The 102,668-nt window shown below is 39.2% G+C and overlaps 5 protein-coding genes across 11 annotated transcripts; 3 read left to right on the top strand and 2 right to left on the bottom strand.

Annotated features, from left to right (window-relative positions):
• The first annotated feature begins 847 nt into the window (after positions 1 to 847).
• On the top strand, positions 848 to 8,785 carry LOC131950533 (uncharacterized). The gene is made up of 4 exons (XM_059312733.1): positions 848 to 1,156; positions 3,672 to 3,798; positions 4,485 to 4,600; positions 7,125 to 8,785. The coding sequence occupies exons 1-4, from the start codon at positions 1,120 to 1,122 to the stop codon at positions 7,232 to 7,234; spliced, it is 390 nt and encodes a 129-aa protein (XP_059168716.1). The 5' UTR covers positions 848 to 1,119; the 3' UTR covers positions 7,235 to 8,785.
• Positions 8,786 to 8,871: 86 nt separating this feature from the next.
• Positions 8,872 to 13,629, top strand: LOC131950534 (uncharacterized). 2 transcript variants are annotated; one of them, XM_059312735.1, is made up of 5 exons: positions 8,872 to 9,115; positions 9,303 to 9,359; positions 11,893 to 12,013; positions 12,901 to 13,016; positions 13,493 to 13,629. In XM_059312735.1, the coding sequence occupies exons 2-5, from the start codon at positions 9,323 to 9,325 to the stop codon at positions 13,591 to 13,593; spliced, it is 375 nt and encodes a 124-aa protein (XP_059168718.1). In that variant the 5' UTR covers positions 8,872 to 9,115; positions 9,303 to 9,322; the 3' UTR covers positions 13,594 to 13,629. The 2 variants fall into 2 exon arrangements, with proteins under 2 accessions (XP_059168718.1, XP_059168717.1); XM_059312734.1 differs by having other exon boundaries at positions 8,872 to 9,134.
• Positions 13,630 to 17,598: 3,969 nt separating this feature from the next.
• On the top strand, positions 17,599 to 27,855 carry LOC131950504 (adenylosuccinate lyase). Its single transcript, XM_059312698.1, has 11 exons — positions 17,599 to 17,906; positions 22,298 to 22,501; positions 22,618 to 22,662; positions 23,120 to 23,199; positions 24,097 to 24,315; positions 24,417 to 24,507; positions 26,595 to 26,664; positions 26,777 to 27,015; positions 27,220 to 27,312; positions 27,438 to 27,614; positions 27,717 to 27,855. The coding sequence occupies exons 1-11, from the start codon at positions 17,745 to 17,747 to the stop codon at positions 27,801 to 27,803; spliced, it is 1,467 nt and encodes a 488-aa protein (XP_059168681.1). The 5' UTR covers positions 17,599 to 17,744; the 3' UTR covers positions 27,804 to 27,855.
• Positions 27,856 to 28,018: 163 nt separating this feature from the next.
• LOC131950503 (serine/threonine-protein kinase 31) lies at positions 28,019 to 49,820 on the bottom strand. 2 transcript variants are annotated; one of them, XM_059312696.1, is made up of 31 exons: positions 49,699 to 49,820; positions 44,318 to 44,400; positions 44,040 to 44,147; positions 43,751 to 43,848; positions 43,555 to 43,604; positions 43,091 to 43,243; positions 40,796 to 40,870; positions 38,848 to 38,997; positions 37,240 to 37,463; positions 36,845 to 37,027; positions 36,414 to 36,516; positions 36,119 to 36,181; positions 35,987 to 36,030; positions 34,074 to 34,239; positions 33,729 to 33,851; positions 33,509 to 33,613; positions 33,291 to 33,380; positions 33,065 to 33,175; positions 32,567 to 32,815; positions 32,308 to 32,403; positions 32,128 to 32,208; positions 31,617 to 31,736; positions 31,410 to 31,526; positions 30,962 to 31,045; positions 30,627 to 30,776; positions 30,398 to 30,532; positions 29,975 to 30,043; positions 29,738 to 29,871; positions 29,532 to 29,643; positions 29,115 to 29,441; positions 28,019 to 28,157 (listed from the first exon to the last, which is right to left on the bottom strand). In XM_059312696.1, exons 1-31 carry the CDS (start codon positions 49,783 to 49,785, stop codon positions 28,020 to 28,022), a joined length of 3,828 nt encoding a protein of 1,275 aa, XP_059168679.1. In that variant the 5' UTR covers positions 49,786 to 49,820; the 3' UTR covers position 28,019. The 2 variants fall into 2 exon arrangements, with proteins under 2 accessions (XP_059168679.1, XP_059168680.1); XM_059312697.1 differs by lacking the exon at positions 36,845 to 37,027.
• A 3,340-nt stretch (positions 49,821 to 53,160) lies between these two features.
• On the bottom strand, positions 53,161 to 96,244 carry LOC131950520 (bifunctional 3'-phosphoadenosine 5'-phosphosulfate synthase). 5 transcript variants are annotated; one of them, XM_059312714.1, is made up of 14 exons: positions 79,700 to 79,728; positions 79,057 to 79,148; positions 67,135 to 67,328; positions 66,728 to 66,884; positions 64,969 to 65,107; positions 64,341 to 64,459; positions 63,833 to 63,946; positions 63,633 to 63,744; positions 61,855 to 62,060; positions 61,631 to 61,762; positions 61,314 to 61,443; positions 59,210 to 59,352; positions 56,444 to 56,569; positions 53,161 to 54,220 (listed from the first exon to the last, which is right to left on the bottom strand). In XM_059312714.1, the coding sequence occupies exons 2-14, from the start codon at positions 79,063 to 79,065 to the stop codon at positions 53,975 to 53,977; spliced, it is 1,827 nt and encodes a 608-aa protein (XP_059168697.1). In that variant the 5' UTR covers positions 79,066 to 79,148; positions 79,700 to 79,728; the 3' UTR covers positions 53,161 to 53,974. The 5 variants fall into 5 exon arrangements, with proteins under 5 accessions (XP_059168697.1, XP_059168696.1, XP_059168698.1 ...); XM_059312713.1 differs by lacking the exon at positions 79,700 to 79,728 and adding an exon at positions 79,231 to 79,423 and having other exon boundaries at positions 79,057 to 79,192; XM_059312715.1 differs by lacking the exon at positions 79,700 to 79,728 and adding an exon at positions 79,263 to 79,423.
• Positions 96,245 to 102,668: the final 6,424 nt, after the last annotated feature.

The following is a 102,668-nucleotide window of genomic DNA, read 5'->3' as shown; positions in this document are numbered from 1 at the left end:
GTTACGTCTTTGATCGATTCGCTCCAATAGTTTTATGTAACTCTAAAGAACATTCGTTTTGATAGTGTTAAAGTATACCAGAGGTTCTCAGTGCATTACTGTGAGAGTCCGTGTCACAGGTGAAGTAGAGTGCAGCTGGGCATTTCTCGTCGTCATTTCAAATGGTCAGCACAATGACCAGCAATTGGAATATCCAGAGTGAGAGTTTATCAACACAAACGTACAAACATGTGTCTCAACACTTTGCCTGCACTCAGTCAAGCGATAGAGCTCACGGACTAGACTCGCTAGGACGTCACTATGTCCGGTACATCGTTTCTATACCAACATCACAGTCCTACCAACATCACAGTCCTACCAACATCATAGTCCTACCAACATCATAGTCCTACCAACATCATAGTCCTACCAACATCATAGTCCTACCAACATCATAGTCCTACCAACATCACAGTCCTACCAACATCACAGTCCTACCAACATCATAGTCCTACCAACATCATAGTCCTACCAACATCATAGTCCTACCAACATCACAGTCCTACCAACATCACAGTCCTCCCACAATCATGTGTATTCCAACATCACAGTCCTACCACAATCATGTGTATTCCAACATCATAGTCCTACCACAATCATGTGTATACTAACATCACAGTCGTACTAAAATCTCTTGTATATCAACCACACCAAATATCTATAAATAGAAAACGTTTCGAACATAAGTAAACAGCAAACACCTGTCATAAAACAATCTATAAATAGCTAGACAGGTAACTTGATTGGTCAAATAATTCCAAATCAAACTACGCATCATTTCAGCAAAACATTTTTAGACCCCCTGATTGTTACGACATTGTTTGGGTGTCTTTAGAGTCTAGAACCTTTTCTTTAAGGCAACTAGCTTTAAGAAAACATTCGTGTCTCTGTCCGTGACTGCCGTGGGACCCATTAGCTCGAGGATTTACATCACGGATACATCGTGGGGACTTCTGTCTTGTGATTTTCTACAGCTTTAGGGAACAAGGGATCAGTTGGATGAACGTGTAGTACAGGCGTTGTGTAATCGTTGTGTAATCATTGTGTAATCGTTGGGCACTTGATGGTTTTAAAACAAACATGAACCTCCGTGTTGAGGATAGTGTTCTAATTGTCGGTAAGTTGGAGTTGGTACACCACCACTAGGTTAGGCTAATGTTGGTACACCACCACTAGACTAAGTTAGGCTAATGTTAGGACACAATTAGACTAAGTTAGGCTAATGTTAGGACACCACTAGACTAAGTTAGGCTAATGTTAAAACAACACTAGACTAAGGCTAATATTAGGACACCACTAGACTAAGTTAGGCTAATGTTAGGACACCACTAGACTAAGTTAGGCTAATGTTAGGACACCACTAGACTAAGTTAGGCTAATGTTAGGACACCACTAGACTAAGTTAGGCTAATGTTAAAACAACACTAGACTAAGGCTAATATTAGGACACCACTAGACTAAGTTAGGCTAATGTTAGGACACCACTAGACTAAGTTAGGCTAATGTTAGGACACCACTAGACTAAGTTAGGCTAATATTAAGACACCACTAGACTAAGTTAGGCTAATGTTAGGACACCACTAGACTAAGTTAGGCTAATGTTAAAACAACACTAGACTAAGGCTAATATTAGGACACCACTAGACTAAGTTAGGCTAATGTTAGGACACCACTAGACTAAGTTAGGCTAATGTTAGGACACCACTAGACTAAGTTAGGCTAATATTAAGACACCACTAGACTAAGTTAAGGACATCACTAAGTTATCGTCATTATTTGCTGAGATATGTAAACTATGTTTGAGATAATGTAAACGGTGTCTCTTGTTCCAATATTTGAACTGGGATTTGAAACTTCAGCGGAATGTATTGTTGCTATGGAAACCAATGATTCTAAAGATTTACGTCTCAAATTCGAATTATTTAAACTGTGGAAGTAAGCGGTTAGCGGGTGTCAATGTAAACAAACTTAATCCAAAGTGGTTAATTCCTAAATTTAATCCAAAAAGGTAAATTCCTAAATTTAATCCAAAAAGGTAAATTCCTAAATTTAATCTAGATTTCAGTAAACAAAATAAATCAATCAATCATAAATGTATTAAATGTATAATTAATTATGGAAGCAAATCCAAAAAAAAAAAGCAGGCTGAAATTTCAGTCAACGGCATAAATGACGCATAACCAGTTGCACATATTCTTAATTGTGTTGGAGGGAATTCCTTTCAACACTAAATAATAAATACATAAAAACGTTCATAATTACAAGCTTTTATGAATGCACTAAAAAGTGCAAAGTCAAACAAATATGCAAACTCAAAAGCAAACGCTTTATTAAATTTTTTTGTGAGAGAGAGCCCCCTCCAACATTCTCTAATTTAACCAGCCCTTTAAATAACAAAAAAAAACAAAAAAAAAACCACAAGTGGTTTTAAAATATATAAAACTATGTACCGACTAATTAGAAAATAATATAAGTAATCTTAACTTTAATCTATTACAATTATAATCCTTAACATAATAATCAATGTGGTGTGGAAAAAAATTACTTAAATAGCAATATTTAGTGTGAGTTGAATTTCTGTTTTAAATTACTCCCCCCCCCCCCTTGAATAATTATTAAACATTTTAGTTGAGTAGTTTTATTCTACACTAATTTTATTTCTAACAATATAAGCGATAATATTATTTGATATTGACATTAATTTGTTTTAGTAATGTACGTAGGCTATATGTAATATTTTCTTTACGTTCTTTTGTTGACGTATGCAAAACAGTAAAAACTTTGCCAACTATCAAAAACTTAAGTCATTACATAAATATCTCCTACTCCTATTATGTGCCCGTCAGGTTTGAAAAGGGAACTCTACCCAACTCAACTTATGAGATTAAGCAATGCAAAACAAAATCACGGCACGTGATGATGTTTCCTTTTCTAGAATCTATAGCGATGACGGAATGACGGACGGACTGACACACTACTAGGCCACTTATATTATAGATTAGACTGTAATATACTAGTTAGACTGTAATATACTAAAATTAGACTACTACCTAACCCAGGGAATCTTAAAATAGACAGCAATGTACCAGCTGACCCTTTCTCACACGGAAAAGGGGAGCACACAGATAGAATGTAAAACACTAACTTACACAGGTAGAAGAGAATACACTATCTCACACAGTGTATACTTTAGTTTAGATGCAGATAGATCTATATAGCAATCAAGCAAAACAGATTTGCTAACAATAATTGTGATATCAATTAAGTAGGTCAATTGACATACACAAGAACGGCAAACAGCCAATCGATCCAGATATAATCAATAACCAGAAATAGCCAATAACCACTAAAACTGACATGAATGAAACAAAAACACACCTCTTAGGAATCCAAAGAAAATATGGTCAAAAATAATTGCATTGACTTCATTTAACACACAATCAAATTTAATGCAACTAAACAATTCGAATATACAAAGTGGCTAAGTGGAAAATGTCAATTATAAAGCACAAGGGGAGATAAATAGGTCCAACAGTCACAATACACCCAAAGAAATGGTCTCCCCCCCCCCCCATCCCCAAAAAAATAATTTTCTACACATACGTAGCTCTTGTATTAAACTTTTTGTGCAGCCTTGTTGAGCCTCGTGACGGTGACCCAGGCAGTGACGCCACCACCCACACCAGTGGCGCCCGATGTCTCTTGTGGTGACGTCATGGACGAATGCCAGACGGCCTTTAGTCAAAGTCAACGAACAAGGTATGTGCTAGTGCTTTGTGTGTGTGTGTGTGGTTGTATGTGCTGGTGCTTTGTGTGTATGTGTGCGGTTGTATGTGATGGTGCTTTGTGTGTATGGTTGTATGTGCTGGTGCTTTGTGTGTGCGGTTGTATGTGATGGTGCTTTGTGTGTGCGGTTGTATGTGATGGTGCTTTGTGTGTGGTTGTATGTGATGGTGCTTTGTGTGTGTGTGGTTGTATGTGATGGTGCTTTGTGTGTGCGGTTGTATGTGATGGTGCTTTGTGTGTGCGGTTGTATGTGATGGTGCTTTGTGTGTGGTTGTATGTGATGGTGCTTCGTGTGTATGGTTGTATGTGCTGGTGCTTTGTGTGTATGTGTGCGGTTGTATGTGATGGTGCTTTGTGTGTATGTGTGCGGTTGTATGTGATGGTGCTTTGTGTGTGTGGTTGTATGTGCTAGTGCTTTGTGTGTGTGGTTGTATGTGCTAGTGCTTTGTGTGTGTGGTTGTGTGCTAGTGCTTTGTGTGTGTGTGTGTGTGGTTGTATGTGATGGTGCTTTAGTACTGTATACAGAAAATTTAAAATGGAAGTGTTTTTGTGTACGCGACTGTGTGTTTGTGTGTATGTGTGTGTACAAGTAAATGGTTTTAGCGACCCCCTTGTCCTCACTAAACGTTTCCTCCCCCCTCCACCCCCCCCTCCCTCAGGGCTGACGTCAGAGCTCTCCAGCAGTGCGTCAATGACGTCGACTGTGGCGATGACGCCGATGGGGAGGCGAAAAAGGAAAAGTTGTCGCTCTACATCAAGCTGTCAGTGCTGCACTGTAGGTGCTGGGTTTAGGTGCTGGGTTAGGGTTTAGGTGCTGGGTTGGGGTTTAGGCGCTGGGTTAGGGTTTAGGTGCTGGGTTAGGGTTTAGGTGCTGGGTTAGGGTTTAGATGCTGGGTTAGGGTTTAGATGCTGGGTTAGGGTTTAGGTGCTGGGTTAGGGTTTAGGTGCTGGGTTAGGGTTTAGGTGCTGCGTTAGGGTTTAGGTGCTGGGTTAGGGTTTTGGTGCTGGGTTAGGGTTTAGATGCTGGATTAGGGTTTAGGCGCTGGGTTAGGGTTTAGGTGCTGGGTTAGGGTTTAGATGCTGGGTTAGGGTTTAGATGCTGGGTTAGGGTTTAGGTGCTGGGTTAGGGTTTAGGTGCTGGGTTAGGGTTTAGGTGCTGCGTTAGGGTTTAGGTGCTGGGTTAGGGTTTTGGTGCTGGGTTAGGGTTTAGATGCTGGATTAGGGTTTAGGCGCTGGGTTAGGGTTTAGGTGCTGGGTTAGGGTTTAGGTGCTGGGTTAGGGTTTAGGTGCTGCGTTAGGGTTTAGGTGCTGGGTTAGGGTTTTGTTGCTGGGTTAGGGTTTAGATGCTGGATTAGGGTTTAGGTGCTGGATTAGGGTTTAGGTGCTGCGTTAGGGTTTAGGTGCTGGGTTAGGGTTTAGGTGCTGGGTTAGGGTTTAGGTGCTGGGTTAGGGTTTTGGTGCTGGGTTAGGGTTTTGGTGCTGGGTTAGGGTTTAGATGCTGGATTAGGGTTTAGGTGCTGGGTTAGGGTTTTGGTGCTGGGTTAGGGTTTAGCTGCGGCGTTAGGGTTTAGGTACTGGGTTAGGGTTTAGGTGCTGGGTTAGGGTTTAGGTGCTGGGTTAGGGTTTAGGTGCTGGGTTAGGGTTTAGGTGCTGGGTTAGGGTTTAGGTGCTGCGTTAGGGTTTAGGTGCTGGGTTAGGGTTTTGGTGCTGGGTTAGGGTTTAGATGCTGGATTAGGGTTTAGGCGCTGGGTTAGGGTTTAGGTGCTGGGTTAGGGTTTAGGTGCTGGGTTAGGGTTTTGGTGCTGCGTTAGGGTTTAGGTGCTGGGTTAGGGTTTTGGTGCTGGGTTAGGGTTTAGATGCTGGATTAGGGTTTAGGCGCTGGGTTAGGGTTTAGGTGCTGGGTTAGGGTTTAGGTGCTGGGTTAGGGTTTAGGTGCTGCGTTAGGGTTTAGGTGCTGGGTTAGGGTTTTGTTGCTGGGTTAGGGTTTAGATGCTGGATTAGGGTTTAGGTGCTGGATTAGGGTTTAGGTGCTGCGTTAGGGTTTAGGTGCTGGGTTAGGGTTTAGGTGCTGGGTTAGGGTTTAGGTGCTGGGTTAGGGTTTTGGTGCTGGGTTAGGGTTTTGGTGCTGGGTTAGGGTTTAGATGCTGGATTAGGGTTTAGGTGCTGGGTTAGGGTTTTGGTGCTGGGTTAGGGTTAGGGTTTAGATGCTGGATTAGGGTTTAGGTGCTGGGTTAGGGTTTAGGTGCTGCGTTAGGGTTTAGGTGCTGGGTTAGGGTTTAGGTGCTGGGTTAGGGTTTTGGTGCTGGGTTAGGGTTTAGGTGCTGGGTTGGGGTTTAGGCGCTGGGTTAGGGTTTAGGTGCTGGGTTAGGGTTTAGGTGCTGGGTTAGGGTTTAGATGCTGGATTAGGGTTTAGGTGCTGGGTTAGGGTTTAGGTGCTGCGTTAGGGTTTAGGTGCTGGGTTAGGGTTTAGGTGCTGGGTTAGGGTTTTGGTGCTGGGTTAGGGTTTAGCTGCGGCGTTAGGGTTTAGGTACTGGGTTAGTGTTTAGATGCTGGATTAGGGTTTAGGTGCTGGGTTAGGGTTTAGGTGCTGGGTTAGGGTTTAGGTGCTGGGTTAGGGTTTAGGTGCTGGGTTAGGGTTTAGGTGCTGGGTTAGGGTTTAGGTGCTGCGTTAGGGTTTAGGTGCTGGGTTAGGGTTTAGGTGCTGGGTTAGGGTTTAGGTGCTGGGTTAATGTGTAGGTGTTGGTTAGGGTTAGGGTTTAGGTGCTGGGTTAATGTGTAGGTGTTGGTTAGGGTTTAGGTGCTGGGTTAGGGTTTAGGTGCTGGGTTAGGGTTTAGGTGTTGGTTAGGGTTAGGGTTTAGGTGCTGGGTTAATGTGTAGGTGTTGGTTAGGGTTAGGGTTTAGGTGCTGGGTTAGGGTTTAGGTGCTGGGTTAGGGTTTAGGTGCTGCGTTAGGGTTTAGGTGCTGGGTTAGGGTTTAGGTGCTGGGTTAATGTGTAGGTGTTGGTTAGGGTTAGGGTTTAGGTGCTGGGTTAATGTGTAGGTGTTGGTTAGGGTTAGGGTTAGGGTTTAGGTGCTACTTAGGCTTTAAGTGCGGGGTTACGGTAAGCCTATAATGATGAAATTATGATAGTACACCCTGTAAGTTGCAGGGTTTATTTAAAGCCTTCAGTTGAAAACAGACATTTGTTTGTGCCAATCTATAAAACCAGACTTTTCTTTTCGTCATGTAAGACTTTATAAAGTCAGACTTTTCTTTTCGTCATGTATCACTTTATAAAGTCAGACTTTTGTTTGTGCAGACTCCAGATCCGATGAGTACGGCCATAACACAGCACCCACACTGTACGGCCCGTGTGCTGAAGTTGTGGCCACATTAAGCTTGCTGCTCTACACGATCTTGGCCATGTAGCGCCACAAACACCATCATCACCAACTAGATCAGCGTCAACATCACCAACTACATCATCGATAACTAGATCAACACCAACATCACCAACTAGATCAGCGTCAACATCACCAACTACATCATCGATAACTAGATCAACACCAACATCACCAACTAGATCAGCGTCAACATCACCAGCTAGATCAACACCAACATCACCAACTAGATCAACACCAACATCACCAACTAGATCAGCACCAACATCACCAACTAGATCAGCACCAACATCACCAACTAGATCAACACCAACATCACCAACTAGATCAGCGTCAACATCACCAACTAGATCAACACCAACATCACCAACTAGATCAACACCAACATCACCAACTAGATCAACACCAACATCACCAACTAGATCAACACCGACATCACCAACTAGATCAACACCAACATCACCAACTAGATCAGCACCAACATCACCAACTAGATCAGCACCAACATCACCAACTAGATCAACACCAACATCACCAACTAGATCAGCGTCAACATCACCAGCTAGATCAGCACCAACATCACCAACTAGATCAACACCAACATCACCAACTAGATCAACACCAACATCACCAACTAGATCAGCACCAACACCACCAACTAGATCAGCGTCAACATCACCAACTAGATCAGCACCAACATCACCAACTAGATCAACACCAACATCACCAACTAGATCAACACCAACATCACCAACTAGATCAACACCTACATCACCAACTAGATCAACACCGACATCACCACAAGATAATTTATTAATCATAGATGCTCTTGGTGAGAAAGATTCCAAAAAGTAAATCGCCATATCGTCTTTTATTTCACATTTCTCCTCACAACATGTGAAACAACGAGCGACTGGTCTGTTTCAAACAGCAGGCTGCTTACAAATATTTGAAATACTTGATTGGTTCGAAAATGGTGAGAAAATTCTCAGCGTCGCATTAGAGTGTACTAGCCATCAAAGGGAAATAACCTTTCGGACAGCTATATTTTTGTCTTTATTTAAACAAGACAATCTGTGTACTCATTTAGTACTCCCATTATCCGTCACACTACTCAATGACTTTTACATTGGTCACGCCAAAACACCGTATCACGCCAAAACACCGTATCACGACAAAACACCGTATCACCGCCAAAAATTCCTCACACAAAAACATAATCACCCAGTTCATCCCGACACACATTAGATGTTTATGGTACAGCCTACGTCTGTCCAGATTTTTTTTTGTTCCGGTGAAACTAAAATTCAACTTTTTAAACGACTGACCTGAGGATATAAAAAGAATGAAACAGTTCAAAGCAAATTGGACAGAAAAGTATGGTAGACTTACAAACAAAAACATTTGACAGAAAATTTGTTAAACTTACAGAAGAGAAAGTATGACAGTTTATGACAAATCAATTAAAACAGTAACAGACTAGAAAATTCGACATAAGATGAATGACTTAGGACTGACATACAACACGTTGAATTAATATGTCTCACTTACCAATTATGTATTAAAAAGATTCATATGCTCTTAAACATTATAATAAAAACTATTCTAAATATAAACTCTTTTGGTTTTTTTTTTTACTAACGTTGACTAGAATTGACTACAGTTGACTAATGGTTTACAAAGTGACTGTTTTGTTTCACGAGAAAAATTAGTACATATTTTCTACCAGAACTGACGTCATAGGCCTATATATTTTTATAAATACGCCATCTTGCTCACTCAAAAATAAACATCAGTGAAAAAGAAAATATTTCAAAACAAATTGTCTTGACCCAGTTTTGTGTCTGTTGGTTGGGTTTGGTCGGACAAACTCGCACTACTTAGATTATACCTACATGTGTATCGTATAGTAAAATAATATAGTAAAAGTAACTATAGAGAATCTCGTTATAGATCTATCATCTAACATAGTTAAATAATATCAAATAATATAAATATTGTCGTGGTTTATTTATCTGGATCAGTCATGTAGTTTAGATTTTCTCATAGTCTCATAGCGTGGTAACATTGTAAATTTTGAGATCTTTTCATTTTAGGTGTGCTTAGCAAAACAGCAATGCTATTTGTGAGGATCATGCAAGCCCTAGCGTTAGGTGAATATTATTTAATTTGTTGAACAACGGCACAGTCCATGTGGCGGTGAGACGCTGACTAAATACGTCACTCAAAATGTTGGTCTAATTCTCTGAACCGTTGACTAAATACGTCACTCAAGATGAACTGCACAACGGTGTCTCACCACAAGACCCCATTACAGAACTGACCTGCAGACCCCATTACAGACCCCACCAGGCACCCCTGACAAGCTACATCATCTCACACCCCATCACCAGTCCACACCCACAGACCCTCACACCACATCACCAGTCCACACCCACAGACCCTCACACCACATCACCAGTCCACACCCACAGACCCTCACACCCCATCACCAGTCCACACCCACAGACCCTCACACCCCATCACCAGTCCACACCCACAGACCCTCACACCCCATCACCAGTCCACACCCACAGACCCTCACACCCCATCACCAGTCCACACCCACAGACCCTCACACCCCATCACCAGTCCACACCCACAGACCCTCACACCCCATCACCAGTCCACACCCACAGACCCTCACACCACATCACCAGTCCACACCCACAGACCCTCACACCACTTCACCAGTCCACACCCACAGACCCTCACACCACATCACCAGTCCACACCCACAGACCCTCACACCACATCACCAGTCCACACCCACAGACCCTCACACCACATCACCAGTCCACACCCACAGACCCTCACACCCCATCACCAGTCCACACCCACAGACCCTCACACCCCATCACCAGTCCACACCCACAGACCCTCACACCCCATCACCAGTCCACACCCACAGACCCTCACACCCCATCACCAGTCCACACCCACAGACCCTCACACCCCATCACCAGTCCACACCCACAGACCCTCACACCACATCACCAGTCCACACCCACAGACCCTCACACCACATCACCAGTCCACACCCACAGACCCTCACACCCCATCACCAGTCCACACCCACAGACCCTCACACCCCATCACCAGTCCACACCCACAGACCCTCACACCCCATCACCAGTCCACACCCACAGACCCTCACACCCCATCACCAGTCCACACCCACAGACCCTCACACCCCATCACCAGTCCACACCCACAGACCCTCACACCACATCACCAGTCCACACCCACAGACCCTCACACCACATCACCAGTCCACACCCACAGACCCTCACACCCCATCACCAGTCCACACCCACAGACCCTCACACCCCATCACCAGTCCACACCCACAGACCCTCACACCACATCACCAGTCCACACCCACAGACCCTCACACCACATCACCAGTCCACACCCACAGACCCTCACACCCCATCACCAGTCCACACCCACAGACCCTCACACCCCATCACCAGTCCACACCCACAGACCCTCACACCCCATCACCAGTCCACACCCACAGACCCTCACACCCCATCACCAGTCCACACCCACAGACCCTCACACCCCATCACCAGTCCACACCCACAGACCCTCACACCCCATCACCAGTCCACACCCACAGACCCTCACACCCCATCACCAGTCCACACCCACAGACCCTCACACCACATCACCAGTCCACACCCACAGACCCTCACACCCCATCACCAGTCCACACCCACAGACCCTCACACCCCATCACCAGTCCACACCCACAGACCCTCACACCACATCACCAGTCCACACCCACAGACCCTCACACCCCATCACCAGTCCACACCCACAGACCCTCACACCCCATCACCAGTCCACACCCACAGACCCTCACACCACTTCACCAGTCCACACCCACAGACCCTCACACCACTTCACCAGTCCACACCCACAGACCCTCACACCACTTCACCAGTCCACACCCACAGACCCTCACACCACATCACCAGTCCACACCCACAGACCCTCACACCACTTCACCAGTCCACACCCACAGACCCTCACACCCCATCACCAGTCCACACCCACAGACCCTCACACCACATCACCAGTCCACACCCACAGACCCTCACACCACATCACCAGTCCACACCCACAGACCCTCACACCACTTCACCAGTCCACACCCACAGACCCTCACACCACATCACCAGTCCACACCCACAGACCCTCACACCACATCACCAGTCCACACCCACAGACCCTCACACCCCATCACCAGTCCACACCCACAGACCCTCACACCCCATCACCAGTCCACCCACAGACCCTCACACCACATCACCAGTCCACACCCACAGACCCTCACACCACATCACCAGTCCACACCCACAGACCCTCACACCACATCACCAGTCCACACCCACAGACCCTCACACCACATCACCAGTCCACACCCACAGACCCTCACACCCCATCACCAGTCCACACCCACAGACCCTCACACCCCATCACCAGTCCACACCCACAGACCCTCACACCCCATCACCAGTCCACACCCACAGACCCTCACACCCCATCACCAGTCCACACCCACAGACCCTCACACCACATCACCAGTCCACCCACAGACCCTCACACTGTCCCCATTTTTCCGACTGTCCGTTCTAGCCTTGACCTTGGTTGACCCCTGTGCTGGCACCAGGAGACGCTCCCCACCTGTCATCTCCTACAGGTGTGTCGACGCCGTGGAGAAGTGCGAGGCTATCTTACTCGAGGAGGCGGAGAACATGTAAGACGTTGTCAGGGTTGGCCTTGGGGTTGGCCTTAGGAGGCGGAGAACATGTAAGACGTTGTCAGGGTTGGCCTTGGGGTTGGCCTTAGGAGGCGGAGAACATGTAAGACGTTGTCAGGGTTGGCCTTGGGGTTGGCCTTAGGAGGCGGAGAACATGTAAGACGTTGTCAGGGTTGGCCTTGGGGTTGGCCTTAGGAGGCGGAGAACATGTAAGACGTTGTCAGGGTTGGCCTTGGGGTTGGCCTTAGGAGGCGGAGAACATGTAAGACGTTGTCAGGGTTGGCCTTGGGGTTGGCCTTAGGAGGCGGAGAACATGTAAGACGTTGTCAGGGTTGGCCTTGGGGTTGGCATGTAAGACGTTATTGGGGTTGGCATGTAAGACGTTATCAGGGTTGGGGTTGGCCTTAGGAGGCGGAGAACATGTAAGACGTTGTCAGGGTTGGCCTTGGGGTTGGCATGTAAGACGTTATTGGGGTTGGCATGTAAGACGTTATCAGGGTTGGGGTTGGCCTTAGGAGGCGGAGAACATGTAAGACGTTGTCAGGGTTGGTCTTGGGGTTGGCATGTAAGACGTTGTCAGGGTTGGTCTTGGGGTTGGCATGTAAGACGTTATCAGGGTTGGCCTTGGGGTTGGCATGACATTAGATGTTGGGTTGGCTTTAGTGGTTGGCTAACATTAAGTTTAGGGTTGGCTGACATTAAATGTAAGGTTGGCTTTTGTGGTTGCCTGACATTAAATCTGTTAATGGACTTGACTATTAAAGGAAAGTTATCCGCAATAAATCTGCCATGTTTTGTTTATCAAAACGTTTCCAAAAACTATGTGATAATCCATACAACAATGACGTACCCAACAACCCCCCCCCCCCCCCCCCCACAAATAGAAACTTGTATGCAGCATTCTACGACTGTGTACTCGGCTACAACTGTTTCCCGGATAAAAACGGTGACGTCCACAAACCTCCACCAGTCTCGCAGATTTTCCAGGATTTTAAAATGAGTGAGTACAAGATTTGAGTGAGGTGTTTGACCGAGGGTTGGGGCTCCGCTCATTTAGCAGTCAGTTGGTCATTGTAGAAGTCAGTTGGTCATTGTAGCAGTCAGTTGGTCATTGTAGCAGTCAGTTGGTCACTGTAGCAATCGGTTGGTCATTGTAGCAGTCAGTTGGTCATTGTAGCAGTCAGTTGGTCATTGTAGCAGTCAGTTGGTCATTGTAGCAGTCAGTTGGTCATTGTAGCAGTCAGTTGGTCATTGTAGCAGTCAGTTGGTCACTGTGATGGGGCCCATTTTGAAACAGATTTCATATCTTGTGCTGGTGATCTTGAACCGGGTGTTTGATGGGGGGCTTCTGATGGGTGGCTTTTGACATCAGTTGGGGTGGCTTCTGACATCAGGTGGGGTGGTTCACGTTGAGAATTTGTTTTTAGAATTCAAAGATGTTGGCACTTTGTTTTTACATCTGATTTTATTCCACAGGGCAGTTGTCTACACAGATCAACTCGAGTCAACATTCTCTTCAGATCAACTCTGTCTCACTGGTTGCTTTAGTCATACTGTACCAGGCTGTGCTGCCCTAAACATATTGTACCAAGCTGTGCCAGGGGCGTAGCGGGGGGCGGACCGCACCGGGTGACACCATTTAGGGGGTGACACCAAGGCAAAAAATGGCAAAATATAGAGAGAAAAACTTGAGGGGGGTGCAAATCGAAAGTTTGAGGGGGGGGGTGCAAATCGAAAACTTGAAAGTTTGTCCCCGGTAAGGGTCGCAACGCCTCTGGGGGGGGTGACACCATTAAGTGCCGCACCGGGTGACACCCGACCTCGCTACGCCACTGAGCTGTGCTGCCCAAACCATACTGTACCAAGCTGCCTTAACCATACTGTACCATGCTGTACCATGTCGTGCTACCCTTACCATTAGATTAATGTAAAATAAAACGTAAGAAATGGATCTTATGGGTGTTGTAACAAATTATTGGGATGCAGGTGGGGTGGGGTGCAGGTGGGGGTGGGGTTAATATCTGGTGTCATGCGTCCGTTGTAAGAGAAACTTGCTTAAGCAATGTTTTCAGCTGACCAATGGACCACGTCACGTGAGATGTTTTCAGCTGACCACGTCACGTGAGATGTTTTTAGTAGACCACGTCACGTGAGATGTTTTAGTAGACCACGTCACGTGAGATGTTTTTAGTAGACCACATCACGTAAGATGTTTTTAGTAGACCACGTCACGTGAGATGTTTTCAGCTGACCACGTCATGTGAGATGTTTTTAGTAGACCACGTCACGTGAGATGTTTTTAGTAGACCACGTCACGTGAAATGTTTTTAGTAGACCACGTCACGTGAGATATTTTTAGTAGACCACGTCACGTGAGATGTTTTTAGTAGACCACGTCACGTGGGATGTTTTTAGTAGACCACGTCACGTGAGATGTTTTAGTAGACCACGTCACGTGAGATGTCAGATGTCTAGCTTAAAACAAACCTTACAGAGATGACATCTATGCATGAATAGCAGACTTTTGTTTTGTTTAACTGTCTGTTTGTCCGTCTGTTTTCATGGATCGAAACTGCCGAACGAAATTTCGAGCACTTCTGGCTGACCGATTCGTTTCAAACTTGACACGTAAGTCAAGACCCGATGAATTAATAAAATGTACTAAATGAAGTAAGGGTCCTACTCAGAGGCGTAGGGGGGGGGGGCGGGGGTGCGGACCGCACCGAGTGACACCATTTAGGGGGGGGGGGGGGTGACACCAAGGCAAAAAATAGTAAAATATATAGAGAAAATTTTGAGCGGGGGGGGGGTGCGAATCGAAAATTGAAAGTTTGTTCCGGGGAAGGGTCGCTACGCCTTTGGGGGGTGACACCATTAAGTGCAGCACCGGGTGACACCCGACCTCGCTACGCCACTGGTCCTACTATTTACCGCACTATTATACTATACGCGCATGTTCATGCTCATTTGGTGCGCAAAAGTTTTTAGTCATGCAACTGTGTTGTATTGAAAATGTTTACTGAAACAAAACATGCATACAAAAAACGTTTTAATAACAAGCATTTATGTACTAATGCACTAAAAAAAGAAAATGAATTATTTTCTTTAAATATATAGCAATACACTGGGGTCTTTTTAACTTTCTTGATCGAGTCATGTTGGTCTATGGATCTGATCTACTGGATGCTACAGCCATTGGAGCTCTGATAAATGTGGGTCTATAAATAAAACACTGCATATTTCTTTAGAACGTAAATTTTGAACGAACTACACCTTCTCTATCCACGACAATCTTTAAGTCTACTGATCTCAAATACTGCTAGCCGACTAAATTCACTTCAGCAAGTTGACTAGTTCTTGTTTGCCTTGTGTTAGTTGTATTGGTTCCTATTGACTTGACCTGCCTATTATTCTAGCCGAATTCTTTTCTCTGCAAACATGCGTCATCACAGTGCAGTGGTTGCTTTATGTCACTTTATGAGAGTGTTGTAGAAAAACGTGTGAAAATACTCCTGGTTACCCTGACTGTCGGAGACTTCTTGTACATTTTGGTTGTTTTGTTGGTGGCTGGAGGTGGCGCCACAAGCTGATGTGTGATTGACTGGATTGGGAGAAGCGGGAAGGTTCGAACAAAGCTTGCTGCGCCATTCTTTGTTTGCTTGACAATGTGGCTCCACTTAGTGGCAATCTGGATCTTTGATTAGGTTCTTGTGTTGGCTAGGGTGTGATGACGCCGATTCTTTGGTCGCTGTGTGTGACGTAAGGTGTGTGGACGGGATATCGTGTGACGGGGGTTGCATGGTGTCGTCTTTGTTGAACTGGTCACGTGTGTTTGTACGTCACTTGTTCCGTGTGACGGGGGTTGCATGGTGTCGTCTTTGTTGAACTAGTCACGTGTGTTTGTACGTCACTTGCGCCGTGTGCCTGTAAAACAAATTAAAACAACTTCACCCCCCCCCCTCCCTTTCTGAATAGCACATTTTTAAAATATATTTTTTTGTAAACCGCCAATAATAACTCTTGAATACTGCAAAGTTTGAGTTATTATTATCATTAGGTATATTGATAAAAAAAATACCTGTGCATACTATAGTGTGACACACACCAGGATGTCACGACCCCCTTCAATAGACAAGCAAAATTTATGTAGTCATACTCATTTTTTTTTTAAATCTTTAGAAAAATATGGAAAGCCATAAACTTATAGTTAGATTTTAAAAACGTATAGCTCTTTGGGAACCATCGATTAAACTTATCTTTATATGTATGTATTAAATATAACTGCCACAAATTGAAAGACAAAAATTATGAACTAAATAAAAGCTTATAAAAAGGAAGGATTTGTATGTTCGTTATAGCCATCCATCTCTGTACTTTATCCGATTGGCTACTTAGCGTGCAGTTTATACGATTCTTAACGAAGATTAGCCACAACATTTAAGGAAAACTAAAATCATTGTTGTATATATTTTTTTGTGATTTTGATATCAAGTGAAGGTTGGCATCAGACTTTATTTTTTTTTTACTTTTTTTGTAAGTGATGTAAGCTGCAGTTTTCCCCAATAATATTATCTGAAAAGTAACTATTTATCAATGTTATTCATTATTTTGATAATACATACATTTATATGATAAAATATTTTTTTTTTTTACAATTTTTACCTCCCCCCTCCCCTCCGTCATACGTCTTCACAAAAACCCAGACCACCCCCCCCTAAAATGACGTCACACCTCAGCCTACAACCCTCCTCAAAATTGCTGTTAAATTTTTCTTCAAACATCGATATTTTTCCAAAATCTTTTCAGAACGCTGTCAACATAGAGTATTTCGATTAATTCCTATTACAATTTATTAAAACCGTTTTCTAAAACGCGAAATAACGACTAAAGCTGGTTTTCTAACATTGCTTTTTTATAATGCAAAAGTGTGACGTCACACCATCTGAACCCCCCCCTCCCCTTCATCCAGTGTTTCTTCCAGACTTTTTTCTCCGGGGGGGGGGGGGGGGCACTTGAAATTTTCGGGGGGGGGGGGGGGGCGGTAGACTTTCTTCGGGGGGGGGGGGGGGGCGGACACTGTTAAAAGTATATATTTTCTATATAAATTATATAAATTTCATTTCGTTCGGGGGGGGGGGGGGCGGTAAAATGCCTGGAAGAAACTCTGCCTTCATCACACACCGTCACAAAATTACGGATCCCCCCTCCCCCCTATGAGTGTGACGTCGTTTATGGACCACCCCATATCAAAATTTCCCTTTTACAACCCGTCCTTTGTCATGTCTACTAGGAATGTGCAAAGTTATATTGCATTGTTTTTAATTTTTTTTTTAGTTCTTTTGTTTTTACTGTTTACATAAAAAATTGCTCAATTTGACCCCAAATTTCTCTAAAAATATATAAAGCCCACCCCGCCGGCGATGACGCTAGTAGCTAGACAAAGCTTAGGCTTAGCAGTTTGCTATATATAAATCAAGCAGGTAGCCGCTGTTGGTCAAACCCAACCAACCATTCAGCAGAAGTCAGCTGACCGTTTAGTCAGGTGGTCAGAGAGTATTTGAGCACGCCACGCTAATAGTGTAGTCAGTTAAGTGAAAATCTTAGGACGATGTACTCAAATTATAGTTTGTAAGAGCTGGACAGATCTAGATCTAGTGATAAAATAGTTTATAGAGAAACAGTTTGGCTGTTTTTGGCTGAATTCAGTATTTAGACAGTTAACAAAAAAATGGCGACCTCCACAACTGCAGCAGTCAACACAGACTATTCTTATTATAGAACTCCCCTTGCATCGCGGTATGCTAGTCATGAAATGAAAACGAATTTTGGGGATCAAAAGAAATTCTCAACATGGAGAAAGTTATGGCTTTACCTGGCTAAAGCTGAGAAGGTATTTGACTAGATCTAGATCTAAGATACTAACTAAAACTCCATTGTTGCGTATTTTAAAATTTTATTCGCCGCTTCACGTTCACCTCCGGTTGAGCGAATTTACTCAGTATTTGTATTATTATACTTTATTATACTATTTTTTATAGGCCTATATATATGGCTATAGCCTAGGCCTAATATTGCTAATAATATAAATATATAAATCTACTAGATCTATCTATTATCGGTAATCCCTTAGTTTAGCGTCGGTTATTATTCCGGAATCGTATAGCAGTAAAAAACAGTAAAACAATGCCAAAGTCTGTCACACACTTCCGGAATTCACCGGAAGTACTGTAAACTATACTTTATTTGGTGTCATCTTTTATTTTTATACAGAATGTTTGAAATTTAGATAGATTTATTTTTGTAATCATTTTTACATTTTGTAATCATTTTTACTATTTTCGTAATCTAGATTTTTTTACTTGGCCTAGCAGCTAGATATCTAGCTAGATCTAGATCTAATTCTAATTAATTAATGGTCGCAAATCCGCTGCAAGCCAAAAACATTAAATTTTTACATTTGACTTCATTATTTATATATTAAAATAATTTTTTTTTGAATTTTTAGATCTATTAATTTAAATCTACTATTATATTTATTCTTGTTTCCTTTTTTCGATTAAACTTAAAAAAAATTAAAACATTAATTTACTACAATCGACTTTCAATTTATTTATATTTCAATGGTCAAATAAACGAGAGTTTACCGTAACTCTATTTACCGAAACTCAACAAACATTACCCGATAATTTCCGACGCTAAACTAAGGGATTACCCTATTATCTATAACTAGGGCCTAGATCTAGATCTAGATCTAGAATCTAGATGAGTCTACATACTACACAACGGTACACAACCAAATACACAAAAACGTTAGGAAAACACTAGGATTAAGTACTAAGTACATAGATCTCTAGTAGGAGATAGATTAGTAATTTTTAGTTAGGCCTAATCATAATAATAATTAGATCTCTAATTAATAGGCCTAATAGATACAAGATTGTAAGATAGGCCTATGGATCTATTAAAAATCTATACATTTTTTTACGAATGTGTTTTAATTAAAAAAGGTAAAACATTTTAATTAGCCTAATAAAATAATAAGGCCCTAAGCATTAGGGCTTACAGGTCCAATTAAATAGGGTCTGATTGTCGGCGGGAGAAAAATCCCTACATGGTGAAGGGTTCACTGTGAGTTGCATTGACTCTAATAATACTCTAATTATCAGCATACGTCATAGCTTAGGGTCATTGTGAGTTTGTATATGTTTATTTAAAGATCTAATCTAGTATCATGTGTGCGAGATATTTTTAACAATACAAACTTAACCTACTTGCATTTATGAGTTTCTCCTTTAAAGACACGAACCTATTTTCAAGAGAAAAAAAAGCTAAATCTAGTGCACATTCAAATTTAATATTCCATGTTTTGACAAAAAATATTAACATAAATTAAAACAAAAGTTCATAAAGAAATAGGCATAATGTTTTGGTTGTGTCTATAATAAAATACGCTCAACTGGAGGTGAATGTGAAGCAGGGAATAAAATACGCTAAAATGGAGTTTTACCCTAGATTGTACTAGATTCTAGATAACTAGATCTAGATTCTAGTAGTAAGATAAGTTAAAAAGAAGAAAGATAATTTAAAATTTATTTTAACTTGAAATTTAGTAATCTATCGTTTTAGCTAAGAATTTTGGTTTAGCTACCTAAAATCGTCCGAGGCTTGCAACTAAAGAAGAAAGGTAGCTCATTAGACTAGTTAACTAGTAGGCCCTAAATTTTAATTCATTCACATTTTTAGGAGATTTATGTTTAGAACATTACAAAAATGTTTCAAAGTTTCATTCATGTACCTGTTTTTAAACATTTGTATTAAAACTTTTTTCAGTAGGCCTTAATAATATTAAATAAAGGGCAAATCTCACGATAGGCCCTAGTGTAAAAAATCGCCTGGTAATTTGTTTCGTAAACATTCCTTACTGTAAATAGTGTAGTGTAAACTCATGGGTCATCCATAAATGACGTCACGCTTTTTTTGATGATTTTGACCCCCCTCCCCTACGTGACACATTGTCCCAAAATGCCAGACCCCCTGCACTCTGTCAACTTAGAGTATTTTAATCGATTCCTATTGCAATTTATTAACACAGTTTTCTAAAACATAAAATTACAGACCGCCTACGGCCTACGAGTGTGACGTCATTTATGAACAACCCCATAGTTTATTTGACCGTTGAAATAAAAAGTCGAGTGTATTAATTTAGGCCTAATGTGTTAACTTAATTTTAGTCTTAATAGACAGAAAATTAGCAACAATTAGGGCCCAGTAGAACTAAGGTTTTTTTTTTAAGAAACACGGGGAAAAAAACTTGTAGAAGGTTTGCAACAACTAGATCTAAGCCTAGTAAAATAAAATGCTGTTTAGATCTAGATCTACTAAAACAGTAAGAAATACACTTTAAATTGTTGTATTTAATTTAAAATGCAACTAAAGTTAATCTATGCAAATTTGTAAACATTATTTATTTTTAAAAAATATTGCACCAAATTAGATATGGTTTACAGTACTTTCTGTGGTTTCCGGAACGGAGGGACAAATGAGACTCCACCATGGTTTTACTGTTTTTCACTGCTGTACCATTCTGGAATAATAACCAACGCTATATTATGAGATAACCAAATAAATATGAGCAATGTTTTCATCAGATGCAACCAAGCTCATTTTTAATCTAGAATCAATGTTATAAATTATAAAAGTTGCAAATCCAGAGAACTTGAAAATAATTTTTTGAGTTTAAGGCTACTTTTCTATTTATTTTCATTATGCCTAATTCATAACCCGATGTTTCACTTTCGTAAGACAAACATGTTTTAGCTGTACAGGAACTCTTTGATCCATTTTCTAAAATAAGATAAGGCACAATAGTTTTTATGATTAGATTACTTTAGGCCTAACTGGATTTCTTACGTTAAGAAATGAAACCATCTTTCATACTATTCAAATTTTTCTATTTTTCTTTGGCAGCTTCTCCCATTCCACATCCACAACCTGTAACATTCTCATCACCGTTGCTCTCCACATTCACAACCTGTAACATTCTCATCACCGTTGCTCTCCACATTCACAACCTGTAACATTCTCATCACCGTTGCTCTCCACATTCACAACCTGTAACATTCTCATCACCGTTGCTCTCCACATTCACAACCTGTAACATTCTCATCACCGTTGCTCTCCACATTCACAATCTGTAACATTCTCATCACCGTTGCTCTCCACATTCACAACCTGTAACATTCTCATCACCGTTGCTCTCCACATTCACAACCTGTAACATTCTCATCACCGTTGCTCTCCACATTCACAACCTGTAACATTCTCATCACCGTTGCTCTCCACATTCACAACCTGTAACATTCTCATCACCGTTGCTCTCCACATTCACAACCTGTAACATTCTCATCACCGTTGCTCTCCACATTCAATCCAGAAACAATAATATATGAACTACTTGATGATGCCCTATTTTCTATTGGAGCTGATACTAATTCTGCTATTAGGTACATCTAACTAATGGTTCCAATTTTTTTTTAAAGTGCCTACTTTAAATTTATAAATGTTCAGAAGTAATCGCTTTTCATGTCTTTTAAAGCTGTTTTTACTTTCTCGTATATACGAAGTATAGAGAAAGTCTTGTATTCGTGCAAAAAATTTAAAAAACTGAGATTTTTGCAAATCTTGACGTTTTACACCTCACTTATAAGGAAAAACATAATTTTGCAATCTTGTCCATGTATGTCTGTAAACACGATAACTTGACGACCGTTACATCTAGGTTGATGAAATTTCATATATAAGTATTTTATCAAAATCGTAGATCCGTATCAACTTTTGAGCAATTTCCGATAGCCGGAAGTGGTACTTTTTTACTTTGAATTTTTCAAAAGCCTATAACTTGAGTACTATTTCAGATAGATAAATGAAATTTCACATGTAGGTAAAAGATCTAATTCTTTACCTTCTTTCAAATTTTGAGTAATTTCCGTTGACCAGAAGTACTAATTTACACTATTTCCAATTTCTCAAAAACTAATGTAAATTTATAAAGTACTAATAATATTGCGCACTATTATGCACATTTTATTTGGCGTTCACTGGTGTGCAATTCTTTTTTTCTAGGAGATTTTATTCTATTTTAAAAAGTTTAAGTATTTAAAATGGATTAAAATTCATGTCTATATCCCTAGTTCCCATCCCCTGTGTTTTTTATATAAGAATATTCGAGATCAATACCGGTTTATTTTTTTTCATAATTATATCAGCCATTTTTATAATCAGGAACTAGGGTTAGCCATAACAGAGGAGCAGATAGAAGAGATGGAGAAAAACATAGACAACATAGACTTCCAGCTGGCAGCAAGGGAGGAGAAGAAATACAGGCATGATGTGATGGCACATGTCCATACATTTGGTGCCTTGTGCCCTAAAGCAGCCCCCATAATCCATCTTGGTGCTACCTCGTGTTATGTTGGAGACAACACTGTAAGCTCTTAACTATCTTTACAAGTGACTACATTAAGGCCCTGATCAAACATATTTAATTTTTGATTTTTGGAATACCTGATTTTAAATAAAATAATACATTTTCTACTTTGCAGGACTTGATAGTACTAAGAGATGGACTTGAAATTCTTAAGCCTAAGGTAGAGTATCAGTATTTTTTTCCAAGCATTGATTTAAGTTTCTCATCTTTGTATTTCATTACTGAGTGAAAAAATTGCTTTATTAAAATATGATGCAATAGATTAAAACACTCAGCATAACAATTTTAAGAAATGGAAAACCTCTAAATAAAAGCATTATTTATATAGATATAAAGATACATATTTTTTACTGTGAAAGCCTTTTTAACTTACTAGTTTGGTTTGCCATCAGCAAGTTATCTACTCTACTTCATTAGTCATTCTCAGCATTCTTATATCAGTTTGTAGAAGAGTATTAAATTAAATAATTGCCAATTTCTTAAAGTGCCTATTAATTCTGATGATCTAATCTTCTTATGTAGTTTAAGATTTAATGTATTTTGTAAAAGTAATTCAGGGAACTTTTTTTAAAAATTGTCTAATATTGAAAAAAAATTGTCCATTTCTGCAAATCTAGTTGGCTTCTTGCATAGACCAGCTTACCAAATTTGCACTAGAACACAAGAGTCTTCCATGCCTCTCCTATACTCATCTTCAGTAAGTTTTTTGAACAATTCATTTTATATAGACTTCTAAATTCCAAGCAATATTGCCCATTTTTATTGGAAGCTTCTTTTTTGTTGTACTCTAGAATTTGTTTGATTGTTTTTGTTTGTTACTGAGTATGTACTACTGTTTTGTTTTTTACTGAGTATGTACTACTGTTTTGTTTTTTACTGAGTATTTACCACTGTTTTGGTTGATTACGTGACTATGTATCACTGTGTTTTGGTTGGTTATGTGATTATGTACTACTGTGTTTTTGATTACCTATGTACTACTGTATTTTGGTTGATTACCTGACTATGTACTACTGTATTTTGGTTGATTACCTGACTATGTACTACTGTATTTTGGTTGATTACCTGACTATGTACTACTGTGTTTTTGATTACCTATGTACTACTGTGACCTATGTACTACAGTGTTTTGGTTGACTATGTGACTATGTACTACCGTGTTTTGGTTGATTACGTGACTATGTACTACCGTGTTTTTGATTACCTATGTACTACTATTGTACTATGTTTTGGTTGATTACGTGACTATGTACTGCTGTGTTTTGGTTGATTACCTGACTATGTACTACTGTATTTTGGTTGATTATGTGACTATGTACTACTGTGTTGTGGTTGATTACGTGACCTATGTACTACTGTGTTTTGGTTGATTATGTGACTACGTACCACTGTGTTGTGGTTGATTATGTGACTATGTACTACTGTGTTTTTGATTACCTGACTATGTACTACTGTATTTTGGTTGATTATGTGACTATGTACTACTGTGTTTTGGTTGATTACGTGACCTATGTACTACTGTGTTTTGGTTGATTATGTGACTATGTACTACTTTTTTTTTGATTACTTGACTATGTGCTATTTCAATTCTCAGGGCAGCACAGGTCTCAACGGTCGGCAAGCGTGCCTGTATTTGGGCACAAGAGCTGCTCATGGATTTGATAAACTTTGAGAAAATCACTAGTGAGCTCAGGTTTCGGGGGGTGAAGGGAACCACAGGCACCCAGGCCAGTTTCCTCACGTTGTTTGAAGGTGATGGAAGCAAAGTTGAAAAACTGGACGACATTGTAACAGAGATGGCTGGTTTTAAAAGGCAAATTTCTTTTAGTTTTTAAAGTTATCACATTTATTTTGACATTTATATCTTGAAAAATTAACTTGAGAGGGGTGTGACCATTGATTCTGTTTTTGCAGCCATTTCATTATTTGTGGCCAGACTTACCCAAGAAAAATTGATGTTGCAATCCTGTCAGCTTTTGCCAGCTTTGGGGCATCTGTCCACAAGGTAGAGCTTACTATTACTTACTACCCAAGTTAGGGAAATGTTGGACATGTGTTAATGTTAGGGGTCATTTATTATATAGAGTTGTAGCAGAACCTAATTTCTTATTTCTTAATAACTGGGTCCCTACTACACAGTGAGCTGATTTAAAAATATAATAAATACATCATAATCACAAGCTTTTAAATGCGCTGAAAAAAAAAAAACTTGCTCTTTTAAATAAAAGCTTTAGTAGTTAAAATATGTAAAATCTCATGTGCAGTAGATTGTGATCTCTAAAAGACAGAATGTCAGCCCCCTCTACGTGGTGTACACTCAAGCAATCAACCGTGACCCAACAATATATAGTCTTAACCACAGCTCAACTAGTTATCTCCCCTTTAATTATTCAATAAAGTAATCATTTGTAATTAATTTTTAATGACAAATCTGATCTCTAATTAGATTAAAAACTAGGTATCCTTGTATTGCCCTCGAAGAAGAATGTATTTGGAAAGTTCGAACTATATCCTATTTTCTTATTTTCAGTGTATTGTTATTGTGAAGGTTTTTATATTTATTTGCTTTTCAACTTTAGGTAATTTGTTTTAAATGAAGTTGACACTTCATCTACATATGCTTCGACTAAAATTATTTGTGTTAAAACCCGACTAGTAGCTTGCGATCTCTAAAAGGCAGTTGTCTCGACCTTCTTTGATTCAATGCTCATCAAGAAACCAGCCAACCGTGATAACATTCCATCCCCCCTGCACGGCAAGCTATTAGTTACTTTTAAATCTTGTTATCTGTTAATTAAATTTTAATGACTAGACTACTGTCTAATTAGAATAAAAATTAGATATTTTGAATTGTCATCAAAGACAAAGGTAGCTGGAAAGTTTGAACTGTATCACTGCATTAGAAGTGGGTCAAAATTGTCATAAACCCACAGACGTTGCAAGCTGAGTAAAAGCTTGTTAAAAAACTATATTTTAGTGATTATTTATCAACTCTACAATGTTAAATTATTTTACCAAATATGTTATTAGAAAAATGGCAGTTTACATTTATAAACAATTAAACCCCAGTGTTCCAACCCCAACCTATTTTCTTATACACAGAAATTAACTGTTTGATACAAAAAACATGCATTTTAATTTATACATTTATTATTATCCATGTGGGTTTGAAAAAAGTTTAGGAAGTAATACTGATTTTTTTTATTTTAACCCTCTTTGAGTTGGAAAAGAATAGATTTTCTATCTTATCTCACTATTTCAATTAGATGGACTATATTTATAGATCTAGTATTAGATTTTGTTTGTAGGTTTTTATCAACTTTTGTTGATTTTCTGTAACCGTCAGTGGTATGTCACACTATATATGTATGAACATGATAACATTTACACAAAATTTTTATATACAGGTCTTTGTTTCTATCATTTGTTATCTTGAAAAATAAGTCCGTTATGTTTCTATAGTCTAATTCAGGGGTCTCCAAACTACGGCCCGCGGGCCGCCGGCCCGCGAGGTCCTCTCATCCGGCCCGCGGCGATCTTTTTGTCCACGGAAAAAACGTTTGTTGGTTATGGCTGAGGATCTTTGCCCCGAAAAATCAAAGACATGCCTGGAAGAAACTGGCCCCCCAACTGAAATTTGATAGTTAATGCGGCCCTCAGACTGAAAAGTTTGGAGACCCCTGGTCTAATTCAACTAGAAGTGCCTGCACAACACATTAAATTTTGTGTACTAATGGTTGGGTACACCTTATTTTAATAAGTAGAGGAGATATGCTCTCTCAGAGGGCAGGAAATCACACAAAAAAATTGTCAGGACATATTTGAATTCATTCTTTGTGGTTAGCATTTTGCTGGTTCAATACTTTAAAATTAAAACTACACAAATGACTTAAATGAAATAGTTTGTTTTACCTACAAACATAAATTTTAATCAGTGTTGTAGGGACAAGTACTTTTCTATTTTTGCTATTTGTTAATTGAAGGGGATAATTTAATTCGGGCATTAAAAATGGATGAGCTCATTGTTAAATGTTTTTAAAAAAACTATTGATGATTGCTAACATTGTTTTATACTCATATTTCATTGTTTAGATCTGCACAGATATTAGGCTTCTGGCCAGTTTTAAAGAACTGGAAGAGCCCTTTGAGGCTGAGCAAATTGGTTAGTATTGTTCATAATCAACTGTTATCAACACAAAATATTACATTTTGAATCTTAAAATGCTAAAAGCCTACCCACATTGCTAGTTATAAACCTTTAATTACTTCTTCAGGTTCTAGTGCCATGCCTTACAAGAGAAATCCGATGAGAAGTGAACGATGTTGTTCTCTAGCACGGCTGCTAATTAGTCTTGTTCAAAACCCTCTACAAACAGCATCAGTCCAATGGATGGAGAGGACATTAGACGACAGTGCCAATCGGCGAATAGTTTTACCTGAGGCTTATCTGGCTGCAGATGCAATCATCAACACACTTCAGAATATTTTTGAAGGAATTGTTATTTACCCAAAGGTATAAACTAAAACCTCTGTAATCATATCAATATTCAAAGCCAAAAAAACATTTAACAACAAATTTTTTATTAAAAAACAAAAATTTTGTAACCCAACAGGCATAAAAAGTATTTAAGGTTTGGAATTTTTCCTTATGGAAGTTTAAAATGTGACATGACATCTTAAAAATGCAATGTACATGTAAAATTTTCTATCAACACAGGTAATAACAAAAAGATTAAATGATGAGCTGCCATTTATGGCCACAGAAAACATCATCATGGCCATGGTGAAAACAGCAGGTGGTAATCGGCAGGTCTGTTATACATTCAAAAATTATTTTTTTGTACAATTTAAAATTTTACAGAACAGGATGGAACTTAGAAACACTTAGTTGAAAAGTATAATTATTGTTTTTTGACAAAGCATGCTTTACTTTAGGAATGCCATGAAAGATTGAGAATTTTGGCAATAGAAAGTGCTACAGCAATGAAGACTGAAGGTGTGCCATGTGATTTGTTAGATCGCATTAAAGAGGATAAATATTTTGGAGCAATAATAGACAAACTAGAGAGTTGTCTGGATCCTGCATCTTTCTATGGTTTATCAGTTAGACAGGTAATTAGCAATTGAACTTTAGAATCCAATTTTTTAAACATTATTTATTCAACTCTCAAGGTCAGTTGGATTAGAGAACTAATTGTTTTAACTTCGTTGCAGGTGGAGAGATTTGTCGATGAAGAAATTTTGCCTGTTCTCCAAAAGTATAAAGGAAATATTACAAAATCTACACAGCTGGAGATTTGAGTGACCTGGATGGTTTATTTGGTGCATGTCATGGACTCCATGAACATTCCACGTGGTGTTTTCATTAAAGCATTTAGATGTTGCTCAATTACAAACCTTAAATTGTGTATTAAAAATGATGTAATCACAATAAACAAGTCATTCAAATATGTACATAACAGAAATCCTAAAAGAAATCAGTAAATTAAACTTCTCAGCAGAAAATGCGTTCCTGTATCAGTTTTCATCTTCTTCAACCCACTGATCATCATCATCCAGATTTCCATCAATTTCTACCTTGTCTGATTGGTCGGTTGCTATCAAATTCTCTTCATCTGTTCTGACTGCAGTTAGAGGTTGGGGACTTGTCACTACCTGTGGTGAAGACCACATTTATAAGTGGGCTATGTTGCATAAAAGTACCTCACTACAAATGCTGACTTTCCCAGTCACCTTTTTAAGCATAACAGATCTTAAAAATAAGCTGCTTAATCAGGTTAATGACTTTCGCAAAAATATTGTGTTCTTAATTTTAGTGTTGGGATTCCCTCCAGCACAATTATACGCGTGTCAACTGGTTATGCGCTACTTAGGCCATTGACTCCAAATTTCAGCCTGCTTTTCTTTTTGGATTTGCTTCCATAGCCTTTGCCCAACCAAGAACTAACTACAAGGCAGCAGTTGTTTAATTTTGGAGGTGTCACTCCTAGAAGAGGGGCTGTCCCCAGCTAACCAGCCTCTTCTGCCAGTGGTTCGAACACAAGACTTTTCAGTTTAGTAACCATAAGCTTTACTGAATCAACCACACTGTCACATCAGTTATTTGGTAATTACACTAGCTCAAGTTCAGAATTACTAGTTTAATTAATTTAACAAAATAACCACAGGTTTTGAATAATCAAATGCATGTATAGTACTAAATTGTCACTATTTAGCCTATTTGTGATGTGAGAAAAACCATCACAAAAAAAGTGAATGAAATAATACACAAAAGATGCAGGTAATTAGAATTGAATCTACAACTGCTCAACACAGTACAGTAATTGATGTCTGAAGAATAAGCTAAGAAAGGGCATCGAGTCCACTTTGCATGCACAGAAATCTTGTCTGCTGTCCAGCTTTAAGGAGGTTGGAAGGCAGGTGAATCTTCCACATTGTCACTTTTTTCCTTTTATTGCTAGCAGAGGTGCACACAACTTTCATTGTACTTTTATTTGAAAAACAAAACCATAGCGAACAATTTAACCTAAAAGATCCTAAACAACCACCAACAAAGCTCAAATGTCCAAAAGCAAATTACTACTAGACATTTTATTATTTTTATGAGCATACCTCATATGCATTGGGATCAAAAGTTCCAATTTCAAATACTCCATTCCCATCTGCTGCATCATGAGTAGTAGTTAAGTCAGGCGTGTCTATGGCTGGGTTCTGCTCAGTGAATTGTTGCTGCTGCACATGCTGCAGATGTTCCAGTTGGTATTGCTGGTACTGGTGCTGCTGAAGGTGCATTTGGTTCTGGTGAGCTGACTGAGAGAAATGGGCTGGCTGTTGTAGATTAAGTGCCAGTTGAGAGCTGTTATTTAGATTGGATTGACCTGTAAATCCTTGACCCTCTAGTGGTATAGAAGGAGGGGGTATTCTAGTATTGACCATTATCTGCAAAATAAGGAAACATTCACATGGTAGTACCACTAGCAACACTATTAATAGTGGCTACAGTATAAACTACATTTTTCCTACGCTTACCTGTGGTCCACTTTCTGACAAAACAGGACAGTCGTTACTACTCTGTGACAAAACAGAGGCCGGACTAGCAGAATTCCTTCCTAATGCTGAATCTTGTCCAAAAGAATTCTCTCTAGTAAACAGGAACATAAAAAAATAAATTTAAAAAAAAAAAAACAATCTAAAAGCTCACAGAAACACAAGATTAAGAAAATGACACAACTTACCCAAATATTGCTCCCTGAGTATCTGAGCCAATAGACTGACAGAGATATTCAGATCTTAAACAGTTCTCTGCAGTTGGTCTGTGTAGTGGGTTGCTTTTCAAAACATTTTGTAGAAATATATTTAGATTGTAATCCTGGAAAAGTACATTAGGTAAGAATGAGGGTCATGACACCTAATGCAACTGGTAGCATTTATTAATTTTTGTGTGTGTCCTGTAATATTAAAGATCTATTTACCAGAGGAACAAACGAAAAATCTACACCCCCATCTCTGGTTTCCACAAATGAAACATTGGGATAATGCATCTGCAATAAGAAAGGTGTTTTGATCAAGCCCATATGGTATGAGGTGATAAGTGTCACAAAAAATAACTATCTAGATCTAGCTTTGAACTGATTTTTCAATCTAGCTGAATATTGTCATGTATTATTTATTTCTAGGGAAAAAACAATGCAAAAAATGTGTATACAATGAATTTATTAAGTTTTAAAAACCATTATTAGGGTCTGAAATATAAACTTTTATTATGGCAGCAAATTTTAGGCACTATTTTCAAATCACGCCATTAGGAATACCTTGTAGAAAATATAAAAACAAGCAGAAACTGGCCATGGTTAAACTCATTTAAAAGCAGCTAACAACTAAGATGGTAGACTCACCCATAAAGTAAGCAGACCTAAGCAATAAACATCAACAACATGTGCTGGTTCAAATGACATTTTATTCTGCTTCATCTCTGGGGCCATTAATTCAATGCCACTGCTGGTGCTATATTTGCTGTGGCACCTATCATCCTAAAACCAAGACACAATGGACAGATTATAATGAACACTTTTGGAGTTTTCTAAACCAGGGTATCACAGCAAGAAAACAATGTTAGCCACTTACATCAGTTAATGTAAAATTTGGAGGAAGTAACTTAGCAGTGCCCTCTTCATCTACAACAACATACTCAGGCTGTACTTGCCCATGCACGAAATTGAAGAGATGCAATGCTTGAAGTGCTTTACACAAGCTATTTACAATTGACTGACATTGCTGAAAAGATTTGTACATGAAACTGAGATCAGATGAAACCAACTATTTAAATGGCTGACAGATGAGCTTTCAACAATGAATCAGTTAGGTATATTATCCCAGAGTACAAGATAGCCTCTTATGGCTACATATCTTTAGCATTAGATGTTAAAGGTTAAGTACCAGAAATGTAATCAAGTCTTAACCTGCTTGGAGAGAGATCCAGATTCAACTAGTGTTGACAGAAGCTCTCCATTCTTCTTGACTTCCACATACATATGCCGACTATCCTAAGGAAATATGACACATTTTAATGTGGTGAAATGAGGATAATCTAGGGAGGTCGACGAAGTTGGGTCAGTTAAGCTCATGGTTGCTGAACCGAAAAGTCCTGAGTATAAACCCCAGGCAGATAAGGCTCAATAATTGGGGACAGCCACTCATCTAGGAGAGACAACTCCAAAATCAAACAACTGTTGCCTTATAGTTTGTTCTTTGTTGGACAAAGGTTATGTAAGCAAATCCAAAAGCAGGCTGAAATCGTAGTTGACTTGTAATAATTGTTGGAGGGAATACCTTCCAATACTAGAATTAAGAATGTAGAAGAAGAAAGAATAAACAAAGTATGATACTGTAAAAAAAAAATATGCTGACCTTGTCAAAAAACACAGCATATACAGGTTCAAGAAAAGGAGAGGAAGCGTTAGAGTAGAGTGCCATTTGTGATAGAATTTCATCCTTCCCCAGTTTGCTGGAACCTAGAAAATATTCCTGAAAATAAACAACAATAGACCTGGGTAAAAACAATTGACACATTTCATTCCAGTACAAAGATAAAGGTCTGGTAAATATAATCTTTACCTTAATAAAGACAGGTTCATTATCCAGTTGTGAAATGAACATCCCACTCAAGCTGTTGCCTACACTGGACAGTTTATATTGGTCAGGAGAATGAGACAATTTGACCAATCCATTGTAGGTCTAGGACACAGTAAAAAAAATAATTTTTTAAACATTTACTCAAAGTGTTGAAAATACTTGAGTAACATTTCTGTCTATAAGCATACAGTTTTGAGATAAGTACAACGATTTTTCATATTTAAACATTTGTATGTTAACTTTTATATGCCAACAGGCTTTACTGCTTGTTGATACTATTTTACGATTTGTCTGAATACTATGATACAATTTGTCAGTTACTTTACTAATTGCGCAACTGTTTGATTATAGTTATTGTAAATTTATAAATATTTTATATACACCTGCGACAAATAAAAAATATATGTGTATGAGAGATAGAGCTAAAAATGCCCAGTCTTATGACTGAATCCACATCAGAGAGAGAGAAGTGATGCATTTTTCTTATACTTACTAAATATGTGCTGAAACCAATATCAGAGTCGGCACTTATGAGTTCAGGGAAATGTGCTCTAGCTAGATCACTGAGACCAACCTACAATAAACAATTGGGATGGATGATTCATCTATAGTTCACTACAATAAAATGGCACAAGCATAAAATTAATTTGGCTTATTGAATAAAATTATTTACCATGATTCTGTCTTCTTCTTTCAAAGCTTTATGAATGTTACTTCTTATATTTTCTAGATCTCTAGCCACTTGCTCCAGTTCACTTGCATCATGATTCTACAGTTTCAGACAGTTCATTAAAACATTTACAATATTTTGTGCATAATTGTATAAAGTGGTTTATATCACTACCTATATTCAACTACCTGGATATTAAAATGTATATAAGAAGGCCCTAATGAAAAATCCAACAATATTTTTGCTATAAAGTTTAACCAACCTCTTCAGCATCAACTTTATCCGCTAGCTTATGACGAAGCTTGGATTTAAGATTTTTCAACTTAAGTCGCACAGCTTGGAGTTCTTCAGTACAGGGTTTGGTTTCTAACCATGGTGCTATGTCCTCTTTAAGTTTGGTGAACTCATGTAGAACTTTATACAGTTGATCAACAGCATTGGCTTCATCTTTTAGTTCATTCAAGAGAGTTTGAACTAATGTTGCAAGAAAAATAGCATCACAACTGTTTTCCTGTTTAGAAAAACAAGGTACAAGACTTGTTGACCTGCATAGTACATAACATAATAAGAAATATGAATCACAGCAGCAAATATTATGCTATAAATAAACTATGGGTAGTTAAGGTGAAAGTGTATTTGCTTGTATCGCACAAACTAAGTTAGAAGTAAGAAAAACCCAACAAAAATTCTGACTGAATAGCTTATCTTTTAAGTTTACTTTCATTAGAGAATAAATTAGAGAATAAACACATGTGCTTACAGTCTCAGCTATAGCTACTTCTTGTTGTAAGGCCTTGGTATAATATTTCAGGGTTGCATCCAGATCCTCAGTCAAATCTTCTGCATCAACATCAGGGTTCAGAGAAATAGACTAGAAGAGAGATTAAAAAAACATGGATCAACACCATAGCTCAAAGAAATAGACTAGCCTAGAAGAGAGGTAATGAAAAATCAGCAGCATATTAACAAATATTTATAATACTTACATTTTTCAACTGGTCCAAGACAGAATTCACTGAACATTCTATACTGTCACTATTTAGCCTGGCACCAATAATTTCATTTTTCTTTTTCATCTATGAAATTAAGTATTTTAAATATTGAATTAGAAAAATATTGACAAAGAAATCTTTCAAAATAAGTAACAATATGTATTAAGTTGATTTATTAAACTTTTAAATTAGGTAAAACTCAAATGTGATACCTTCCATTCTTCAAAAGTAGGCAACAATCTATCAACAGGAGGCAGCTGTGATATAGTGTATTTGGTAAACGTGTCATAGTGTTTTGTTAGGGAAGATACCACATCCTGTCAATCATAAGAAACAACATGATCATCAAATACTGTGCAAGTATAGGGAAGTAGTTAGGTACTACACAGTCCAGACACTTTGAAAGCAACATATTATTGAGAAAATTATTACCTGCACTTGTTTGCCCCTGTCTTTTAGTGAGACTTTACTGATTTCACCAATAGTCAGACTCAGCTTGTCATGCAGGTCCTTTCTCAGCAAATCTCTAGCTACTGTTTTCTCTATAAGAAGAGCCTAAAAGATTTGTTTTTAACTATGTAAAATGGACTAGAATATAATAATGTGCATACGTGAGTGATATACAAATTTAATATTTTACTGTTTATGATAGCAATATTCATAGACAGAACCATTCACAGTGTGTTTTTTTTTTAGCAATAAAATATGAAGTCTGTCTTTAAATTGCTTCATTTAATTTCTTGATTACAATAAAAACTCCTGGATATATGTACTTACAGGATCAGAACACTTGATTATCTCATCCTGGGCATTCCTATAGACTTTGATAGACTTGTGTGCATCAGGCAGAGACTGAACCATTTGAATTTTTATTTTACCAGGAGCTTGAATCAAAGCAAGAGCACAATCCAGAGGGGTTTCTTTGTTCATAGGAAACTGGTTGCTTTAACAAAAGTTAAGTTAAACTTAAGTTGTTTTTCTAATGGAAGTTGTAAACCACACTGCTTCACTTAAATTTATCACATATAGAATATCTGATGCAATTTTAGTCATTATAATATAGTGTTACCTTGTTATACAAGTGCCCTAACGTAACAATTAACATATGAGATATTTTTAGTTAAATACAGTAGAGCGAATTGGTTATAAAATATAAGAAAAATTTGAGATAAGAGCAAAGGGCCTATAGAGGAAAGAGTGAGGGGGAAAGGCAAATAACAGTAAGTTAATAGAAATTCATTACAAAAATAAAGGCACAAGTAACAAAAAAATTTACAGTAGCATTTAGGTTCATCTTCATTAATTATAATATTGAAGGGAATTACCCCAACCTAATTGCATGCCAACATGTGATGTGCCATATGATTGGTTAACTTTGATTTCAGCCATTTTTCTTTCATAACCTTTATCCACTTAAGACCAATTGGTCTGGTTTTTTAAATTTTCTCTCCTAGATGAGTTACTTTCCCCAATTAATGAATGTGTCTCATCTATATGGCTGTCCAAACTCTTGACTTAAAGTTCTTTGTCATTTACAAATGTTTTCTTATTAAAATAAACGTTTAAAAAAACAGGTGGATTTCTGACATTTCAACTGGAAAAATTACTTTGAAGTACAAACTAATCAAATATATTGATGTTCCACTGAACATGCTTAACCTATTAAACCTAGCTGCTTTTGGTTTCTGAAATATACACACTTAAATCATAATAAAAAGCAATATACCATTTATTATGTCTAAGAAAAAATAGTGTACTAATTTACAAGTAAAAATAACATAAACCTAGAAAAACAAAAAAAAAAAACAACAACCTAACACTGATGCTATTATTTTAATAAAAAAAGAAAAAAACATGGTCACTAGAACTGCTTTGTTTCATTTATTATTAATAACATTATTAACAAAGCCTTCATTTATATCACTGTATTAATTACATTATTAACAAAGCCCAATCAACTGAAAAGCCCTGATTAGGTGAAAATAAAAATTGCAACCTTTAAACAGAAAAAGCAGAAAATTTACTGCTAGTGATACGTCTTTGAAAATATCTTTATGAGCAAGAACTATTGCAAAAAAATAGTTTTGATACATCAGACAATAAGGCCTACCACATAAATTTTCAATGCATATGACTGTTAAGAGTTAAGACACATTATGCTTTTTTATTTTTAAACGAGCACAACACTAATATACAGTATAAGATTGTACAAAATATTTGCCTTATATGACTAGTATGTTTTCAGACTACTATTTCTTTTGCAATTTTAGGAAGTTTATTTAGGTAATGTATGTAAAATATCTAGTTATTTTTAATATTTTGTGATATCAGTGTTTTTAGCAGAGCAATGCATATATTTTGAGGCTGATAGGCTAATACTTAAGCTATTGTTTACTGAACTTTTAATGTTTATCATCATAAAGCACCATTAGTCTATCTCACAACCAGAAACTCAATTAATACTATGTGGCTTTCATTTGTCAACTTTATTTATACAATTATTTTGTTCTATGTTTAAATAATGTAACCTTCTGCTTAAACTTGTATACCAATTATGAAACTCTAAGGAAGTGTCTTTAATGCAATGTAGTTGGTCATTTCTGTATACAACTTCGATAATATTTACTGAAATGCCACCTTGAAAGAAAAAGGTTGTAATGATAAATAATTTATGAAAGACCCACACTTACCGTAATTTTCTTACTAAACTTGAAAGCGCCTGGAGATTCTTTATCTATAATATTTTGAAAGCAATACAAAGTTAAGATATTGAAATCAAGCTACACATAGGTATAAGATATTCCTAATAAAATGTATCAAACCTGGGAGGATAAATCATTTTCCTGAGCTTTATTAGATAAACTTGTGTATTCTGTTTGGAGATTCTGTAGAGAAAAAGAGTTCAATGATCATCTATGAAATCACATCTCTTAAATCTAACTTAAAATATTAGGTAATGGACCTGTAAAAGACACTTTCATCACTTTATTTTAAATACTTTAATCTACATATTTGTTAGATAATTCTAGCAGACAATCTAAACAATTTTTAAAAGAAAATGAAATATTCGGTCTCTTGAATGTAAAATGTTGCAAGCAGAATGTAAGCTAAAACTACCTTTAGTTTCCAGCGCAAATTACTTATTTCATCTTTGTCAGACTCAAACTTTCGAGGACCATCACGTACATTTGGCAGTGTACCTTTCATGCCCAGATTGACACTAAATAAGGTTGAAAAAAAAAATTGTATCAATAAATGAAAAAAATTAAACATGGTGTCAAGAACATAACTGTTTTAAATTTTGAAATCAAATTTACTCATAAAACAGATTGCCTTTTTAAATATTTTTTAGCAACTTTGACAATCTTAATAATGTATTAACCATGCAAACATGTAAGTAAAATGAATTAAAAAATACAAAGAAAAAAATACAAAGGAAACAATTTAAAAAAAAATTATTCAGATGCTTTCAATAAATGTAAAAAGAATGTAAAAAGAACAAAATGAACCCAATTAGTCAATGTAAAACATTGTTAGTGGTATTTCACCTATTTGATTTACGACCACTGTTAGAGTGTTTTGAGCTAAATATTTTCTTGAAATCATCTAAAGGTTTAGTGGTAGACTCTGGTTGACTGCCACTATCATTTAGCACTACAATGGGACATAACTTGTAGACTTCTGGTTGTACTTCCAATATATTGGAATACATGTGCTTATAAGACAACCGGCTGTTCCAAAAAATTATTCAAAATAATTACTTAAACACTTAAAGTGAAGTTTAAATAAATGTAAACAAAGAGTTATCGACATTTCTTGAATTGTACTTGCAAGTTAGTTAATATTTTAATTAACTTGGCATATATCAGTTTACATTTTGAGTAATATGTTGTGGCTACATGAGGTAGACCTGTATGCTGAACAAATAAATAAGTAGACCTACTTATTTACAGTGCCATCTCCAGTTGGTCCCTGCACTCGAGGCTTTACCCCTCTCTGATCAAGCCCAGGCTTCTTAAAGGCATACCCATTTTCCAACATTTTCTCATTGACACTAACACCATTGCAGTACATTTCAGCAAAGAAGCCCATTTGATCTGATAAACGAGCTGTTGTACAGACATCAACTTCTTTGCCTTCCACTAATTCTCGTAAGAACTTTAATGCCTAGTTATTTTAAGAAAATACAAGTTGGAAACTAAGATTTTACTTGAACATTAAAAGTTTATAACATGAAAATATCCAAGTTTCATAAAAATCTGAATAAAATATGACAATGAATTCTATGTTGATCATTATTTTCTATTGGTAATAAGCCTTTAAATGCTTGTGTGATACTTCTATCATATATGCATGCTGATAGCAAAAATAAGTATAAATCATTAAAAAAGAACATATAAGACCAACCTAAACATATAAAATACACTGGATATAGGAGTTTATGTATAGTATAAATTACAATATAGGTAGTAGCTCTCAGCATTATTTTTAAAAATGTAGGCCTAAAAAATGAGATTCAAAATATTTCTTGATTTAGTAAAAGTAAAACAAGTTAATTAAAAAGTCTAGTGACAATTTAAGCGCAATTTCCTTATGTTATCCATAACAATTTTAAATCGTCATCACGTTTAATAGATGCGTCATCACGTTCCATGGCTGCGCCATCACGTTCAGTAGGCGCGCAATGGTTTTTAGTCATATAACTATATTGCTATATAGTACTGTAGTGTATTATGTATAATGTAAGTTTAAAAAAATTTTTGTGACCGAACGAAAGGATATTTTTGAAAACTTTCTTCGGCAATATTGTTCTAAATTATGGCAGGAATCTATTGGAAAATGTTTCAAGTCGCTAAGTGGTCTGGTTGCCGAGATATGGGCAAAAAACTGCATTTTTTTTTAGGTTTTTTGGCTTTTCTGGGAAATCCAGGAAGGAATTCCGGATTTTTTTTGGCCCACTATCATCCTCGTAACTTGCTTAACATAATTGCTTTTGGAACTAGTCCTCGATATTTCTTCGTTGAGGAGGAGATACAACTTAAAGCTGCGAACACACATCCATCCATCCAGAAATGACGGTTAATAAACGCAATTCTCCAGAATGGAAATTGCGCTAAAAATCATTTTCTGCTGATACTTCAGCTTGCTTAGTTTGTTTCTAACTTGCTATGTACTACAAATACTCCTTAACTATGAACATGATTTAAATCATACTTTGGTTCATATTTTATTATAATAAATGTAACAAATAGAATGTTTAAATTCTTTCTTTTATAAATAAAAACTCAGAATAGGCTAATCCTAAGAAATTAATGCCTCAAGAAAATCAGATTTTCCTGTCTTTGCATTTTGCAGCACAACTTTCTGTAACATTTTTTATATTTTTTAGCTACCACAACAAAATAGGATGTGTACAGTTGGAACAATGTAAGATTTTATCTTATTTTGCAGAACAATTCAGCTAATGGAGGGACCTAAGGCATTATATTCTATTCTATTGTGGTAACATAGTTATTTTCTACTGACAATATATAGAAAGCAAATAATTTACCATGGCATCTTGGTTGCTGTTGCACCAAAGTGAGTGTAGCATATATTTGACAGCACATGACGGTGGAGCAGTCAAAGATTTGGGTAACTCTACCAAAGTGGATGGATCTAGTTCTTCTGTGTTGCCAAAATCAACATACTGAACCTTAACCTGTAAATAGCATAAATTAAAAGTAAAGATTCCTCTTTAGACCTTGCAATCCATTGGGCTAATGAAGTAGAGTTCATGTTTCTTGACCTCTGCATATGAAGGGATAATGTGGTCAGCACTATGCCCAGCCATCTTTACTTTCCCTAACGTGAGTTAGGTACCCATCAGAGCTGGGTGGACCCAGGAATGTTCTTAAACCCAGATTCGAACTAGAGACTTTCAGGTTGGCAATATAGAGGCCACGCTGTCCCACCTGTAAATAGCATAGTAAGAAATAAAGTTGTCTGCTTTGTATCCTTAATTAAAACAATTTTATAGCAATTCAGTAAAGTAAATGGTACATGATCTAAAGTACAGACCCTCTAGAGAAATGGATACAAATATTTAATATTTATAATGAAATGATTGCATTGCTTGTTTATTAATTGTAGCAAATTGTGAATTAGAACATTGATTTATAAAAATACGAGCCGGCCCGCGGCATAACATACGCCGCTATTTAGTTGTTTCTAATTTTCAATAATTCATAATTTGTGAATTCGACAGTACCAACGCTGACACTGAAAATATTTCTTTAAAACACTATAAGTAGCTCGTTAAGGACCATAACCCCCCCCCCTTCCTTCCCTCCCCCTCCCCCCCCCCTACGTTTAAAATCGTTGGCTCTGCTTGTAAACATTTAGAGTGAACACAGCTCACTAAAACCATGTAGGGGTGGGGAGGTAGGGAGAATTATATATATAGATGAATAAAACATCTTGCTTTCGTTCCAAACAGTCAGACTTTTTTAGTAAAGAGAATGCAGTAAAAAATGGCCTCATATTTTTAGGTGCTTTTAAATCTAGTGATTAACTATTTTCTTTGATTAAAATATGAAACAATTTTAATAGCTGGACTTTTCCTTAAATACAACTATATTGTAGTTGCTAAATACAGAACTGTATAAAATAGATCCTATACAAAAATAATTTTAAACACTGATGAATAGTAGTAGTAGATTTTCTTCTTCTTCTTCTTATACGGAAACCGGCTCAGAAGGTTGACTTCCATCAGCCAGGCAGGCCTCAGTGTAGCAAACTCCGACCACAAGAGTTCCCCACACCTCGGTCGCTACTTCCGTGGGCTCTCACCGGGCTTTCCTTCCCCACCCACCAGACGTGGGACGTCGTCCCACCGCCTGGTACCCAGCTTGATCGTGGGGGGCATTCCGCCAGATCAAAACCCTCTAGCTGCTGTTATCTGCTACCGGCCATTCCGCACCCACTAGGGGGGACATGAGTTTGGTCGGACCAGTGGCATTATTCCGAAGCCCCGTTAAGGCCGCAGCTTAAAGTCAAAATATCTGACTCTTTTGGTTCCCGGCAGTCTTGCACCTCTCCTCCCCCACGCTATTATGTGGGGGACTTGGGAGTCCGACGTACCAGGCTCTTCGGAAGAGCCGAACGCATACAGCAGTTCTACTCGGCCAGATCAAAAACCTCTAGCTGCTGTTGGCTACCACTAGCCATCCCGCACCCACTAGGGGGGTCATGAGCTTGGTCCGACTAGTGGCACACATCCGAAGCCACGTGAAGGCCGCAGCTTAAAGTCAAGACATCTGGTTAGGGTCGAGAGCAAAACCCTTCTTGGTTCCCGGCAGTCTTGCACCTCTCCTCCCCCACGCTATTTAGAGCAAGCGACGGAGATTCGCCCGTCTAGTGCGGACAAATCTCCTGGCTCGCTATCATGTAGGGGCCTTGGGAGTCCGACGTACCAGGCTCTTCGGACAGTAGTAGATTTTTTTAAAAACTGTACAAACCCTGTCTATGCTGTAGATGTATCGTACAATGCACCGATACCAGCACTGATCTTCAGAAAACTTAGCACCGTATATCTGAAAAATATATTAACTCAAACTAAATACTGACATTAAAAATAAAGAGAAAATCAAATCCTTCAAGATTTACATACTAAAAGTTTTTTGTTAAAGATAATTAAGAAATGTTTGCCAATTATGAAGCCATTAAGAATGGTGTCCTAACTGCAACAAGAATTGACAGTATTACTTTCTGCAACATGAGCTAAGAACACACAAAATGATAGTGAATTCTTTAAGATTCAAGTTGCCAGTTGTAATCATTCTATAATTATACACTGAACATTTGTTAAAGATAATTAAGAAATGTTTGCCAATTATGAAGCCATTAAGAATGGTGTCCTAACTGCAACGAGAATTGACAGTATTACTTTCTGCAACTTCAGCTAAGAATACACAAAATGATAGTGAATTCTTTAAAACTTATGTTGCCAGTTGTAATCATTCTAAAATTACACATTGAACATTTGTTAAAGATAATTAAGAAATGTTTGCCAATAATTATTATGAAGCCATTAAGAATGGTGTCCTAATTGCAACGAGAACTGACAGTATTACTTTCAGCAACTTGAGCTAAGAATACACAAAATGATAGTGAATTCTTTAAGATTCAAGTTGCCACTTGTAATCATTCTAAAATTACACACTGAACATTTGTTAAAGATAATTAAGAAATGTTTGCCAATTATGAAGCCATTAAGAATGGTGTCCTAACTGCAACGAGAATTGACAGTATTACTTTCAGCAACTTCAGCTAAGAATACACAAAATGATAGTGAATTCTTTAAAATTTATGTTGCCAGTTGTAATCATTCTAAAATTATACACTGAACATTTGTTAAAGATAATTAAGAAATGTTTGCCAATTATGAAGCCATTAAGAATGGTGTCCTAACTGCAACGAGAATTGACAGTATTACTTTCAGCAACTTCAGCTAAGAATACACAAAATGATAGTGAATTCTTTAAAATTTATGTTGCCAGTTGTAATCATTCTAAAATTATACACTGAACATTTGTTAAAGATAATTAAGAAATGTTTGCCAATTATGAAGCCATTAAGAATGGTGTCCTAACTGCAACGAGAATTGACAGTATTACTTTCAGCAACTTGAGCTAAGAATACACAAAATGATAGTGAATTCTTTAAGATTCAAGTTGCCAGTTGTAATCATTCTAAAATTACACACTGAACATTTGTTAAAGATAATTAAGAAATGTTTGCCAATTATGAAGCCATTAAGAATGGTGTCCTAACTGCAACGAGAATTGACAGTATTACTTTCAGCAACTTCAGCTAAGAATACACAAAATGATAGTGAATTCTTTAAAATTTATGTTGCCAGTTGTAATCATTCTAAAATTATACACTGAACATTTGTTAAAGATAATTAAGAAATGTTTGCCAATTATGAAGCCATTAAGAATGGTGTCCTAACTGCAACGAGAATTGACAGTATTACTTTCTGCAACTTCAGCAAAGAATACACAAAATGATAGTGAATTCTTTAAAATTTATGTTGCCAGTTGTAATCATTCTAAAATTATGTAGTGAATTAACAATGGTGCTGTAAGTGCAGCTACACAAGAAATGACATGGGAGGCAAAAAGTGCTAAATGTTAATTTTACAGTAGTTTTTGTAGATAAGCACTAACAAATTCATTAAAATATGTGGGAGAAAAAAATAATAAGCAACAAGTCATTTACAAAAATTTAGAATATTTCAAGTTATGTTTTATTAATAATTTTTAAAAGTAACGTGTATTATGTCAGATTATATAAAAATGCTCTTAATTAATAAAAATAGGGACAACTGTATTATTGATCTTTTCAAAATTAACTGTTTTTAACCATGGAAAATTGAAAGAAACCTACAAATGTTTAATAAACTTTGAACCCTTGTAACATAATTAAAGAAAGCTTACAACAACAAAATCTTTAGAAAATGTGATTATCGAATGCAGCAAAGTAGATTATAAAATTGTATAAAAAATTTAAACATATGAAGTTTGTTAGCCAATTATGAAGCTATCAAAAATTTAGTTTGGACAGCAACGAGAATTGACTTTTAAAAATTACTATAAGCAATCAGATTTTTAAAAAACAGTAGCAAGACTGAAATTCTGAAATCAAACTATTGCTAACAAAAACAATTATCTTGAATCATATTTTTCAATAAGACTATGGCTGTGCCAACAGTTAATTTTTCTATTTTGAAAAAACAAAAAATGACTTACTTTGTCTGTTTCTGGTTTCCCCATCAGTTTAGGAGCTTCTGGACAAATGATTGCTAGTTGTTTTACAATACCATTCAGTTCAGTGATATTGTCTTGGGAAACTTTCTGTCCCCACATCATTACTGGTGTTTCAATGTGGGTGATTAAAACTCTCTGATAGATTAAAGGCAGATCTATTTACATTCTGATTTTTAACATTTTTGAGTTGCAAACATTTTTGTTACTATTGCTACCATTCAAAAATGTTTAACGAAAAAATGCAGTATGCTATTTAAACCAGGGTAAGTTAAACTTCCATGTTTATATTTATATGAATTCTCAAAAACATGGATTATACAAAAAATAAAATGTAAACCCACTGACACTAAGTATTTAAGACTAATAATAAGAATAATTACCATTGACAATAATATCTATGACAATAATTTTTATAACAGATGTAGCAAATTAAAAAAAAAACTTACTTCCATATCCCTTCGGTTTTGTTGAACAGGTACTGCCTCAAAGGTTGGAACTGGTACAAATATTTTACTTTAGTTGTTATATGAATACATTTCTTTACAAAGGCCTACATATCCTTTTATTATCAAGCTATTAAGTAAGAAACATTACAAATAATCAAACAACTACTAAAATATAGATGTTAAGCTGAAAACTAACCAATATCTGGGTTTCTTTGCTTCATAAACATTGTTTGTTTGTTGTCTTCCTTCTCACACTTGTCTTCCATGTCTCCATCTTTTTTCACAGGCATTCCCCTGAAATTAGAGTCCATAATTTTTGCAAAATTTACATAATGCATTGAAATTGCTCCAAGTAATAATGACCAGCAACTACATGTTTAGTAATTTGCAATTTGAAAGAAATGCTGGTAAAACAATTCAATGAATGCTGGTAGGATGATAGTCAGCAAAAAAATATTTTATCATAAACACATAAGGCAACAAACCGTTTAACTGCCTTTTTGACAAGTATTTTGTTTCCATTTTCAAAAACCATTCCATTGGTCTCCTCTATAGCTTTTAAACAATCTTCTTCACAATAAAACTTGATTATGCTGAAATAGTAAAACATAATGGTAAAAAATAAAGTTGAAATGTTTCATTAATACCTTACAGACTCTACATACAAAACAACTATTAAACAAGTATGCATGTATGTGTGCATGTTTATATAGGACATATATTTGCAAAATTTAGGTCCGATTTCTACATTGTCTCAACTTACCCAAACTTGTTTCCATCTGAAGAGTTGTTGATCCATATATTATGTACTTCCCCAAATTTGGAAAATACTTTACCAACTTTTTTCTGAAATAAAAACAAAGTATTTACAAATTAAAACAAATGGATGCAGAATTGTTAAATACTTTGTATGTAGTCCAAATGACAGGAGCTGTTAATGAATGAGGCTCAACCCGCTTAGTACAGCCTAAGCCTAGAGACTGTATAGTAAACTAACTTATCTCTATTAGGTACTGTATCGCAAATTGCATTTTCTATCTTTGACTAACTTAAGCTTCTTAAAAGACGGTGTGATTTTGTTTATATTTTGAATATTCTACTGTTTTTTTTTTATAAGGCCACTGTCAAAACTTGCCACATTTATGGTCTCTTGCCTGTTTTCTCAACTAAAAGCATGTCTGGTTCTTCAGATGGTATCCTATCTAATATCCAAACAATCTCCATTCTCTTTCTAGGAGTTGCATTTCTACTGTTATTTTTCCACATCTACAGTTTTGTGTTTTCTATTTTGTTATACCACCCAATGATGAAAGATGGTAATTCTTTTTGTTGTTGCTTCTCTTCTCCATGTCTTGGATCTATAAAGTGAATATGATTTAAAAATTCTAATTTCTTAGTTTTGATGGAACCGGGAACCAGCGCATGTCAAGCTAAGTTTACTCTGTGTTTTGCTTCTGAATTTTAGGTCACTATCTTGGTTGTGGTTCAATTTTAATACTGATGTGTTTCTGTTGGTTTTTTTTAAGCCCCTCTCTTTTTCTTGTCTTGCAGAAAGCTGTGACTTTCTCCTATGTAAGTAAGAGTCTGTGGGAAAGAAAGGTTTTAGACATTTCTTACTCCATAGTCCATAGTATCTCATCATGATCACTAACAGTATAGTTTCTGTCAAATGCTTTTTTTTAATACTAATGTGACAAGAGGGGAGATTGCCATTCAACATATTGAAATAATCTCTGATGATCATCCTTTTCTTGCCATTCAACTTATTATTCAATGATGATTCAGAGTATTACTATTTCATCAACACATAATCATCCTTTTCTAAATCCTGCTGTTAAGAATTCTGTTTAAAAACATTGCTTGGTACAATTGATGATTATCATTATAGATGATTCAACATTTCTCACACTGTGATAAGTTCCAGCTCTTAGGATATTTTTATACCTTTCTTCTATTCTGCTAGCAGAGTTTCTGTTGGCCTAACTTTGTAAATGTAATTTATTTATTCTACCTTGTAAAAATTTTAAAAACAATTTTTTTGTGAAATGAGAAGACTTAAGGTTTAACAGATAAAAAATTCTAGTGTCATTATTAGACCTATATCTTAATTTAAAATAAAGTATATACCCTACTAAAAAGTCTGTAGCCTGTAGCTAGCCTTATTAGAGGTTACATCCCCTTTGATTGGTCTTAACTGTGGTAAAACTATATTTTTAGATTGATACTTTTGTATCCTAAACTGACTAAACAATTTAAAACAATTTGGCTATTTGAAATTCTATTTGCATGTTAAACTAACAATGCATATTAAACTATAGGCCTACAATAGATTTAAAATTATTTGATTCATTCATTAAAAAAAATTGTGATAAAACAAACAGGAAACCACAGAAAAAAAATCAAACCAACAAATTAGGTCTACTAGATCTAGTAACTGGCAAGCCAATTTCAGGAACACTTTTTCTCAATTTTTGTGGCCATAAATAAATTATTTCAGCCCCCTTAAACAACTTAATCAGTTTGGACTCTCCAAGACTGTCCATCTCTCTCACTCCCTCCCCCCCCCTCCCTAGCTAAATCGAGCCTTATCTCCCAGGCACAATGATTGAATAGGCAGTGAGGGTGCCAGGAATCTTGCGTGACAAGGTATAGGCCTATATGAACACACCAAAAAAACTCTATGCAGTTAGGGAATACAAGATGGTTTAATCTTATTGCTTTCTCATCCTCCACAAACATCAACTTCCACTTTCCAACCTTCAAGTGTCAACTACACACCTTTCTCTAGCTCAAATTATTCACAACACAACCACTGTCACTTGTTTCCCTTGTACCCTCATATATAACTACTAACTAGCTAGGTAATGTGGTTTCATTATCATCATCATTCCTATGGACACCCCGTGGAGCTTTGGGACACAACCACACCTTTCCATGGTGTAGCTTTTCTTACTAAATCTAGAATTTACCCAAATTTCAAATTAAACATGACTACTGAATGATAGACATCCATATTTAATCCATTAGGGACTAATTTTGAAGTTTTTAGTTCGTTTTAAACTAAATTACTTAATTTAATATTTATTGACACTCACTGCCATGGACAACACATCTCTCCATGACAACTCTTCTTACCCCTGAAGGCACTTGAAGCTAAAGAGAACCACAAATGCGGTTAGACTTTTTAAGTGGCCATGTACCCAGAGTTCCCCACTAGTGATCATCAAATAGCGGTCACGTGGTCAAAAAAATAAAAAAAAATTTGGTTGTCATTTTTTGGCCACTCTTATTAAAAAAAGGGTTGAAGATATTTGATTTATTTTTTCATAGAATGATAAAACTAATAATGCTTTACTAGGGAAATCAATTTTGTGATAGGGAGATCTATATTTAAAAAGTTATATTATTTTGAATGACACCGACTTTAAATTTAGCCTACATTCCCCAAAGCAATTTCTGAAAATGCTTTTCTGGCATATTTAGCCTTGCCACCTATAGCATGTTTTTATAACGTGAAAACCCGCCATTTTACTCGTGATAAACATTTTTAAAAGTAATTCTAAGAAGGTCTCTGGAACTAAGTCGAAAAACTCGCCGGAAGTCATGGTCCGATCCTTACGCCATGTTCTGGTTAGCAACCAAGGACGCTTTTAAGTTAGTGAGCCTCCCTACATGGTAGTGTACTGTTTTGTTTGTCAATGCCTCAAAGTTGGGACCTGGACATTCATGATTCAGTCAGATCTTAGATCTACAGTTCAGTAGCTAGCCTGAGTTCATTATTGTAGTCTGTCTAGAGTTAAGTTCCACGCGCGGTCACACATAGCGAACTCCCGACTTTCATCGACTTTCATCGGGCGCTATTTTGTAACCGTTTAACACAGAAACAAACCCAAAGTACTATATTATTCCTCTGCCTTTCTACTCTTAATATGTATCAATCATTTTATATTCCTACGCATTGAATTTGAGATATTCATGTTTTAGTGACGTGCTACTTGCGATATTTTTTTCCCCTCTTTTTTTTTTCCCTGCGGCCATCTGAACCGGCTTGCGTAACAATCGTGTTTTATACGTTTTAATCCTAGTTTAATAAATAAAATAAATATTTTACACTTTTAAACGTGTTGTTGATTGTATTATTAATTAATAGATTTCAAAACCAAATTAAAAACATGTTAATAAAATTAATTAACGACATTAAAAGTTGACCCAGTGATGACTCAAGGGACGCAACTATAATAATCATAACAAAGGGACGTAACAACCACTGACAAGACATAACGTAACATTTGCTTAGATATGCTTGTATGTAGAGACACAAACTAGATTTAGAAGAAGTAGATGATCGAAATAATTTAAAACAGCAGAAAAAAATAGAAATTATACAGATTCTAGGCTTAGCTTGAAATGTAGAGCATCTAGAACTAGGCTAGTCTAGCTCAAGTCGTTGGTTACGCAGGGCGGTGAAACCACCCAAATCGACACCCAAGCTGCGGCCACCCCTATTCACCTATCAGGTTGCTTTATTAGCCTAATCTATCGTATGTACAGTGTCCCGCACATATTGTAGAAGCTATTTATAGTTAACCTAGTTATAAAAAGCTTTGATTGGTTGGTTTATTCATCTCATCCGGGACCTAGAGGAGTTTACACTTTTCGGACACACACCAAAAATTACGTAGGAGCGAACACTTCGTCGGTTTTTGGCTCATAGAAACTTTAATTAGCATGTCTCACGCGAAACCACGGCGCCTGCACGTAAACTGTTCATTTATGTACACTTCCGTGTCAAGTACTTCCGTTTCCTTTCTCAAGAATTATTTTTAGAAATTTTTTAACGTTGCATGGTACGCACATTTCTATTTTTACACCAGCCGGATGAAGTGACCTAGGGTTGGACTTAGGGGCAAAACTTGAACCAATCAATGCTTAGCTAAAAGGTTACACTATAAATAGCTTCTATATATGTATGGAACATCGTAAATGTCAAGGTTAATGGGTTTTTTTGTGCTTGAACAATAAAAAAGGGGTGTTCGCTAACTTATTTGGCCTTACATGGGATCGGACAGCAACACAAAAATATTATTAAATAAGAATTTAGAGCATAAAAGGGGCTGGTTATTGAAGGGAAAGGGTCAAAATAAGGTCAAGAAGGCAGTCGAATGCGAAAGAGGAGGGGGAATCATGTGACCTGCCTGGCTTAGCAGCGTACTGCGCGAGCCGCAATGGCTGAATGGGATGAACTTTGGGAGTGTGGGAAAAAGGTTTTATACTATTAAAATTACCTCACAAACAATCAATAACACAATATAAATGCATATAATACATGTTTTTATTCATTAAATTGACTTTAAATTATTCTAAATGAACAAAAAGTGCTATGTCCGATGACGGGTAAAGGTGTCCGAACACATGTAAAACGGTATTACATGTGTTCGAACACACGTTAAGACCCCCCAGTCACTATAACAAGAATAGCTTAAGTTCTATGCGTATGAATACAAAATGACACACACATTATTAAAGTAGAATGGTTGCGGATAGATATGATACTTTTTTTTGTTTTCTATGTTAAGCGGTTACTGAATGAGACCGCATGGAATTTTTACGTTGCGTTTTTTCGCTATGTGTGTCCGAAAAGTGTAAACTCCTCTAGTGTTTTTCATACGGGGAACTAGAATCGCCTTCGACGTCATACCTCGAAACTTTAAAATTTAAAAACTCGACTTCCAGAAGGAGAAAAACAAAAGAATTTGACCTGGATATATTTAGAAATGGACAGGTTTACAGCAGATATCGGTAGTTTCGTATAAAACATCAAAACAAATATTGTACGAAGCGATAAACAGGCGATGACCGCACCGGTGTTTTAACCGCGCGTGGAACTTTACTCTAGATCTACATTCTACATGTTTCTCACAGACTAGATCTAGATTTCTACAATTCTAGATCAAGAGATCAAGATTTTCAAGTTTTCAGTTTTGAGTGACAAGAGTTCAGTGAGTCATCAGTCTCTTGTTTCAGTACAAATACACTGACAGAGCGAGAGAGTGGGTCTTTTTCTGGAGGTCTTAATTCTAGACTTTTTAAATAAATAATTATAAAATTCGTTATCAAATCCAAAATAGATCTAGTTGCACTTGCATGATCAGCATCAGCTGGAAGGTTACCAACAAAAACATCATATGTTGTTGGTATTTGATTTTTTCTTGTTTGTAATCCAGACGACATCGTGGTAATCGTCAACAGGGTTGTCCAATCTCAACTGTAAAAAGTTGCCAGAAAAAAAAATTGGCTAAAAGGCCGCAAAAATTCTTTGTAAGATGACACAAATTCCATTGAAATTACTTTTTATATTACCATTTTAAATTAAATTGAGTGTTCTAACATGCTTTTTTTATATTTTAGATCTATCATATGCAAATGAGCCTAAAACAATTTTAGTTAGCTCTATTTTGACTATTTTGGGATGACAATACAATGTGTATACAGTGGCGTCGCTAGGTCGGGTGTCACCAGGTGCGGCACCTCAAGGTGTCACCCCCCTAAAAAGTATATATATATATATATATATATATATATATATATATATATATATATATATATATATATATATATATATATATATATATATATATATGTTTATATATAAATGTAGTTACAATTGGTGTCACCCCTCCCCGATCGTTGATTGACTTGACGGAATCGTCCATTAGTACTTTAAAGGTTGTTTTTTTAAAAACTCTAATTAATAATTAATAAAACTGCAAAAAGCATTTTTCTTCTTTATATTTTGCAACTTTGCCTTGGTGTCACCCATAATTGATGTCAACCGGTGCGGTCCGCATACTGATTTAACTGTTTTTCTATATAGATCTACCCTTAAGAAACACTGACCGGGTTTCCAGCTTTTCCTAGATTGGGGGGGGGGGCTTTTTCGCTGACTAAAATTAAAATCGGAATTATTTACACTGGATTGATGAGTTGATACACTTTACCACTTACAAAATAAACCAATTGTATTAAAGCATATCGTGTAACAATAAAAAAATTTTTTTAAAAAGGTGGTGGCGCTTTTTCTCCAAGGTAATGGGAAGGATTTACACCGGAATGTTGAATACGGTCGGAGCGGGTGGATGAGAGCTAAATTTTAAAAGCTAAATAAAAACGAGTATATATTGTACCGAATAGAGATATTTTTTTATTGCTTTTTTCATAACAAGTCCTAATACTTCAAATTTCACATAGTTAAGTTCACTAGACCTACTAAACGAGGTAACAATGGTACAACACGATGACTGCTACTGCTTTGTTACTCTATTCAATCTAACCGATAATTTAAAACTGTAATACACTAGTATCGAAATTGTTCTAACAACACAAACAAAAGTAGACAAAATAAGCTTGCACCTTTTACAAACTACACTTTAAAGCAATGGTTCTTAACTTTTTGGAGGTAACGAACCCCACCAGTTTCAAATGCGCATTAACGGAACCCTTCTTAATAGTTATATAGCCCACACTGACAAAATCCGATCGTGAATCCAATGAGTCGGCTGTGTGTCTTGACCTCCGCCGAAGCCTTGAGACTGACTTACCGAACCTCTTGGGTTCAATCGAACCCAGGTTAAGAACCACTGCTCTAAACTCTTTATTATTTTCTCCTTTTTATTCATTTCGGCTTCCTGATGAGCATAGGCAACATTTTGTCAATTCACTTGATTTTTATGAAGATCAAACCCTGATAATCCAGTCTCCTCCATCTCTATTTTGTCACTGATTTCACGCAGAAGCATGTTACTATGTTGAATTTTGCACTTCTTCTTCTTCTTCGTTCTTAATTGTGAATATGGTGGAGGATTCAGACAACAAGTCCAACTTCGTGGACAAACCGGACTGTGGTCTCCAGTTTGTCAGGTGCCCCATATAATTTTTCCGGGGCCTTGCCACAAGGGCACATTTCGCTACACCCAACCTTCAGTTTTCTGTGCATGTGTTGATTTAGTCTGTTGTGGCCTGTTCTAAGTCGAAAGATTATGTATTGTTGTTTTCGTGTTAAATTATAATAGCCGTCGTCTTTAATGTAGTGAGGGTGTGTGACAGACCACATTTGCGTTTGTTTGTTTTTTATTATTCTTTTTATTTCTTTTGGGTGTAGCGAAATTTCCGGTTGTGGTTTCTTTCCCCCAATTTTTGCCAGCTGGTCTGCAATCTCGTTACCCTGGATCTGGCAGTGGCCCGGGATCCACTGCAGCACAATTCTGCTGCAGGTATTTTTTAGCCTCTCTAGTGCTGTCATAAGTGTTTGAATATAGGACTCCGGATTTTGTAGGGATTGCAGGACTGATTTGGCATCTGTAAGAAATACAATCTGACTATTCGGTGATTCAGGGTGTTCTGACAGGAGGTTTGCCGCATGTTCTAAAGCTTCTTTTTCTGCCCTAAAATTGTCGGATAGGCTGCCTGTGGCTATTGCCTTTTCCAGGCTTTCTCCGCTTGGCCATTCAATAAGGATGCCAGCCCCGCCATTTTTTGTGGCATCTTCAGCTGAGCCATCTGTACAGTGGCATGGGCAGTGGCTGCGACGAAGAAGGGAATAAAAACACCTCAAAGAACCCCCACAGTGAAAGTGGTTACAGTTGATATTGGTATCAGTTAGCTCTTGTCGGCCGTCTATTTCAAAGTATTTGATGTCATACAAATGATTTTTTACCTTAAAAATAATAACGACTTTGTTTCAACATTTTGGGCTGATTTAGAAGCAAAATTTCATCTGCAAAAAAAAATAACAATGCATAGCAAAATGCCTCAGCTAGGATTATGGCCTACACACTTCAGAAACTCCGGCTGCAATATTGTAGGCCCTATATACTAATGTGTGTTCTATAGCTCCTACATTGTGACCTGGTTGACACACATTATTTGTTATTGGTTGGTAGAGAGGAATGCATGGTGTTAATGTTATAAGAATTAAGTTACTTTTTAAACTGTCCAACCCCATCAACCCCAGCATACCAATGTTCAACCCACAACACCTTCACACAAACACCAACACCATGTTTTACCAGTTTAGTTATTGCTGTAAAAAGCAAATATTTTATTCATGAATGTCCCACTAAAATATAGCTCTGTCTTTTGTAAATAATGGTCATATGTGATAGAAAACAAGGAACAAAACCAACATAACAGGATATCTAGACAGGCTTTAAATATCAGCATGTAGATTTACTAAAAAGATTGAAATTGTAGACAGATAAGAAGAGTAATTTTTAAAACGTTCTAAGATTGTAGTCATCGCAATATTTCAGTTCCTCAACTTTACAAAAATAAGATTTTAAAGAAACTGAAAAAATGTAGTTTTTAAAAAATGATAACGAAACAAACAATTGGTATTTAATAAACAAATACTGACTTGAATGGTCCCTCAAATATAATTAATAAACACAACACCAGCAAATAAGGAAGCAAAGATAAGGGAGTTAACCCATTATAATTTTCTAGTGTTAAGTTGTCTAGTCAACCTATCTAGTAGTGTACTAGTAGCCTAAGGATATTCAGGGGGAGCTCACTAAGATCTATGACAGACTTACACGACTGGTCCCCCCCCCCCCCCCCCCCCCCCCATGGTACAGGGGTTTGGGAAACAAGTCAGATATAAAGTTAAGTATTTTGTACCGCAACAGTACAAGGAGCTTTGTTTACTCGTCCTTTACATTCATCAAGTAAACGCAGAAGGTGCTTCAACTGGGTTGTATCCAGGGAGAAAAAATAATTGTCATGAAAGGAAATAAAGACGTGTGTGATGAACAGATGCAACATTATGGGCTGGCAGAAGTCAGACTAGTCTGGAAAGGTTTGTCACAACACAGAATGTCATTTACATATAGGAATTATGTATACAAGTTGGGGTGTGAAAGTATTGATTGTGAACTGGAAAGACAAGAGTTGTCTAAAGACCTACACACTAGACACATGCATTCACCTGTTTGCTGAAGAAAATAGGAGCTTTATATGCAAACGTTAGGTATTCTTTTGTAATGCATCATCCTATTTTCTTACCTGCAACCTATCACAGTAAAGTGTATATATATATAATATATTTCAAGAATTCACCAGACCATCACAATGGTTTGATGATACTTGTTCAGCAATAGAACAAAAATATAAGCAAGAAGGGGAGATAACGTTGGCATAGAGAAGACAGCAACATTTGTAAACAGGAGCAACAATACTCTAGGGAACTGGTACAATTGTTTTCATATCAGCAGTTGTTGAGTGACGACAAAAACTACACTACTTGCTTTTTTTAACTTGCTTACATCATCAACTATTCTTTTACTGTTGTGTAACCTGATTCTAACCCAATATTTAAAGACAAAACAGCATGTAAGTTGAAATGAGTAGAGTCAGCCTTGGGCAGCTATTTGGTGTTGTTCAAGGACTGGTAGTATTCAACCATGACAGACCAGGCTTTGGGCGACATGAAGCCATCTGGGGGGTTCTCTCCCTCCCTAGCCATCTTCCTCATCCTGGTGCCGGATATGAACTGGAAGTCCTCCTTGTTCTCTGGGTCAAAGAAGTCCATGGCTCGTTTACGGTTGTTGTAGGCTGCCACTCTGAATGGTACGATCTCCAGCAGGGGGAGTCCTGGGGCCATGGTTAGAACCTACAACATAAGGTCAGAAGGTCAACTTTAGAACATAAGGTCAGAAGGTCAACTCTAGAATATAAGGTCAGAAGGTCAACTCTAGAACATAAGGCCAGAAGGTCAACTCTAGAACATAAGGTCAGAATGTCAACTCTAGAACATAAGGTCAACTCTACAACATAGGGTCAGAAGGTCAACTTTAGAACATAAGGTCAGAAGGTCAACTCTACAACATAAGGTCAGAAGGTCAACTTTAGAACATAAGGTCAGAAGGTCAACTTTAGAACATAAGGTCAGAAGGTCAACTCTAGAACATAAGGCCAGAAGGTCAACTCTAGAACATAAGGTCAGAATGTCAACTCTAGAACATAAGGTCAACTCTACAACATAGGGTCAGAAGGTCAACTTTAGAACATAAGGTCAGAAGGTCAACTCTACAACATAAGGTCAGAAGGTCAACTTTAGAACATAAGGTCAGAAGGTCAACTTTAGAACAGAAGGTCAGAAGGTCAACTTTAGAACCTACAACATAGGGTCAGAAGGTCAACTTTAGAACATAAGGTCAACTCTAGAACATAGGGTCAGAAGGTCAACTTTAGAACATAAGGTCAGAAGGTCAACTTTAGAACATAAGGTCAACTCTAGAACATAGGGTCAGAAGGTCAACTTTAGAACATAAGGTCAGAAGGTCAACTTTAGAACATAAGGTCAACTCTAGAACATAGGGTCAGAAGGTCAACTTTAGAACATAAGGTCAGAAGGTTAACTTTAGAACATAGGGTCAGAAGGTCAACTCTAGAACATAAGGTCAAAAGGTCAACTCTAGAACATAAGGTCAGAAGGTCAACTCTAGAACATAAGGCCAGAAGGTCAACTCTACAACATAAGGCCAGAAGGTCAACTCTAGAGCATAAGGTCAGAAGGTCAACTTTAGAACATAAGGTCAGAATGTCAACTTTAGAACATAAGGTCAGAATGTCAACTCTAAAACCTACAACATAGGGTCAGAACGTCAACTCTAGAACATAAGGTCAGAAGGTCAACTTTAGAACATAAGGTCAGAAGGTCAACTCTAGAATATAAGGTCAGAATGTCAACTTTAGAACATAAGGTCAGAATGTCAACTCTAAAACCTACAACATAGGGTCAGAATGTCAACTCTAGTACATAAGGTCAGAAGGTCAACTTTAGAACATAAGGTCAGAAGGTCAACTCTAGAATATAAGGTCAGAATGTCAACTCTAGAACATAAGGTCAGAAGGTCAACTCTGGAACATAAGGTCAGAAGGTCAACTCTAGAACATAAGGTCAGAATGTCAACTTTAGAACCTACAACATAAGGTCAACTTTAGAACATAAGGCCAGAAGGTCAACTCTAGAACATAAGGTCAGAAGGTCAACTCTAGAATATAAGGTCAGAAGGTCAACTCTAGAACATAAGGTCAGAATGTCAACTTAAGAACCTACAACGTAAGGTCAGAAGGTCAACTCTAGAACATAAGGTCAGAAGGTCAAATCTAGAACATAAGGTCAGAATATCAACTTTAGAACCTACAACATAAGGTCAGAAGGTCAACTTTAGAACATAAGGCCAGAAGGTCAACTCTAGAACCTACAACATAGGGTCAGAAGGTCAACTCTAGAACATAAGGTCAGAAGGTCAACTCTAGAACATAAGGTCAGAAGGTCAACTCTAGAACATAAGGTCAGAAGGTCAACTCTAGGACATAAGGTCAGAATATCAACTTTAGAACCTACAACATAAGGTCAGAATGTCAACTCTACAACATAAGGTCAGAATATCAACTTTAGAACCTACAACATACGATCAGAATGTCAACTCTAGAATATAAGGTCAGAATGTCAACTCTACAACATAAGGTCAGAATATCAACTTTAGAACCTACAACATAAGGTCAGAATGTCAACTCTACAACATAAGGTCAGAATATCAACTTTAGAACCTACAACATAAGGTCAGAATGTCAACTTTAGAACATACAACATAAGGTCAGAATGTCAACTTTAGAACCTACAACATAAGGTCAGAATATCAACTTTAGAACCTACAACATAAGGCCAGAAGGTCAACTCTACAACATAAGGTCAGAATGTCAACTCTACAACATAAGGTCAGAATGTCAACTTTAGAACCTACAACATAAGGTCAGAATGTCAACTCTAGAACATAGGGTCAGAATGTCAACTCTAGAATGGACATGATGTGAGTGCGACCTTTACCTTGGCACCATGTGTGGGGTCATATAGATCCCTTCCCCCATCAGGGTGGGGCATGCCTGCAGGATCTCTGCCCACTATGTAGAAATTTGCCCCTGTTGCCATTCTAGCTTTTGCATGCCACTGTACCTGTTCATGAAAAACTCAATCATTATACTTTCAAAATGTACAGCTGTAGTACTAGACAAACACACACTAGACCTTCCCAAAATGTACAGCTGTAGTACTAGACAAACACACACTAGACCTTCCCAAAATGTACAGCTGTAGTACTAGACAAACACACACTAGACCTTCCCAAAATGTACAGCTGTAGAACTAGACAAACACACACTAGACCTTCCCAAAATGTACAGCTGTAGTACTAGACAAACACACACTAGACCTTCCCAAAATGTACAGCTGTAGTACTAGACAAACACACACTAGACCTTCCCAAAATGTACAGCTGTAGTACTAGACATACACACACTAGACCTTCCCAAAATGTACAGCTGTAGTACTAGACAAACACACACTAGACCTTCCCAAAATGTACAGCTGTAGTACTAGACTAACACACACTAGACCTTCCCAAAATGTACAGCTGTAGTACTAGACATACACACACTAGACCTTCCCAAAATGTACAGCTGTAGTACTAGACAAACACACACTAGACCTTCCCAAAATGTACAGCTGTAGTACTAGACAAACACACACTAGACCTTCCCAAAATGTACAGCTGTAGTACTAGACTAACACACACTAGACCTTCCCAAAATGTACAGCTGTAGTACTAGACTAACACACACTAGACCTTCCCAAAATGTACAGCTGTAGTACTAGACTAACACACACTAGACCTTCCCAAAATGTACAGCTGTTGTACTAGACAAACACACACTAGACCTTCCCAAAATGTACAGCTGTAGTACTAGACTAACACACACTAGACCTTCCCAAAATGTACAGCTGTAGTACTAGACATACACACACTAGACCTTCCCAAAATGTACAGCTGTAGTACTAGACAAACACACACTAGACCTTCCCAAAATGTACAGCTGTAGTACTAGACTAACACACACTAGACCTTCCCAAAATGTACAGCTGTAGTACTAGACAAACACACACTAGACCTTCCCAAAATGTACAGCTGTAGTACTAGACTAACACACACTAGACCTTCCCAAAATGTACAGCTGTAGTACTAGACATACACACACTAGACCTTCCCAAAATGTACAGCTGTAGTACTAGACAAACACACACTAGACCTTCCCAAAATGTACAGCTGTAGTACTAGACAAACACACACTAGACCTTCCCAAAATGTACAGCTGTAGTACTAGACAAACACACACTAGACCTTCCCAAAATGTACAGCTGTAGTACTAGACTAACACACACTAGACCTTCCCAAAATGTACAGCTGTAGTACTAGACATACACACACTAGACCTTCCCAAAATGTACAGCTGTAGTACTAGACTAACACACACTAGACCTTCCCAAAATGTACAGCTGTAGAACTAGACAAACACACACTAGACCTTCCCAAAATGTACAGCTGTAGTACTAGACTAACACACACTAGACCTTCCCAAAATGTACAGCTGTAGTACTAGACTAACACACACTAGACCTTCCCAAAATGTACAGCTGTAGAACTAGACAAACACACACTAGACCTTCCCAAAATGTACAGCTGTAGTACTAGACTAACACACACTAGACCTTCCCAAAATGTACAGCTGTAGTACTAGACTAACACACACTAGACCTTCCCAAAATGTACAGCTGTAGTACTAGACTAACACACACTAGACCTTCCCAAAATGTACAGCTGTAGTACTAGACTAACACACACTAGACCTTCCCAAAATGTACAGCTGTAGTACTAGACTAACACACACTAGACCTTCCCAAACTACAAACTCCTGGTCACAAAGCCTGTCCTAATAGGACCCATTTCTAGCTATTGCCTGTGGTCCATAGAGAGGCTGAATAAAAACTCCAGGGCAACTGGCCTAGAAGTCACACCCTGCCCTTCCTTCACCACAACTTGAGCTGATTAACAGGCATGGCCCACATACATCATACCAATCAACACAACTTGAGCTGATTAACAGGCATGACCCACATACATCATACCAATCAACACAACTAACAGGCATGGCCCACATACATCATACCAATCAACACAACTAACAGGCATTACCCACATACATCATACCAATCAACACAACTTGAGCTGATTAACAGGCATGACCCACATACATCATACCAATCAACACAACTAACAGGCATGGCCCACATACATCATACCAATCAACACAACTAACAGGCATGGCCCACATACATCATACCAATCAACACAACTGACAGGCATTACCCACATACATCATACCAATCAACACAACTAACAGGCATGGCCCACATACATCATACCAATCAACACAACTGACAGGCATTACCCACATACATCATACCAATCAACACAACTAACAGGCATGGCCCACATACATCATACCAATCAACACAACTAACAGGCATGGCCCACATACATCATACCAATCAACACAACTGACAGGCATTACCCACATACATCATACCAATCAACACAACTAACAGGCATGGCCCACATACATCATACCAATCAACACAACTGACAGGCATTACCCACATACATCATACCAATCAACACAACTGACAGGCATGGCCCACATACATCATACCAATCAACACAACTGACAGGCATGACCCACATACATCATACCAACATACCTCTGTTGGACCTGCATACATCATGGGAGATGGGAAAATTGCGATGACTGTTGACTCTGGTTCTAGAACTTTCTCCTCAAGTATAGCTGCATGTTGTTTCATCCTCCACGGCAGAGGCACATCATCGTCTTTTGTCCAGCCACCTAGGGAACAGAACATCACAACACTAATGTCACAAGACTAACAGAATGTCACAAGACTAACAGAATGTCACAAGACTAATGTCACAAGACTAACAGAATGTCACAAAAATGTCACAAGACTAACAGAATGTCACAAAAATGTCACAAGACTAACAGAATGTCACAAGACTAATGTCACAAAACTAACAGAATGTCACAAAAATGTCACAAGACTAACAGAATGTCACAAGAACGTCACAAAAATATCACAAGACTAACAGAATGTCACAAAAATGTCACAAGACTAACAGAATGTCACAAGAACGTCACAAGACTAACAGAATGTCACAAAAATGTCACAAGACTAACAAAATGTCACAAGAACGTCACAAGACTAATGTCACAAGACTAACAGAATGTCACAAAAATGTCACAAGACTAACAGAATGTCACAAGAACGTCACAAGACTAATGTCACAAGACTAAGAGAATGTCACAAAACTAAGAGAATGTCACAAAAATGTCACAAGACTAATGTCACAAGACTAAGAGAATGTCACAAAACTAACAGAATGTCACAAAAATGTCACAAGACTGAGAATATCACAAGACTAACAGTTAGAGACTACTAGAAATCAGGATACAGTGGGATGACTGCAAAACCAATAGTCTAGAGTTTGTTAGGTCTATAATTGGACTATAAAGTTGAAACGCATGAAAAGTACATAAAAAGAATAACGTCATTGGTAGCAGATAAAAATAGAATTTATAGTCAAAAAAATTAAGGTTCCGCTGCACATTTAGTTCTAGATCTAGGTGAAGCGACTAAGTAATAGGTGCTAGTCTAGTGTGAAGTCTAACAGAAAGGGGTTGAAATTTCAGTTTAGATAATTGATATTGGTCTTTATTATGATTGCAATTGTGTTTCCGTTTGTGTTTGGTTTTCTGTTTGAGTTTTTGTTTGTGTTTCTGTTTTCGTTTTAATTACATTAGCGTTATATTTGGTTGTGGTTGGTTGTAGATATGGTTAAGTTTAGAGTTAGCGTAAGGTTTAGGGTTATGTGTGATTTTTCTCAAACGTCCATATTTACATATAGACAAGTAATATATTTCCTAAGCTGGACAATGGCGGGTGTATGCTGCTTAATAAACACACAAGTCATGGTCCTTTATAGATAGGTTTTTCACAGAGGCCAGTGCAGGGCCTGGCCGGTTAGTTATAAATAAACCGGGAGTGATCTCCCCTAAACTTTCTCAAATATTCTTATGTAACACTACGGGAGATGGTAACTCGGGATATAGACAATATTTTTAATAAATTTTCAATTACTTTAACTTTTTAAAATAGAATAGAATCTCGTGGAAAAAAGAATGGTACACCAAGTGAACGCCAAATAAAATGTGTATAATAGTGCGGAATATTATTAGTACTTTATAAATGCACATGTTTTTTGAGAAATCTGAAATAGCCTAAATTACTACTTCAGGTCAACAGAAGTTATTCAAAATTTGATAGAAGGTAGAGAATTAGATCATTTACTTACACGTGAAATTTCATTTATCTATCTGAAATAGTACTCAAGTTATAGGCTTTTGAAAAATTGAAAGTAGAAAAAGTTCCACTTCCAGTTATAGGAAATCGCTGAAAAGCTGATCCGTAACTACTAATTTGATATAATACTTATATATGAAATTTCATCATCCTAACTGTAACAGTACTCAAGTTATCGTGTTTACACACACACATACACAAGATTGCAAAACTATGTTTTCCGACTCAGGGAGGTGTAAAACGTCAAGATTTGCAAAAATCTCAATTTTTTTTTTGTGTGCATGATTAGAATACTTTCTCTATACTTTGTATACGAGAAAGTAATGAAAATTCCTAAACCTTTAAAAACCCAAAATAAACCATTAATGGCTCATAAGACAGTATAACAAGAAAATTCCTGGGAAGGAAAGGGTTGAAACCATGGACTGACCTAGAGGATGTAGGAGTAGAACTGGCTTCTTGTAGCCCCTTGCTAAAAGTTTCTTCTTTGTGTCTTGCATGAGCAATGCGTGCCCATTGTGCACTGGGTTTCTCAGCTGGAAGGCAAACACTGCATCTGCCTAAAAATAGATTTCAATGCTTGGTTACAGAATACTTGAAAACAAAACAAGTAGCTTGCTCTTTTACAGGTCCCTAAACTTGTGCCTTAGTGTCTAACTTAACAGTAAACCTTGGTGGTACCCACTTCTATGTCCCTAAACTTCTGCCTTAGTGTCTAACATAACAGTAAACTTTGGTGGTACCCACTTCTATGTCCCTAAACTTCTGCCGTAGTTCTCTAGGAGTTAACCTGTACTCATCCAGGCCGTCATTCCAGTAAATTCTATCCAGCACCTCCAGATCTCCTCCCACCAGCCAGTCACCACTTTCTAGAACCATCTGTAAAAAACAAAGGTTATGTCGTCATTGCCTGTCTTCTAGTGATTACTTTTTCACAGACCAGGCACACACAAACACATTTTCCTGATTACCTTGACATAAGGATGGCCAGGATTTGTTGTGCCAAACTGGCGTCCACACCGCTCTTCTTTGTTGTGAGGGTAAAATTCAGGTTTACGCAAAATGGCTATATCTTTTCCTTCATACTTGAGGGTGAAGGCCTGACACTTTTCTAACCTCTCTTTATCAGCCGCCTTGATGGGTAACACCAGAGGTATACTTTGGTTGATGACACCATCTACATAAAAAACATGGGTAACACTAGAGGTATACTTTGGTTGATGACACCATCTACACAAAAAACATGGGTAACACCAGAGGTATACTTTGGTTGATGACACCATCTACACAAAAAACATGGGTAACACCAGAGGTATACTTTGGTTGATGACACCATCTACATAAAAAACATGGGTAACACTAGAGGTATACTTTGGTTGATGACACCATCTACACAAAAAACATGGGTAACACCAGAGGTATACTTTGGTTGATGACACCATCTACACAAAAAACATGGGTAACACCAGAGACAAACCAAAGATGTCAAACTTGCAGTGCTTTAAGTTTTCTTAAGGTTACCTTGCTTATAGATGAACTACATTGAAACAGTTTATTGGGCATTGGCTACATTAAAAAATTATAAGAGCTTTTTTCAGAAATTTTTAAAAAGGTCTATCTTAAATTCCTGAATAGGTCAGAAATTCCTAAATAGACATGTCATAAATACCTAAATAGGTCTATCATAAATTCCTAAATAGGCCTGTAAGAAATTCCTAAATAGGCCTGTAAGAAATTCTTAACACTGACTCCAGACGTGGAATCTAAGACCTGCGTACACTTTAAGACAGCATGTCAGGGCTGTAGAGACAGATGGACCCTGTCTTAAAGCTACATCTGGCTCAAATGATTTTCACAAAGTTATTTAAACATTTCTTTTTACAATAGTTTAAATGATTTGAAATGTTCATAGACGCATGATTTATTGTAATGATATAACTCACTGTCTAGCAAACTATAACGTTCATAGACGCATGATTTATTGTAATGATATAACTCACTGTCTAGCAAACTATAACGTTCATAGACGCATGATTTATTGTAATGATATAACTCACTGTCTAGCAAACTATTTATAATGTTCATAGATGCATGATTTATTGTAATGATATAACTCACTGTCAAGCAAACTGTAACGTTCATAGACGCATGATTTATTGTAATGATATAACTCACTGTCAAGCAAACTATAACGTTCATAGACGCATGATTTATTGTAATGATATAACTCACTGTCTAGCAAACTATTTATAATGTTCATAGATGCATGATTTATTGTAATGATATAACTCACTGTCTAGCAAACTATAACGTTCATAGACGCATGATTTATTGTAATGATATAACTCACTGTCTAGCAAACTATAACGTTCATAGACGCATGATTTATTGTAATGATATAACTCACTGTCTAGCAAACTATAACGTTCATAGACGCATGATTTATTGTAATGATATAACTCACTGTCTAGCAAACTATAACGTTCAAAGATGCATGATTTATTGTAATGATATAACTCACTGTCTAGCAAACTATAACGTTCATAGACGCATGATTTATTGTAATGATATAACTCACTGTCTAGCAAACTATAACGTTCAAAGACGCATGATTTATTGTAATAATATAACTCACTGTCTAGCAAACTATAACGTTCATAGACGCATGATTTATTGTAATGATATAACTCACGGTCTAGCAAACTATAACGTTCATAGACGCATGATTTATTGTAATGATATAACTCACTGTCAAGCAAACAGCCAAAATGTTGAGATTGGAGATATTCTTTCTCTCTCATAAAACCAGATATAGGTGTGGCCCAACCCTCACCCAACACTTGGGTCCACTGTAGATCTACCTGGAGAGGGAAACATAGCTTGTGATGGGGTGTCCAATCACAGATCACTAGCCACAAGACAAAAGCTCAAGAAAGAAAAAGAACCCACCATTCCAATCTCTACAGATGGGAGAGTGGCGGCCTCTGCTTTAGCTGCTTCACGTTTGTTCTCTGGGACTGTCAGCTCACGGATGTCTTGTAGTACGCCCAGGGGAACCACATCCTTAGGGGAACAAGAAATTTGTTTTATGTAGGGGAACAAGAAATTTGTTTTATGTGCTAATGGTAGAACCACATCCTTTAGGGGAACAAGAAATTTGTTTTATGTAGGGGAACAAGAAATTAAGTTTTATGTAGGGGAACAAGAAATTTGTTTTATGTAGGGGAACAAGAAATTTGTTTTATGTAGGGGAACAAGAAATTTCTTTTATGTAGGGGAACAAGAAATTTCTTTTATGTAGGGGAACAAGAAATTTGTTTTATGTAGGGGAACAAGAAATTAGTTTTATGTAGGGGAACAAGAAATTTGTTTTATGTGCTAATTGTAGAACCACATCCTTTAGGGGAAAAAGAAACTAGTTTTATGTGCTAATTGTAGAACATGCATTTGGACTTACATTTTTAGAGAGGAGCTGGACAACCTCTTGGACACATTCATCTATTGAGAGTTCCCCCGCCTTGAGTTTAACATCGGGGTGTAGGGGCTCCTCATAGGGCTGATCAACTCCAGTGAAGCCTGGTGGTTTTTTAATACAATCAGAGTTTAGCCATCAAATAACCAGGGTTTAGCCATCAAAATAACCAGTGTTCCACTGTTAAACAGAGTTTAGCCATCAAATAACCAAGGTTTAACCATTTAAATTTAACATAGTTTAACCATCAAATAACTACTGTTCCACCATTAAACAGAGTTTAGCCATCAAATAACCAGGGTTTAACTATTAAACAACCAGGGTTTAGCAATTAAACCGGGTTTGGCAAACAATTTAAAAGGTTTTTATACTGTTTAAAGATTTTCAATGTTCATTTTAACAATGGCTTTAGCTAGTGAAAAAACACCTCAAATATTTAGAACCATAATGAACACAATCAGTTTCTATTTACCTTGGCTCTACTGACTTGAGGAATAGAAAGGTGCCTAAGAGAGGTTTCATTTAGTTTTTTACACTTGAACACAATATGTAAGCTTGCCCCTCAATAATCTCTAACTAAATCTGTAAATAAAACATTAAAAAAAAACCCGACCTTTAATCAAGCCAGCCCTGGCCTTCTTGTAAAGTCCTTTTACATCTCTTTTTTCACAAATGTCAATGGGCGTGTCAACATGACACTCAAAAAATTTCAGCCCCGCCTTCTCATGCAGTTCTCTGGCATTGTCACGGTCCTGAGGAGAGTAAAGAGTGGGTGTGTATCAGATGTGCAACACTGTTACATATAACCAACACAATTAGCAGAGATATTGAGAGTAAAGAGTGGGTGTGTATCAGATGTGCAACACTGTTACATATAACCAACACAATTAGCAGAGATATTGAGAGTAGAGAGTGGGTGTGTATCAGATGTGTAACACTGTTACATATAACCAACACAATTAGCTGAGAGTAAAGAGTGGGTGTGTATCAGATGTGCAACACTGTTACATATAACCAACACAATTAGCTGAGATATTGAGAGTAAAGAGTGGGTGTGTATCAGATGTGCAACACTGTTACATATAACCAACACAATTAGCAGAGATATTGAGAGTAAAGAGTGGGTGTGTATCAGATGTGCAACACTGTTACATATAACCAACACAATTAGCTGAGAGTAAAGAGTGGGTGTGTATCAGATGTGCAACACTGTTACATATAACCAACACAATTAGCTGAGATATTGAGAATAAAGAGTGGGTGTGTATCAGATGTGCAACACTGTTACATATAACCAACACAATTAGCAGAGATATTGAGAGTAGAGAGTGGGTGTGTATCAGATGTGCAACACTGTTACATATAACCAACACAATTAGCAGAGATATTGAGAGTAAAGAGTGGGTGTGTATCAGATGTGCAACACTGTTACATATAACCAACACAATTAGCAGAGATATTGAGAGTAAAGAGTGGGTGTGTTTCAGATGTGTAACACTGTTACATATAACCAACACAATTAGCTGAGAGTAAAGAGTGGGTGTGTATCAGATGTGCAACACTGTTACATATAACCAACACAATTAGCAGAGATATTGAGAGTAAAGAGTGGGTGTGTTTCAGATGTGCAACACTGTTACATATAACCAACCTAATTAGCAGAGATATTGAGAGTAAAGAGTGGGTGTGTTTCAGATGTGCAACACTGTTACATATAACCAACACAATTAGCAGAGATATTCATTTTATTGTCATTGTTGAAAACACTCAGAGAAAAGCTGGCATTAGATTACTACACTACCCCTTATGATAGCTACCTGGAATGGGATAAGCACATGCAATGCCATCTGTCTAAATAAGCAAACAAGGTGAAGACTGAGGGCAGTACTTACAAACTGGGGGCAGTACTTAGAGACTGAGGGCAGTACTTACAGTCGGAGGGCAGTACTTAGAGACTGAGGGCAGTACTTACAGACTGAAAGTAGTACTTAGAGACTGAGGGCAGTACTTACAGACTGAAAGCAGTACTTAGAGACTGAGGGCAGTACTTACAGACTGAAAGCAGTACTTAGAGACTGAGGGCAGTATTCACAGACTGAGGGCAGTACTTACAGACTGAGGGCAGTACTTACAGACTGAAAGCAGTACTTAGAGACTGAGGGCAGTACTTACAGACTGAAAGCAGTACTTAGAGACTGAGGGCAGTATTCACAGACTGAGGGCAGTACTTACAGACTGAAAGCAGTACTTACAGACTGAAAGCAGTACTTACAGACTGAAAGCAGTACTTAGAGACTGAGGGCAGTACTTACAGACTGAAAGCAGTACTTAGAGACTGAGGGCAGTACTTACAGACTGAGGGCAGTACTTACAGCTCTGAAGGGACTAATGAAAGCAGTGATGCAAACGATGCCTCCATCAGCAAACAGTTTGGCCACCTCAGATATACGACGGATGTTTTCTTCACGGTCTTCTTGAGAGAAGCCAAGGTTCTTGTTGAGACCAGTGCGGACATTGTCTCCATCCAGGCTACATGTGGAAGAAATCTTTGAGTTAAATATTGGCTACACACCAGCTAAAGATACCAAAGGGCCAGGTGTTTGTCTATCTGGTCTGATCTATGATAGTCTGAATTCTGTTTTTAATCAGATAATAATTCGATTCAGTTACCTATTTAAAATTCTGAAAATGACTAGTTGATATAGCAATTATGAGGCATATTGATAAAAAAATGACTAGAACTAAAACCAGAATAATCTAACTAAAGAAGAGAACTGACCAGTAGGCTGGTATCCCCTGACCCACCAGGTACTCCTCTAGAGCGAAGGATATGGTTGTCTTGCCTGCCCCAGACAGCCCTGTCAGCCACACGGTACAGCCACGAAACCCACCCTTCTGTCCTACAGCTTTACCACGCTTGTCACGGGACACGTGGTGCTCCTGGAAGGCCACGTTGGTGGCCCGCTGGACTGCCTGCAAGACAAGTTATCTCATCATTCACTGCCTGCAAGACAATTTATCTCATCATTCACTGTCTGCAAGACAATTTATCTCATCATTCACTGCCTGCAAGACAATTTATCTCATCATTCACTGTCTGCAAGACAATTTATCTCATCATTCACTGCCTGCAAGACAATTTATCTCATCATTCACTGCCTGCAAGAAAATTTATCTCATCATTCACTGCCTGCAAGACAATTTATCTCATTCACTGCCTGCAAGACAATTTATCTCATCATTCACTGCCTGCAAGAAAATTTATCTCATCATTCACTGCCTGTAAGACAATTTATCTCATCATTCACTGACTGTAAGAGTCCATTCATGGGCTGGAGGCAAAAGTACCCAATGAAAAAAGGTTTGGTTGGAAGGACGAAGCTAAATGGTGATGTAGTTGGCAGTGCCAACAAAAGTTAAATTACAAGCAAGTGTTGAATGACCCCTCAGCAATATTTACTCTACGCCAGGTAAAAACAACAAGTCCCATCAACATAATGTCTAGGCACAAGTCCATGTTATTCTATCATCACCTGCACACCTTGCCTAACACAACAATTAGATAATTAGCCTTAGTCCCAGTAGTTCTAATAATGTAAGTCAATTAGTGATACAATCAAAGACAAAGGGTTTTGAGTCATTCTCTAGTCTTTCTGCTCTTGTAAGCCAATTAGTGATACATGCAAAGACAAAGGGTTTTGAGTCATTCTCTAGTCTTTCTTGTCTGCATGGGAGGATCTCAGTTTGTCTTGTGTTTATTTTTACCCATCAATTTTATTTAAAACATGCGCCCTCAATCTGTGAAGGGTTGGGGGGAATGGGGCAAGTCAAAGAACACGTCCCCCATGGGACAAGTCAAAGAACACGTCCCCCATGATCCCATGTCCCCATGATCCCATGAGCTCTATGAATTGAGTTGACTAGCCAAACATCAGGGTAAAAAACTATAAAAAAAAACAGTTGAAACAACGAGATAGAAAACAAGCTGCATTTCCCATGTGTTGCCTGACCATCTGAATGCTGTGTGCAAACAAGCCTGTAGCAATGTAGCAAACTACTCAACAAACAAGCCTGTAGCAATGTAGCAAACTACTCAACAAACAAGCCTGTAGCAATGTAGCAAACTACTCAACAAACAAGCCTGTAGCAATGTAGCAAACTACTCAACTAACAAGCCTGTAGCAATGTAGCAAACTACTCAACATAGATGCTATCAATACTAGGTTCTGTAACAGGCCCATGTGTTACAGTGTTGAACCATTCATACACACCATGGGGATGCAACTGGATATCAATAACATGTTTGAGATTGATTCCCTTGGTCTAGGGGTGACCACAGATTGTTAGACCTATCCCTGCCCCACCCACAAAGCTAATCCACTCGTGGCATAATGGCACTATCTAACCTTAACACCACCAAACAAGACACCTTTAAACATTTGAATCGTCACATTATTATTACCTGAGGTGGGCAGGATGATATGGTTGTCCAACTCATATATTTTGGTGTGTGTGTGTGTGTGAGAGGATACTTGGTGTGTGTGTGTGAGGGTACTTGGTGTGTGAGGGTATTTGGTGTGTGTAAGGGTACTTGGTGTGTGTGTGAGGGTACTTGGTGTGTGTGTGTGAGGGTACTTGGTGAGTGTGTGTGAGGGTACTTGGTGAGTGTGTGAGGGTACTTGGTGTGTGTGAGGGTATATGGTGTGTGTGTGAGGGTATTTGGTGTGTGTAAGAGTACTTGGTGTGTGTAAGGGTACTTGGTGTGTCTGTGTATGTGAGGGTATATGGTGTGAAAGGGTACTTGGTGTGTGTGTGAGGGTACTTGGTGTGTGTGTGTGTGTGTGAGGGTACTTGGTGTGTGTGTGAGGGCACTTGGTGTGTGTGCGGGTACTTGGTATGTGTGTGAGGGTACTTGGTGTGTGTGTGTGAGGGTATTTGGTCTGTGTGAGGGTACTAGGTGTGTGTGAGGGCACTTGGTGTGTGTGTGAGGGTAATTGGTGTGTGTGTGAGGGTACTTGGTGTGTGTGAGGGTACTTGGTGTGTGGTGTGTGAGGGCACTTGGTGTGTGTGTGAGGGTACTTGGTGTGTGTGAGGGTATATGCTGTGTGAGGGCACTTGGTGTGTGGTGTGTGAGGGCACTTGGTGTGTGTGTGAGGGCACTTGGTGTGTGTGTGAGGGCACTTGGTGTGTGTGTGAGGGCACTTGGTGTGTGGTGTGTGAGGGCACTTGGTGTGTGTGAGGGTACTTGGTGTGTGTGAGGGTATATGCTGTGTGAGGGCACTTGGTGTGTGGTGTGTGAGGGCACTTGGTGTGTGTGTGAGGGTACTTGGTGTGTGTGAGGGTATATGCTGTGTGAGGGTACTTGGTGTGTGTGTGAGGGTACTTGGTGTGTGTGTGAGGGTACTTGGTGTGTGTGTGAGGGTATTTGGTGTGTGCAAGGGTACTTGGTGTGTGTAACAGTACTTGGTGTGTGTGAGGGCACTTGGTGTGTGTGTGAGGGCACTTGGTGTGTGTGAGGGCACTTGGTGTGTGTGAGGGCACTTGGTGTGTGTGTGAGAGCACTTGGTGTGTGGTGTGTGAGGGCACTTTGTGTGTGTGTGAGGGTACTTTCTGTGTGTGTAAGGGTACTTGGTGTGTGTGAGGGTACTTGGTGTGTGTGAGGGTACTTGGTGTGTGTAACAGTACTTGGTGTGTGTGAGTGTACTTGGTGTGTGTGTGAGGTTACTTGGTGTGTGTGTGTGTGTGAAGGTACTTGGTGTGTGTGTGTGAGGGTACTTGGTGTGTGTGTGTGTGAGGTGTGTGTGAGGGCACTTGGTGTGTGTGAGGGCACTTGGTGTGTGGTGTGTGAGGGCACTTGGTGTGTGTGAGGGTACTTGGTGTGTGTGAGGGTACTTGGTGTGTGTGAGGGCACTTGGTGTGTGTGTGAGGGCACTTGGTGTGTGTGTGAGGGCACTTGGTGTGTGTGTGAGGGCACTTGGTGTGTGTGTGAGGGCACTTGGTGTGTGTCTGAGGGTACTTGGTGAGTGTGTGAGGGTACTTGGTGTGTGTGAGGGCACTTGGTGTGTGTGAGGGCACTTGGTGTGTGTGAGCACTCGGTGTGTGGTGTGTGAGGGCACTTGGTGTGTGTAAGGGTACATGTTGCAATACAAAATTATTTGTGCCGCTAAGAACATTTGTAATTCATAGGCGATACAAGGAGCTTACTGTTAAAAAAACAACAACACTATAGTTTTTAAAGAAAACATCTATGCAAATATTTTCACATCTGTAGCTGATGTAAATAATTTTACATCTGTATGCTGTATACAATTAAAAGACCCCCCCCCCCCCCCCCAAGATGATTGTAAACATCCAATTAGAATCAATTGTTGCATGATGTGAGTGGTGTGTGGACGCGTGTGGAGGCCAGGTGTTACACGTGCAACTGTACACGACCTTTCTAATATTACCAGCACAGAACAATTGAGCACACCTCCATCAGACACGCCTTGTACGTGCCACGAGTTTGGGCAACACGGCCAAGTGGTTGGTGCTTGAACGTCACCTGACTAAATCAACCAGTTACCCAAACGTCACCTGACTAAATCAACCACTTACTCAAACGTCACCTGACTAAATCAACCACTTACCCAAACGTCACCTGACTAAATCAACCACTTACCCAAACGGCACCTGACAAAATCAACAAGTTACCCAAACTTCACCTTACTAAATCAACCACTTACCCAAACGTCACCTGACTAAATCAACCACTTACCCAAACGGCACCTGACAAAATCAACAAGTTACCCAAACGTCACCTTTACTAAATCAACCAGTTACCCTAACGTCAGCTGACTAAATCAACCACTTACCCAAACGTCACCTGACTAAATCAACCACTAACCCAAACGTCACCTGACTAAATCAGCCACTTACCAAAACGTCACCTGACTAAATCAGCCACTTACCAAAACGTCACCTGACAAAATCAACAAGTTACCCAAACGTCACCTTACTAAATCAACCACTAACCCAAACTTCACCTTACTAAATCAACCACTTACCCAAACGTCACCTGACTAAATCAACCACTTACCCAAACGGCACATGACAAAATCAACCACTTACCCAAACGGCACCTGACAAAATCAACAAGTTACCCAAACGTCACCTTACTAAATCAACCAGTTACCCTAACGTCACCTGACTAAATCAACCACTTACCCAAACGGCACATTACTAAATCAACCATTTACCCAAACGGCACCTGACAAAATCAACAAGTTACCCAAACGTCACCTTACTAAATCAACCAGTTACCCAAACGTCACCTGACTAAATCAACCACTTACCCAAACGGCACCTGACTAAATCAACCACTAACCCAAACGGCACCTGACAAAATCAACCACTTACCCAAACGGCACATTACTAAATCAACCACTTACCCAAACGTCACCTGACAAAATCAACAAGTTACCCAAACGTCACCTTACTAAATCAACCAGTTACCCAAACGTCACCTGACTAAATCAACCACTTACCCAAACGGCACCTGACTAAATCAACCACTAACCCAAACGGCACCTGACTAAATCAACCACTTACCCAAACGGCACATTACTAAATCAACCACTTACCCAAACGTCACCTGACAAAATCAACAAGTTACCCAAACGTCACCTTACTAAATCAACCAGTTACCCTAACGTCACCTGACAAAATCAACAAGTTACCCAAACGTCACCTGACAAAATCAACAAGTTACCCAAACGTCACCTGACTAAATCAACCACTTACCCAAACGTCACCTGACTAAATCAGCCACTTACCCAAACGTCACCTGACTAAATCAACCAGTTACCCAAACGTCACCTGACTAAATCAACCACTTACCCAAACGTCACCTGACTAAATCAACCATTTACCCAAACGTCACCTGACTAAATCAACCACTTACCCAAACGTCACCTGACTAAATCAACCATTTACCCAAACGTCACCTGACTAAATCAACCACTTACCCAAACGTCACCTGACTAAATCAACCATTTACCCAAACGTCACCTGACTAAATCAACCAGTTACCCAAACGTCACCTGACTAAATCAACCAGTTACCCAAACGTCACCTGACTAAATCAACCATTTACCCAAACGTCACCTGACTAAATCAACCATTTACCCAAACGTCACCTGACTAAATCAACCAGTTACCCAAACGTCACCTGACTAAATCAACCATTTACCCAAACGTCACCTGACTAAATCAACCAGTTACCCAAACGTCACCTGACTAAATCAACAAGTTACCCAAACGTCACCTGACTAAATCAACCATTTACCCAAACGTCACCTGACTAAATCAACCAGTTACCCAAACGTCACCTGACTAAATCAACCACTTACCCAAACGTCACCTGACTAAATCAACCACTAACCCAAACGTCACCTGACTAAATCAACCAGTTACCCAAACGTCACCTGACTAAATCAGCCACTTACCCAAACGTCACCTGACTAAATCAACCACTTACCCAAACGTCACCTGACTAAATCAACCAGTTACCCAAACGTCACCTGACTAAATCAACCACTTACCCAAACGTCACCTGACTAAATCAACCATTTACCCAAACGTCACCTGACTAAATCAACCACTTACCCAAACGTCACCTGACTAAATCAACCATTTACCCAAACGTCACCTGACTAAATCAACCACTTACCCAAACGTCACCTGACTAAATCAACCACTTACCCAAACGTCACCTGACTAAATCAACCACTTATCCAAACGTCACCTGACTAAATCAACCACTTACCCAAACGTCACCTGACAAAATCAACAAGTTACCCAAACGTCACCTTACTAAATCAACCAGTTACCCTAACGTCACCTGACTAAATCAACCACTTACCCAAACGTCACCTGACTAAATCAACCACTTACCCAAACGTCACCTGACTAAATCAGCCACTTACCCAAACGTCACCTGACAAAATCAACAAGTTACCCAAACGTCACCTTACTAAATCAACCAGTTACCCTAACGTCACCTGACTAAATCAACCACTTACCCAAACGTCACCTGGCTTAATCAGCCACTTACCCAAACGTCACCTGACTAAATCAACCACTTACCCAAACGTCACCTGACTAAATCAACCACTTACCCAAACGTCACCTGACTAAATCAGCCACTTACCCAAACGTCACCTGACTAAATCAGCCACTTACCCAAACGTCACCTGACTAAATCAACCAGTTACCCAAACGTCACCTGACTAAATCAACCACTTACCCAAACGTCACCTGACTAAATCAACCATTTACCCAAACGTCACCTGACTAAATCAACCAGTTACCCAAACGTCACCTGACTAAATCAACCATTTACCCAAACGTCACCTGACTAAATCAACCAGTTACCCAAACGTCACCTGACTAAATCAACCAGTTACCCAAACGTCACCTGACTAAATCAACCACTTACCCAAACGTCACCTGACTAAATCAACCATTTACCCAAACGTCACCTGACTAAATCAACCACTTACCCAAACGTCACCTGACTAAATCAACCACTTACCCAAACGTCATCTGACTAAACTAACAGTCGTCTGATACAGTAACCATAGGCGCCCCAAACACCGACGGGAAACAGCTGACATCAATCACGTGGTGCACAACCCCCCCCCCCCCCCCCCCCCTCGGTAATGGCTGATTCGCTTCACAGATTTTTGACAGTCGGCTTATTAGCTACTACAGTAATTACAATCAGAACCAGAACATTGCCAAAGTTTGAAGGGGGGGGGGGGGGGAGGGAATAAACTAACCTAGATCAATCGAAAATATAACTTGATAAGAGGAAACTTGATAAGAGGAAACAATCAACTTAAAATTGGCTCGATGGCATGTTCAATGTAAAATAAATTGAAACATTGGACGATAAATTATATCAAGCGAAATTAAATAAAAAAAAACAACAACACGCGATTACATGGTGGTGTGAAGATTTGTTCAACTCACGCCCAATCAATCAATAGTTAGCCACATGTTGCCTGATGGAAGTTTTCAAGGATTACTTTCAGTTAGAAGGTCGCTGATGATTTATGGCAACTCGCGCTCACTGATTCGTTATCAGATCGTTAGATCAATGAAATCACGGCGTTTAACAACAAAATCAGGGCCTTATACAAGGTGATCAGGGCTTTATACGAGGTGATCAGGGCCTTATACGAGGTTATACGAGGTGATCAGGGCTTTATACCAGGTGATCAGGGCCTTATACGAGGTGATCAGGGCCTTATACGAGGTGATCAGGGCCTTATACCAGGTGATCAGGGCCTAATACGAGGTGATCAAGGCCTTATACGAGGTGATCAGGGCCTTACACGAGGGGGAACAGGGCATTTCCCCCCTGTCAATTACCCCCCGACATTACCCCCCAGAGTAATTACCCCCCGCCCAGTAGGACATTACCCCCCCCCCCCCCCCGGAAGGGTTAGAGTTAGGGTTAGGGCTATGGTTAGGTTTAGGTTTTAGGGCTAGGGTTAGGATTAGGGCTAGGTTAAGAACTAGGGCTAGGGTTAGGTTTTAGGGCTAGGGTTAGGGCTAGGGTTAGGATTAGGGCTAGGGTTAGGGTTAAGATTAGGGTTAGGGCTAGAGCTAGTGTTAGAGTTAGGGTTGTGTCTAGCTTTGGTTTTGGTTTTGTGTGAAGTTTTAGGCTAAGGTGGATGCTTAGGTTTTGGTCTTTTCCTTAAGGTTTGGATTAAAGTAGTATATAGGTATAAAATTCTAGTTAGAGTTAGGATTTTAACTTGAGAGGGGGGGGGGGGGGTTAATTCCCCGGGGGGGGGGGGGTAGTTGAAAGGGGGGTAATTGACTGGGGGGTAATTGCTCCGGGGGGGGGGTAAATACGGGGGGGGGGGGAAAATGTCCGGGGGGAAATATCCAGGGGGGTAATGTCCTGTAGCCTATACGAGGTTATTAGGGCGATCTACGTAATCAAACACTAAATGCACCAAGCTGATCACGACTAGACATGTATAGAGTAAAGAACCACACTACTGGACTGACCGAGAGAAAACTAAGACAAATCCTGGTTAACTTTCCACTGGGTGAAAAAATGTAACAAACGTGAATAACAGAGTGAATAAGTGTAACAAACGTGAATAACAGAGTGAATAAGTGTAACAAACGTGAATAACAGAGTGAATAAGTGTAACAAACGTGAATAACAGAGTGAATAAGTGTAACAAACGTGAATAACAGAGTGAATAAGTGTAACAAACGTGAATAACAGAGTGAATAAGTGTAACAAACGTGAATAACAGAGTGAATAAGTGTAACAAACGTGAATAACAGAGTGAATAAGTGTAACAAACGTGAATAACAGAGTGAATAAGTGTAACAAACGTGAATAACAGAGTGAATAAGTGTAACAAACGTGAATAACAGAGTGAATAAGTGTAACAAATGTGAATAACAGAGTGAATAAGTGTAACAAACGTGAATAACAGAGTGAATAAGTGTAACAAACGTGAATAACAGAGTGAATAAGTGTAACAAACGTGAATAACAGAGTGAATAAGTGTAACAAACGTGAATAACAGAGTGAATAAGTGTAACAAACGTGAATAACAGAGTGAATAAGTGTAACAAACGTGAATAACAGAGTGAATAAGTGTAACAAACGTGAATAACAGAGTGAATAAGTGTAACAAACGTGAATAACAGAGTGAATAAGTGTAACAAACACCAACTTGGGCGGTGTAAGACCAAGGCAGGGATGGTGGACGTCAGCGTGTGACACTAGGATGGTCAGCGTTTGACGTCAACGTGTGACGTCAGCGTGTGACACTGGGATGGTCAGCGTGTGACGTCAAAGTGTGACGTCAACGTGTGACGTCAGCGTTTGACGTCAACGTGTGACGTCAGCGTGTGACACTGGGATGGTCAGCGTGTGACGTCAAAGTGTGACGTCAGCGTGTGGCACTAGGATGGTCAACGTGTGACGTCAGCGTGTGACACTAGGATGGTCAGCGTGTGACACTAGGATGGTCAGCGTGTGACGTCAGCGTGTGACACTAGGATGGTCAGCGTGTGACGTCAGCGTGTGACACTAGGATGGTCAACGTGTGACGTCAGCGTGTGACACTAGGATGGTCAACGTGTGACACTAGGATGGTCAGCGTGTGACGTCAGCGTGTGACACTAGGATGGTCAACGTGTGACGTCAGCGTGTGACACTAGGATGGTCAGCGTGTGACACTAGGATGGTCAACGTGTGACGTCAGCGTGTGACGTCAGCGTGTGACGTCAGCGTGTGACACTAGGATGGTCAGCGTGTGAAGTCAGCGTGTGACGTCAGCGTGTGACACTAAGTGGTCCTGATGAGAGATATTCTAGAACGGATATAATGTAGATGAGAATGTAAACCAGCTGTAGGTCAGGGGTATATTTAAAAACGGCCACGTTATATGATGTGTGTATTTAGAATATAAAAAATTGAAAGATGTTTAGGATTAAGGTTAATCTCTGAAAAGTCCTGTACAATTTGAAAGAAAGAGAATCATCGCAAATATTTATGTAACAGATGCACAGGAAAGTATTTTTGAACAACTCGAGTCGATACACACAAATTCAGTCGATAGTTATTTTATTCACCAGGGCTATAATGACACAATTAATACATGCGCTATTATTGCTTATCTGATTTCAGTAAAGGTTTTTTTTATAATCAATAATGGGAATACATAAATAATGAGGTCGTCCATAAATTACGATATACCCCCCCCCCCCCATCCCCGATAACATTGCATCTAGTCCAGTATTTCAACATTCTATGAGCTCAGAGAATAAGCCACCAATTTTTCGAACGTGTTTCTCTCCACACTGTTGTAGACAGTAACATGAAGGAGCACTCTCTCACAAGCCAGCTAGAACCCCGGGTTCAACAAGCCAGCTACAACCCTGGGTTAAACCAGCCAGCTAGAATCCTGGGTTCAACAAGCCAGCTAGAACCCTGGGTTCAACAAGCCAGCTACAACCCTGGGTTAAACCAGCCAGCTAGAATCCTGGGTTCAACAAGCCAGCTAAACCCTTGTGACATTGAACTGGTCAATCCATTCCCCCACCCAAATACTTGAACTGGAAACTGGGTCGGTAACTCGAGGCTACGTGGAGTTTATGTGGAGGTTATGTGGAGGTTATGTGGAGGTTATGTGGAGGTTATGTGGAGGCTATATGGAGGTTATGTGGAGGTTATGTGGAGGCTATATGGAGGTTATGTGGAGGCTATGTGGAGGCTATGTGGAGGTTATGTGGAGGCTATATGGAGGTTATGTGGAGGCTATGTGGAGGCTATGTGGAGGTTATGTGGAGGCTATGTGGAGGTTATGTGGAGGTTATTGTGAGGCTATATGGAGGTTATGTGGAGGCTATGTGGAGGTTATGTGGAGGTTATGTGGAGGTTATGTGGAGGTTATGTGGAGGCTATATGGAGGCTATGTGGAGGTTATGTGGAGGGTATGTGGAGGCTACGTGGAGGCTATGTGGAGGGTATGTGGAGGCTATGTGGAGGCTATGTGGAGGCTATATGGAGGTTATGTGGAGGCTATGTGGAGGCTATATGGAGGCTATGTGGAGGCTATATGGAGGTTATGTGGAGGCTATGTAGAGGCTATGTGGAGGCTATATGGAGGTTATGTGGAGGCTATGTGGAGGCTATATGGAGGTTATGTGGAGGCTATGTGGAGGCTATGTGGAGGTTATGTGGAGGCTATATGGAGGTTATGTGGAGGTTATGTGGAGGCTATATGGAGGCTATGTGGAGGTTATGTGGAGGCTATATGGAGGCTATATGGAGGCTATGTGGAGGTTATGTGGAGGCTATGTGGAGGCTATGTGGAGGCTATGTGGAGGCTATATGGAGGTTATGTGGAGGCTATGTGGAGGCTATATGGAGGTTATGTGGAGGTTATGTGGAGGCTATATGGAGGCTATATGGAGGTTATGTGGAGGTTATGTGGAGGCTATATGGAGGCTATGTGGAGGCTATATGGAGGCTATATGGAGGTTATGTGGAGGTTATGTGGAGGTTATGTGGAGGCTATATGGAGGTTATGTGGAGGTTATGTGGAGGCTATATGAGCTAACAGGAGGAAGCCAACAGGTCGAGGTTCTGGAAAATCTTTACAACCCACCAACCTGCCTACATCAGACAGACGAGCGAATGCACCGAGTGACACATGTAGAGTGCACCGAGTGACACATGTAGTGTGCACCGTGACACACGAGCGAATGCACCGAATGACACATGTAGTGTGCACCGTGACACATGTAGTGTGCACCGAGTGACACATGTAGAGTGCACCGTGACACACGAGCGAATGCACCGAATGACACATGTAGTGTGCACCGTGACACATGTAGTGTGCACCGAGTGACACATGTAGTGTGCACCGTGACACACGAGCGAATGCACCGAATGACACATGTAGTGTGCACCGTGACACATGTAGTGTGCACCGAGTGACACATGTAGTGTGCACCGTGACACACGAGCGAATGCACCGTGACACATGTAGTGTGCACCGAGTGACACATGTAGTGTGCACCGAGTGACACATGTAGTGTGCACCGTGACACACGAGCGAATGCACCGAGTGACACATGTAGAGTGCACTGTGAGGAAATGACGTGAAAATCTTACCAAATTCATGCTGGTCTCGGCGTGACTCGAACACAGGCACTGTAGATGGCACTAGTAGAGGCGGCTCGCTGCAGGCACCAGACTGTCAGAGACTAACAGACACAACATACATCAGATGACAGGCTAGGCTATAGACCTACAGTCTAACATCAGATGACAGCCTAGGCTATAGACCTAGTCATACATCAGATGACAGCCTAACCTACCAGTCCCTACTGTTAGCGAATAAAAGAAACGGTCCTAAAACTGCTCATGCCACTGTGTCTAATCTCAGGACACTGCAAGTCAACTAAAGTCAAGGTGAAAAGCCCAGTGTCAAAAAAATTCAAACTTTCTTATCACTAGAGATAAATATGAACATGTGTAAGAGAAATTAGAACATAGCCGACTTTTTTCTTGATGCAATCCCCGTAATATTAGACCCTAGTACTTGACACAGATTCACAGTTTACATTATATATGTGCTACCCACTTTTGTTATCAATGACACTAAAATGTTGTCCTCTAAACATTGTATATGTGCTACCCACTTTGTTATCAATGACACTAAAATGTTGTCCTCTAAAAAAAAGCTATTCAAAAAGCCCCAGCAAGCGTTAAGACGAGAGCCGTGAAATAAAAACAAGAAAGTCTGTCAACATACCGCGAGCAGCAGGAGCGGGGCACAACAAAATAAACTGACATACGGTACAGCGCTGCGTTTTTAAGCTGCAGGGGGACCAGCCGTGGCTTGATGATGTGGCAGACTTTCAGCTAACCGTTAGAGGAGAGCTTCACACCAGTAGTCCGGGCACGACTCGTGTTAAAGTATATGTATACATATATATATATATATATACGTATATATATATATATATATATATATACGTATATATATATATATATATATATATATATATATATATATATATATATATATATATATATATATATATATATATATATATATATATATATATATGTGTATATATATATATATATATATATACGTATATATATATATATATATATATATATATGGTGCCCTGTCAAAACGGCCCGGGACAAATCGGCCCCGTCAAAACGGCCCCGTTAATACGACCCCGTCAAATCGACTCCCGACAAACCGACCCCGTCAAAATAGCCCCGTCAAAAGGGCCCCGACTTATTGGCTCCCGTCAAATGGGCTCCCGTCATATTGACTTGCGACATATAGGCTCCCGACAAATGGGCTCCCGATATTTAGGCTCCCGACAAATGGACTCCCGACATATTAACCCCTGACAAATAGGCTCAGGACATATTGGCTCCCGACAAAGCGGCTCCCGACATATTGGCTCCCGACATAAGGGCTCAAGACAAATGGGCTCCCGGCAAATGGGCTCACGACATTTTGGCTACCGACAAATGGGCTCCCGACATATTGGCTCCCGGCATTTGGGCTCCCGACATATTGGCTTTTGACAAAATGACTCCCGACATATTGGCTCCAGAAAAATGAATGATATGACCACTATTGGCATAAAAGTAACCATTGTGTCCTACCTCCAATACCACCATAACCTCTTTATAATGCCCGAACGAAATTATTTTTTCATGAACCAACATTAATTCACAAATAAATCGAGCCCTTAACAGCTAAATTCCACCAATTCTAAAGTTTTGATAATGTTTAATTTACAACAGAAAAGATCTGTTGCTTAAAAGCGAGCACAGAAGTGTAAATGTATGATATACATGATGTTAACATGATAACAGCATTTTGTTTTGATAACCTACAAGCACAGTGGCGTAGCGAGGTCGGGTGTCACCCGGTGCGGCACTTAATGGTGTCACCCCCCAGAGGCGTTGCGACCCTTCCCGGGGACAAACTTTCAAGTTTTCGATTTGCACCCCCCCCCCCAAACTTTCGATTTGCACCCCCACCCCCTCAACTTTTTCTCTATATATTTTGCTATTTTTTGCCTTGGTGTCACCCCCCCTAAATGGTGTCACCCGGTGCGGTCCGCACCCCCCGCCCCCAATACGTTGTATTACATAAGAGTGTTGGATAAGCTAACTCTAAAGAATATTGATGAAGGGGTCACACTGGCAGATGTCATATTCAATGAGACCGCTTTACCGGGAGACTTAGTCTCTACAGAAACGGTATTGTCAGTGCAGTGGCGTAGCTAGGATTTTTGGGCCCCTATGCAAAAATTATCAGTGGGCCCCTTCGTCAGCCGTTAGGCCAGTGGCGTCGCTAGGTCGGGTCTCACCCGGTGCGGCACTTCGTATTGTCACCCCCTCCCAGGAAACAAAGCATATATATATATGTGTGTGTGTGTGTGTGTGTGTGTGTGTGTGTGTGTGTGTGTGTGTGTGTGTGTGTGTGTGTGTGTGTGTGTGTGTGTGTGTGTGTGTGTGTGTGTGTGTGTGTGTGTGTGTGTGTGTGTGTGTGTGTGTGTGTGTGTGTGTGTGTCGGCCTACATAGGCCTAAAATTTATATATATGCCACATACTGGTACACGTACAAGCTTTAATCACTGCTGACTTAATAGTAACGATGTTTATCTACAGTCTGTATATAATACAGTTGGATGTAGCATTGTTTTCTTTATAGTTTACGTTTACGTCGTGGTGTCACACCCCCCCCCCCCCCCCCCCTCTTGATATAATTTTCGATGTGTACTTAGAAGACTATTTAACTTTAACTAATGGATCTGGAAAATGGCATTTCATTCTATAAATTTTACAATGTTTTGCCTTTGGTGTCACCCCCCCTAAATGGTGTCACCCGTTGCGGTCCGCACCCCCCGCCTCGCCTTCGCTACGCCTCTGCGTTAGGCTACAGAGGAGTTAAACGAAGAGATCAACTTCTACTTACGATGGATATTTTTTAATATATAAATATTCTGAAGGCAACATTTTGTATTTTATATGTTCTAATTTTGTAATTATGCTTTATTATTATGCTTGCCCACTACTGCTAAAAAGTTTATTTATAGGCTGATTCTCTCAATGTCTTGCACGACAAAGTGATATAGCCTGTAGTGTTATTATAACGATTAGGCTCTTTTTGACCCACAAACACTGAATCCCACTGCCGAAACGGTGGGGGAGGGGGGGGGGGCTTTTCGGAACTTTTAACCTTTTTCTTTTTTAAAATTATTTATATGTAACAAATATTAAAATTCCATTGTAAAAGTTTTAATTTTTTATGAGGGAAAAGGGCCCCTATGTGCCTTGGGCCCCCATGCCTTGCTTACGCTAGCTTTACGGTAGCTACGCCACTGTGTCAGTGGTCCTTTTGTCTGGAGCCAAATTGACAGGAGCCTTTTTGTCGGGAGCCAAAATGACGCTAGCCTATTTGTCGGGAGTCGCAATGACGGGGGCCGTTTTGTGGAGAAACTAAATGGCGGGAGCCTATTTGTCGGGAGTCGTAATGACGGGAGCCGTTTTGTGGAAAAAACTAAATGACGGGAGACTATATGTCGGGAGCCAAAATGACGGGAGCCTATTTGTCAGGAGCCTTATTGACTGGAGCCCTTTTGTCGGGAGCCTATATAACGGGAGCCTATTTGTCGGTAGCCTATATGACGGGAGCCTATTTGTCGGGAGCCTATATGACGGGGTCCATATGTCGCTGGCCCTTTTGACGGGGCCGATTTGACGGGGTCGTTTTGACGGGGTCGTTTTGTCGGGGTCGTTTTGACGGGGCCGTTTCGTCATTGGCCGAATTGACGCCGCACGATATATATATATATATATATATATATATATATATATATATATATATATATATATATATATATATAATTGGTTACTTTAAGAGAAATGAAATACTATTGTTGACAAAAAGAGGAAAGAGTTTTGATCTAAATACGTGTGCGGTAAGCGGGACCGATCGAGCCTCACTGTATGTAAATAATGTTTCATGTCAGTCAGGGTAGCCTACTGTTGCTGTATGTAAACAATGTTTCTTGTCAGTCAGGGTAGCCTACTGTTGCTCACACCACTGTCCTGGGCTGACGGTCCACTTCTAAGCGCCGCCACAGTGGCGTCACTACCGGTGGGGTAACCGAGGGTGTCAACCCACACCCCTACAATAAGTTTTATTTTTCTCAACCTACTATTTTGTTTTTAACTAGATAAAAAAAAAGATTAAATTGCACCCCCCCCCCCCGCATAACATGCATAATAATATGTATATACATTTGTTATGTATAGGAAATTTTAACATTTGGTTCTCCGTTTAACATAAGGGTGGATGGAAAAAATATACCCACACTAAAATGATGGACAAAATATACCCACACTAAAATGATGGACAAAATATACCCACATTAAAATGATGGATCTGAATGTTATTTCATGAATGTATCAAGATTTGATTTCATAATCTCCATTCTAAACTGGGGGTAGATGGACACAAACAATCCCGCTTAAAATGACAAGTGTATTTGACCATGAGCATCTATAGAGCTGAGTCATTGTGCTAGTGACTCCACAACAGCGCCGGTTGTACACGCAAGAGATCTCCATGTATATAGGACTAGGTTCCCTTAACGTTTTACATCATGACATAGTTGATAATTTATATAGGGCTAGTTTCGCTAAACGTTCAACATCATGACAGCGTAGATGATTTTCTGCCCAGTCATGGACGTAGGCGTTGCAAGTTTGTGTACGGGTGTGTGGGCAAATAGTGGGGGGGGGGGGGAGGGGGGGCGACGACACCTTAAGGCTGGGAAGCAGTAGAGTTTTTAGGGGGTGGGGTGGGAAGGGGGGTCAACAAGAATGAAGGTGATGAGGCTATTTTTTCGGCAATATATTTATACAAAAGTGAGACCCCTAGCCAGCATCAAAGTGAGGCTCCCCTAGCTAGCAACAAAAGTGAGACTCACATAGCCAGCAACAAAAGTGAGACTCCCCTAACCAGCAATAAAAGTGAGACTTTCCTAGCCAGCAATAAAAGTGAGACTCCCCTACCCAGCAATAAAAGTGAGACTCACATAGCTAGCAACAAAAGCGAGACTCACATCACATAGCCAGCAATAAAGTGAGACTCCCCTAGCCATCAACAAAAGCGAGACTCACATCACATAGCTAGCAACAAAAGTGAGACTCACCTAGCCAGCAATAAAAGTGAGACTCCACTAGCTATCAACCACCCGGAAACACACGTGTGTCCGATTAAATTGTCAAAAATGCTAAAATTTCTCCCTAGTTGAAATAAAAACACTATCTGATGGATTAACTCATGTTAAGTTCTGTGTCGAGGATTACCAAGGCCCTTGAACAACGATATAAGAGACTGTAGAGATGCTGATTATCTAGGTCTACCGGCACTGATGGCTCTACAAATATGGTACAATAAAACCAGCTCAATTATGTATTCGTGTCATGTCAAAAATAGTTTGAGGCTGCCTAGGTTCAGGTGGAGTCGTGCCAGATGGTAACAAAGTGGGACATTTTTAGATAGACAACTCACGTGAGTACTGACTAGAGACACTAGTGACAAACTGGTGTAACAATAATAGATGGCGACAAAAGTGACAACCTGGTGTCACAAGAATAGATGGTGACAAAAGTGACAACCTGGTGTCACAAGAATAGATGGTGATAAAAGTGACAAACTGGTGTCACAAGTAGTAGATGGTGACAAAAGTGACAACCTGGTGTCACAAGTAATACATGGTTACAAAAGTGACAACCTGGAGTAAAAAAAAAAGTGACAGAGCCACACATTGGAGCCACTAGAGAGGGAGAGAGAGGGAGGGAGAGAAAGAGAGACAGAGAGAGAGAGCCATATAGCCTGTACCTACCATGTTGATAGCCAACTGATAACGGTTCATGTTGAGCGGTCACCAGCCCAGCACCTGCCTACAGTACAGAGATTCGAACGTTTCCCCCGTGGAGCACGGTGAACCAGCTGTGGGTTCAACAACAAAGTCCAGCCGGCCGACAGGGTCTGGCTTACCAAACTGATGCCCCCACGGGCTGGCTTGTTGCATCAGAAAGGTGGAGTTCGATATTTATGGACATTTCAAACACCTGCTCAAACTTATAACGGATAGGTGTGATAGAGCTGTTGTTAATTTTGTACATCGTAACTCATTAGAATCGATACTATTGAGCAGCTATACCAGTTTTAAAAACCTATACCGTCACCTTTATAGAAAAAAAAAAAACCCGCAGGAGTTAGTTTTAAAGGAACAAGCAAAGTAAATTTTGATTGGCGTAGTGAAAACAGCAAACGAAGAAATTCCTGTTCTGGGTAAAATAAATTGTGTAGTACTAATGTAACCTCCCCCCCCCCACCCAACATGAAACAACCACCCTTCCATGTATCATCCTAGTCCCATAGTGTAGCAGCCACCCACTATGGAACCCCCCGACCCCGTATGTAACAAGTACTAAAGGCCAGCATCTTAGGGCAGCTCTATGACCCCCCTCGACCCCCCCCCCGACCCCGTATGTAACAAGTACTAAAGGCCAGCATCTTAGGGCAGCTCTATGACCCCCCATCCCCTCCGACCCCGTATGTAACAAGTACTAAAGGCCAGCATCTTAGGGCAGCTCTATGACCCCCCTCGACCCCCCCCCCCCCCCGACCCCACATGTAACAAGTACTAAAGGCCAGCATCTTAGGGCAGCTCTATGACCCCCCTCGACCCCCCATGTAACAAGTACTAAAGGCCAGCATCTTAGGGCAGCTTACATGATTGACATATTGATCGACCATCAAGTCATAAAATTAAAAGTCAAAAAATGAGGAGGCCATTTGCTTGAACAAAACATTAATCATGAGCCCGTTTAAAATAGCAGGGTTTAGCTAGCCTAGCTGTATTGGAAGGGTTAAGCTAGCCTAGCTGTATTGGAAGGGTTTAGCTAGCCTAGCTGTATTGCAAGGGTTTAGTTAGCCTAGCTGTATTGGAAGGGTTAAGCTAGCCTAGCTGTATTGCAAGGGTTTAGTTAGCCTAGCTGTATTGGAAGGGTTTAGCTAGCCTAGCTGTATTGGAAGGGTTTAGCTAGCCCAGCTGCAATAGACGAGTGATTGTACACCCAGACAAGAGCTCTAAAGGAGGTGCGACCAGTGGGTGGATGAGACGGGAGAATGGAACAAAGACGACATAAAGGCCGGCACCTTTCAACCAGAAACTGCCATTTCCGCTGCTCATGTCCAGGCATTGCGAAACGTCTTTCACACACACGGGCGTCGTTATGCTCAGGATATACGGTGGGGGCGGGGGGGGGGAAGAATGTTCAATTTTAGACGTCACCACCTGAAAGCAGGGTAGACGAGTGTCACAATCACGTTGTGTGTCCACCATACAACTAGCGCCACAATCACGTTGTGTCCACAATCACGTTGTGTCCCCACAATCACGTTGTGTGTCCACAATCACGTTGTGTGTCCACCATACAACTAGCGCCACAATCACGTTGTGTCCACAATCACGTTGTGTCCACAATCACGTTGTGTGTCCACAATCACGTTGTGTGTCCACCAGAGCATAGGTCGTCTTGTAAGCCATGGTCAAGTGGATTGAGTCAGCTGATTCCAGAAACTTGTCACGTCTGCTACAGCTGGGCTCTTGGCGTGTCAACTTTTATGGAAATCAATGCAGAAATGGCTTGTTCGTTCAAGGTTAAGTAGAGATGTGACCTTATGGCTGAGTAGAGATGTGACCTTATAGCTGAGTACAGAGGTGACCTTATTGCTGAGTAGGGGGTGACCTTATTGCTGAGTAGAGATGTGACCTTATAGCTGAGTACAGAGGTGACCTTATGGCTGAGTAGAGGGGTGACCTTATGGCTGAGTAGAGGGGTGACCTTATGGCTGAGTAGAGATGTGACCTTATAGCTGAGTACAGAGGTGACCTTATGGCTGAGTAGGGGGTGACCTTATGGCTGAGTTGAGGGGTAACCTTATGGCTGAGTAGAGAGGTGACCTTATGGCTGAGTAGAGAGGTGACCTTATGGCTGAGTAGAGATGTGATCTTATGGCTGAGTAGAGAGGTGACCTTATGGCTGAGTACAGAGGTGACCTTATGGCTGAGTAGAGATGTGACCTTATGGCTGAGTAGAGATGTGACCTTATGGCTGAGTAGGGGGTGACCTTATGGCTGAGTAGAGATGTGACCTTATGGCTGAGTACAGAGGTGACCTTATGGCTGAGTAGAGATGTGACCTTATGGCTGAGTAGAGATGTGACCTTATGGCTGAGTACAGAGGTGACCTTATGGCTGAATAGAGGGGTGACCTTATAGTTGAGTAGAGATGTGACCTTATGGCTGAGTAGAGATGTGACCTTATGGCTGAGTACAGAGGTGACCTTATGGCTGAGTACAGAGGTGACCTTATGGCTGAGTACAGAGGTGACCTTATGGCTGAGTAGAGATGTGACCTTATGGCTGAGTTGAGGGGTAACCTTATGGCTGAGTAGAGAGGTGACCTTATGGCTGAGTAGAGAGGTGACCTTATGGCTGAGTACAGAGGTGACCTTATGGCTGAGTAGTGATGTGACCTTATGGCTGAGTAGAGATGTGACCTTATGGCTGAGTACAGAGGTGACCTTATGGCTGAGTAGGGGGTGACCTTATGGCTGAGTTGAGGGGTAACCTTATGGCTGAGTAGAGATGTGACCTTATGGCTGAGTTGAGGGGTAACCTTATGGCTGAGTAGAGAGGTGACCTTATGGCTGAGTAGAGAGGTGACCTTATGGCTGAGTACAGAGGTGACCTTATGGCTGAGTAGTGATGTGACCTTATGGCTGAGTAGAGATGTGACCTTATGGCTGAGTAGAGATGTGACCTTATGGCTGAGTAGGGGGTAACCTTATGGCTGAGTAGAGATGTGACCTTATGGCTGAGTACAGAGGTGACCTTATGGCTGAGTACAGAGGTGACCTTATGGCTGAGTAGAGATGTGACCTTATGGCTGAGTTGAGGGGTAACCTTATGGCTGAGTAGAGAGGTGACCTTATGGCTGAGTAGAGAGGTGACCTTATGGCTGAGTACAGAGGTGACCTTATGGCTGAGTAGTGATGTGACCTTATGGCTGAGTAGAGATGTGACCTTATGGCTGAGTAGAGATGTGACCTTATGGCTGAGTAGGGGGTAACCTTATGGCTGAGTAGAGATGTGACCTTATGGCTGAGTACAGAGGTGACCTTATGGCTGAGTAGAGATGTGACCTTATGGCTGAGTAGAGATGTGACCTTATGGCTGAGTAGAGATGTGACCTTATGGCTGAGTAGAGATGTGACCTTATGGCTGAGTAGAGATGTGACCTTATGGCTGAGTAGAGAGGTGACCTTATGGCTGAGTTGAGGGGTAACCTTATGGCTGAGTAGAGAGGTGACCTTATGGCTGAGTAGAGAGGTGACCTTATGGCTGAGTAGTGATGTGATCTTATGGCTGAGTAGAGAGGTGACCTTATGGCTGAGTAGAGGGGTGACCTTATGGCTGAGCAGAGATGTGACCTTATGGCTGAGTACAGAGGTAACCTTATGGCTGAGTAGAGATGTGACCTTATGGCTGAGTAGAGATGTGACCTTATGGCTGAGTTGAGGGGTGACCTTATGGCTGAATAGAGAGGTGACCTTATTTATAGTATTAGTATAGGCTGTGTTGAGACCTCATACAGGTGGAGGCCAACATTCCCCTATGAAACAAAAGCAACAAAACATCACCATCATCCACATGCTTGACTGTGTACATCTGTACGCTAGTCTACGTCTGATCAAGTGTCAAATACAAATCCTTCTATAAAGCCCACTTAGAAACGTAAACATCCTGTTTAACGCCAGACTCTTCATTCATTCGCTCTGCTTTCTGACCTACGACCTTTTGACCTAGTCACGCTGATGCCGTTTGTTACACATTTTAACACGGTAAATACCACAGTTCTACGCCCGCTATAACGTGAGGACGGACGATAACTCGCGATCTCAGGCACTAGATATGGCGGCTGCTGACTGCTGGGTATTCACGAGACGACTTTAATCTCAAAGGTTAATTTATGTAACAAAAGTCACGGTAGCTGTTGCTGGGGTAAAAACTACTGATTTCAAAGATGGAATGTAGTATCGGAGAACTTGCTGTCGTTGTGTAGCTTTCTCCCAGTCCCAACAAGTCTTGACGTGATTCCAACAGTAAACTAAAAACCTTCTATACGTGGACATGTTACACAGTGTGTTCAGATGTATCACGAAATACACACTTGTTAAATAAATAAAGAGTGACCGAGGTATAATGACCCAATATTCAATTATGGTTTAGACACAAACCTAAAAAAAACGCACCCCCCCCCCCCGATACATAACGCAGACAACACCAACATCGACCTAGCTTGTCCTACATATGATGCAGTGTTCTGGGTCCAAGTAACAATTCCCTGCAGCTCAACACTACAGGTGTTAGGTGTCCTTTAAACTGTAGGACTCTCACAGTTTCTAATGTTGATTCTCACACTGTGCACGTCTCTAATGTTGGTCCACGTCATCAGGACAAGAGTCGATAGAGAAGAGAATCAATAAGGATCGGCTGAATGGAGGGGTGCAGATTTTGTGACGTCCTCAGACAAACGTGACTGAGTGAAGATATATTGTTTGGTTGGTCGATCATCACACGGGGCAGCCACGTCACTCGGTCAACTGGGATACATCTCTCATCACTAGAACAACGTACACAGTCATCACACACAGTAGGTATAGTTAGACCAACACAGTCAATCATACACAGCAAGTATAGATAGACCAACACAGTCAATCATACACAGCAAGTATAGATAGACCAACACAGTCAATCAGACACAGCAAGTATAGATAGACCAACACAGTCAATCAGACACAACAAATATATTAGACCAAAGTACTCAGTTGTTAATCATACACATATAGCAAGTATACTAGACCAACGTACAGTCTATCAAACACAGAAACATACTGTTGTTTAAAACCCCACTCAGATAAATTAAGGGGAATTAATTCAACAAATTCTGAGCGATATGAAGCAAGGGGGAATGGCTATTAATTACCTAATAGTTTGTGTCCCCCTAGCTAGCATACGATCGAATTCTGCAACGTTATATTAATACAATCAACTCGCAAAATACTAGGATGTTATTTTAGTTGACCCCCAATGTCTAATAGAATCTAGCAAGCAAGCAGTTGATAATAAAACTAGAATCAACTTTCATAATACTAGGATGTTAGGCCCTAATTTAGTTGACCCCCAATGCCTAATAGAATCAAGCAAGCAAGAAGTTGATAATAAAACTAGAATCAACTTTCATAATACTAGGATGTTAGGCCCTAATTTAGTTGACCCCCAATGCCTAATAGAATCAAGCAAGCAAGAAGTTGATAATAAAACTAGAATCAACGGTGTCGCCACTATCAATCTTCCAACGCCGTGTCTAATATGTCACGTGAATGGCGTCTGCCACAAACCTAAACTTTTTTTTAAAACTCAGCGAAGTCAGAAGTGACTAGCTTGAACGGGCGTGACTAAATCCAGAAATTTTGTCTACAACTCGACCCATTTTTTAATAGGCTACAGATATAATGGACCCAAGCAAGAATAGTCTCAAAGGTGTTGTTGTTTGAAGTTTATAGTCCGCTTTCAATCTCAAGATTATATCGCGGACTGTTTTTAATGGTTGATTTGTTGTTTTTGTTTATGTTCAATATTTTAATTTGATTTGGTTTCCTTTCAATGTTGATGTGTTTTTTTTTTATTGCGTGAGTTTTATTTTGTTATTGGGTGATGTTTATTTAATTTTTTAAAAATAATGTTAACTGTATAACTTCAAAGGTATTCGAGAGGCCCCTTAAATATTAAAAAAAAAAAACATGCGCGGTTTTATTAAAATTAATAGGGTTATAAAATCCTGTTTGGTTTTTTCGGACTTTAAAAACGAGTATTTTCGGTAATTAAAAAAAAAGTTAAAAAAAAAAGCAATAATTAATTACCACGTGAAAACCAAATTATTTGGTTTTCACGAAGTAATGGTGACATAAACAATGACATTCGATAGGCTAACGAACATTTTATTTTTAGGTTTAAGTATTTATTTTTTATTATTTTTACGGCCGCCACGAAGTCAATATAGATCTAGAAAAATCTATATATTTTTTCAAAAAATGTATCCATGTCAACAATATGATAAAAAAGGATTCTCGTCCACTCGGTGGCTTCCATATCTAGGCCTATGTTTAGAGGGACAACAGATGTGTCGGAAAAATTACTGTATTCGGATATTGGAAAAATTGGACGATACTGAACAGTGAACGATATTATTGTACCGGTAGCTGTTGTCAATGGAACTCTTTTGAATTAAAAAAAAATATTTTACAATCTACAGAGCGTTCTAAACACCGAAAGTTGAAAAAACACAAAAATATCTTCACATTATATTTTAGAATAACAAGGCCCAGAAGAGGTTTATGTATATCAAATGCATCACCTAAAACCGGGTTTTTCAAGGATGAAAATCTTTTGTAGTACGACCTTGACACAACTGAGTGTGAAGGAAGTTTCTATGTTTGTAACACAATAGATGCATAATGATTAAAGATGTAATATGTAGTAATATGATAAAACACAGCCATCAGTCAAATTTAATTTTTTAAATATCATAACACTAAACTGAAAAGTGATATTATCCCATATAAGATCACCAAAAGGTCACTAATAATTAAGGTTGGAATCTGTACAGATAATTTTTATGAGGCCAATTATTAAAGAATAAAGATGATGGATGCAAAGTAGTTCTTTAGTACCTTAGTATATTACTAAGCAGATATAGTTCAATTATTGGAACAACAAACACACATGAGCACTAATCCATTGGAGTGTAGCTACAAGCCTTATTTCCCAGGCTCTTAGATAAAGCTTCTTAAACAAAACTTTTGTGGAAATAAACTAGTTCAGATGTTTGCCCACATGATGTGTAGTTGAAAACTTCTTATTTATTTTGTTCATCTCGTCATTAAAGAAAATAGAAGGGAAAAATACTAGTATATTTGTTAATCGCTGAGCAAGGAATGCAATTTATTTTTTAAAGCATTAATTCATGAATTAGTGCAACATTTTAAACATACAACAAACATGCAAGAATATGTAAAAATGTCAAAGTAACACAGAACAACTTCTAACACACCATAACACATTAGAAAATTAGGCTTTATTACTGATAGGCATAGACAGAACAACTTCTAACACACCATAAGACATTAGAAAATTTGGCTTTATTACTGATAGGCATTTTAAAATAAGTTTAAAAAGAAAGAACATCATCTTAATTTTTTGTTCCCTAAGGTATAAAATAAAAAAAAAAACATTAAGAAAAAATAATGAAGCATCAAATGGAATGTACTGTTAGTTATGTCTAGAGGCCAATCTTTACTAGACTAACATGAATGTGAATTATTTCATTTAAGCATAGCACCAATAAGGGCGCAGTAGTTGCTTATTTTCTCATCAAACATTTGTTACATTTGAAGTTTCAAAAAAGTAAGTGCATAGTTCAGTGAGGATAACAGCAGACCAACTAATATAACCAAACCATTTTAACTTCTGATTAACACAGAAATGTTGCCTTTGTTGGGGCCTTAAAGCCTAACAATGAAAATGTTATTCACATGGCCTCAAGCAGGCAGATATCAGTGGTGAAAGGTATTGACATTCTGTTGACATCAAGTCCTGGCCATTGAATCAAGGCCTGCCTCAGTTCACCAAGGTATGCATCTCTCTCTACTGCTGGGAGGGTGTTGTACACAGAAACAGTGGACAAGTTGGCCATGATTTTATCAAGGTCGCCCTCAAATGTGATGCCTGGCAGGGTTAGATGCTCCACAAACTTAAAGAGGGAGGAGGACATGAGAGGCTGGCGCCACTCCCCGGTGTAGACCCAGTTCTTTGTGCACCCACCCACTTTCTCAAACAGTTTGAACCTCTGGTCTCGGAAAAGCTGCATCCAGCCCTCGTCAAAGTTCTTGGAATTCCAAATCAAGATGAGTTTCCCACCAGGCACCAGGACCCTGTGGATGCTCTTGATGTCTTTCTCTTGAGAGAACCAGTGGAAGCACTGGGCACAGACCACATTGCCCACACTCTTGTCTGCCAGAGGTATATTGTCTGCAGTGGCAACCTGCTGGTCAATGGCCAGCTTTTTTTTCCTCAGCACCTCCAAAAAATTCTCTGAGGCATCAGTTGCCAGATATTTACAAGAGCCTGCCAGCTTGGGCAGGACAAGTTCAGTAAATTTGCCAGTGCCAGCCCCAAGCTCCAAGACATGGTACCTGAGAGAGTCCACAGCACTACATTTGTCTAGACCACACGTGATCTCAGAGGCCACACGCTCCACAGCTTCTGCTGTGTATCCTGGTCTATTGGCATCATAGTTGTCTCCCCCTGAGCCAAAGCCCACAGAGGCAAGAGCAGTCACATGTTCTCTTTCAGTCTGAGAAGTAAAAATAGACTATGGAGGTGTATGATCCCATGATTAACTTTTTAATGGAACCACTTTATTAGAGTATAATGTAAACAATCATTCTGTTTTCAATATATTTAAGAGTTCAATTGCATTTTAAAGGTTGATTGGGAGAGATAGTAAATTGCATAGCAGGACTGAAAAGCTGGGTGGGTTAAGAACTGAAAGATTTGTTTTAGAAACTTTGTTAAAATGGACCGTCCCTAACTTTAGGAAAAGATATTTAAAATATATTGCAGTCTGTATGATGGGAGAATAAATATGTAGCGGTGAAATTTGAAACATTTAAAAGTTTTCCAAAATCTGGCCTTTTCCAAGGGATGTGAATAAACTAAATTTTACATGAAGTGTAAATACACAGATATACAAAACAAATTTCAGAAGACAACTCTTCAGTTGAGGACACAGAAAATACATGGCATTTTAAATAAGAAGGATAGTTAGCAAATAAAAGTTGTTTGTCAAAATATAAATAACCCAATTCATTCAATTCTTGCGCATCAAATTGTTGGCGGGTCATTTTGATTTTATAACACCGCAGAACTACTCACATTATACATTAACAGTTAATCAATTTAATTAAAAGTAATAGTAAATAGTGTCAGTAAATAAAATTTTCATTTTTGTGTTTAAATGTTGAACACAATTATTAAAGAAAAAGCACATATTTTTTTAACATAGTCAATAAAAGTGTCATATGACATATTCTAAAATCTTTCCACGTCATAAGACATGCTTTCCCAACTTAGCATGCCCTGACCTGGCATTGAAGTTGAACATAAAACTAGCCACATAACCTCTACTGTATAAACAGATGCAGAAACACACCATAACATTTAAACATAAAAAAAAACAGAATATTATTTTAAAAATAAATTATTATTTATGATAAAAATTAAGAGAGCGGTGAGCAGATACGAGGAGGGCATGGTGGAGGTGTTAAAACATCCAAGATTTTGCAAGGCTAGGTTAAATATTGCAGGGAAGGAAAGCAGAGAATGCAATAAAATGTAAACAATTACCATAAGTAAACTTTAGAATGGTAGCGGAGCCTATTAAATACGTACAAGCTGATGCATTATTTTTATATTCAGACAGTACACATACCAGCATACACACTTATACTTATAGCTTTAATAATTGATTTATTTGTTAGTTTTATAACTTATAAGGTTTCAACAATATCCAATTTCAGCAAAATATTTTTAATAATTCTTCCAATGTGAAATTTGAAGAAACATTGCTTATCTTGATCTTGTAAAACATTGTGTCTATACAATTGTGCTAAACAAGGTGGTTTGGAAAGTCCCTGCAAAGCTGTGTGCATAAAATAACATATTTAAAATAATTAAATTTACTTGACCTAGTTAAGTGGTATATTAAGGGGGGGGGGGGGGGGGTGGGAGTCAGGAGTGCTGTGAAGAGGGGGTGAAATTAGGATCAGATGGATTAAGTGAGGATGGTTTGTGTGGGTTGTCTAGTATTTTTTATTTCATAATAATTGTATTGACCTTGCTGTTAAAGGAGGGTAGAGTCAGAATCTTTGGTGGTGATTAGGCCAGGTAGTGACAGGTGAGAATATGTATCAAAAATTCATATTTTCTACATCTAGTCAGCTCAGAATGAATAGTGTTTTAAAAGACCCACCCAGTGTGTGGGTCTATTCTTTAGAGTACTAAAACTAATCTAATACTCCTGACAAACTTTATTCTTCAACAACCTAACAACTTACTTCGACATTTTTCAACCTGCCATTATGATTATCTAGATCTGGTGACTAGATTCTAGTCATATTCGTATTAGGATTATTAGGCTAACTATAGGCCTATACAACATTATATATACTAATATATAGTCAGTGACTCAGTAAAGTATATCGTCTCATATAGATCTATATAATAGTGCCATTAAAAATTAAAATTCATTAGGCCTACATATTTATTAAAATTAATATAATTAATATAGGGCATTATGGGGGCCCAGATTAAGATCTAACACTTAGGCCTACTTACTTACTATTACTTAAAAAATAAAATACTTTACAAAACAGTAAACACTAGGCCTAATTAATTAATAATTAGAATGTAGATCTAGATCTAGATCTAGTAGAATTAAATTAATCACTAAGTCAGTGACTGACACTGACTTAACAACAACATTAACAAACACCAATTAAGAGACTTTAAGACTTAAGACATTATTTTTTATAATATTCTATAGATCTAGACATAGAACACTAGACTAGTTCTAGGCCTAGATTCTAGTTCTAGAGTCTAGTTGTAGAGATCTAGATCTAGAATTCTAGATCTAGTCTAGCTAGAGTAGTAGTAGTCTAGATCTAGACTAGATCTAGATCTAGATAAGTAGATGATGTGACTATCGCATTCTAGATAGATTCTTTCTAGATTCTAGATCTAGAATCTAGTTTATAGTTTTTTATAGAGTAGCTAGCTAGAGGTCTAACATTTAAAATTACTTACATGCAAGCTTTTTCCTGCATTATCAGAATCTCCACACGCAGCCATTTTCGATATTTCACTGAATCAAATAGAGTTAGGCCTAGATCTAGATTCTTGGGATTTTCTAGATGTCTTAGTTTTCCAAATGGTTAACGCTAGACTAACTTTAGAAGTGTTGGCAAGCCCAAGGTGGGTGTTTCTAATGATGTTCAACGTATTCGACTACTGATAACAATTTCGATTATCTTGGAATGTTTTTATGCCTGTTGTATTTTTTTACCGGCTTATAGATTCTCTAGATCTAGATTCTAGATCTAGATTTTATTTCATTTGTTGCAGTCCTGTTATAAATAAAGTACTTAATACGCTTACATTACACAAAGTGAGAGTACTTTAAAATAAAGAACCTTATGCCGTATCTGGCCGTATGATAGAAAACCATTTTTAAAAAAGTCTAAATTCTAGATCTAGAATTCTAGATCTAAATATAGATCTACTAAAATAAATAAAGCTAATCGCCAGTAGGCCTGTATCAACTGTATTAGATTAAAAATCAACATTTTAATTTTAAAACTAGACCTAAGATTAATTTTTTTTTAAAGTAGATCTATAAACCTTTATGAAATAAGTCTAAGGTAGATAACCATTCTTTTATTAATTTATCGCTCATTTTTGCTTAAGGGGTTCTGCTGTGAATTTTAAATAAAAAGAATGGAATAGCTTACGTTAATATCATGTAACACATATAGTTACCAGCCAAAAGGGGGATAAAACTATGAAGTTTTTATTCATTGGGTTGCGGCCCCTGTGGGACTGCAACTGAACTGTTGACGTTTTTTTATGCTTTTGTGAGCGAAATTACCTGTGTTCCATGTCATGTGACATGTGCCTAGTCGTGTCGCACACGCAAGGCTGCTGTCTGTGGACCAAGATGTAGACCTAATGAAGGTAGTGTAGATATTTAAATTATGTTTGTTAAAATACTTACTTATGTATTCCTGCTAGTGCTGCATGTGCACACTAGTTAGGGTGATGTATTAAATTAAGTATTTATTTTGTAGTACTACTTATTGGTACTTGTTGGCAGTACTGTGTACTGGCCGAAAACATAATTTATTGTACCCGTGTATATTGTAGCTTACACGTGGTGTTGTCCTGAATGTAACTTTTTTATTTTACATTTGTTTTAGGGCTACAGTTTTTTTCTGTTTCTATTTTGATCTTTTGATCTTTTGATCTTTTGGTCTTTTGGATTGTTTGGATCTTTTGGTCTACCTTGGCTAGTTCGTTTTGTGTTGCATCGCCGTCATGGCTCGATGCTATAAATAAACGAGTACTTGACAACAACTGTCGGCGTCGGTGTGTACTTAATCTCAGGGTCAGCCCGTCTTAACCACAACACCTCAGTGGGTAAAAGCATCCCCACTGAGTGAGGGTTACAATCAAAAAGGGATAACCAAGAAATTATTTCGCTTCATAGTCTAGCCGAGGTTATTTCACGTTAATATTTTTACAACAGAGACATGGGCCGAAATTGAAGATAGAAAAGAGACAAAGCAGAAGCACAAATTGGGGGAGCAGCCCAAAACCGAGTCCGCTGGAGATGTGTGGTTGCAGCCCTTTGCTCCCCGGGGGCCACAAAGGAATGATGATGATTTTTACTTTCTCCACTGATACTGTTTCAGTCAGATAAACACAATTTCAAATGTAAGCATAAGATCTTATAGTTGGATCTCTCTCAAATTTTAACTGGCTTCTTATATCTGGAAGTGGCACTTTACTCTATTTCCTTTTTCTAAAATACAGATAAAATATGTACCGTTTCAGTTAGATGAACGAAACTTTACAAATCGATATAAGATCTTATTCCCTTCCCGAGGAAAAAAAACTAATTAATAAGCCTTTTTTTGTTTATTTGTGTATGTATAAGTTAGGGTACTTAAGGGAAAATGATTATATGGACGGTTTATATGATACTTTATGAAATTTTAGAACTCCAGAAAAGGTAGTTTTTTCCTAGATGGCCGCCATTTCCATGGCAACCATATTTTCAGAAGAGTCCCTGGTACATATTTTCCCTTAAGTACCCTAACTTATATATTGACTCCGATTTCAGCCTGCTTTTCTTTTTTAAATTGCTTCCATAGCCTTTGTCCAACCAAAAACAAACTCCAAGGCAGCAGTAGTTTGATTTTGGAGTTGTCTCTCCTAGAAGAGTGGCTGTCCCTCATCTGCCCGAGGGTTCGAGCTCGAGACTTTTCGGTTTAGTAAACCATGAGATTTACCGACTAGACCACGCCGATATCATTCATCAGTTTCTTCCAGGCATCTCATCGGGGGTCTCTGCCCCCCCCCCTCCCCCGAAGAAAGTCTACTCCCCCCCCCCCCCCGAACGAAATGGAATTCATCCCATTTGTGTCTCTACTGGACAGGTTGTCAATGTCACTAAAGACTACTGGACTCTCATCAAAGAGCTTAAGTTTACTTCAATATAAAATTAACTTTTAAAATATTAATAATCCGTTGTACCCCCTCCCCCGCCCCATTTATCAAGCGACCACCACACCATCACATTTATAAAAACTACATAATCAGTAAACCGCAGTCGATCCCGCAGATTTTGTTTAATTAAATAAGGGTTTTCCTTAACGAATATACAATTAGATATACGGATAAACTCAGTTTAAATGACGTTAAGACACTTGCAATGTTTAATTTTCACAAATTCCAATCACAATACACAAAACAACAAAAATGAAAATCTCATCTTTTAAACATTATTTTATAAAGTATTGTGCATCATCACCAATTTATCAATATCATCATCATTATCGTCATCGCCACCACCACCACCATCATCACCATCATCATTACCATCATCATCATTGCCATCTCTGTCCGTCACCCCAAAATAGGTATGTGCCGCCAACATGTTGTTCCGGCGTTACATTTGTTTTACATGTAACTAGTGTAGTTAAAAATCGTATTTGGTTGTCAACAAGCACGAGGTCAATGCCAAAACCGAACCGAGCTATTATGTAACTGTGATATAAACAGACCGTTGTGACCTAGCCGGTGTAACCAAATTGAAATTTGACTTGTTAACAAGAGGTGACACTTGATGTAAACAAGTTGTTTTGTAACTAACCCATACGAAATATGATGCAATAGGTGGTACAGAAATAGATTAGTTTGACATTGTTAACTACACCAGAAGTAACATATGTGTGTATGAAAGAAAGACGCACAATGGCTGGGTGTATGTATATAAGCAACTCTATTTTTGGGTATGTGCGCAGAAACGCAGAGAGAAGTGTTTTGAAAGATGCAGTGAACGACTGTGTGCGGCGATGGCGTGAAGACGGTGCCAGAATCATGTCATGTCATGTTTGCCTGTCGTCCCTACTGGGACATAGGCCGCTGACAAGAGCTTTCCAGACGTCTGTGTCCAGGGCTAGTCTCTCCAACTGTCCCCAGGTGTATCCAATCTTCTTGGTGTCTTCTTCCAGGTCACGTCTCCAGGTCTTTGTTGGTCTGCATCTCCTCCTCCTGCCTTGTGGATTCCAGGTGAGGGCCTGTCTTGTTATGCTGGATACAGGCTTCCTGTGTGGCCATTTTCTCAGGAGGATATCTACTTCAGCTGGCAGCTGATTTGTCCGTTGCCATAGAACATCATTTCTGATGGTTTAAGCCCGCGTATTTGCAGGATCTTTCTGAGGCATGCGTTTATAAATGATTGTATTTTCTTCTTATTTATACCAGTTATTCTCCATGTCTCGACTCCATAGAGTAAAACAGATTTTACTAATGTGTTGAAGATCCGGATTTTTATTCCAAGGGTCAAATCTCCAGAACCCCAAACATTTTTTAGTTGGTTGAAGACTGCTCTTGCCTTGCCCGTCCTTATTTTTATGTCCGCTTCTGTCCCACCCTGCTTATCAACAATAGTTCCAAGGTAGGTGAATCTATCCACTTCTTATAGGGCTTCTTCTGTCAGTGTTATGGGGTTGCTGTTTGATGCATTGACTTTGAGAATGGTAGTGGATAAACACTTGGTTGGCCTAGGCCTGGAGACAGTGTTTTGATTGAGGATTGATTGTGACAGGGAGCCTTCACAGAGAATAATTGAACAGAGTGGAAAGTGTCAGTAGAATGTGAGAGACGGAGTGATACAGTGTGTGGACCCTTGACATTGGAGGTCTGTTGATATTCACATAATTCTTTGAACCGTGATTGTTATTCATCAAGAAATAAAGTGTTGTAATCTCGAACCTGCAGAGTTTGCTTCTTTATATGAGTTGGATAGGTCAGTACCAAATGAGGTGTCCACGGCCAAGAGGCATAATTCCTAAGCCATGGACGAATACCTAAACATCAGGTGGTTAAACACCCCTGTCGCATTTACATGTGTCATGTGTTGGGTGTGTTAAGACTTTGTCATGTGTTGGGTGTGTTAAGACTTTGTCATGTGTAAGTTAAGAGATTGTGTCATATGATGGAGTTGTTAAAACATGTTTACGACACGAAACTCAAACGACTGCTGCTTGTAGGTTCTAGCATGTTGGCCGCCATGTTGGTGTTTGCCCTGGCCGCTCCAGACCTCCACGAGTCCTTGTACAACCTCAGGACCCGCTTGTTGCAGGTGTAGGACAGGAAGATAAAGACACCTTGTAGACCGTTCAGGACAGTGGACATGAACCTGTGGACAGACAGGAAGATAAAGACACCTTGTAGACCGTTCAGGACACTGGACATGAACCTGTGGACAAACAGTGGACATGAACCTGTGGACAGACAGGAAGATAAAGACACCTTGTAGACCGTTCAGGACACTGGACATGAACCTGTGGACAAACAGTGGACATGAATCTGTGGACAGACAGGAAGATAAAGACACCTTGTAGACCGTTCAGGACAGTGGACATGAACCTATGGACAGACAGGAAGATAAAGACACCTTGTAGACCGTTCAGGACACTGGACATGAACCTGTGGACAAACAGTGGACATGAACCTGTGGACAGACAGGAAGATAAAGACACCTTGTAGACCGTTCAGGACAGTGGACATGAACCTGTGAACAGAAAAAGCCCACCGTATCGCCTGTGTAGTGCGCTCTTTAAAATGAATGTTGACGCCAAAGTTTTCATGGTGCGGTTTGACCGTCGATTCGAGTAGTGTTGCGGACCACTATGCATGACGCCAGGTCAGCGGATCCCCAGTGCTTAAGTAGCCGCGGGGGGGGGGGGAATGTGTGCCTTGGAGGGTCGTTATTTGAAATTTTATGACGGCACAAATTTTGGCTCGCTGAAGTATACTTCTCTCTAAGTTTCTTGGCGATCGGATGACTGGCGTAGCAATTTATATGGATGTATTGCATTGACAATGTACTCAAATGAAATTCAAGAATATTTTGAAATAAAAATATTACTTTGGCACCGATTGATTGATTGTGACATTAATGCAATGGTACAACACCTGAGTAGACAGTTGTCCAGCACATCAGCAAGGAGTGCCACCGTCCAGAGTGTCAATGTCAAGGACGTTAGCATCACGTAGACAAGTGCCACGACCAGGTTGTCTCTCCTGAATGACGTGTCCAGATGACGCATCTTGTTAATGCTGTATGCGGTGGAAGCTGAGAAGATGTTGCTGAACACAACCACGACAGTCAGGGGCAGGAGAAGAGCTAGACCTGTTGGATACATGACGTCAGACAGGCAGGGGGAGGGGCATAGATAGACCTGTGGTTTTAAACGTGCATGTAAACAACAATCAACATTGACTGACCAATGAGAAGCGGCGAGTCCAGATAACACGTGACTTGACCGTAACCAACGTCCCTACCAGCAGACGTCATCAACGAGAAGACAACCACCACAGCCACCACCACAGCCGGCAAGACAAGTGTCGCAACCATTTTCTTCACCAGGTTGGCGTTCTCTTCACGTGAACTCATGGGGACTCTGACGTGAAGCGTGAAGACTTGGAACATGTGGAAGCTGCAGGTAAAACACCAGGCAAACATCCACAGCCACAGGTAGTGAGTCGTCATGCCAAGGGCCGTGCACAGGTGACTGGGTCCGACTCTACTTGTGAAAATAAACGTTAAAATCTTGAGCATGCTAGCAGATAGTATGTATTTAGTGTGCTATTTTTAAAGTAATATTTTGACAATATTTGACCTTGATGTTTAGTATATATTTAACACAAAATAAAAAAGTTTCTGTATTTTATTTTATATTGGTTAGATTATCGCCACTGTACTGAATGTTATGTTATTGCTACCATCCACTACTTACGCGAGTGAAGCAGCCAGCAGAGAAGTCTGGGCAAGTAGAAGACTGGTACAGAGGAACATGTTGTTTTTGCCCGCCGTGGTCCTCAACACAGAAAACCGAACGTAGGTGGTTAAGGTGAGGAGAAGACACACAATCGAGGCCAGCAGACAGCACCAGGTTAGGCTTCCAGTCGACGTTGAGAAAATAACGCAAGATTTACTTTTGGCAGAGAGTTTTCTGTCTAACAGCTCACGGCATACGTTTAACTTTTCTTCTTTGTCTATAAATAGCAAATTTAAATCGGACGTTTCCGAAAAAGTAACCTTTGTCAGCTGAAACTTTAGGACAATAACAGGTAATAGACTAGATGAGTAGACATGGTACAAATCTGGTTCAAACTGGACGTAGC

Source organism: Physella acuta, unplaced genomic scaffold, assembly GCF_028476545.2.
Source record: "Physella acuta isolate Inbredline_101_S28 unplaced genomic scaffold, ASM2847654v3 ptg000769l, whole genome shotgun sequence".
In the NCBI taxonomy this organism is placed as follows: domain Eukaryota; kingdom Metazoa; phylum Mollusca; class Gastropoda; family Physidae; genus Physella; species Physella acuta.
The sequence above is the reverse complement of the archived record's forward strand: the minus strand, read 5'-3'. Positions and strand labels throughout refer to the sequence as shown.

Excerpts from the sequence above, each read along its gene's own strand:
- LOC131950504 (XM_059312698.1), top strand. The coding sequence starts at position 17,745 with ATGGCGACCTCCACAACTGCAGCAGTCAACACAGACTATTCTTATTAT. Across the intron at positions 17,907-22,297 it reads ACCTGGCTAAAGCTGAGAAG|GAACTAGGGTTAGCCATAAC; the intron begins GTATTTGACTAG and ends TTTTATAATCAG. Across the intron at positions 27,615-27,716 it reads ATGGTTTATCAGTTAGACAG|GTGGAGAGATTTGTCGATGA; the intron begins GTAATTAGCAAT and ends ACTTCGTTGCAG.
- LOC131950503 (XM_059312696.1), bottom strand. The coding sequence starts at position 49,785 with ATGTCGTCTGGATTACAAACAAGAAAAAATCAAATACCAACAACATAT. Across the intron at positions 31,737-32,127 it reads TTGGTTTCAGCACATATTTA|ACCTACAATGGATTGGTCAA; the intron begins GTAAGTATAAGA and ends ACTGTGTCCTAG. Across the intron at positions 30,777-30,961 it reads CTGGATCTCTCTCCAAGCAG|CAATGTCAGTCAATTGTAAA; the intron begins GTTAAGACTTGA and ends AAATCTTTTCAG.
- LOC131950533 (XM_059312733.1), top strand. The coding sequence starts at position 1,120 with ATGAACCTCCGTGTTGAGGATAGTGTTCTAATTGTCG. Across the intron at positions 1,157-3,671 it reads GGATAGTGTTCTAATTGTCG|CCTTGTTGAGCCTCGTGACG; the intron begins GTAAGTTGGAGT and ends CTTTTTGTGCAG. Across the intron at positions 3,799-4,484 it reads AGTCAAAGTCAACGAACAAG|GGCTGACGTCAGAGCTCTCC; the intron begins GTATGTGCTAGT and ends CCCCTCCCTCAG.
- LOC131950520 (XM_059312711.1), bottom strand. The coding sequence starts at position 96,044 with ATGGCTGCGTGTGGAGATTCTGATAATGCAGGAAAAAGCTTGCAT. Across the intron at positions 65,108-66,727 it reads TCATTAGTCCCTTCAGAGCT|GACCGTGACAATGCCAGAGA; the intron begins GTAAGTACTGCC and ends TACTCTCCTCAG. Across the intron at positions 61,763-61,854 it reads CTGGCCATCCTTATGTCAAG|ATGGTTCTAGAAAGTGGTGA; the intron begins GTAATCAGGAAA and ends TGTTTTTTACAG.
- LOC131950534 (XM_059312735.1), top strand. The coding sequence starts at position 9,323 with ATGCTATTTGTGAGGATCATGCAAGCCCTAGCGTTAG. Across the intron at positions 12,014-12,900 it reads CTCGAGGAGGCGGAGAACAT|AAACTTGTATGCAGCATTCT; the intron begins GTAAGACGTTGT and ends CCCCACAAATAG. Across the intron at positions 13,017-13,492 it reads TTTCCAGGATTTTAAAATGA|GGCAGTTGTCTACACAGATC; the intron begins GTGAGTACAAGA and ends TTTATTCCACAG.